Here is a 124613-nt window from a genome sequence, read left to right as displayed (position 1 = left end):
TACCCTTTTTTTTGGGAAAAAAGGGTATTTTCCCTCAGTGTGGTGTGGTGTGTGGTGTGCTCTGTCTACAGGTGGCACCTGTTCTGCGATGGGATTGCGTTTTCTCCTTAGTCAGCAGTCACAGCTGGGAAATTATGAGATGTATTCACTGCAAAAGAGAAAGCATCATGTTGACGCTAAGTTGATCAACAGCCTATATCTGGTTAGCACATGCAAGCCCTCAGCATGAACACAACAGAGAGTTCACAATAAGTGGACTCAGTGAAGCCATGATGATTATGCCTGAGGAATGCATGTTAGACATTAATAAAGAGTATTAATCGCAGTGGCGTCATGATGTTTTAGTGGGCAGGAAACTGTAGCACCTGATCAGCTTTGTATAAAAGTGAGCAGACTGGGAGGAGTCCAAGAGGATTTCCTCTGATATTTTGATTGATATGGAGACATGTCAATGGATCATTTGTTGACAATTTGTGCAGTGTGTATGAAAAGTGTACAAAAAAATAGTTATTGTCCACAAATTTAGCAGTCTTTGCTGAGCTTTTTTTGTTTGATATTTCCAAAGGACTGAGACTGTTTTCAGTAGAGATGTGGACAGCTGGCATCGGTGAGTCCATCCAGCAGCACTGATTCAGTTTTGGCCTGCTGAGACAGTCTATACTGAGGCTTCAGCAGGGGTGTGTGGGCTGAACCACCATAAACATATTCATAGGGGTGTCAGGGGTGAGCTGCAGCACCCTAGGCAAAGGCCCAGTCTGACTCAGGGTAGCTGTCCTTACAGTGTTGAAAAGTCGCCACAACTGTGGTGCTATTTAAAGCAATCCCCTTGTTGTCCCTGATGCCACGAAGGACTCCGAACAGAGGAGGACGGAGCCCTTTAGCCCTTAGACTTCACAGAACAGACTCATGCCTCTCCAAAACACTAATAAGTCAGTAAGACATAGATATGCCGACCAATTTAATGCAACATAATTTCTTGGAATGCTCATATGTAACTTTAAAAAAAGCCTGATTTACTTTTACTAACAAAATCACCAAATAAAAAAAACGATTTGTGTATAACGCATCAAATACATACATAAAGTGGAAGTTCTACGCTAGCTTCCAGGAAATACATTGAGCTCAAAGTACATTAGATAGATAGATATGTACTTTATTCATCCCCAGGGGGAAATTTGTAGCTGGAAGTCTATGTATTATATTACAACCAGTCTTGTATTCATTTTGTCCTTACGTATTAACTTACCTTTAAGTATCTATCTGTTCTTTCATCAAAGGGATCCCCAATGTTTCTATTTCTTTCTCTTTCAATGATGCTCTGGCTCTCAGATTTCACTTCTAAGTAGGCTACAGTATTAGCCGGAGCTTTGGCCCTCTTGTTGGGGGTTTCCCAAAGCTTCAACACTCTAATTGGGCAAACTGAGTATTGCTGAAATTATGCAATGTTCGCTGTTCATTCTGAAATTTACCTTTAAACTGTAAAGTAGTGGTTTCACATTATCTTTTTCAAGAGAACAATGTAATACAGTGTGCCAAACTAGATTTTCAGTGTATTAAAAAATATTATTAGGTAGCACTGAAAAGTATCAGGCATCAAGATCAATAAAGAGGTGTGCCAACTCTCAAAAATCTCTATTACATTCCTAGAATACTTGAATAGGGACTTTACTTGGTGGATTTTCTGCCTGCGGCCTGTTTGGTCAGTGAGTCAGCAGCTGTGCATGGAGCCATTAGAGCACACAAAATGTGTCTGCTGCAGAGTTTCTATTTACATCCACGACAGAAATTTCTCATCTTAAGGAAGACTCACCAGTGTGGTGCAGGCTTATACTCTATGTTTTCTACAACGTGTGATAGGAATGTATGGTCTCTGATTAGACGTGACCATATTGAAAAATTGTTTTTGGGAGGTTCTTGGCATGACGATATGAGTTCCAACCGCCATTGCATAGCAGATTGACAGCAACATCTATGTTAGGCAGGAAAAACAAAGGACAAGTTGGTGAACCTCTTAACTGATAAGTCAGGAATCTTGGCTCTAACAGGCCAATAAGCAGATAATGATAATGTCTGTCTGGATTGTAGTCATCCAAAACAGACTTGACCAGAGGAGTGTCCAGTTTCTGTCGTACCACACAATTCAAGACAATTATAACTAAATAATACAAAAACAGGAAATGGCAAACGCACGATAAAGCATGGCAGGTAGGTGAGGAACAACAAAAGCATGGGATAGCCTATTTGAATGACACTTGATTCTGCCTAAAATGTAGGCTCCTGCCCCAAGTTAACCATTAAAACACAATAATAATGCCTACGTCTCCGTAAACACAATAATAATGCCTACGTCGCCGTAAACACAATAATAATGCCTACGTCTCCGTGAAAAACTGTCAGGGATTTTTTAAGGACAATTATTAACAGTATGTATGCAGCTGCGACTGCAAATGATCTCCATGAGACTGTGTGGGGGTGTGCGCGCGCGCGCACGCACGCACGCACGAGGCAACAGCTGAACCTGCGGCAGCCGCGCACGGAATGCAGTATCCGGTTAGAAAGTAACGGTACTTTTATGGAAACGTCTCACCTACACGCAACCAGCAGCCAGTCGAGTTGGGGCACCCGGTGGTCGCATCTCGGATTGTCCTAAATTTCACTTCTTCTGGTTTCTGTCGAAGCAAAGGATTTTTTTTCAAAAGTCAAAAACAAGAGGACGTCAGCAAGCTAAGGAGGTAAAATGCCATTTCTAAAAATATATTCTGTAGGAAGAAGAGGTTTGTATAACCATAAGTAGTCTGTTCATCATCCTACAGCAAGGTCAAAGCTATTAGTTTAACAAAAAGTTGCGTTAAACAGATCATAGCCTGCATCTTAATTTAGTCATATGGCCTATAACAGTTATAAGTTATATAGCAACATGTGAACATGTGAACATGTGAACAGACACACAAGAACAGAAACACAATCATTTGATAGGCTGTTGTACAGTAGTTGATAAATACCACATTAATATATCTGTATATATGTCAAACTCATTTTTTATGATACACTGTCATGATGTCTTGTGCCAGCTGAGTACAGAAATAGGACATCACCACCCAAACCTAAAGTGTGTCATGTATCTGGATTTGTTTTGTATAGTGTTGACTTGCCAGATGTGACACTGAGTCAGTCAAGTTTTAGATCAGAAGATTGATGAGTGAGATTTTGTTGTTTCTTTTTTTAATTTATATATATAACAGATTCATATGCTATGTTTGCACATCTTCAACATCAGCCCAAATAGAAAGTTGATATCCTTTGAGTCACAAAATACTTCGATAGATAGATTATGTAGTTGTATATTCGGAGTCCGAAATTTGTGTTTATCAATGCACAACAGAAACATTCTTACAGACTGCAGTTTGAAAATGGTAGGTAAGGATTTGAAACAGCTGTCTGCTTGTGCTTCTGTCAGTCTGACATTCGCCTCCTTGTTCCTGGGTTTGAGATTAGAGTTAAAATGACACTAATTAATTAGAAACCTTTCACAATGAACATTTAGCAAAATAATATGAAATCAGATGTACTGGCCTTGTTATTATTCAGATGAAAAAACAACTCATTATGTCCCAATGCATTTAATATATACAATACATAAATATATAATAATATATAAAAATCAATGTGATTTTGATGTGATTTTGATGTGATCCCATGGGAAATATAAGATACACTGACTCTGGCACACATTTTACATTTCCATTTTTCATTATTCCACTCAATGCTGAAATGTTCAAGCTCCTAATCAGCGGCATCGTGTCGCTCTATGATCTTCATGCTTGGATATAAAAGTTATTTGAGGACAACGTATTAGAGGATGAACAGCAACGGTTTTTAGTGTTGGATGACTAACAGTCCAAACAGCTCTCCTTCGTCCAGTTGTCTCACTCTTTGTCTGGCCATTTTGTCGAGGGCCTGAAGGGCGACATATGGGTGCCAACTTGAGCTCTGTCCAACCGCCTATCACTCTTCAGAAATAGCCATGATCACATGTCCTGGACCCACAAGTGGGCTTTAAATAGAGGGCTTCTATTGCACTATTTCTTACTGTGAAATGGAACAGCTTTCCTTGCCCTTAACTTTAATAATTGCCTGTCGCACATTTAAATCCCAGTACCAGACTAGGAAAATAATGACATTACAGAATCAATAATTAATCAAGAAAAGTAGAGGATCTGGCCTTTCAAATGGCTGTAAACTGGTTGCTTTATATCAACAGTTAAAATAGAATATAGAAAAATAAATAAATAGAAAAGAAGTGAATCATGTGAAAAATAGTGCCAATATGAAGGCACTGTTCACTAACAAATTCAGGTGACAGCCAATGAACGCTCTTGTTACATTCCGCAGTGAAATAATAAACACAATGTTAAGTTTATCAGCCAATGTATTTTGCAGATGCAATTATTTGAAATATTGTGCCAATCAATAAAACTTAGCAACGGGTAAAGATACTGTGTTGAAAAAAAATAAATACATCTGATAATTCAATGAAAATGTGATTGTTTTTATGTCATAACGTCAAATTCCTGTTGCATACTTCACTTGTGCATAATGCAACAAAGAAGTTAACATTTGAACTGTCCTGCTTCGCTTTGCAGGTAACATTGGATCAGAACCTGTTTGTCAACTTGTCATTGTGCTACAAAAATGACTGAGGTGGCGCAGGTTGCGGCTGTAGTCGCCCACGACATTGATGATGTCACAAACGACAGTGAACTCAACATGAGCGATGCGGAAAACAAGGAAGACGACACGACCCACGAGGAAGATGACGTGGCGGGCGATGAAGACAACGCAGCTGAGGAGAAAAACGAGGAGACGTCACAAATAGAAGACAAGGAGCCTTGCCACATAAACGATGAAGAAAGTAATGAGACTGACAAGACACGCATGAACGGTATGAATCATAAAGAAAACACGGCCGATGAGGAAAATGAAAGCTCAGAAGCTGTTAATGGTGTAGAACAGGACACAGAGACAAAGGAGGATGCAGACCCTGACACACATAAAGACCAGAGTATTTCTGATGTGACACTCAAGAAAGAGGTGAGTGAGAAAATTAAAGTTTACAAGTGATTAGATCCATTTTTGTGGATGATGTGATTCTTGTCCATATGGATATTGCCCTTCACAGAAACCATTTCCCAATAACGTTATCATCCCTCTCACCGTTAATCCACAGAGACTCCTCCGATCCAGAAAGCTGGTGGCCAGAAGCTACGTGCCAAACTTGAACAAAGAAAAGGGGGAAGTGACGGGCAAGTTTGAGGCCATGCAGAAGGCCAGAGAGGAGCGCAGCAGGCAGAGGAACCAAAACGAGCAGCACAAGAGGAAGGAGCAATACATCAAGGAGAGAGAGTGGAGTCGCAGGAAGCAGCAGGTCAAAGACAGATAACCTCACTAATCTCCGACCGAGACCTGCATTGCATGATGAGGCATGACGGGGGGACAAGGCTGCCGGTTTGAGTGAGAATTCACTGTCTTCTATACACCACACAGTGTTTTATAGAATTAACCAATTAATAATTATCACTTTGCAAAATATGCAACTTTGGTTTGTGCTTGACATCAAAAGATGGTCATTTTTTATAAAGGTTGTAATTGTAACCCTAATAATGTGCACAAGGAACACTAAAGGTCTGAACCACACTGATTCTCCAACGGATCCTCCATAATTCTAAACGCATGTTGTGCAGCCGAGCATCGTTCATCTCACTGAACTTTATTTTATTTTGTATTCCAACTTCCCAAATTTTACAGACACCAAACATTCCAAATGGAATAACAGAAAAAGTATGTAAAGTAGTGCTGAACGGTTGCTGTGTGTAGAGAAAAAAAGACTTTCTCTCATTCTGCTGCATCAATTTTCATCCTTTTATTTTTTTTTAACTGTCCATCAGGAGTTCGGCAGTGTTGTAATGCTTTGCTGAATTAGTGGAGTAATTTACTCGCAACAATTTGACAACAGAGGAATCTTTTAGGCAATATTTCAAGGAAGAACGACAAATATTATTTGGTTCCAGCTTCTCAAATGTGAGGAATTGCTGCTTTTCTCTGTTTTATAATTGTTTTATAATTTTGTCGGTCAGACAAAACAAGACATTTGAAGACATCACTTTGGGCTCTGTGAAATTATAATGGACATTTTTCACTGTATTCTGGCATTTTATGCACTAATCGATTAATCAACTAATCTTAAAACAATAGACAGATTAATTAATAATAAAAATAATAATTAGCTGCAGCTCTAATATAAAATGATTCTATGTAACATTAAGCCATGAAAAAATGGTGCCTTGGATTTTCATCGGAAGAAACAGATAAGAGAATAAACGTGTATGATATTGACTTACAATATGTAGGAAATATTTTAGTGACTGAGAAGCTATGTGAAAATAAAAGGGGAATTCTAGGTTAAGACAGCTTTTAGATCGACTGTGGTGAAATAAACACAGTGATATGGTGTTATGTGAGTGGATTATCAGTGATACTCAGAGAGAACAGCCTCCCTGTGTACAGCCGTGCCATAGCTGGCCAGGCTCGAGCACCTACGCTCATCTCCTGTCTGTGCAACAATCCCACGGCCCAATCAGAGGCTCTCCTGCAGGTCACATGACTTGGCTATTAGCAGGGATTAGGCCCTCGTTCTTGCTGGGACCAGCATGGATCCTGAGTGGCAAAAGAGATGATCTCGGCTAAACCGTAGCCTCACTACCACTCTTTATCTGATCCGCCACAGATAAAAGAGCTGCTCGCTTCCAGTGATGAGGAAGAAGAGGTGAAGCCAGCAAAGGTAGAAAAATCCTATGTTCCTAAAATCACAGGTAAGAAGTGCAAAGGGTAGGAAGAATGGGTATTCAGCGAGGGATCTGGGAGGAAGACGAGGCTGAAGGCTTGTGCTGTGCTCTGTGAAATCCTCAGGTAGTGTGAAGGGGAAGTTTGCAGAAATGGAAAAACAAAGACAACAAGGGGAAAGGAAGAAAATGGAAGGAGAGAGGAAGAAGAGGGAAACCCAGGACAACATGGAAAAAGCCAAAATAAAGAAAGAGTTGGCTCAGAAAGCAGCTGAGGTAAGTAAACCTGGCCTGAATTCCTTGTGCAGGGTCTCGGTGGGAAGTGGGACAGCATGTCTCGATGGTTCAAGCGCTGCCTTACTGATGGAAATGGGGTAGTTGTATCTGTAATGATTCAGGTAATCCTCAGCTGCCACTCGGATGAGTTATTTTTAAGTGGCACAAACAGTTGGCAGAGGCTGGATATAGGTCTGAAACCAACAGTAGCATTGTTGACATGACCAGCATGTGAACTCATGGTAAATGGGTTATTATAGCTTACTGTCTCAGACTTTAGAACACGATGTAGCGCAGATCAAATGAATATTTTTCATTGCAGAATAGACAGAAGGCCTTCATACCTTCAGACAGTGTATTTCTTGGGAGTGGTTACATAAAGTATTCTTGTGCCAGATAGCCAATTACAGGCAATTACCTGCAACGTCTTTGCCCTAATTCTGCTCTACTAAACGTTAACAAGGCTGTATATGTTCAACAGCTAGACAGAAAAACTTACAGTTGTAACAGTAGGGTTTTTTATTTTGAATATTTCTTTACTACTCTGCCTTCATTTTATGGGGACCTATAACAATCTAATAGTTGCCTTGGACATTAATAATTATAGGAGAAATGGAGTTGTGAGCAGGTATTTAGTTTAGTTGGTTCTCTCTAAATTAAAGGTAATTATTGTTTTTCTGAGGATTTCCTTTAAAAATAACTGCTTGATTAAAAAAAACAATTGCAGAAAATATATTTGAGAAAATAACTATGGAAAATCCAAACACGGGGGTGGTTGGGCTGAAGACTGATGAGTTCAGTATTTCAAAAATCCTGCCTATACCACCCTGGCAATGATGCAGCAGACAAAAGCACGGAGTGATGATCGCTGTGTGCAACATCATTCCTTACAAATGTAATTCCTTCTAAAAGTGCTTTTATGTTTATTTACTTCATACCTACAGCGAATCACTCGCCCCATTTTTTTTTAGCTTGCCCTGTGACTATTTTCTTTGTGACCATTTTTATGAAGAAAGTGAATTATGCTTTAGATCTTTTATCAGAAACGGAGCAATGTCTCAAGATTAAAATGATCCTGTTTGAATATAAGGGAGGACTGACTTGAAGATCTAGAAAGAGCTGCTCACTTGTAGCGCTGCCAGGTGTAGACAGCATATGACTGGCAACTGTTTCACACACCTCCCAGTGACTAAATTAGCTCTAGACCTCCTCACTGCGACTAAATTAGACTCTGCTATCTTAGACTGACACCCATACCCTAGCCTGCTGCAAATGGCGACATTAGGCCAATAGAGTTGACCCTTTTCCACCCACATGCTCTTAGTCTGTTTGTGTGCACTGAGATTGACCTGAATTTGTTTTTCCCTCTACCACTGAATAGTTAGTGTGTCACGTCGTCTAAAAGAGCTCAAGCCTGAGTGGTTGAAAAAGTATTAGGATCCAGTACTTAAGTAAAAGTATCCATATACCGATGTAGAAGAAACTCCATTACAAGTGTACTAGAAGTCATGCATTTAAAAGTATTATCAGCAAATTAAAGTATCCAAGGTAAAAGAAAACATTCTGCGGATTAATTTTGAAATGGAGTAGAAGTACAAAGTAGCATAGAGTTGAACGGAAATACTCAAGTAAAGTACAAGAACCTCAAACCTAAATGTGTGCCTTTGTAATACCTCGTATAATCCTACATTATCAAACATCTTTTAGGATGGAGATGACACAATCCTGATACGGGTGGTTCCAGGAAAGTCATCTCAACCTCCAGGCAGAATCAAGGTGAACTTTGAGGACATGGAGAAGAATCGAGAGGATGAAGTGAAGAAGAAGGTGGAGGAAGAGAAGAAGAGACGGTACGATGAACACAGAGTCTCCTTCAGGGATGCCAAGCGGCGCTCGGTTGTTGAACAGGTAGCGATGTGAAGAAATAAACGTTACTGTTTTGGGCGACTTACAACCACCTTAATGATTGTGGATCAGATTTAAACAATGCATTCTCACTCTCGCTTGGATGTAGGATGAAGAGGAGAAGCCTTCAGAGAGGGTGCAGGTGACTCCTGGAAAGCTGAAGATGACATTTGAGGAGTTGGAGAAGGAGAGACAGGAGCACAGGAAGAAGCAGGCTGAGGAGGAAGCAAAGCGCCGGCTGCTAGACGAGAAGAAAGCTTTCGAGGAGGCCAGGCTGGGAATGGTGAAGCCAACTTCAAAACAAAACATTCATTTCAATGAAATGTTGTATAATTATAATACTTTGTTTGTGTGTTATCAGGGAGAAGATGAGGAGGGCACTCAGCCAGCTCAGGAAGACAAGGAGGAGTTCCGACCTGGAAAACTGAGGCTGAGCTTTGAAGAGGTGGAAAGGCAGAGGGTAGAAGAAGAGCGCAAGAAAGCAGAGGAGGAGTACAAGAGACGAATGGAGGGGGAGAGAAGAGCTTTCGCTGAAGCCAGGAAGAGCATGGTCAGCATGCTTCCCATGAATAAATACAAAATTCAATACAAAAAATGTATAGATTTGAGTGTAAACATCTCAGTTACTTATATACATATTTACATATCTGGTGATAACAGCATTATACGTTAAATATATGTTAGATCTGAAATGGCCTCGAAGGAATAGTTACACATTTAGGGAAATGCACTGATTCACTTTCTGGTGGAGAGTTCGATCACAAGGTTTATATCACTGTTATATCTATATGCTAAATATAAGGCAGCAGCCAGTTAGCTTAGCTTAGCTTAAACACTGGAAAAAGGTTGGAAACAGCTAGCCTTGACAGCTAGCCTTGATCTTTCTAGAGGTAAATGAGTGTATATTTCCCAAAATGCCGAACTATTCCTTGAAGGTAGTTTTCACCTGAACTAGCGGTCCCTAGCGACCATTTTATGTACAGTACACAGAGCTTACCTTGCTGTGTTCTGGCTCAGCTTGTGGATGAGGATGACGAGGTGCTGATGGCCTTACTGAACCTGGAGGGCAGTGAGCCTGGGAAGATATGCGCCAGTTTTGAGGACCTGAAACGCCAGAGAAGAGAGGAGGATCAGAAGAAGGCCGAGGAGGATGCCAAGAAGAGACTGGAAGACGAGAAGAGGCACTTTGCTGAGGCCCGCAAGAGCATGGTAAGTCTGCATGACTCAGGGACCAAAATAAGTGTGTAGCTTACTGATCATTCACAGAACATGGATCAGGAAAAGTCTGCATATGGAGATGAAACAGTAAGATATTTTTAAATTTCATATGTATATCTTTCACAGAGAAATAAGAAGAAACAACAGTTATACAGTATCCGGCTATGAATATATTCCCTAACATCACAAGGGCAAAAAGGTCAAGAGATGATGATGGGGATGGGATGCATGGTGTTTTTAAATGTTATGAGCAACAATAGGAATGGCTCCTGCTTTGTGTTCGCTGCATTATTTAATATTGGGTAAGTAGACATGAAATGTGACGAATTCAGTTACTTCACCTCCATAGAGAAATGTCGTCCTTTGTGTGTGCTTGTTTGTATAGGTGCTAGATGAGGAAGGAGAGATGGAGAAGACTGAATCTCAGGAAGCACTGCACCCCAGAAAACTGGAGATGAACTTTGAAGAGCTACTGAAAGAGAAGGAGGAAGCTGAGAGGAGAAGCAAGGCAGAGGAACGCAAAAAGAAAATGGAGCAGGAGAAGCAGGAATTTGAACAACTCAGACAAGAGATGGGCGTGGTCAGTTTGGAACAGATGAAAATTCTGTACTGTAGACTATGTTTATCACATTCTGCATAACTGTACTTACATACACCTTTTGAATTGAGATATCGTAATGCAACAACAAATGTGACTTCCTGTTTTTTGTGCCACATTGTTACATTTCCATCATTTACGGTGTTCTCAACAATGCAAAAAAATAAATTGACTTCTGTCTCACAGGATGAAGTGAATGAAAGCTCAGATGTTGTTAGCAAAGAGTATGAAGAACTGACCAAACTCAAGAGGACCGGCTCCATCCAAGCCAAGAACCTCAAGTCCAAATTTGAGAAGATCAAGCAGCTGACTGAAGAGGATATTCAGAAAAAGATTGACATGGAGAGAGCACGGAGGAAGGCTGTTGATGATGAAATTAAAGAGAGAGAAACTGAGCGGTTCCAGGAGGCAAGACATGAATAATTCAAGATGTTTAAATTACCAAAAAATTTTGACCCGCTTGCTACTTTTTTTTAATATAAATATATATAATTGCTGTGTTTTTCAGGAGGATGATGAAGGAGAAACAACTCCAGCAAAGGTCGACGAGTCACCGTTCAAACAGAAGGTGGATATGAAAGCCAGATTTCAACAAATGGCTAAAGCCAGAGAGGACGAGGAGAGGAGGAGGATAGAGGAGCAGAAGCTGCAGAGGATGCAGTTTGAGCAGCAAGAGATTGATGCTGCCCTCCAAAAAGTAAATATTCCATGTTCATGACCACATATGCAAGATCATTCCTTATGACAGCATATTCAGCATTTGGTTTTAAGGTGGCTTTGACCCCGGCAAACAGTTTGAGATTTCTTTGTCATCTGTTTGCAGAAGAAGGACGATGATGTGGAGGACGAGGGTAGCATCATCAACGGCTCTGCAGCCTATGAAGATGAGGAGGGACACGCCAGATCGGGGGCTCCGTGGTTTAAAAAGCCCCTTAAAAATCAATCCGTGGTGGACTCGGAGCCAGTTCGGTTCACCGTTAAGATCACAGGGGAGCCCAAGCCGGAGGTGACCTGGTGGTTTGAGGGAGAGATGCTCCAGGACTGTGAGGACTATCAGTATATAGAGAGAGGGGAGACGTCCTGCCTCTACCTGCCGGAGACCTTCCCAGAGGACGAGGGAGAGTACATGTGCAAGGCTGTGAACAGCAGAGGCACAGCAGCGAGTACCTGCATCCTCGCAATAGAAAGTAAGATCACCTTGGTGTGATTGCATGCCTGCATGATGCCTCTTGTGTGGATTTCAACCTCTCTCCATGAAGTGGATCGCATGCTCCCCTTCCTCGTGAACTCAGGCAGATTTGGATAACGGCTTTTCTGTTTCTTTTTTGCAGCCTATGACTACTGATGCCCTTCCATGTTCTGGAAACTTTCCCTGTTGTCTCTCACTCCTTTTGTAAAACTTCATCCCTCGTGGTATGGTCAAACAGCAGAGGGAGGAAAATAGCAGTATGCTTGGCATTCCTAAGGGAGGGATACACAACACACACAGAAATTGCAACATGTTGTTTACGTTTGTAAAGCTGCACTCCCCGTAGAGTAGGATGATACTTGTGCCAAAAACAGACACGATTCTTGTTCCCATGCCAAGGGTTATCTTTGCTGCGAGGCCCTTATGATATTTGTGATACCAGCAATTTTTAAGTATCATAGTACTGTATTGTAAATATCACACTTTATAGTCCATACATGGAAAACATTATGGTTGAGGCATTGAAATGTAAACAGTAAGATGTTCTTGTGTACTAATCTTAAATAACAAGGTACAGGAATATCAGTAAAACATCTTGCTTCAGTATTTTACTACTGCTCCACAACAGTTTTCTGTACTCTTTGCCATATTAGTAAATGGTGTTGTGATACTTGCCTGGTATTATATCAAGGAGTAACGTCACTTAATTGGAAATTCACAGTGAAAGGTGTGTTGACAATGATATTGCAGGAACAAAACAATTTGCATGTACATCCCGTCTTTCAAGGAAACTCTTTTGGCCAAGATTAAATGTTTTTAAACTGCAGCATCTAAAAAAACATTAATATGTTGATTTTTCATGTTCGAACCCTCCTTTTTTCTTTTTGAGTTAAATGTAATACTATTGATACAACTGTCATAGTTCAGTTGACAATAGGTAACTGTTTTATGCTTTGATAATGGAAAAATATACATAGGCTAGCCTGAAAGTTTGTCATATATTATAAATAAAAATGTTTTAATAAAATGAACGAAAATCGACAGAATTTTTGTGGTGTCTCTTATTGTTGCATTGGGAAGACTTGAAAACTGCTGCCTACTGCGTGATCTGTTGTACATTTTATTTGCTGTTTTTGGTGAACTGTTCCTTTAAAGGACTAAAGTGAGTATAACCCACGGACCCATCATCATTGTACACACACAAACCTGAAGTGAGTGGTCTTGTGTCAAAAATCTATATATTTTTTATTGTTTATATTGTGTTCACATGACGCATTTTCTTGATAAAGTTATATTTAATCAAATGCTACAAAGTAAAAAGTGGTATGTGTTGCAAAGGAGTATTGGTTGTTCCACTTAGAGGCAATAGAGTTCATACTGTATTGAACAGAGGGTGCTGGGTGGGGGACCAATAAGTGGTTACATAGGTTCAGTCAGTAAGTGTTAAAGTGTTTAATTCAAACAAAAATAGTAATTTTCCCAGCTTCACAATTCATTAGCAAAATGCAAAGAGTATGAAACATTCGGACACTTTTCTATTTTGTTAATCATCATGAGAGCCCATGAGGTTGGGAAGCACTGAATATAGCCCTAAACTAAGCACTATTGCAAATATTGCAAAAATGTTTAAGTATGGAGGGACTGAAAAAGTTGTGGATGTTACTCAATAAAGTGTGGGAGGTAGGAAGAATCACAGAGACCTGTAAGGAAGCAATAATAATACTGAAAAGGAACCAGGGAAGGATGCCAGTGAGGCAACAAACTATGTACCTATTGCCTTGACATCACACATCTGTAAACTGATGTAACAGATGGGCAATCAGAGGATAATGTATTTCTTGGAGAAAGGAGGTATGGTGGTTACATAATAATGTGGATTCAAGCGAGGAGAGGACACTATGGATCAAGTGTTGTGTCTGCAGGATGAGAGGACAAAAGCTCAAGTACGAATAAGGAAACAAGGCAGTGAGGTTATTTTAATTTGGCTTCCTGCTCACACAGGCATTCTGGGTAATGATGAAAGAGTAGGCAAACCAGCTAAACAAGCTGATAATAAGACACAAATTAGTCGTTCACAATCAGAAGGAAAGGGCATTATGTTGAAGGAAATCAATAAATAGTAGCTGCAACACGGGTCAGGAGATGAGAGGACACTTAAATTCCATAAAAAAGAGAGGAACAAGAAGAAGGAAAAAGACTATCATGCTTGAAAGAACAGGACACAGTAATATGAACAGCACAGTTCACATTATATGGAAGCATCCAACCGGTTTTTGATCACAAAAACCGGTTGGTACCAGAAACGTCAGAGCCGGAGTAAAGAACACACCGGAGTGTGGTGGAAGCGGGGAGTTTGCGTTAACTAATTCCAAAAGATGGCGGTAGTGCAACATTAAGGAGACAACCTACCTTTAAAAAAAATCAAAGAAGAAGACCCACTTGCCCCGTCGCCATGGTTGCCGAACAACAACAACTCTGAAAGACACGCAGTTTCACTGAACTATGAGTTTCACCAGATCTCTAAAAACATATACGGACAGTCTCTGAAAGGTCCAGGCTGCGACGCAGCTCATCCCACAGCCTTGTTCTGGTTCACTAGACGGTGAATAGCTAAAAGCTATACTGCCAGAGCGGCGTCTTGTTGGTTATCTGTGTTTAGAGGAAAGGCCATCACCGCCGTGTGCACGTTCCCACCACTATGACCGTCTCAGCTGAAGAGGTGTCTTCTTCCGTTGTACGGGAATATCTGAGTCGGAAGGTAAGTTAGCTAACGTTAACTCAAGGTGGTGAACGGGCTCAGTGCTGAGCTGCAAACCGTTACCAGAGCGAGCGAGCTAACGTTAGCCCTCCCCATGTCTAGCAATGCTAACGTTAGCTTAGCTCAACGTTAACTCGGGTGTTACACTGAAATCTGTGGTTCTGCAGATTCTGTGCCACCAACACCAGAGATTCAGTGTTACAGAATACGATGTAAAACGCTCTCGATACGCAGGGGCTCAAGAGGACGATCGCTTGTATGGATGAAGAACATCCACGCACAGAATCCAGTGTCAACAACAGATCACAATTGAGGCAGATCCTCAACATGGAGGGTCTCTATAGAAAGAATAAAGTAAGTCCTGCAGCTGGAGGTTGGCTGCTGTGTTAAAGTGACATTTAAAAATAAGTCTGTTGCTGACCTCTCTGTCATTGCAGGCTCAGATCTCCCCCCTGAAAACATTACTGGAGATTATTGTGAAGCATCACATTGAGGGCCTTAAGAAGGACCAGATCACCATCAGTAAAAGTGATCCCCTGCAGTCTGCTCCGACTATGAGCCGGATTGCTAATTCTCCTGCAGTAACACCAACAGTGATGAATGACACACAGACAGAGGCTAGCACAGCTTTTGTAATCAGCAAACACATCAAATTAAGGTATTTCTCAAGTGTAGTTTTTTGATACATTATTTTCTGCTGTTTTGACTTTTTGAAAGTTGGTTTGAACATATATGGGATTTATCTCTCTCACAGGTCTGATATAGGAGACATCTGCCCGTCTCAACCTATATATACATCATTATTGCCTGAGACAGATGGACTGTCCAGTCAAAATCAAACAGGTTTCTGGTCTTGTGACTCAGAAGACCATAAACAGCAGCCACGGATGGCTTCCCTCCAGGACAATGAGAGCTTCATCAGAAGAGAACCAGAAAAAAAGACTTCCACCACTGAGAGCACCCAAAGGAGCAGAATTAATCGAATTAGACGTGGCATGACTGCTGGACCAATAGCTAGCTCACATCAGGTACTAGACTACTGATGGAGCTCCTAAAAACGTATTGATTCATTATATTACTCGTATTCGTCATACTCTGTTGGGTTACTGATGTTTTTCTTTTCAGGAATCAAACAAAAAAAGGCAGAATCGAAGCCTAGAAGTGCCCCAGAAGCTGCTCAGAGGAGAGGAAGAAAACAAGCAGTCCAGGGATGGACTTTTAGTGACTGGCGTACATCAAAAAAGCTCAGAGAGCGGCCTGACTGGAATCAACTCAGCTGACCGCTTGGGAGGGCAACGGGAGTTGTGGAGTGCACCAGAACGAGTGCAGACGGAAAACAGCTTTGAAAAAGTGCAACAAGACATACTGAAGACCACAAAGTAAACAGCTTTAAGCTAATACTGCTTTGTCTGTGGCATCCTCGTAGTTTTATACTGTTGAAATGATGTCCTACAGAGTTTCATTCATAAGTTTATGTACATTGTGTTTGTTTCTTAGCGTAAAGTCTTTGACCAGGCCGAGTGTGGCTGATTTGGATGTGGCTGAGATGGTTTTAGGTGAGTATATAGAAAAAAAAGGCTGCATCAATTGGCTTTTTTTATTGTTTCCTTGTATTTGTCAAAAGCTGATGGTGTATTAATCAATTTCCAGATGATCTTGATGATGATGAGGATCTGCGAGAACTCTCCAAAGTGTCCTTTCAGAGAACCGTCGCAGAGCACAGCTACGCAGGCCGCCCGATGGACCAACACACTGCCATGGTTGGCGATTTACACCGGGGCTCCTTTTTGTTGCTTAATGCTAACAGTTACTGTGGTTGCCAGTGATTTCCTGTTTGTCTTCTGTTCTTGTTTTTCTCTTCAGGAATTGAAAGCGATTCTTACGGGTTGTGGCCTAAATTGTTTCAGTGTTGAGTGGAGGAACCAAGGCTTCACATTCTCAGAAACGCACGACCTGAGATACGGAATTGTGCAGAAAAAGGTTGTCATTACTGCGCCATCCTTCTAAGATTCTGCAGTGCGTTCACTTCATATCATTAATTGTCATTCGTGATATCATGTACTGTGTATTTGTTTTATAGGGTGGTCCTTGTGGAGTTCTGGCATCCATCCAAGCCCTTGTTCTAAAGAAACTGCTGTTTGAAAAAGTTGAAAGCAGTAACACGGGCCTTCAGTACGTTATCCTTCAATTCAGAGCGTTGAGCCATATTGTTAACCACTGAGTATTGTAATCACTTGGATGCTTTTTACAGACATTAATTCACATCAAGGCATGCTTTGTAGCCACTGTTAAGTATTGACCTCCGCATTTGGTATTAACTGTATTATTACGCCACACGACCGGCTTCCCACTCAACTGCCACTTTGTTCTCAGGAGGTTAAGACCTTCCAACACAACCAGAAGAAGGTGTCTAGCTTTAGCGGCGGCTGAAATACTGTGGAGGGCTGGCGAGGAAAAACAAGCCACGATTGCAATGTAAGATCATACTTTTATCCACTAAATCCTTTTATATCCAGACCAGTACACAGAACCTCATTACCAGTATTTAAGTAGGTCGAATGCATGTGAATACCTGGCTTAGCTGCTGAGAGTCGGGGTGTGTTCTGTTTCAGATGAAGCATTGATTTAAACAATTTGGGTGCTTTTTGTTTTACCTCTATTTTTTTTTTTTAAAACAGAAATTCAGGGAGAAATCATTTCACCCCAACTGGACGCTACAAATCTGAAGGAGTGCTTGAAAAGGTAGAGATGCCGCTGCAGTGCACACACACTCTCTGACATGGGGGTAGTAAAGTTACACTCAAATTGACCAAATGGAGTTCAGTTGGATTTACCAGCATATAGATACTATACATCAGACAAACATTCTTCAACAGTATTTTAATGAGCCGTTTTTCATGCGGTTGAAGTTGTGGAATATTAGTATGTCTAAAATGTTATTCTGGATCTGCAAAATGCATTTGCACATTTGTTGTTTTTATTTTAAATGAAATGAATAATGGTGTAATAAACAACGTGTATCTATATCAATACTATCAATTTACTAAATTAACTTTTTACTAGAAAAGAAAATCTGCTGTGGAAGTTTTCTAATCACATTTTGTTTTAGATAACATGTTTCACAGTGGACAACATCAAAGACCTGCAGTTGCTTCTGGAGCGGCATATTGATCAGGCAAGAGACTTATTATTGACTTCTTCAGTTTAATTTTGCCCGTCAAATGTACGATAGATTGCCAACCTTTTGGCTTTAATCTGTTGTTCCACAGTTTGAGACCGGGGTGTTAGGATGCATACTACTCACCATATCTGCAGTTCTCTCTCGATCCATTCAAAAGTATGTTGTGACTTTTTTTCTTTTTTACCTCAATGGCTGAGCAAGATGTTCTGTATAAACATCACTATTAGTTAGATAGTGAAACTTCACCCTCATTGGTCTTTCTTCTGTCTTTAGAGTAAGAGACGATATGGACGTGCCCACCAACACACTCATCGGAGCCCACGGCTACTGCACTCAGGTTTGCCATGAAACTACAACTTGCAGGCTAAATAGTTTCAAAGCACTTGGTATTGTGTTTGTTTATGATTCAGAATTACACATTTGAATGAATAACGGAAGTGCAGGAACTGGTATCGATGACATTGGTTGAGGGACATAAGTGTCTCTTGGTGCATGCAGGACTTGGAGTAGGTTGCACAATAAAGGGATCTCAGTGTTAGACACAAAACAAGAGTAAGAGTAGCAATACTACGTAATGTTACTGCTGTAAACACGAAATATTTTCTGGTTACTAAGATTGCATTTTTGTATTTGTGTACACCAGGAGCTGGTCAACCTGTTGCTCTGCGGCAGAGCAGTTTCTAATGTCTTTGACAATGACTTGGAGTTGGACTCAGGCAACGGCAACATGACTCTACTGAAGGGAGTCAAAGGCCACTGTGACATTGGCCTGCTGTCCTTGTTTGAACACTATAACATCTGTAAGGTGAGGGACATTGGTGGCGGCCTCTCTGCTCACCCAGTGATGTAGAAAACTCATACTTCTGGTCCGTCCTCAGTTGGATGATTAATGGCGCATCTTTAAGATGTACGTTTAATACAACAACATATCTGCATTCAGAGAAGACTGGGGTACAGCTTGCATAACGAGTAACAGGACATTCACTTAGCTTTATACAGTACACCCCTTGTCATAAAAAATCACGTGTAACCACACCACCCTGGGGGACGCAAAGCGGTATTGTGTGTACCCTTTGGTCCAGAGACCCAGCGTCACCTCAAATATGGCACGCAAAGTGTTAAGGACTCTGAGGATGTTCAAAATATCAAACAGATGACAATGAACAAATAATACATTTCTTCATGACCTCAGGGGTCATTCTTTACTGTAATTATGGGCACATCTGTGCTGCCCATAATTACAGGAAAGAATGTTCATTAGACTATGATGGGATATATACACATACACTGCCTGAATATGTTTATTAATTAAAACTACTTCCCACTCACAAGAGAAGGATAACTGAAGAAAGTGGGGAGTAACAGGCTCTCTGGTTATCAAGCTGTAGCATACCAACGAATCAAATTGACTTTGTGACGTGAAATGTAATTAGTAGGTCAATAAGCACATCATGGAAATTTGGATATGTTTTGATGAGGAACATGGCGTGTTGGTCTTGATATAAGACTCTTCCTCACAGCAAACAATGATTAATTGCATATTTTAACCATGAAGCATAAAACTTGCACTAACTCAAAGAAAACAGGTACTTGGTGGTGTTTACCGGAAGCTGAAGCTGAGAGGAAGTAGAGCTATGAACCTTATAGAAACTTTAAAGGCACAGTAAGAAGGTTTTGTCGGTTGCGGTTTGTAAACACAACATTCAAAGTTGGCCCCTCCTCACCGGCTCAACGAGGGTGACGGTGCTCGCCAGCGGGCGAAAGCCAACCTCAGACTCACTCTCGTGTTGGATTGAGATTTGTCTGCTTGACGTTTTCTCCTCGCTAGATTTGTGGGTTTTTTTGGCGCCGTGTCCGCCATTATCTTAGCTTCCTCTGGTCGCTATGTTTTTACAGACGTTGACCCCAGAAACATCCCGAACACACAGCAATATGAAAAGAGAAGAGAAAATACAGGCAGTGGGCAGCCACGCTGCAGATACAGACACCAGCACACACTTCTAGTTAGTCATAAGTGACGATTGAGAGGAATTATAGGGATCTGTCTATACGTTGTTTTGTTTTTTAGTAAAATCCTACTCATTATGTCTTAAATTATAGACCTTGCAAAAAAGAAATGCTAAATATTTTTCACATTTTCAAGTTTTCTATCTACACAACATGAACATACACAGTAAATACCAAAACATGCACAAATATATATTATTCCGAACAAAATCTTGTTACTCTTACACCCTGGAAAACTGTGTCTCTATACTATCATGCACAAATACCATGACAGTTTTGATTTTACTCCTCTCCCAATCCTGTAGTAGCAGCTCAAGATTGTGTGCAAGGCATTTAACACTTTCTGATAAGTTCAAAATAATAAGATTGATGATTGCTGGATTTCATTTTGCTGCTTCACCCAGGGGACCTGGTATTTAATAGATTACTGTGTTCTACTTTCCTCTATCTTAGGTAGGAGCTTACCTGAAGACTCCCCGTTACCCCATCTGGGTGGTCTGCAGTGAAAGCCACTTCAGCGTGCTGTTTGGCCTGCAGAGGGAGCTGTTGACCAATCAGGGCCAAAGCCTGGAGTTTGAGCTCTACTATTACGATGGACTGGCCAATCAACAGGAGGAGATCCGCCTCACTGTCTGTATGTAACATCACTAGTTCTGCAGTGCACATCTCCTTTCTTTTTGGGTTGTTTATGTTTCTTGTCATCCTCACATGCCAGTGAGTGACCACTCACTGGCATGTGCATTAGGGTATAATGTCTGTGATCGTGATTTGATCTTGTTTTCCTGCAATCTAAATGATCTGGGTCCTTCTCTTGTTGACGCTTGAGTAAGGTTTAGTTATTTTGCTGGTGCCCTAATTAAATATCTTAACTGAAAAGGCTAATTAAGTGTGTGCATTTTTAGCTGTTGGCGAATCGGCCCTGAGCTGTCAAGATGTCGACACGGATCTCGTTCCTCCACTGGAGCACTGCATCCGAACAAGGTAACGATCTTTTGGCATTTCAAACACACAGACCAACACCCACGTGCCCAGTACTGTCTGAAGATCCTATACACTACCAAAAACTGTGTTGTAGTTCGAATTCCTTGCATGCTCTAAATACAGCTTGAAGATGTAGAAAATCATGCAGAATGTATCCGAGTCAGCTCTCAATGCCTTAAACTGTTTGTTTTGTTTCAGGTGGAAAGATGCATTCGTCAATTGGAATGACACAGAGCCTATTCTCTGACCGATCACATGGTTTGATGTTAATTTAACAATGGAACATTAACCGACAAAACATTTGCGTCACCAATACTCAATATTACATACATATTCTTCATATATAACATTGTGTATTTACCAATGTATTTTAGCATTATCATGTTTTTTCTCTTGTTAGTGAGACACAGTGTTGTTGGCCTGGATGTTCTACGTCACACAATGTATGTGCAGCTGGAAGGGTTTGGGCCCAAACTGTCAGCCATAAAGCGTCATGCTGTTGCCTACAAAACAATGTTTGAGATAATGCAATGTACTTTAAAAGTAATAAGCAAAAGGTAACTTTTTCTTAGAATGTACAAGTTTGGAGGGAAACCGAACTTTTGTTACTGATGAAATGCAAATTGCTGCAAGATGCAGTATGGACCACAGTGGCCTTTTACTCTTTACTTTTTTACATCAAGATATAACAAATTGCTGTCCATGTTTTACACTAATTTATTGAGTTCCCTTGTGATATTTTAATCAAGAACACAAGACTGGTGTGTGTGTGTGTGTGTGTGTGTGTGTGTGTGTGTTAGTCAAAGAGAGGGATTGTTATGATAGACCTCATGTGGAACAGAAAATAGTCAAATTAAGATGTATTTATGTAGCGCCAACTCATAAGTTATCTCATTACACTTTTCATGTACTGTCACAAGTCTAGACTGTATTTTTTTAATTCAGAGTTAAAGAAAATCATTCATACCTCTAACGTCTCCACACAGTGGTGTTTGTTTGTGTCCTTTTTTAATTTTTTATATATAAAGCTGCTTTTAACTGCCAACCAAATAAAGGAAATATTGCAAAACTACAGCTGCGTAACGTAATGGGTAACTTCAGTATTTTCCCCATGTTTTTGTGTCCAAGTGATTTATAGGGACCACAATTTTTGAAATTGGCCGAGTATTGAGGGAGAACGCTGCAGCTGTCAGCCGCAAACCGAGCTGGGAGGCAAAGTGAGCTGTGTCAATGCAACATTAGTGTATTTTCTAAAAGTCCATGGCCGGCCCTGCTAGAAACATCACTGTGCTTGGTTGTACGCATGCAGGACTACAATTCACTTCCACAAAAAAACACCCCTTTGTGCATTTGAGGAACTCTTTGATAGATGAACATTCATGTAAATGTTACACATTTTTCCAAATAAAGAAACAAACTCTGAACTAATTATGAATTAACTCTTAACTGTGTCACATGTCGGGGGTGAAAATACAAATTCAGCTGAAAGATGCCTTGCGGTTAACGGTGCGTTTAGTCTTTTCGCTATGGCAGGCGTCAGAGCACACACAGTGTGGGGCATGCAGAGTGGGTGGCAGGGAGACCTGTGCCAACACCTCCAGCACATGGGATCAAAGACGCTTCAGCTGGCACACAGACAGAGCTGCATTCATTTTCACTTCCCATCAAACTGTCTTGTGCAAATTGGACCTGAGTCCACATAATATCTTGGAAGTGCAATGTTCAGGGGGGTCAACACGTACACAAAACATCTTTGCAACAACAACACAATGAAACATCATGAGCTGCTTTCTTTATTAAATCTGTCAAGTCAATAATATCCATGACATTTCCATTTTGGTGCGATGAAAATGCTAGAAGAGCTCTGGCGCTTACAATTCATTCATCTTTCAACTGTCAAATTCCTAATGGAAGCTGTATTATCTGAATCTATATCATTGGTGACTCATGTAGGGATTCATGTATTTGAAAAAAGACAAAGGAAGACCATGAATTAATCATGAGACATGGAGCGAATCAATGAGCCCGTAACAACAATTTTACAGCCATCAGGACTACTGCAATCACTATAAATAAGGTGGCTTGTTGAATGAGGCTTTGGGGTCTAAGAAATTGGATTAAAGTGTTTACTTTTGCCACAAAATTCTTGTGCGGATGGGGGGAGTTTGATATACGTCATAAGGGAGCCATGTTTAGGTCTTAGGTTATATGCTAGTCATAATCTTCCCTGAATAGTAGAATAGAATATTTTAGTACGTGCCAAAGGGCTAATCAAATTACAAATGTTTGTATGATTGCAAAGTCAATTAAAGCAAGGAATCTGTAAAATCCATTTACTTGGAGAGCTGGTGTCATCTCAGAGCTGGGTTTTGCTTACAACGGTCCAAAGTCTGCTGCAAGACTGTTGTTGCTGTCAGTCCAAATCACAGCGAAGGGATAAAAAAGGCTAATCTGTAACTCTGTCTCTTACCTTATCCGTTCCAAAGCACAGTTCACTTGGAGGCGACTAGCTCATAGTTAAAACATTGAGGTCTGTCTTCTCTCTGCTGCTGAGCTTTGGTGCATCCGGGTGCAGTCTGACAGGAAACAAATGGCCCAGCTTTGGTCTCTATTTACTATTTATCGCACCAGCATTTCTCAGCGGTATCAGAAGAGGGATTTGGTGCTTGTGTGTAATTGTGTTAGAGTCCTCCCACATGCTGTCCCCAGTGCATCTTCTGTCTCCTCTCCTAATCTATGCTGTTTGTCTCCAGATAAGTGATATCCTCCTCAGATTAGGATCCGGTGTCCCTGCCCTGTCCACCTGGAGGGAAAGGGATCCCCAGTGCATCCCTGTGAGGTGCAAGATGTATTTTTAGCTTCCTAATCCTTTTATAGCTCAAGCAGAAAACACCACCCGCTTCCATTAATTGTCAGAGGTAATCATGATACAATATGCCAGACAGGAAGTACTTGTTTTTGCAGGTTTGACAATATTCAGGAATTTGATGGAGATGATCTGTTCTGGTCCTAAAGAGGCTGTGATTTGTGGAAGAAAGGCATGTTGTGTGTTTTATGGCCCTTCAGAGCCAGGCCATCTCATATCAAGCATACATCCTGCATGGATTGAGATTTGCAGATCTAAATTACAGTTCACAGCCTTTTGAAATGACGGCTTCTTCGGAAGCCTTTTAAATGATCTCCCAAAAAGCCACATGTTGTTGATTAACGAATGGTGAAATTTAATAAACTGTTCCTGCTTAGTCTGTAGAGACATGCTGGCATGAGAACTGAGCTGTTCTAATCTTTGGTTCAGCGGATGTTTCCTTCAGAGTCTTTCAGCGTCCCCGTGTGTGCGTGGCTCGATATTTATTTCACTACCCTAAAAACAATCACTGTGACTATTCCCCTGAGACACGTCTCAACGCAAGATGATACAACATGACAAGAATAATGTTGGATCCTGTTTATTGTGTCAGGACTTTATAGCACTTTGTTGCTGTAAGAGTAAACTCCCTGCAGAAATGCACAGTGATCGAGAAGAATTGCATTACATAGCAGCTCTGATGCCTTTATCAGAAAGCCACAGTGAGGAAATGATAGCTTTGTTTGTTTAAATCTCTTAAAATGACCTTACATATCGTCTGTTGGCACTTTTATTGTCTGTTCAGTTGGACATTATGTTCGTCGCATTTCAGATTTCAGCCAATTTACTCGAACATGTCACAAGTGGTCTGAGGTCAGTCATACCAGCACACTTCATTCACTGGATTATGTTGATTTGAAAAAGGTTTGCTTGACATAATTACGCCTCCCAAACGGGATTTGTCAACAAGAAACTCTTGCCAAAGCAATTTTGAAAAGCCAAAGAGAGCATCTCAGAATGACATTGAAATATGGTAAATAATGTAATCTCAGAAGAATACTACAAATGTTTAAATTGCCTTACACGTGTAAGGCGTTTGTTCAGCTTTTAATGAGCTTATCCAAAGTACTGTATATTAGCTTCTATTGACCTTGAATTGCTCAACATCCTGTTGAGTCCCATAGTCCAAGATATACGACAGCTTTGGTTAACTTCCCTAACCATTGCAACAGACTCCCAATAGAGGGAATACAGCAACGGAAAAATAATTTTAGAGGAGCAGGGACAGAGAAGGCTGCGTCAGTAAGGTGCTGAAAAATATAAGAGAAATTGACAAACCAGAATGTGAGGAGAACAAAGTTCGTAATGAAATCCAGTTTTAGTCAGTGCTTTTTAAATTACACTGAGCGGAGGACAAGACAGTAGAGTCTGGGATAAATGTTGGGTCGTCATTAAAAGACTGCGCACTCTTAATTTGAATCCTCTTTATATTTTCCCTCTTTCCCCTCATCTCCAATAATAGCAAAATATGCTGTGCTTCAATATTATTTATTGTTCAATACTGCAGTGCATAATAATCTCTGTTGTCATTCCACATGTTCTCATTGTCAGCAATCACTCAAGTGCCAAATAAAATGTAATGAAGACAACGAAGGAGCATGACAGATCTTTCAGACCAGTTTGAGAATATAATATCAGCATAATAGTGGAAAAGGAATTCATATACAAGGAGAAAAGAACTTCCTCTCCATCAGATATGACTTTTATAACCAAAATATGATTTTGAAAGTATTATATACATACCCTTTCAATAAATAGGTGTATTTAATATTAAATTGATATTTCATACAGGTACATTGAAATAAAAAGCACATCCGTTTAATAGCCAACAATGTCCATCAGCATTTTCAATAATGACAACAAGAACAACAAAAATAGAAACGCTATAAACAACAATGTTTATATGACTGCTGTGGATTTGAAGGCACTTCCTTGGCAACACATTGATCCCTCTTCCATTTTTTTGGGACCTGAAATGAAATAAGAAAAAAGTTAAACATCTTGATTTTCAGCACACTTTGAAGCTGTATTTTAGAGAAAATAAACCTGTCTAGTATTGGCAAAGACACATCTTGACATCTCGGCCTTTCTGAGAAAGTTGTGTTGTCAGCTTTTAAAGAATTATTACTGGTCTGCCATTACTCAACGTTTTGTCTAAGCTCATTCAGAAATGATCAGGATGACTAAATAATGAATCCCGCTTTCAAAAGCCCCTCGATTGTGATATATGTTTGTCAGATTTCTCAGAACAGGCAGGATCTTATCTGATTCACTTGAGAAACTGAATACCTGAGAATGTGTCAGCCTCTTTATTTTTTATAATCACCAGAAGCCCTATACCACGAAGAACTCAAATTAACCTAAATGGACACTTGTGCAGATGAACTCTCTTGCAGCAATCACTCACCAGGTAGACCTAATTGCGTTCACCGAGAGCACATGCTTTTACTCATGTTGCATTTAGGACTAGATTGAACCCATCAGACCTGCTGTCATGGAAGATCGCCGTTAACAAAAGGGATGACTATGTCCAAAATCACTGCACTGACGATTGTCTTAGTCCTAGCTTTGTCCTGAGAATGTCTATTTTTAGGTTTAGTGTGTTTAATGTTAGCCAAAGAAGCATGTAGCAGTGTTTTTGATTGATAAGAAAGCCACCCTCATCTGTTCATAGTTCTACTTTTCTTACTTTACCCTCAGAGTGTGCATTATACTTTTTATAAAATCTTTGGTTTCCACTGATAAGATATGTGTAATGTTTATAAAAATCAGAGAGAGTGTTGTTTAATGCGGCAACGACGAAAAATACTCTTCATGTCAGTTGACCAAAAGATGGCATGACATCGTCAGTGGCACTAAAATACTATAATGTAGTAACTGTAGTGGAAAACTAATGTCCAGTTGAGATAATCAAACTAGCAATTTCTCACAAATGTATACTTCTCTATATAATCCTAATATCTATATCAAATATATAAAGACACTATCAACCATCAAATGTATTGTTTTACCCATGACTATCCACTTTATATCCAAACAGAATACCCATTCATTAATCACAACTGTTTTACAAAGAGCTGGTATTATACGGTTGATAGAAATAGGGCTGAAATAGTTGATTAGTCACTTAGTCAGTCGACAGAAATATAGTCTAACAATTTTAATAATACATTTTGGAGGAAAAACTCTAAACATTCACTGGTTCCAGCTTCTCCAATGAGAAGATTTTCTGGAATTCTCTGTCATTATAAACTGAATATCTTTGGGTTTGAGCTGTTGGTCAGATTAAATTAGACATTTTAAGATTTATTGGGCTCTGGGAAATTGTGATTGAAATGGTTCACCATTTTTATTTTTCAGACAAAAAATAAACAGATTAATCCATAATAAAAAAACGAGTTGCAGCCCTAAATAGTTTGCAGGTTCAGTAAGAAAACATTTGACCACCACAATGTTGTCATATAGGATTTTGGAAACGTGATTTCAGAGAAATAAATGCATGAAATCCATTTCTTTCTGTGATTTGTGTGCAACTTCAGCCAACCATCACTAATGCTGAAGAAATAAAGATAAAATACATAACAAGACGTGTTTCAACACGAACAACTGCAAGACATTCTATATTCTTAAAGCATACAAATGTTGCAGACAGATGCAGTTCAGACATGTTTCTGATGACATGAGCATCAGTCTTTATGTTTCGGATTCTGTGAGCTCCAGTTTTCTTCAGAATTCCTCCACATCTCGCTGAGAGAATTTATATAAATATATACACAAAATAGTCTATTTAATTAACCATTTTACTTTGCCACGGGATGTTGGCAAGAACTCAGAGTGAATTGAACCCCACCCAAGAAGAGGAAAACACTTATACTCACATGCAATATCTACGATTGCATGCAGAGTGGACTCATTGCTAATCGTGTTAGCAATCTTGCACATCTTTTGTAATCTGAAAAAAAGAAAGTGAAAAAAAAAAAAAAACATGAATATGTTATCATACCATCTTGTATTTAAAAGGCCCAAATATATAATTTGCGTTCCAATTTTCTTATAAACAGTTATATAGGTCAGGTATTTTTTTTCTCTCTGATGTTTAAAAATAATACAACTATCCCACAGTAAGTGAGAAATGTTCGTACCAATGAAAAAGACGTATGAGGCAGAATGAGAGATGAGCCATACATTCAACAATACTCTGCGTCATCCCAATCCAACAGAGCTCAGCAACTGTTATCAGATTTTGATTCAAATATTGCTAAATCCTGATATAGTATGGAAGTATGTCAGATCAACCATTTTCAACTAAGCCCAGCAAACATACAACCAATAAGAAGAGCACAAAAAAGTAGAAGCAAAAACTTCCACCTCAATTGAAATAATCCAGCGAGGTGTCTGAAAAGAGAAGCCAATGTGGAAGTGCCTTAAACTTGTATTCTTTCTAATAGCCAGCAGGGGGAAACTCTTCTGGTTGCAAAAAGAAGTCTGATTGCATAGACGTCTGAGAAAATGACTCCTCACTCGATTTATGACCTCAGAAAACACTGTAAACATGAGTTTATGGTCTCAATCGCTAGTTTCAAGTTGTCTTTAATACAGCATGATGTTGATTTAGCAAATTATGGGCCCATTTAGAGTAAAATAGACTATAAAGCAGGGTATGCTTTAGGGCGTGGCTACCTAATGATTGACAGGTCACTGCCATGTTGTTGTCTGGTCTGGGATTTGTCCGTGTTATATTCTTAGAACTTTCATGAAGTGAAAACTCACTTTGAAAGGGTTAAAGTTAATTGTAACATTTTCAGTCAACTATAAAATGTCTTTTTCAATGTTCGGTTGTACTAATTTCCACCCTCTCATGTCACTTCTGGTTGCAAAAAGCCAAGATGGCGACGGCCAAAATGCCAAACTCGAGGCTTCAAAACGGCAGTCAACAAACCAATGGGTGATGTCACAGTGATAACTTCAACTTCTAATATACAATCTATGAATCCAACTCTGGCAACAGTTCTCACTCACAGTAAGAAGCTGGTTGAAAATAAAATAAATGTTCTGGGCCTTTAAAGCACAATACTTGTGATGATGAAGGATGGCACTACAGACATTGAGCACATTATAAAAAGAGCACCATGAGAGGAAAAGGCATACATACATGCTGGTCTTGAGCAATCCCTTGTGTTGTGATAAAGTCTATGAAAGTGTGTTCTGCACTCCGACGAGAACTTGACTGGTCCTGCTTAATAGAAAAGGTCTCATCAGGCAAAATGATCAATATTTCAATTATTCATCAACTTTCTTTTCGGTAAAACTATGAAAACAATACGAGAGGATAACAGCTTAAAAATGGTTAAACAGCATTATTAGAAACAACAAAGGGGCGGGGTGTGTGTGTGAGTAAAATGTCCCACTATTGATACGACAATAGTCTAGAACGTCATAGATGGTATTGCAAACACCAACTCAGTATCTTGTCCCTCCAAACTGTTAAATTCCCAAGCAAAATTGAAATTGCTAAAGTTACTTGTTAATATAGAGCTGGGAATAGACATCACTCTACAAATTAAAAAAATACTGAAATTTTGATTTTATGTGCAGACAACATTTTGAGAATTTGCTGCCGGTGATCACAATGGAAATAAGTAAATTACAACGGTGGTTTGACAAATTATAAAATTTCAACAAAACCATGCTTATACTGTTTGTAAATTGTAGGATAATTATTACCATACACGTTATGATAGACGATGTTAACATAGAAAGGGTATTTGAAAATAAATTCCTGGGCGTGATATTAGACCACAAAATCTGCTGGTAACCTCATAAGATATGCAAAGTACCAGCAAAGTAGGAGCATTGCAGCTTTGGGAAGAACAAGGCACGTTCTGGATCATAAAGCATTACACACTCTGTATTGTTCACTTGTATTACCGTATCTGTAAAAGCCATGAGGATAGTAAACAATGCAGGATATTGCAAACACATCAACACGCTGTATTTAAAGTCACATGCTTTGAAGTTATGGATCTGGTAGAATTTAGGACAAATTATGTACAAAGCAAGAAATATTGTAGTTTATTATAATTGTTTATAATAGCATTACAAACTCATTTATTGACTTTAACTTACTTACAATAGCATTGTTAAACATTAAGCTTTTGTATTGTTTTATAAAGATTAATACATATCTTATTATGCATTTATAAGCAGTTAACTATGCATTCATAAACACTTAAATAGCCGTAACACAAAATAATGTCAATCAGCATCCTATAAGGACATATAAAGGCCTTTCTACCCATCAACTAATGCTTATTACAAGTACCTTCGTATACAGCGAAAGTGAAAGAGAACAGTGCAACACCACAGACATGGTTTAGGAGTCGGGGTTCAGCTGGACTTGGTGAACAGAGGACTTGAGTCTTCAATTATAAATCACTTCTGAGAGTTTCTGCACCAACATTTAAACCTCCAGATTTTCACACCAATAATGAAGTCTCTCACAGGTCCTGAGACAAATAATCAGCTTAACCTTGCACTGCCTTCAACTTAATTCTGTCGGCTTTAGACCATGTGCCGTCTCTCTGCACTGCTGCCCTATAGCTAAGCCAGGCAACTCTCTTCTGACCCACAGGAGTGCCAGTGTTCATGAAGCCTCCAAGACTTAAGCATACTGCATGTTGGCTTTCAGGAATGATTTTCTCAAAGGGGTGAAACTAAGAAATTCTTCCGCCAAAGGTCGCATATAACGTATTGCTCCAAAACATGTTTGGAAAGGAAACTTTGCACTCTTGATGTTTTCTTTGACGGTGACTTTCTTACCTGTGAAATGCTGAATGAATTTGCCTTTCATGTTTACATCTCTAGGAACGATTTCTGGAGAAGAAAAATCACTGTTAGCTTGTCAATCAAAAGTAATTTTACAACAACAGAGATTGACAAAAGTTACACAGTAGTCACGATAAATATGATTGTCATTGTCGAAGTCGTCATCCTCCTGGATAGATTATTGAAATGCAGGGAATTTATTAATGTCACCCTTTTAAGGTCAACATGTGGCTGCACTATTATTATTCATGATTAATGTGCTTGATGATTTGGGGCATTAACATTTTTCTACATTTTATAAAAACATAATGTCTAACTACAGCAATCCAAACGAACATGATGCATCAGAAGAATTGTTTATATGATTTACATTATAATCTCTATGGAGATCTGGATTGTTAGTGGGGCCATTTCATACAGTCTAGATGGGGTAATGGCATCAAGTCCTTTCTAGTCAATGTCCATGCAGGCAACACATGGCAACTCTAACAGGCTAAAGAGATTATTGTATGGGAGTTTAATTCTCATCAGACTAAGTCCATGCAAGTAGTTACCGGGCTAATGTTACATTAGCCCCCAGACACCGGAACACAGAATGCTGTTACTGCAGGAGGATGAAAGATAACAATTAAGCCAATTTGAAAACCAGCAGAGGAAGTCATTTTCAAATCACCCTACCCAGACTAATCAAACACAACTATGTATTTTAATATTCTACAAAGAGTTATGGAAATGTAAGAGCAGACTGTGACCATCAAGCCAAAACCCAAATGTGAAGAGTGAAAATGACAGCCTGGATTACATAAAGCCAGCTAACATGGTTTATACTGCACCAGTGTACTGCATTTCCAAGGCAATAATAAATGCATGTCAACAAGCTGCCAGTCTAAAACTGATTTCTCGTTCCATACATATGAAATTCGAAACTAACAGAGAAAACAGTTGTAAAATAAACACCATGTCTTTCTGCAACATGTGGTCACTCCATGGCTTCTGAGTAACATGCAAAGACTACACACACCCACATCAGTGGGTTTACAGATGTTTCTCCTTCCTCCTCATTGTCTTCAAAACATCTATCCTTGCGTGACCATGGATCTTTTGGTAGTGTCACACGCACCATTTGCCAATATGCTGCTTTTAATAACCTCAAAGATAAATTCCATCCACTCAGTGGTCTGAGAAAGGTACTTTTCCAATTGCATAAGCTGGGGCCGACACTTTGAGCTTTACGACGCCTGTGCAACATCACTACAACATTATATTACTGACAGCGATCAAAAAAGGATCTAATATTGCAGATAAACAATACCATATGTTCACTCTGCTCTTAATAAGACTCCCATTGCACATACTGTACCACTGAGGCACAATCCTACACCAAAATCTCAGGCAGCTTCGTCTGTGATCTCAGATAATTGAAGAGGTATGTATCAAAGATTTAGTTAAACGGCTTAATTCCAGTCTGAACATAATGCTTCATTTAACCAATAACGGCAAAGATGCACCAAACTCATTCTCCCTTGTCCGACACCTCCGACATGGGTCAACAACCATTCATGTGAGGAGAAATGAACAAGGATCTATTTGAAGGTGCATTTGTTAAGGTAATATTTGGAGCTGAAAATCTGTAACCTGGACCGGACTGTTCTTAAACCTCCTCGTATGGACTTATTCCGTAACTACATTCAAAAAGGAGTGAGTGACTTTGATACAATGCAGTAAACTAATGTGACTCAACGACAGCCAGTCCTGTCTCTGCTCTGCCGGATGCGTCTCGTGGAGATGCTTTCGATTGGAGATGCTTTCTGAGACGTCACAGCGCGTTTTGTGTGCGTGCAGGGCGGTCATCATTCATGTTTAAGATTCCAGGATGAATCACACTGAATGAATCATTCACAAGTTTGACACATCGATGCTCCTCCTACATGAGTTCCTGGTACCCATCATGTCTCCGTTCATCGATCAATCGCAGTTTGAATGATGGAGCGATATGTCCAAGACATCTCTTAGAAATAACAACACCATGTATGATAAATATAACATAGCTTCTTATAGAGTCTATGGATATAGCCCCTTTTCCCTACACATATGAAGTATACCTTCATTATTTATTTTAACTACTTTAAATTGAGTTGGACATTCGAGGACAGAGAGATCTGAACGCTGTACCCTTTCTTTTAAGCATATTCTTGCCAAATACCATTTCCATATGTTTTGAATTAATATGCATACCCCAAGTTCCATAAGGCTCATAAATAAGGTGTACAGCACAGACCAGACTAATCCCACAGTCTCCCACAGTAAAATGGGGATTATGCTTTCATCAGGACCTAAAAATAAATCATATCAGCTTACCTATGAGTCTACTGTTATCCAGCCTAGGAACATAGAAAGGCTTTTCACGGGAGGACAACTTCGTGTCTTGGGCGGAGGTGAAGAGTCCACTGCTACAGCGCCTGGAGATGCGTTTGTCCCGTTGCTGGCTGTCTCTGATAACCTGTAAGATTAGATCCAACAGGGTCCTTCTTTCTTTCTGCTTGACGTCCTTGCTGTCCATACACTGGCCCGAGGTGATGAGCAGAAAGAAGATTGTCAACAGAATGTGCCATTTCCTCTCCACCCGCATGACTTCACTGTCTGAGAACATAAGCAAATAAGTTTGTTTTTTATACACATGCTATTGAGTCTGTTTAATTCTAACAAGTAAAAAGATTGCTGTTCACTTTGCTTCATGCTGAACCCCAATTGTTTGACATTCCCAGAATTACTCTAAAAAGAAATCCGTCAGAGGTAACATACATAACCTCTAAAAGTGGAATAAATCACCAGAATGCACTTCACGCAGCAGTCGCATTTCGTCAATACATGGGTAAAACAAATATAAGTCAATCTAACTTTGGACTTACTTTAGGAGTTAAATGTGCGTATGTCTTGGAACGTGGACACAGTTGTCTTCAGCAATTTCTTCCAGGCGTTGTGGTCCGGATAGGGGAGCGAGAGAGTACAGCCGGCAGATTGTGCTCACCACCGTCTTTCTTGAAATAATGCGTCCCTATTTATACGAGGAGCCACCTTCTTGAAGGTAATACAATCGATTTCGTGTGGGTGGTTAAGCAATGTTGACATCTTTGGTGCAATTTCTTCCGGCGGCATCTGCTCACTTTGCCACGCGCCCCTCCTTTACGCACCAACACATCACTAGTTGTAGTTTTACCGGACAATTCGGCTCCAAAAAAAACAACAACTATCCTTTACAAGCAAAGTAACGGTTAAACGTCTAAAAAAAGGGCGTCACTGAAATTTCCATCGAAAAAAATAAAAGCGCGCAGGAAAGTAGTTTCCCAAATGGACCAACTTGTTGGACGTTGGATGCAGAGAAGAGAAGAATCTGTGGGCCTGTAAGCTTCGAGCTGACCTGTCAGCGTGTCGATGTTTTTGCTCAACGATGTCCGAGTCTTGTGACCGCTTAAGCGCTGCAGAGAATGCGTCTCCAGGAGCAGCCATCCGGCCGTTTCCCCATCCTCACTGAACAGAAAACTATAATTGTGATAGAGCTTTTAAAAAGCAAGAGATTTCAGGGTACATTTAAAAATGCATTTGAAGAGAGTTCAAAAAAAGTTAGTGGACTTCTGATTCAGCTGTCTGAATTAAAAGCCCAAATTAAAGACAATCAAACGACTTCAATGTACCAAAAAACAATACATTTTATCATGAAAGCTTGAAGTCTGCAAATTGATTCATATTTATATCTGTGATTTATAGTCGGAATGTATTAGGCTAAAACTCCCTTTATTTCTCCTGAGATGTAGTTTGTCACTGGCAGCTGGACTTTGCATCCTTTTATATTATACAGAGTAGCTTTGGACGAAAAACTTTTCACTGAGAGTATTTTACGTGTCTGTAAATCCCAAAGGAAGGACGTCACCTAGTAGTGTCTCACTCACTAATATTACCAAATGTGCAAATTTCCTCGCACATTAGTATTTTATATTGATAAGGTAAGTGGGGAAATATCTAAAGGTTAAATTATCATTACCATTTCTTCAGTAAAGCATACATGTAAAAGTTTCCCCATGTACCTCCAATCCATTCTTGTAATTCCTCATCCGATACATTTTGAAAAAATAAAAAAATCAAAGGCGTCATTCCTCAAATATGAGGATTTCAGAAATGACAGAGGCAGAGCTCGCATGAGGATCTAGAGAAAACCAGAGTTTGACTCAAAAATTTAGATTTAGATATTGAGCAATTGAAAACGACATCGTCGTAAATCAGCTGGCAGATGACCCGACGTGTTGAGCAGATTCCAACGGCTATTCCGATTTACTTTCCAGTGCATCGGTTTCACGACTAGAGTTGAAAAAGTGTGAATTGTTCGCTATACATGACTGCCATCTCGTGGCAGCATATGGAATCCCCATTACAACGATGGTGCATATTACAAAAGGATACAATATCAAATATATGTATACTGTATACATGAAACAAAATGGAATGAATGCAAATCTAGGTTAGAAGATGATTAAATAGAGATCTCTCTCTCTCTCTCTCTCTCTCTCTCTCTCTCTCTGGTCGCATTTATATGACAAAGATTGAAAGGTCTCTCAAGGTTCCTTATCCAGTTTACTCTCTTTTCATATCTTATAAAAAACACAAATATAAACTTTGGCTACATTTGAAAAGTTAATCACATTATTTAAAGAAAGCAACCTTGTTAAAATATGATGTGGCCTACAGGCTATTGACTTTGAGTGGAGCTAGATAATAATAATATAATATAATCTGCACTTCTACTCTGTCTTGTTTTCCATCTGCTGCATGTCCTTTATTTATGTCTCGCGTTTTACATTATTACTCACCTCTCCTCTCGTTTGCGATCACTTCAATTCCTGTCTGTGTGTTTTCCCGCTTAGTTTTGATAACCTTTATTAGTTTCACCTGTTCTCCGTCAGCCCTGACCTGCAGTCACCTGACCTCCCGGTCACCCATGTTCACTCCCCCAATCAGTCCGTCTCCACAAATACCTGCCTTGTTCCTTCGTTTTTTTGCCGGGGTTTCTTCATCTGTTTGCCCGTAACCTTGCCTGCTGTTTCCTGCCTTGTCGTTCAGCAGGAAAGGACCCAAACGCAGATAAAGGATGAGGCTGCAGAAGGAACAATGCAATGATTTATTGGAGGTGGCTTAAAGGATTTGAGTCCAAACGACAGGCAGGAAACTGAAGGCAAGGTCATCAGCAAAACCAGGTTTTTGTAGAGACAGACTAAATGAGGAGTGAGAACAGGTGAGCAGGAGGTCAGGTGACTGCAGGGCTAAAGAGGGGCAGACGATCCTTACTGGCTGGAAAACACAAAAAGGCAGGTGGTGAAGTCATCGTCTGAAACGAGAGGAAAGGAACAAAATAAAACACAAAACATGAGTGAAAGACATGAAACAGAGGGAAAACATGTGCATTGGAAATAGGTCTTTGTTTCTCAATGACGTTATGGATATAAATATATGGTCTTTTCACCCATTTATTAGATGAATCTGGCAACATTTTAGCTTTCTAGAAATTCTGTAGTCCATGAAATTGAATCTCTAGTGCAATTGTAAACAGTATGATTTAAAAGCAATTTAAAAATGCACTCTTGTTGCCCCCCTCGTATTTTTTATTTTATTTACATTTATTTCATTATGATTATTTTGTTTGTTTGTTTTGTTTTGTTTTGGGGGAAAGATTGTAAGTCTATCGGCTGATCCACACTCCGGAGCAGAAGGTGGCGGTAATGCGCCAATAAGCTGAATGCAAACCGCCGTAAAATCAGAAGAAGAAGAGGAAGAAGACGGTTACTATGGAGACGGGCCAAGCACTACGTCAACTTGTGGAAGCTGAACTCATCTTTGATGCACTGTAGTTGGTTTATATTTACACTGTAAATTGTGCGGTTGTTTCATAAGAAACAGAGACATGTCGCAAAGGTAAGCTTCTTTATTGTACCGCTAGACTCGGCGGCCACGTAGTTTAACTTTAACTTGTTGAATTAAACTCGAGATAACGTCCGCTAGCTGGTTTATTGCAAACTAGCAATATTTAGCTAGTTAACCAAAGTTGCACTGTTATGCATGTGCATAAAACGTAAAAATACAATACATACAAGGTAGCGTTTTGAAAATAATGCATACAAGTGATGACACTGCAATTTGGAAACGTCAAAGTAGCTTAACTTAAGACAAGCATCCAACAACACGACAGGAAGCAATGCAGGTAGTAACAAGCAAGGTATTTTAAAGTATGTAGCAGCAGAGGAGCAGCAGGAAATATGGCAACAATAATGACACGTGTGACACTCACTCCAGTTGTTGCATTTGAGACTCCTGCTGACTCAATGTTTGTTTCTCTTTTATTGACTAAGCAGTCTGGCCATTCTTTACTGCCCTTGTTGTCCTTTACATTCCTAGCTGTGTTGCCCTCAGCGTTTGTAACGTATGACCTTTTATGACACTAATACCACAAAAGACACACAAAGGTACAGTCCAACCAAACATATCTTCCATCTTGGCTTCTTTTTCCTCCTTGTGTTTGTGTTTTTCTATGAATAAGGTTTGGTCTGCATTGATTGTGACGCATTTCTTTTTGACCATCACTCACCTACCATTGATAACCCTTTTCCCAGCCTCAGCTCATCCCATTGTTTACACTATTCCAGGACATACAACCAGCTGTGGGCAGATGCTCAGTTAGAGTTGAGCCGTCTGCTCACTGAGGAACTACCTGCTGAGCCCCGCCGCCCAGAAAAGGACCGGGTAGTGTTCTTCCAGCGTCTGGCCATGCTTTATGTGCGCTACATCCAAATCTTCAGACAGCTTGAGGAGGTCTATGACCAAGTGGTGCACCCTCAAAAGAGAAAAGTTATTCGGGCAACTCTCGAAGGTGTGATTGGGAGGGTGTTGGAGCTGAAGAATGAAATGGTGGAAAAGGAGTTTTCGGAATACCACTACATGGATGATGTCCTTCACGATTTTAAGCTTACACCTGTGAGTTTCTTTCTTTTTTCCGAGCAAATTGAATGAAATTGGATTGCTAAAATCACCTGATTAAAATTATATTGACTTGTTCACAGCTGGCATTGACTTTATCTGGGATGTCCCCTCGATAATGATATTACTCAACAGCTATTTATTTTTTGTTGTCACTCCAGGCAGACCTTGAGATCCCTATCCCTCGCTATTTCAAAGAACTACAAGAACGAAAGACGATGCTGACAGAAATCCTTAAAATGGTGGAGGTTACTGAAAGCCCAGAAGTGAGTTGAAAAGAAGCAACACACGTCTATTGATATTCTTTTGTTCATTTTATTTTGTTACATACAAAAAACGTCAACAAAAAGGCATATAGGGATACACAGACACTAAACTTTTTATTCAATAACTGTTATATTTAATTAATAAATGACAAGCATAAAAATGTTCCAATTATTTTGTCCCTACAGCCTCTAACGAAGGACATGAGTCAAGAGGAGGCCATTAAGGTAATTCAAGTGGCGGAGAGGGCCCGTCAAGGACGCCTGAGGGCCAAGTTGAATCAAGAAAGCAGAAACATGAACAGGATGTACAGCACCAAGGACCCTGGAGCAGCTGCCATTGAGTTGGCCGCAGTCTGCATTCAGAAGGTCCTCTGTTACCAACGCAATCCTGTACTCGCTTCTTTCTCTGCCTCTGTCTTTGGCTTGTGTCATCTTTCGTGCTGAAAGATTTGTTTAAATGTGAATTGCAGGTGTGGAGGGGCTACATACAGAGGAAGAGGGTCAAAATTGCTCGGGAAAAAGAAATGATCTTTCTGGGAATGGTGAGTGAAATGGGCCATCAATTTTACTAATTGCCTTAAAGTGTAAAAATAGATCCACATGTTTTTTACTAAACCAACAGTACTTCTAATGAATTCAATCTAAAAGCTGAATGATATAATTTATTAATATGGTACTTTGCTCTAGTCGTTTTTTCCCCCTTAAACATTCAATCTTTTCCTTGATTAAAATGTTCCTTTTGTTTTTAATATTTTAATGTTATAGGTCATGGATCCAAAATACCAGGTGCCATGCCCTGCAGTAATCACTGCCCAGGCTAGTGAAGCTTGCACACGGATTAAACGGGAGGACCGCAACGCAGATTATCAGAAGTCTGCAGTGGCCGTCACAAACCAACTACAAGATGTAGAGGGTCTTGACATGAGCAAGTCCATGAAAGACCAAATCCGACAGTGGTTCATTGAATGCCGGTGAGGTTTCACAGAGGGACTTGTTATGATTTTTGTTATTTGAGAGCATTTCCACACTTAATAAATCAAATAGCTGCGTTCTTACTGTCTTCCTCTTCTGTTTGAATTTTTGAAATAGTGATGCAACGGGATCGTTTCCAGACTACCCAGATGACGAGGACGGAGGCTCAGCCCTCCTTTTCACCGAAAAGACCCCTATGCAGGTCAAATACACCGTCAAAAGAAGGATTTATTGCATATTTTTACTGTAGTTTGCAGACGGAGAATTACGTTTTGTGCGCATATATTTTTTTCAGTTATTGGAAGAAATTGCTGCAAAGAAAGAGGAGGAAGCCAGCAACAAATCAAAAGGACAGGACAAGAAGAAGGAAAAGGAGAAGAAGGAAAAGGGGAAAAAGGACAAGAAGAAGGAAAATGAGGAAGTAAGTTGTATTAAATATTTTTTTATTGGCTGATATAATATTCAGCAAATTCTGGTGGTAAGAAGAAATTCTCTTATTCAAACCAATCCTCGTCAGCTTCACTAAAAAATGTTGCAAATTCAGTGACACAATGTAACTTTATTCTGAACCTCAGGAAGAAGAAGCAGGATTGAAGATGCTACCTTCAGCCTTTCTGTCACACTTGGAAGTGGAAAACAAAACCTTTGTTGGTATGTTTACATTGAAAAAGGTCAAAATAATATATTAGTCTTAATATTAAAGTGTAGCCTCTCAACTGAATAAAAGTAAACACGTCTCAAATCTAGTTAAAAAATAGTTTAAGAGTATGTTGTTTAGATGGTAAACTACGAAATGGGAATGAGTATGCAACATACCTTGAAGGTTTTCTTGTATTTTGGCTTTCACCACCTCTCGGTGTAAAGTATCTGGGGCGGGTCCTCCTGTCAGTATGTCCAAGTGTCCTTAAACAAGACACTGAACCCAAAGTTGCTCCCGTTGCAGCTCCGCCACCATCTCTGTATGAACGTGTGCATGTATGGGTGAATAAGAAGCGGTGTAAATGCAGTATATAGTTACTCATTCACAGAAAGCCTGGACTGAATGTTTGTCATCTTTAGATTTTTGGAAAACCCGCAATGAGTCCAGAAACTTCCACCAAAGGCACGAGGTGGAGCTGATAAAGGAAGAAAAGAGGAAAGTCATTGAGGCAAAGATTCGAGTACAGGTAATGCTGACTACAGGAAATAAAACATTTTAAATTCTCAACATGTGTTTAATTTAACAACCAAACTAACAGGAAACCAATGCTGTTGTTTTAACCATTCAGTGTCCATTTCACTGGTGTTTAATACTGATAACAGCGCCACATGCTTCTTGGTCTGTTCTGCTTTCATCAGGTAGATGAGCAGATGAGACAAGAGCTGGCTGAACTGAAGCTAGCTGTGGATAAAGACAAGGGCGGTAAAACCAAAGCAAATGCCAAGGTAACGAGTGAGAGAAAGATGTCTGGGAGGTTTGGTCACATGGTTTAGTTGAGATGTGTCCTGATGATATGTATTGTTCTCCACAGAAAAAGAAAGGATCTAAGAGTGGGAAGAAGAAAAAAAAGGAGAAAGATTTGACAGCTGATAGGTGAGGTCACACAGAGGATGCTTTTCATTATAGAGTTGATTTGTATGACGTTAACAAATCAGTAAATACAATTGCTGGAGAAATCGATTACATGATTTATTCACCTCTGCTAGGACTCTTGAGTCTCTGTGTCAGGAGCTGGTGGAACAGGGCTTGTTGAAACTAGCAAATAATGTTAGGCTGCAGGATTACCTGGGTAAGATTTGATATATTGTTTGTATAAACTGTACTGTACATAACTGTATAGGAACGATGTGCTGCCCTCTTCTGGTTTGTGGTTGCAAAAACACTATGATCACAATGAACAATTTCTAATTGGCACAATCATTTCTGCAGTAAGGAAATAGATTTTAAAGTCCTTTCTTGCAGTTTTCCCAATGCTTCACCATGCTGATTAATAACTATTGGACTAATAGTTGTTCCCTCTTGTTGCAAGGCGACTATAACTACCTTGGGACCACACTGAGGCAAAACGACATTGAGCCCATGCCGTCATTGTGGGACGTGCGGCAGGTCTTAACTCTGTATGCAATTTTACCATTAGGTGTGAAAGTTATTTTTATTGATATTTTGAATAAATATAGCTGAAAGTATTGTTTCTGGATTGAATAAAAGATGTTGTGTTGTTGCAGGCTCTCAGCCGGTACATGAGAAGGCAACTCTGATAAAGGCCATCCTACTGGCAGGGCCTGCAGGTGTAGGCAAGAAGATGTTGGTCCATGCAATCTGCCAGGAGACAGGTGCCAACCTGTTTGATCTGTCTCCTCTGAACACGGCAGGAAAGTACCCAGGCAAGAGTGGCCTCGCCATGATGCTCCACATGGTGTTTAAGGTAAAACAGTGGTACAGTAACAGACTCGGGTGCCATTGCCATTTAAGTTCGTAATGGTGGCGGTTAAGTTCTTTTAATGACTGCCGGTAAACTATTTGAGTTTTTTTAAGTCCTAATTCTCACCTACACAATTGAAGCATAAATGTAACCCAGCCTATACGTGCAACACTTTATGACTTTTCATGATCACCTTCGCATAGGTTGCAAGATTACTTCAACCTTCAGTAATATGGATTGGAGACGCTGAAAAAATGTTCTACAAGAAAGTTCCCAAGGAAGTAAAAGAGGTATTTCTGGGCAGAAGAAAAGCTGAACAGCATTATCACGTTGTTTAAATGTAGCAGTTTTTGATTTGCATGGTAATTGAAACCACTTTTTTTTGTGTTTGCACAGTTAGATCCCAAACGCTTGAAGAAAGACTTACCCAAGTCTCTCAAGTTGATCAAAGGGGAGGATCGTGTTCTGATAGTAGGAACAACTAAAGACCCACTAAGTGCTGACATCAAGGCACTGTGTAAAATGTACAGCAAAATCCTCCTCATCCCAAGACCGGCCTACGGCTCAAGATACAGTAAGAATAGACACCGCGGAGAACAATTTTAGTTCGTTTTGGTCGTTGGTATAAAAAAATGACCTTTGACTCTGTTTGACTTCAGTCTTGTGGAAGCAACTGATCAGAAAGCAGGGAGGTGATGTAACCAGCGCGCTGGACCTCAGCTCTCTCACGAAGATCTCTGATGGCTACACACCAGGTCACATGGTCCGGGTGATCCGGAGCATTGTCACCAAGCGTCGCATCCTACAGCAGGCAAACAGACCGCTGACTGCTGCTGAGTTCATTGCTCCATTAGCGAAGATTTACCCCGTGTTCCAGACAGAAGAAGACGCCCTTAAAGTACAGTAGATATATCGTATTTTGTTTCATTGCATTTTTATGATTGTAACTGCTTTGTTGCATATTCATTTTGTTTTTGTATATCACCAGAACTGGTACGCAAAGACCCCCCTGGGAAAGAAGAGGACTAAAGCTGCAGCAGAAAAGGAAGAAGAACAGGCACCAGTTAAAAGCAAAGATGCAAAGAAGAAAGCAAAAAAATAAGTTTGTCATCATATTTTTTTTATCACAAGTTGAATGCAGTTATACATTTATTGAAGCTTGTATGTGAATTGCCATCTGATGGCTGTCCGATTTACTCCCTACAAGATAAATCAAATTAAAAGCAGTCCATTTGTGTTTGTTGTGTGTTTTCAATTCTGCCGTTGGAGAAATGGTGAGCAATGAAATGCTTACACTAGTGTCTGGTGTTAGAAATACAATGTTGAAATCTTCTTGGACCTGTTACTTGGTTGAAGAAGACAAAATACCACAGCTTACATACTTCACATAGGACTTTGCGCAGCCTATAAGGAACGGCGCTAACTCCTGTCTTGTGACCATCCTATGAAGAAGTATTCTGAGTAAGGGGCAATAACAATTTTGTCCAAAGATAGAACATAATTGGTCACTCCATTTCTGCTGTTAGCGATAATCAAATCTCATCATTGTGTTCCATTTCCACGTTTGCTTTACGTTTACTTTAAATCTTGCATTATCTACTTCCACGTGTAATTTTGTCTGGAGTTCATCCTTAAATTGAGTTACCTCAATAACGTCACCCATCACAGACGCTTATATGCAGCCAACCAAACTACGAGCTATTTAAATATGAACAGAAATAAATTCAGCCTGGCTCGGGTGGACAGACTCCTATGACTATGATACTCAAGGCCACACTGTAGTGAGACATACCAAGACTGTCAAGGGCATAATGTCGTTCTGCTCTATGGCTACCTGGCCATATGGCACAGGGTTATAAGGTTACATATAACACTACATTTGGAATGTGGCTTACAGAAATAACACTAACATCATGGTGTTACACCCAGCATCTGGGTCATCTAGTCTGGGCTCATGATCAGATGTCATCTGTCGACACATTTGTGATCAAATGTATGTATTGAACCTTTCTATATTCCTTTACTATGACCGCTGTCAGGTGTAGAGAGTCTGAACCAGAGGATATGTGATCAGCAGGAGGGAGGGAGGGGGGTTTCAAGCAGGGGTCCAGAGGCTTAGGTGGAGTGTTCAGCTGTTTTGTCGAGTTCTAAATTCATTCAACACATCCTCACATTGCCTTGGTCCCCTTAACGTCACTCTATTTTTAGCCTATGTGCAGCATCCTATGATGCTGCAGATGAGAAGGCCCACATTTCACGATATCAAGTTGATCCGTTGGCTGTTTTCACTGTGACATGATTTGGGGCCTTTTCTTAGATCTGTTTGATCTTGATATGACGTCCTGTTTAGAAATTAGCATTGAAAGCCATGAAATGCCCCGATTTGTAATCCAATATATGTTTTGTTGGGGATTCATAAGCCAAAAGTTGACTGGCCTGCTGGAGATCTGAAAAACGTGAACAGTTTCCCTCTCAGTGATGACAAGTTGTTTTTTGTGCATCAAGAGATTATCTTGTCGAGTTTCACTGGACTTAGAAGTGCTCAGTGGCACATGGAGCTGTCTGTCAAAGTGAGGCAGCACAGTGCTGGGTAGTGCTCGCTTTGTTCTGTCTGGCTGTCTGAATGAGGGAATCCCACAAAATGAAACCTTGTTGTTTTAATTAATGCAAACGAACCCCTCAGCCCAACGTATGTTGGAGATGGAGGAGTTAGAGGAATAAATATCAGCATTGCATGGCTGCTGTGTCACTTTGAATGTTTTAAGTGTATTTTTAGTATCCAGAGCTCCGCCATCATGGTTTGCAAACCACCTTGTCACCTACTCTGATGTCAGTAAATTACATCACACTGGACTGCCGATACATGTGTCTTCATTTATATTGTTTAATCTTTTGTGACCTTTTAACTGCAGCAGTGGTGGAAACCCCCTGTGGGGATCCATGGACTGACCTGAGGTTTAAGACACTGAAAGATGTGGGTCAGTATTGTGAAGAGCATGTGATTAATCTGCTTCTGCCTTATAATGTACAGAACGCTCTACTTCTGCCTTGGACCAGTCGTTTAGGTGGAAGATCTAAGTTCACGCAACCTGGTGGTGAATTTGATTGTATGTAAAACAACAGACAGTACACATTATGTAGACACTCACTTACATCCCGGTGCTACATGAAGGTAACTTAACTTCTGTACTGAGATGATTTCAAGGCATTTGTACTAAGCTTGTCTGTCACTCACTCATACACACTAGAAAACCATCAAACACACCAAGCCTATTGTATACATTTTGATTGTTTTTGATAGTTCCATTGATGCTGGACGCGAGTTGCCTCAGACCATTGAAGCCAAAGCTATCTTTGCCCTCGTACTGACAGAAGGCTATTTTGGAAGTTAGTATGTGGGGAGAGATGTGTCAGCTGTTCAGCATTATGCTCCATCAAAGCAAGAAAAAAAGAGAAAGCGCTATAGGCTGTCTGCTTTGGGGACAGGGACGCAGCTCGCAAACCTGGGCATGCTCTCCTTTGGCTAATCGTTTGTTGTTAATCTTAAAGGCTTTGTGTGAAACAAGACAAGACTCGGACCGAGCCGTTGCCATGGTGGAAGTTTTTATTCTTGTTTTTCAGGTGAAGGCTTTTTGTTTTTTTGTCATCGGTGCAACAAGAGGCCACGCAAGGATTTACTCTCTCTAGAAAACCCTGTTTAAGTTGAAGGTGGGTGCATTGCTGCAGGTGATATATATATATATATATATATACACGTAAATATATATATTTTTTCTTGTCATTATTTCTTTGTTTGCATACTTTAATATGAGAGGTCAAAATCTTTAACTCTCGGGTGTTTTAAGTTTGCTCATCTAATTTCAAAGATGTTTTTGTATTTCTATGGTATATATTCATCTTACATGCCATCTTGGAGAAGAGCTCACTGGATATCATAACTGATCAGGCCTCTAGAGGTTGGTCTAGATAATGGCTGGTAGATTCAGTGTCATTGTGTGACGCATTATGAAATGTCATTTTAACTGTTCGTTAATGAGAAAGAATGGCCCTCCTCTTGGAATACTTAGAAAACCTCATAATGATAGTGGGAGGAGGCAGCGTCTGAAAAGTGTGTCATGATCTCACATATCATATTAATCAGTTACTGATGGGCAGTTCTCATTTGGCCTCTCCTTTGTTTTTTAAAGCTTCCCATTCTTCTCAGTTCAGTGCCTGATCACAGCTGAGTCTATATTTGTGGTGCTGAGCTCAGCCAAGCGAGTTGACAGAGATTACTCTGCTCTTCTTAACCGAGGACATGGCATGCCATCGCACCAGAGATCAACCATATCACAGTGATGTCATGTGTATCCATTTTGATAGGCCAATATTTTGGAAGTGATGGTTTATGTAATTATTAGCCTGAATGTAATTTGTTTGGCATGTAAAATGAAGTGTTGTCCATTCCCTGAAAGAAGCTGCATGGCAGTAAATGTGAATGAGGCGTGAATGAGATGGTGCTTTTACAGCCAGATTAAGTATCCTTTATAACAATTAAACCGATTATTAGTTTTCTTCTGAGCCAGACCGTTACCTGATATATATTTTTCATCATCACCATTATAGTTGTAGCCCTTCTGTGATAACTGTGGTAAAAAGCAAACAAGATTCTCCAATCATACTGAGAGAAGAGCAGGAGGCATGGGAGACAATATACCTGGAGGAATAGTAGCTGCTGCAAGTAAGTTTTCTTCTCACACATCAATTTCGGTGTAGTAGCAAAAGAGCTTTTGAATCTCTAATGCTGCGTGTGTGTTTATGTGCCAGAGAACCGTCTGCTGGTGGTGAAGGGCTTGGAGGATGTGGAGGTGTCCGAGTGTGAGGTTTGCTCCTTTGACGTTACCCTCAACTTGGCCTATATCGAGGGTCTGTGGACCAGAGATGGGATGCCGCTTAAGTCCAAGCCCAACTGTCGCATCAGCAGGCATGGGAAGAAACACTCCCTCCTACTGAACAGGGTGGCTTTAGGAGACGCAGGCCTGTTCTCTTTTCAGGCCAACGGCATTCAAACCTCAGGCAGACTCAGTGTCACAGGTAAGGTGGTTATGTAGACTGTGCCACTTGTAAAAATACTTGTCTTAAAGTCATTACAGGGCTACTAAAAAGCGATACAAGCAGCTTTTATAAAGTTCCGTTTGGTTGCACACAAAATGTAGTCACGGTTTGGTTATCTTCTGCCAGCTAGGGACATCCACATAGTGAAGGAGCTGGAGGATGTCGACACGATGGAGCGTCAACCCGTGAACTTCCTGTGTGAGGTCAACCAGGTGGATTTGGATGGTCGGTGGTACAGAGATGACAGCCGAATTCGACCTGGAGACAATATCAAGATCAGACAACAGGGTGAGAGACCAACAATGGGTTTTACAGAAACTATTAAGCCTAAAGAGTATTAAAAACTCCCAGGCCTGTCACTCAATTTTGCTAAGAAGCTGTGTCTGAATGGTCAGTAATTGTTCCTCGTGGTGTAAATATATAAAATAGAAACTATATCCCCTGGTTAATCACAAACATTTTGCTTTGATCTGATTGCAGGTAAAACTCACACCCTGTTCTTCAAGTCAGTCAGGCCAGAGCATGCTGGAGAGATCAGATTCACTGCAGAGCGTGTCTCATCCTACGCAACTCTCACAGTGAAAGGTGAGCCACCAGATACGATTCAACATGGGTTCATGGAGAAAATGATTGAAGGTTTACAGCCTGTGCCTCCCTTCTTCAGAGCTCCCAGTCCAAATAGTGCGTCCTCTAAGGGTCAAGATAGCTATGTATCGCCACCGGGGTCTGCTGGAGTGCCACGTGTCACGGCCTAATGCTCAGGTCAGGTGGTACAAGAACAGGAAGGAGCTCCAGTCCAGTAAGAAGTACCAACTGATCAGCCAAGATGTCTACAGGCAGCTGACCATCGATGACATCTGCTCTTCAGATGAGGACACCTACACCTGTGATGCAGGAGATGACAACACCTCTTGTCAGCTTCTGGTGGAGGGTGAGATGGCTTCTATCACAGTAATAAAATGAAACAAAACAAGGTTTATGACCGACAGTATGTTTTGCATTCATGTACCCACAACACTTTCATTATGAGTAATGCCTATGTGCACGTTTCTAATGTGCCAACTAGAGTTTTTTTTGTACTCTTACAAGAGTTGGATCAGCACTGGTTAATGTGTATTATGGCTGTACATGCAGAGCAGGCTATCAGAATAGTGCGAGGGATGAGCTCAGTGGAGGTGATGGAGCCAGAGCCAGCCCTGTTCCAGGTGGAGACCAGCTTGAAATCAGGGAGGCCTCCCCGGTGGACCCTGAACGGTGAGGTGCTGGAGCCTTGCGCAGCAGTGAACATCAACAGGGAGGGCACCCTCCACAGCCTCTGTCTCACCTCCACAGAAAGCTCCATGTCTGGGCCCATGGTCTTTGCAGCTGGAAAGAGTCGTTCCACTGCTCAGCTTACTGTCAAAGGTGAGTTGGCTTGGATTTTTGGTAATTTTAGGATTATTGTAATGTTATTATTGTACAGGAACAATGTAAAAGTAAGTAAGAACCACACTTTATGTTAACGTTATTTAACAAAAGCTTCCTCACCTGGTGTGGCTCGGAGCAATCTGTATTCCCCCTAGAATGGTTTGAGTTATTGGACATTGGGGGGACAGAGCTCAAAAATAGCCCAGTGAAATCTTTCTTTTTTTAGTTTAGTATTAGCACTTCTAAAACTTTTCAAAGTCATTTTGATGTTTAAAAGTTCAAAGCGCTCTCTCTCTCTCTCAAAGCTCTGAACTGTGTGTGCTCTCTGTGTTAGCCTTGCAAAGGACTGGTTTCTGGAGTTTTATCCTGCTTTATTCCTGATGTATCCTAAGGAGACCTATATCCTCTGCATGGTCCTGAAATGGTCTAATTTGGTAAAGTGAATGAATTCTTGATTTTCTCTTCTCTCCCCTCTAGAGCGACCTCTTGAGGTTGCCCGCCACTTGGACGATGTACAGGCGAAGGAGAACAGCTCTGTGACTCTGAGCTGTGCGTTTGCCCCCTCTCCCAGGGTGGTGCGGTGGTTTAAAGGCCGTACGTCTCTGAAGACCTCAAACAAGTACAACATGAAAAGAGAAGGGAAACGAGCACAGCTGACCATTCATGGCTTGACAGGGACGGATGCAGGGCAGTACCGCTGCATGGCTGGGGGTTCACAGAGCACAGCTCATGTTAAGGTAGAAGGTAGGCTAAACATGGTTTGGGGGAAATTGAGGTGGAGTAATAACAATTTCTGTGTTGGATATTCATACATTTTCAAATGATAATTTTTTTCCCCCTTTTATTGTAGTGCGAACGCTGAAATTGGTTAAACATCTTGAGCCAAAGGAAGTTGAGGAAGATGGCATTGCCACATTTTCATGTGAGCTCAACTATGTGGTCGCCAACGTGGAGTGGCTCCTCAACAATGTTCGCCTCTATTGCAACGCCATCTACAGGATCCAGCACATGGGCACGATGCACAGTCTCACATTCAAAAAGCTGCGGCCACAGCAGAGCAGGGTCACCTTCAAAACAGGACTTCTCTCTGAGACTACCACTTTAAATGTCAAAGGTCAGCTTGGGGAATAACTGAAGTGTATGATTAGGATTTTTTTTTTCTTGCATTTCGATTTATTGATTTCTGAGAAACATGCACACTTACGTATGATGATCTTGGTTCCAGAGCGCCCGGTAGTGTTCCTGAGGTCTCTGGAGGATGCAGTAGGAGAAGAGCAGGGGGACGTCTGCCTGCAGTGTGAAATTTCCAAAGAGACGGTGACCCCTGTTTGGAGGAAGGATGGTATGGTCCTGACCGCTGATGATAAACACGAGTTACTCCAGTTTGGGAAGTCCATGGTACTGATCGTCCATTCCCTGAGCAAGGATGACGCTGGACAGTACACCTGTGACCTGGGCACCAGCCAAACAAAGGCCAAAGTTACTGTACATGGTGAGTAGTGCTAACATGTTGTTGGTTATTTGGGAAAAGCTCTACACCTTGAAAATCAAGTGTTGTGGTCAAATAGATATATCTGTCGTTTGACAACAGTGCCACTAAATGATTGATAGAATGATAGCGGGAACTATGTTGTATTCTTGAATTGTTCACAGAAACTAAAGCACTCACAAATTAGAATGAAGAGACAATTGGTCATTCTGTCACAAAGCTGTTCAATGACTTAGTACATTTTTCTCTCTGTAACGATATATTTACTGTAATAAGGCTGTTTTGTTATTATATTTGCCGACAGACTTACACATCACTATTGTGCAACGTATGAAGACAACATCTGTTCTGGAAGGCGAAAGCTGCACTTTTGATTGTCACCTCTCTCATGACGTTGATGATGAACCTTCCTGGATCATCAATGGCCAGGTGGTGGTCACCAATAGCCATATTCAGGTTATCAACAATGGCCGTAACTATAAGATGAACATCAGAGATGCTATACTGACCGACGCTGGAGACGTGGTCTTCACAATTAAAGACCTAAGCTGTAGGACCATGCTCTTTGTTAAAGGTATAAACCTGGTTGTCTCAGATAAAATGATCCACAATATTTTGTTTATGTAGGGGGAACTTATCTCTGTGTTTTATTTTGAAATATGTCTCCTTTAGAGAAGCCAGTGCACATCTTCAGGGAGCTATTGAATGTCAAGGCGGTCCCGGGCGAGGACGCAGAGCTGAGCTGTGAGATCACCAAACCAGAAACCACCATCCGTTGGCTGAAAAATGGCCACTTACTCAGACAGAGCTCCAAGTATGAGATGAGTGTGGATAAGAACCTGGCGCGATTGGTCATCAAGAATACCACCATCAGAGACTCTGGAGAGTACTGCTGTGAGGCTGGTGGCATTGCCTCACGTGCCAAGCTAGATATCAGAGGTAGGTGAGGGCTTTTAAAAATAAATGTTGATGATGATTATTAATCGTCGTGCAATACTAGCCTCAAGTGATTTGTCCCATTTTGCAATGTGGATCGGCGACTAGTGTAGTAAATCTGAAGCTCGACTCACTTTTCATTCTTCATTATTCCTTTCAGAACTTCAGCACACATTTGCAATCGAGTTAAGGGACACGCGAGCAGAGGAAAAGGGTAAAGTTACCCTGGAGTGTGAGACCAGGCGGCCAGCCAAGCGGGTGACCTGGCTGAAGGGCATGGTGGAGCTGAGGTCTGGTAGGAAGTATGTCATCAGGCAGAAGGGTGTGGTGCTGTCCCTGACCATCACCTGTCTGGACAAATCAGACACAGATGTTTACACGTGTGATGTCAGTACCATGCGGAGCCGGGCCCAGCTGACTGTGCACGGTGAGAACATAGTAAAGGGAACACTGGGCATTGCATCACTGTGGTTCAGGGTCACGGTAGTTGGGCTAAAGGTACTGTATGTGGGCCACATCAGGACGAATACTGCATGTCAGCTAAAAGGTATATCTTTACTGTGGTTTTAAATGCTAAGCTAAAATGACCCTTAAAAATAAATTGTATTATTATTAAAGGAGCTGTATTTAAAATTCTGAACATTAATATGGCAGCAAAGAACTATTTGCTGTGAACAGATATAGTTGAGTAATATCTACCCGAGCAGAGAATGAAGATGCTCTCCCTCTGTGTGTGTTGTTATCTAAACGTCCCTGTGGTTTGTTGACATAGCCGGGCTGGCCTTGCATACCTTTAGTGCGTTTTTGTGCATGTCACCATGCCACGTTGAGTCGTTGAGAGGCAATCGAAATGCTCCCAATCTCGTATCTTGCACCTTTAAGTGTAATGCTCAGTGAACTACTAATGCCTACCATATATAATGTTTATCGGAATTTCAACTTTTCGATCTGTTACGTGTTTCTCTCAGGTGAGAAGGTGTTGATCCTGGATGAATTAGAGGATGTTGAGTGTCTAGAAAGCGACACGGTCACATTCAGGTGTCGAATTTGTCCCAATGACTACATCGGGGTCAAGTGGTATCTAGACGAGACTCTGCTGTACACCAATGAGCTCAATGAGATCCAGATGGTGCCAGGAGGCTACCACACCCTCACATTTAGACAGCTTGCTCGCAAAGACACTGGCACTATCTCGTTTGCAGCAGGGGACAAAAGATCCTATGCATCCCTGTTGGTTAGAGGTGAGTTTTTAATCTGCCAGTGTTTTATTGTACATTTTCACTGAACATTCCTTATTTTGCGTTAATTTCTTCATGTTACCAGAGAGGCGTCCCACCATCATTAAAGCACTGGAGGACTGTGAGGCTTTTGAAGGAGGTGGTTTGGTTTTGTCTTGTTTGGCCTCCAAGCCATGTCACATCCTGTGGTACAAAGATGGCTGCCTGATGTGGAACTCCTCAAGGTATTTTGCCAGTCGTTCCGGCTGTGAGGCCCGGCTGACAATTCGGGAGGTCTGTAACAACGATGCCGGAGTGTACGAGTGCAGTGCTGGATCTGTTACAACTCGGGCCGTTGTAACTGTCAAAGGTATGAAAATAATTTTATTAACCTGTCATTACAGGACTGGTATTGCTTACTATTGCCCAATATTAAATACCAGAGGGATGTGACTGATTTTAATGGGTTGTACAGGTAGTATTTGTAATATTATACAATTTAGTATCATTCTATTTTTCATGTTTGTTGTTGTTTTTAGCCATCCCAGCAGAGTTCACCCAGTTTTTAAAGTCTGTGGAGGCCAAAGAGGGGGAGATCGTGACCCTGACCTGTGAATACTCCCTGCCTGGGGTCCAGTTCCACTGGAGGAGAGGTTTTGAAAGTATCAGGTCTGGAGACAAGTACCTGATGAAACAGAGGAAGACAATCAATTCTCTGACCATAAAAGCCCTGAAGCCTGACGACTCAGGAGAATATACATGTCAGTGTAGAGATCACCGCACTACAGCAAGCCTCAAAGTACATGGTATGTCATTAACTTTTCCTCACCTTCATGTGCAAACCTAATTTTACCAATAACCTACACAGTGCACAGTTTCATCAAAGCACACTTTCACAGAAGTGTATTTGAAAGTCAATTCATCATTTACTGTGTCTGATTCTCACAGATTTGCTGTTGTGCTCTGCAGTAATATTGATGCATGCACATTAAATCAGTCTATGGTTTATACTGTGGCTATTTGTCATGAACGGCAGCCAATGGAGCCAGTTCACAAGATTATTTCAACTAAAACCACCAGTGAAAAATGTTTTTTACCATCCAGAATAAAATACAATATTGTCACTATAATTGTGGATGCTTGATTCTCTTCTCGGGACTCTAGACTCGAGAGTCTGTATCATGAAACTACTTTGATTGATAAATATTTCTATTTCTATCCTGTATTATTTTCCAGCTATTCCCATCACATTCATACAGCAGTTAAAGAACATGCAAGCAGAGGAGGGAAGCAATCTCCTACTGCGCTGTGAGCTGTCTAAACCTGGAATTCCAGTGGAGTGGAGTAAGGGACATGAGCTGTTGAAGAATGGAGTTAAATACCAGATAAGGAAAAGGGAGACCACCCTGGAGCTTCTGATCTGGAAGCCTGTTTCTGAAGACAGTGGGGTCTACAGCTGCCAGTGTGCTGATCAAGTGACATCCGCCACCGTCAAAATCACTGGTAAGACATAATCAACTAAGGGGCTAATAGGTTTTAGTGATGTAATGATTTTAAATCAATTTTGACAATTAATGTTGATAATTATCAATAATTCATTCATGTCAATCTATACTCACCTGTGACTCCTCAGCTCTCCCAGTAGCCTTCAAGCAGAAGCTGAGGAACGTGCTGATTGAGGAGGGCAACACTGCGACTCTACGCTGTGAGCTGTCAAAGTCTGGTCACACCGTGGAGTGGAGGAAGAGCGGGAATGAACTCATCAAGAGTGGAGAGAAATATCACATGAGGCAGAGAGAAGTGCTGATTGAACTGAGGATCTCTGATGTTACACCTGAGGACAGTGACATCTACACATGCATCTGTGAAAGCATAGAGACCACTGCAACGCTGACTGTTAATGGTGGGTTTTTGCGATTGAAAGAGTTTCATTATGTTCTACTTTTTATATGGAGACAGAATAATAAAAGACAGAATTAGATCAGTTATGTTCCTTGTATGATAAGTAGGCTACTCACAAAACGTACATGGGAACTTCGATTGTCACATTATATTGTTTCACAATAAACAAAAGGATTTAAAAAAATAGGTTTTGAACATCTGAACACCATTTGACAGTCTGCAAACATTGAAGAGAAAAAAGAGAATTAAAGTGCAAAAATAATCTGGTTTTGATATAGAAACATGCAGCGAGTAGCCACAAATCTGAGCATTTAAGAAATGAAAATATGATAGTTGCTACAATTTAGCAAGATGCTAAACTTTGTTTGCATTCTTCTCATCCAGGCAAAGCACACAATTATGTTCAAGCAAAATAGCATAATAATACACAAACATAGATTGCTGTTTATTCAATTCTTGTGATTATATATTTCTTCATGACCTCACTTAATCTTTGCCTGTCAGCTCTTCCCATCACCTTCAAGCAAAAACTGAAGAACTTCCAAGTGGAGGAAGGACACAGCATCACGCTGGAATGTGAGATCTCTAAAGCGGGTGTCCCAGTGGAGTGGAGGCTTGGGGGAGATCTGCTGGAGAACGGAGAGAAGTACCACATTAAGCAGAGGGGCTCGGCCCTCGAGTTGATCATCAGAGATGCTGAACCAGAGGACAGCGGGGTTTACACCTGTGTGTGTAGAGAGCAGAAGACAAAGGCCACTGTTAAAGTCATTGGTATGTTCATTGTGTGAGATGAGTGAAGGGAAGCATACCTTCTTGTTTCTTTGTTTATTGTTAATTGATCCTTTTTAGAAGTATATTGACCTACTTGTAAACCACTTCAGACCAGAAGGATTGCCGGCAATCACGGCCGACATTAGGCCAAGACATACTGTCCTTAAAAGGCTGTAGCGGGCTCTGATTTAAAGCTAGAATGAAGATATTGAATATGAAACTAGATGACTTAAGGCATCCAACCAACCAATTCCTAGCTAACTCGCCGGGAAGGAGGCTAAATAACTTTTCAAAGTAAGGCTAAATTTTAGCTTTACTAAGAGACATAACAGACATTTATGCTAATCCCATGCAATTTGGGACAAAAAAACAAGAAGTTTTTTGCATGTAGTATACATGTATTATTTTTGTCTATTCTAAAAATTGGTGTATTTGACTATTCCTAAACTAAACAGTCCTGAAATTGGAAAAAAAGTGGAAAAGCTAAGACTTGTATGATTGTATTCATATGTGATGATGTTAGTCCTCATAGTAATCATCTCATCGTAGGAAGGTCATTTGTTTGACCGGTTATGACTTCTAACATAATCATAGCCTCATGGAACTTTACAACAACAAACTAGAGACCTTCAGCATTCAGAGGATGTATGGCTTTCCTAGGTATATTGACAATAAGGGGGTTTCCGAGCAATTTCTAGAATAAAGACATAAAAGTGCAGGGGAATGGCCATCATGTTCTCAGCCCTTCAAGACTCAATCAAACACAGTGTTTATTACAGATTTATGACCTTAAAAGCTTGACACAGTACTGAGCTGCATGTCAAATTAATCTTCAGGTTCCCAGCTTTGAGATGATGTAAACTTCTCTGTGGCTCATACTGTTGACCTGCTATCCCCCCTAAAGGTCCCATGTCTCCCCCTAAAAAAGACAATTATGGGTTAATGATCTTGCTTGTCGTCTAGTTTACATGTATAGTACAGTATCTGTGTTTGGCTCCACAGCTGTTCCCGCCACATTTAAAGGAAGTCTGAAGAGCCAGGAGGCTGAAGAAGGGAACAGTGTGAATTTACGCTGTGAGCTGTCAAAGAAGGGAGTCCCGGTGCAGTGGCAGAGAGACACTCAGGTCATATCTGAGCAGATATATCGGGGGAAGTATCAGATGAAGTTTGAAGGAAAGACAGCTCAGATGACAATTCTCAACGTCCAACCAGAAGATGCAGGGAAGTACAGCTGCATCACAGGCGATCAGAAAACCACCGCTGAAGTCAAAGTGAAATGTAAGTTTGAAGCAAAAGAACTTGCAAAGACCAATGAGAACACATCTGTTGCCCATATTAACAAATAATAACTCTATGGTTATAAACAAGTCATTTTGATAATATCTAAAAAGCCGTTATTATGGGTGTCTAGTCCATGACTCAGCTGTCTCAGTAGATCTCTTATTTACTGAGGTGACTTAGTGATACATAACTATGTACAGTTCGTTTAGCACAAAATCCCAAAACCCATACCTATGATACCAAAGTGTTTTTTTAATGGTGTCAAGGAGAGATGGAACACGAAAGTGTAAGAATGTGCTGCTTGTATTGCAACAAACAAAACATCTAGGAGTGAGGGAAGAGCATGAGCCATGAGGGCAAGAGCATTTGATCAAGAGGAAATGGCAGGTATACCAAAGCAATGCAATCAATGAATACAGGGTCTTCTACTTTACCCACAACAGCACTCCCTGTGACATTCAAACGAGAGCTCCAGCGCCTGGTGGTGAAGGAAGGGGACAGTGGAGTTTTCTGCTGTGAGCTCTCCAAACCCGGAGCTCCAGTGGAGTGGAGGAAAGGCAGGGCGATCCTAAAGCCTGGAGACAAATATGAGATGAAGCAGGAGGGACCTTTCACTAAACTGGTCGTCAACAACGTAGAGGAGAGCGATGCTGGCAAATATATCTGCAAGACTAAAGACAGCCAATCGACTGCTGAGCTCACTGTCCAAGGTAAGAGAAATTAAAGTCAAAACTCCCCCATGTTGAATTCATTATTTTGTGAAGCACATTTTTTTTGTTTTTTTAAATTCTCCCAATGTATTCAACAGAATCACCTGAGCGCAGACGCCAACGAGGTCAGCTCTAACGTAGTACAATAAAAAACAAAATAGACCCAGTGTGTATTAGCACTGTGTGAGCTCCATTATGTAGATTAACTAAAACTCAATGGAGAGATTATTTCATATCTTGTCCTGCTTACGGCTTAATGTCACAGTACTTGGCGTGTATTGTACATTACTCATAAGCTGGGTGAAAAGATACAGTAGATGGGATGTGGATTCACGTCATGTGGGATGTGTAGGCAATAGTTTTTATTACATGTTTAATATGTAATATCACACCATATAATTCATTCCACTGTCCAGTTTGAAATGAATAGTTTAGTAAAAGCTGATTATGAGCATGACAGATTGTCTTGTGAACATACATGCTGTGTTGTTTGCATCACTGCTACAATGCAACTTCCATGTAATATTGATTATGTTCCTTGTCATACTTAAGAAAATTAAATGTGTTATTGAATTCAGTAGAATTGTGCATGATCATATGACTATTACCATGTTTACTTTTTAGCTGTTTGGTCTGAATGAGATTAGCTCTCCATCAATCTTTATTTGGCTCTAAATGTTCATTCTTTTCAGGCTGCAAAAACAATTTTCCCTTTGAGAATTAATTCTAATGTGATCATTAATTCTCAGTGTGGGAAATACATTTTTTTCCGCTTTTATTTCTTTTAGCTGATTTCCAATTTGATGTACTTTCTTTTAATAAGATTTGACTCTTATTGACAGATTTACCACCAAGCTTTAAGATGCCACTAGTCAACCAGGAGGAGACGGAGGGCAACAGTATGTTTCTGCGCTGTGAGCTCAACAAACCTGCCCCTTCAGTGGAGTGGAGGAGAGGAGGAGAGCTGCTGAAAAATGGAGACAAATACCAGATGAGGAAGAAGGATCTGCAGGTGGAGATGAAGATTGCGGACCTTAGTCTGGATGACACTGGAGATTACACCTGTATATGTGGAGAAAAAAGTACAAAAGCCAGGATCATTGTGAACGGTGAGTACTGCATACACTACTGTACAATAAGTTGCATTGTTTTGCTTTAGTGCTTTTGAGTGCACTCAAACAGCTCATATATACATAAAGTATGTCAAAAGATAAAACATACAATTGAATCTATCAGTAAAGAGTAAAACAACACAGAACTAAATGCAAAACGGACTAAATTGACATGAGCAATGCAGAGTTATTGTTGGTTTCAGTGGATTTCACAATTTGATGTGGATTTCATAATATTTGGTTGGTTGAAAGTTGTAATATATCAGTACAGTAGGGTGATATGATAATGGATACATATGTTTGCAATTATAGCACAGCTTCAAAAAAACTTTGGAAATGAATATAAAACACAAAGTTCTCTGAAAGTCCAGAAGATTGACTGGTATTTATTATTTTGGTGACATCTTTGCCGTTGTGCTTGCCAGAACTTGGAAAAACTGTGTCTTGTATTATAAAATCTGTCTTTGATACCCTTTGCATTTCTGTTGATGATGATGTTTCTGGCGTTTTCTTTTTCAGTCCACTTGTTTTTGTTTTGGCAACGTTACACTTCCTTTTGTGTTTATTTCAAAGAAACCAACAACTAAACTGAGACCAGGTGACATTCCTGGCCATGGTTGCGCAAACTTGAATTGTCAACTGAGACAAGAGAGCAGCAAAACAGACATTCCTCCATATGGAAATGTTTCCAATCATTTTGATATTCATCCCCTGTGGTCTGTTCTAGAGCGGCCCATCAAATTCCTTCAAGAACTGAGGAATATTCAGGTGCAGGAAGGCAATGGAGTGACACTGTGCTGTGAGCTCTCCAAACCTGGCAGTCCAGTGCAATGGAAGAAGGGAGACAATGCGTTGACCAACGGAGAGAAATACCAGATGAAGCAGAGTGGCTCCACCTTGGAGCTCATCATCAAAAAAAGCCAGCCCGAGGACAGTGGCACATACAGCTGTGTTTGTGATGACATAAAAACTACGGCCACCATCATCATCACTGGTGAGAACCATACACATTATGTCCCAGAAAACATGATTATGCTTTGGCAATTTGCACATCCTATTTTCGCGGTCATTCCTCAGCGATCCCGGTAACTTTCAAGCAAAAGTTGAAGAACCAGGAAGCCGTTGAGGAGGGCAGCGTGACACTGCGCTGTGAGCTTTCTAAACCAGGAGTCCCAGTGGAGTGGAGGAAAGATGCTCAGCTTCTGAAGGAGGGAGACAAATATCAGATGAAACAGGAGGGCAGGATGGCTGAGTTGCTGATTAGAAATTTGACTCTCACAGATTTGGGGGAGTACAGCTGTTTTGTTGGCACTGTTGTGACTTCAGCCGACATCAAAGTAAGAGGTATGTTTTCCATGGAAAGACACTGTTCAGATGGTTATTTTGTTTCTTAACCGCAGTGAAACTGACCCATGGACACATGGCAGATGTATTATTAAGAAACAATAATTTTCTAGTAAAATGAAAGTAAGAGTGCACTGTTGCAATTTTGCTTAATTTGTTGATGTTGTTTTTCCTCAGCAATTCCTGTAACATTTAAACAAGAGGTGGAGAATTTGGAGGTGAAGGAAGGGGACAGTGGAGTTTTCTGCTGTGAGCTCTCCAAACCTGGAGCTCCAGTGGATTGGAGGAAAGGCAGAGTCATCCTCAAACCTGGATACAAATATGAGATGAAACAGGCGGGACGTCTCACTAAACTGATCATCAACAACATGGAGGAGAGTGATGCAGGGAAATACACCTGCAAGACTAAAGACACACAATCAACTGCTGAGCTCACCGTCAAAGGTAAAGTAGAAACCCCACGCCGAAACCATGATATGTAAGCCTTTCTCAGATTGAAGTAAATTGAGAGAACTGACTAAAATAGAATCAAGTAAAATTATATAAATCAATAAAGGATGTTAAACGATTTAAAATTAGGAGTAAGAAATTCCCAATCAAGCAACTGCTACTAATTAACTGAACATTTTCAAAGAAAATAACCAGTCCTTGGTTCTTCTGCTTACAGCTCCTCCCATCACATTCAAGACAAAGTTAAGGAACCAGCAGGTGGAGGAGGAGAACAGCGTGACGTTGAACTGTGAGCTGTCGAAGCCCGGCCTCGCTGTGGAGTGGAGGAAAGGACAAGAGCTGCTGAAGAATAATTTTAAGTACCAGATTAAAAATCGAAACAGCAGCATGGAGCTGACCATCAAAAACGCACAGCTGGAAGACAGCGGCCTTTACAGCTGTGTCTGCGGTGACGTCAAGACCACAGCCAACATCACCATTACACGTAAGCGAAGATTGTAAATGCAAGCGAGTGTGTTGAGTGTTTTTGCATTTAAAAAAAAAGATATTTCTGATTATGCAGGTTTTAAAGTTGTGCATTTGAATGAATGAGGGAGTAAAAGAGTGAAAATATCTCTCAAGGAAAAAACTAACTCTTCATTTTGCTTATTTCATAAATTATTTTTATTTTATTTTTCATTGTAGAACAATGGCTAATGGTAAAGTGTTTTGACCTCATGAAAGTCAAAAGCTTTAACATAAAAACAAACAAAAAACAATACAACATGAACTTTTTCCACAGCTATCCCGCTCACCTTTAAAATGGGTCTGAAGAACCAGGAGGCCCCCGAAGGAGGCAACGTGTCCCTCCGCTGTGAGCTGTCCAGGGCTGGGGTGCCTGTGCAGTGGTGGAAGGCGGAGGACCAGCTCCATCATGGGGGAAGATATCAGATGACACTGAAGGATAAGACAGCTGAGATGCACATCAAAAACATCCAGCCCGAGGATGTCGGGGAGTACAGCTGTGTCTTGGGAGAGCAGAAGACTACGGCTGAAGTCAACGTGAGAGGTATTTGACATGCTGCCATTTATACATGCACTTAAAACTTTCATTGCGTTTCATAGTTATCTTTAATCTTTAATGATCCATCTTTGGCCAATGCAAATCTGTGTTCATGTGATAGCACTGCTATTTCACTATTTCTGTTGCTTTGACAACCCGTTAACAGTGTGAGAACGAAGCTGAAGATAATTACGTCAGTATTTTCTATTTTTGGTGTAAATTCAGCATTTGTAACACAATGTTTCCTTACTTTCTGTTACCAGCGGCAGCATCAGTGTTCTTTGAAAAGGAACTGGAGAGCCAAGCGGTGATGGAGGGGAAATCTGTGCTGTTGTCTTGTGAAGTTTCCAGTGCTACTGTCCCCGTCACTTGGAAGAAGGACAACACTGTGGTGGAAGAAGGGGGACAATGCATTTTAAAGAAGAAAGGCCCCACACACACACTAGAGATCAAGAAACTTCACCTTGAGGATGCTGGAGAGTACTGCTGTATCACCAGAGGCAAGAGGAGCACTGCCAAGCTGATTGTGAGGGGTAGGTGGATGCTACAGCAGACTTTCATCCCTTACAAACTGATATATTTGACTAACTCATTTACAGTAAAATAAATGTGCCATGAATAAAAGCAACAGGTCGCTCTCATCTAAGTTGTTGTAAATATTTCCCATTCCATCTCTAAAAAGCCAGCTGCATATAGCTTCCTCTTCCTCCACAGAGCGCGTGCGGATCGTCACAGAGCTGCAAGGTATAACTGTGACCGCGGGTGAAGATGCAGTGTTTGTGTGTGAGCTGAGCCATGCAGACGTGAGTGAGGGTGTCTGGTGGCTGGGCTCCAGCCCTCTGCAGAAGAACGAGATGAACCAGATGACGTGGCAGGGTCGCCAGCACCGACTGGTCCTCACCATGACAACACCTGAAGAGACGGGCATTGTGGCATTTGTGGTTGGGGAGGAGAGGACCTCCGCACGTCTGCTGGTTGTTCCCAAGGCCAAAGGTGAGCATGAGGCAAAGAGTGCAGTGTAATATTTTGCAGAATTCAGTGCTGTGTTATTTCAGCTAAATGCTTTCCCCTGAGTCATTCTAAAGTTTGATTTCAAATTCTAGTTTCATTTGAGGAGAAGCCTAAAGACGTTGTGATCATGGAAGGAGAGACAGCCACTTTGTCCTGCACAACCTCGGATTTTACCTCGTCGGTTACGTGGAGGCGCAACCACATCCCCCTCCAAAACGGTGATAAATATGGGATACGCAAAGAGGGAAAAGTCAACATATTACTTATCCGTGATGTGGATCCCCTGGATACTGGCACATACTCCTGTGATACAGGAGATGTGCAGAGTAGTGCCAAACTTACTGTCACAGGTAAAAATGGAAGTTACGTTGCTTTTAGATAGTGGATTGTTGATACACAATCTAATGAAAAAGAGGTAGAGTCTATAACACTTACCTTCCTCCTTGGAATGATAAATGTTACGTCTGTTGTCTTTGAAAAGTAATTATATTTGTCAAACTATACCATACTATTACACTAAATTACTATATTATTATCTTTCTCTCCTATTTCCCAGAGCTCCCACCATTCTTCCAAGAAGAACTGCAAAGTGTGGAAGTCGAGGAGGGAGGTTCAGCCTCTCTGTACTGTGAGCTGTCTAAACTTGGAGTGCCGATTCAATGGATGAAGAACAGGCTGCCACTAAGAGCCAGCAGAAAGTACGAGATCAGGCAGGACGGCTGCCTCCTCCAGCTAAACATCAAGGAGCTCAAACTTGAGGATAGCGGCAATTACACCTGTCAAGCAGGAAGTGCAGAGACCACTGCTACTGTGTCAGTGAAAGGTGTGTGCATTTGGCAGTAAACAATTGCTGTTTCCTCTGTTTGCATTTAACCACACGACAAAATTCAATGTACTGCAAATTTTTACGACATCATAAATACACTTAGTCAAAGAAAAGTAATGTATTTGTCAGTTACTCACTACTTTTTGGAACTCATCGCATTTTCCAACATAGCAATTGCCACACAAATGTTTCCAAATGGAATTTAATCAGAGTATTTTGTTGACAGTAGTGAATGCAGTCCAGCCCACATATTTGTGACAGTGAACCTCTGGTTTTAAAACTCAAATGCTGCATGTACTATTATACTAAGCTAACACGCTAACCTAGATGTATTGTTTTATTCTTCCTAACCCTTTTTCTCAGAGCTCCCTCCATTCTTCAAGAAAGAATTAAGAAGTGTGGAGGCTGAAGAGGGAGGTACAGCCTCTCTGTGCTGCGAGCTGTCTAAAGCTGGAGTGTCAGTACAATGGAAGAAGAACAGGCTGCCACTGAGAGCCAGGGGGAAGTACGAGATGAAGCAGGATGGCTGCCTCCTGCAGCTCCACATCAATGATCTCAAACCTGAGGACAGAGGCAGCTACACATGTCAAGCAGAAAGTGCTGAGACCACTGCCACTGTGTCAGTAAAAGGTTGGCGCATTAAAGGATTTGAATGGCAATTTAATATTAGCATGATCTAAATCAGAAAACTAAACCTGGTTATTTTTCAACAATTTGTTTGATAATCAGAACTTTCTGAAAATCAATAATTTATCGTAATATGGAGCAAAGTCCACTGATCATAATCTATGACAGAAGTTAGCTACAAAAACATTAACGTAATTTCAACTGCTTATTTGGGTCTTCCTTGCTCATGTCTTAGATGTTTCTTCCGTTACATTAAAACATTTTACATCATCATTCTCTTGCCCTCCTATTTCTCCCAGAGCTCCCAGCATTTTTCAAAGAGGAATTGCGGAACGTGAATGCTAAAGAAGGAGTTACAGCCTCCCTGTGTTGTGAGCTGTCTAAGCCTGGCGTACCAGTACAATGGAAGAAAAACAAGCTGCCACTGAGAGCCGACAGGAAGTATGAGATGAAGCAGGATGGCTGCCTCCTTCAGCTCCACATCAAAGAACTCAAACCTGAAGACAGTGGAAGCTACTCATGTCAAGCACAAAGTGCAGAAACCACTGCTACTGTGTCTGTAAAAGGTTTGTTCATTTGGAAATCGGCATGGTACATTTCACAGTAAAGCTCTACATCATGGAAAACTATTTTCAAATGATTAGTTGTTCACTTCTGAACTTGCTGAAACTCAATATTTCCCAGTAGTGTAAATCTATTGTGTACATCTTTTTTAGCCTTAACTTGATTATGTCTTAAATTAAATTTCTGTTCTACAAAAACAGCCCACTGTGTTACTCCATTAACATTTTATATTTCACAGAACTCCCACCATTTTTCAAAGAAGAATTGCAGAACATGAAGGTAGAGGAGGGAGGTACAGTCTCCCTGTGCTGTGAGCTGTCCAAACCTGGCGTATCTGCACAATGGAAGAAGAACATGCTGCCATTGAGACCCAGCAGGAAGTATGAGATGACGCAAGATGGCTGCCTCCTTCAGCTCCACATCAAGGATCTCAAACCCGAGGACGGCGGCAGCTACACATGTCAAGCAGGAAGTGCTGAGACCACTGCTACTGTGTCAGTAAAAGGTGTGTGCATTTGGAGAATTCTGACTTTATCAGAACATTTCAGTCTCAGAACAAATGCTTTCCTGAACTCTCTCTGGTTGATCTGGCAGTCATTATGTTAGCCTACACTTTATGGTAAAACCACTCACTTAGAAAATAGGTTTTCCCAAAAACAAAAAAAAAGGTACAAATTTTGTGCTGGTGAGTTTTGGAACACTTTTCCCATTGCATGTTTGATTCTGTTTTTCCTTGCTGATTTCCTCAGAGCTCCCACCATTCTTCAAGGAAGACTTAGAAAGTGTGGAGGCTGAAGAGGGAGGTACAGCCTCTCTGTGCTGTGAGCTGTCTAAGCCTGGAGTGTCAGTGCAATGGAGGAAGAACAAGCTGCCACTGAGAGCCAGCAGGAAGTATGAGATGAAACAAGATGGCTGCCTCCTCCAGCTGCACATCAAGGATCTCAAACCCGAAGACAGTGGCAGCTACTCATGTCAAGCAGGAAGTGCAGAGACCACTGTGACTGTGACAGTGAAAGGTGTGTGCATTTGGCAGTGAACAGTTTAGTATTTGCTCTGCATGCATTTGAGCACACAGCAAAATCCAGTGTACTTTCTTAAGATTCTCTTAAGTTTATGGAATATGTTATGTTGCTATTATTGTTATTTAGCTATCTACATTGTATTTTGGTATCTGCATTACCAAACACATTTACTCCTGTTTGTTAGGCTCAAGCATTCTCCGATTCCACTTAAGTTGTATAATTATGTTTTTTCCCCCAATCCATATACCCATATTTGCAGAGCTTATACCATTCTTCAACAAAGAATTACAAAGTGTGGAGGCTGAGGAGGGAGGCACAACCTCTCTGTGCTGTGAGCTGTCCAAAGCTGGAGTGTTGGTACAATGGAAGAAGAACAGGCTGCCACTGAGAGCCAGCAGGAAGTATGAGATGAAGCAAGATGGCTGCCTCCTCCAGCTGCACATCAAGGATCTCAAACCCGAGGACAGTGGCAGCTACACATGTCAAGCAGAAAGTGCAGAGACCACTGCGACTGTGACGATGAAAGGTGTGTGCATTTGGCAGCGAACAGTTTAGTATCTGCTCTGCATGCATTTGAGCACACAGCAAAATCCAGTGTACTTTCTTAAGATTCTCTTAAATTTATGGAATATGTTATGTTGCTATTATTGTTATTTAGCTATCTACATTGTAAGTTGGTCAAAATGCTTTGATGATATCTGCATTACCAAACACATTTCCTCCTATTTGTTAGGCTCAAGCATTCTCCGATTCCACTTAAGATGTATAATTATGTTTTTCCCCCAATCCATATACCCATATTTGCAGAGCTTATACCATTCTTCAACAAAGAATTACAAAGTGTGGAGGCTGAGGAGGGAGGCACAACCTCTCTGTGCTGTGAGCTGTCCAAAGCTGGAGTGTCAGTACAATGGAAGAAGAACAAGCTGCCACTGAGAGTGAACAGAAAGTATGAGATGAAACAAGATGGCTGCCTCCTCCAGCTGCACATCAAGGATCTCAAACGCGAGGACAGTGGCAGCTACACATGTCAAGCAGAAAGTGCAGAGACCACTGCGACTGTGACAGTGAAAGGTGTGTGCATTTGGCAGTGAACAGTTTAGTATTTGCTCTGCATGCATTTGAGCACACAGCAAAATCCAGTGTACTTTCTTAAGATTCTCTTAAGTTTATGGAATATGTTATGTTGCTATTATTGTTATTTAGCTATCTACATTGTATTTTGGTATCTGCATTACCAAACACATTTACTCCTGTTTGTTAGGCTCAAGCATTCTCCGATTCCACTTAAGATGTATAATTATGTTTTTTCCCCCAATCCATATACCCATATTTGCAGAGCTTATACCATTCTTCAACAAAGAATTACAAAGTGTGGAGGCTGAGGAAGGAGGCACAACCTCTCTGTGCTGTGAGCTGTCGAAAGCTGGAGTGTTGGTACAATGGAAGAAGAACAGGCTGCCACTGAGAGCGAACAGAAAGTATGAGATGAAGCAAGATGGCTGCCTCCTCCAGCTGCACATCAAGGATCTCAAACCCGAGGACAGCGGCAGCTACACATGTCAAGCAGGAAGTGCTGAAACCACTGCTACTGTGTCAGTAAAAGGTGTGTGCATTTGGAGAATTCTGACTTTATCAGAACATTTCAGTCTCAGAACAAATGCTTTCCTGAACTCTCTCTGGTTGATCTGGCAGTCATTATGTTAGCCTACACTTTATGGTAAAACCACTCACTTAGAAAATAGGTTTTCCCAAAAACAAAAAAAAGGTACAAATTTTGTGCTGGTGAGTTTTGGAACACTTTTCCCATTGCATGTTTGATTCTGTTTTTCCTTGCTGATTTCCTCAGAGCTCCCACCATTCTTCAAGGAAGACTTAGAAAGTGTGGAGGCTGAAGAGGGAGGTACAGCCTCTCTGTGCTGTGAGCTGTCTAAGCCTGGAGTGTCAGTGCAATGGAGGAAGAACAAGCTGCCACTGAGAGCCAGCAGGAAGTATGAGATGAAACAAGATGGCTGCCTCCTCCAGCTGCACATCAAGGATCTCAAACCCGAGGACAGCGGCAGCTACACATGTCAAGCAGGAAGTGCTGAAACCACTGCTACTGTGTCAGTAAAAGGTGTGTGCATTTGGAGAATTCTGACTTTATCAGAACATTTCAGTCTCAGAACAAATGCTTTCCTGAACTCTCTCTGGTTGATCTGGCAGTCATTATGTTAGCCTACACTTTATGGTAAAACCACTCACTTAGAAAATAGGTTTTCCCAAAAACAAAAAAAAGGTACAAATTTTGTGCTGGTGAGTTTTGGAACACTTTTCCCATTGCATGTTTGATTCTGTTTTTCCTTGCTGATTTCCTCAGAGCTCCCACCGTTCTTCAAGGAAGACTTAGAAAGTGTGGAGGCTGAAGAGGGAGGTACAGCCTCTCTGTGCTGTGAGCTGTCTAAGCCTGGAGTGTCAGTGCAATGGAGGAAGAACAAGCTGCCACTGAGAGCCAGCAGGAAGTATGAGATGAAACAAGATGGCTGCCTCCTCCAGCTGCACATCAAGGATCTCAAACCCGAAGACAGTGGCAGCTACTCATGTCAAGCAGGAAGTGCAGAGACCACTGTGACTGTGACAGTGAAAGGTGTGTGCATTTGGCAGTGAACAGTTTAGTATTTGCTCTGCATGCATTTGAGCACACAGCAAAATCCAGTGTACTTTCTTAAGATTCTCTTAAGTTTATGGAATATGTTATGTTGCTATTATTGTTATTTAGCTATCTACATTGTATTTTGGTATCTGCATTACCAAACACATTTACTCCTGTTTGTTAGGCTCAAGCATTCTCCGATTCCACTTAAGATGTATAATTATGTTTTTTCCCCCAATCCATATACCCATATTTGCAGAGCTTATACCATTCTTCAACAAAGAATTACAAAGTGTGGAGGCTGAGGAGGGAGGCACAACCTCTCTGTGCTGTGAGCTGTCCAAAGCTGGAGTGTCAGTACAATGGAAGAAGAACAGGCTGCCACTGAGAGCGAACAGAAAGTATGAGATGAAACAAGATGGCTGCCTCCTCCAGCTGCACATCAAGGATCTCAAACCCGAGGACAGCGGCAGCTACACATGTCAAGCAGGAAGTGCTGAAACCACTGCTACTGTGTCAGTAAAAGGTGTGTGCATTTGGAGAATTCTGACTTTATCAGAACATTTCAGTCTCAGAACAAATGCTTTCCTGAACTCTCTCTGGTTGATCTGGCAGTCATTATGTTAGCCTACACTTTATGGTAAAACCACTCACTTAGAAAATAGGTTTTCCCAAAAACAAAAAAAAGGTACAAATTTTGTGCTGGTGAGTTTTGGAACACTTTTCCCATTGCATGTTTGATTCTGTTTTTCCTTGCTGATTTCCTCAGAGCTCCCACCGTTCTTCAAGGAAGACTTAGAAAGTGTGGAGGCTGAAGAGGGAGGTACAGCCTCTCTGTGCTGTGAGCTGTCTAAGCCTGGAGTGTCAGTGCAATGGAGGAAGAACAAGCTGCCACTGAGAGCCAGCAGGAAGTATGAGATGAAACAAGATGGCTGCCTCCTCCAGCTGCACATCAAGGATCTCAAACCCGAAGACAGTGGCAGCTACTCATGTCAAGCAGGAAGTGCAGAGACCACTGTGACTGTGACAGTGAAAGGTGTGTGCATTTGGCAGTGAACAGTTTAGTATTTGCTCTGCATGCATTTGAGCACACAGCAAAATCCAGTGTACTTTCTTAAGATTCTCTTAAGTTTATGGAATATGTTATGTTGCTATTATTGTTATTTAGCTATCTACATTGTATTTTGGTATCTGCATTACCAAACACATTTACTCCTGTTTGTTAGGCTCAAGCATTCTCCGATTCCACTTAAGATGTATAATTATGTTTTTTCCCCCAATCCATATACCCATATTTGCAGAGCTTATACCATTCTTCAACAAAGAATTACAAAGTGTGGAGGCTGAGGAGGGAGGCACAACCTCTCTGTGCTGTGAGCTGTCCAAAGCTGGAGTGTCAGTACAATGGAAGAAGAACAGGCTGCCACTGAGAGCGAACAGAAAGTATGAGATGAAACAAGATGGCTGCCTCCTCCAGCTGCACATCAAGGATCTCAAACGCGAGGACAGTGGCAGCTACACATGTCAAGCAGGAAGTGCTGAAACCACTGCTACTGTGTCAGTAAAAGGTGTGTGCATTTGGAGAATTCTGACTTTATCAGAACATTTCAGTCTCAGAACAAATGCTTTCCTGAACTCTCTCTGGTTGATCTGGCAGTCATTATGTTAGCCTACACTTTATGGTAAAACCACTCACTTAGAAAATAGGTTTTCCCAAAAACAAAAAAAAGGTACAAATTTTGTGCTGGTGAGTTTTGGAACACTTTTCCCATTGCATGTTTGATTCTGTTTTTCCTTGCTGATTTCCTCAGAGCTCCCACCATTCTTCAAGGAAGACTTAGAAAGTGTGGAGGCTGAAGAGGGAGGTACAGCCTCTCTGTGCTGTGAGCTGTCTAAGCCTGGAGTGTCAGTGCAATGGAGGAAGAACAAGCTGCCACTGAGAGCCAGCAGGAAGTATGAGATGAAACAAGATGGCTGCCTCCTCCAGCTGCACATCAAGGATCTCAAACCCGAGGACAGCGGCAGCTACACATGTCAAGCAGGAAGTGCTGAAACCACTGCTACTGTGTCAGTAAAAGGTGTGTGCATTTGGAGAATTCTGACTTTATCAGAACATTTCAGTCTCAGAACAAATGCTTTCCTGAACTCTCTCTGGTTGATCTGGCAGTCATTATGTTAGCCTACACTTTATGGTAAAACCACTCACTTAGAAAATAGGTTTTCCCAAAAACAAAAAAAAGGTACAAATTTTGTGCTGGTGAGTTTTGGAACACTTTTCCCATTGCATGTTTGATTCTGTTTTTCCTTGCTGATTTCCTCAGAGCTCCCACCGTTCTTCAAGGAAGACTTAGAAAGTGTGGAGGCTGAAGAGGGAGGTACAGCCTCTCTGTGCTGTGAGCTGTCTAAGCCTGGAGTGTCAGTGCAATGGAGGAAGAACAAGCTGCCACTGAGAGCCAGCAGGAAGTATGAGATGGAACAAGATGGCTGCCTCCTCCAGCTGCACATCAAGGATCTCAAACCCGAAGACAGTGGCAGCTACTCATGTCAAGCAGGAAGTGCAGAGACCACTGTGACTGTGACAGTGAAAGGTGTGTGCATTTGGCAGTGAACAGTTTAGTATTTGCTCTGCATGCATTTGAGCACACAGCAAAATCCAGTGTACTTTCTTAAGATTCTCTTAAGTTTATGGAATATGTTATGTTGCTATTATTGTTATTTAGCTATCTACATTGTATTTTGGTATCTGCATTACCAAACACATTTACTCCTGTTTGTTAGGCTCAAGCATTCTCCGATTCCACTTAAGATGTATAATTATATTTTTTCCCCCAATCCATATACCCATATTTGCAGAGCTTATACCATTCTTCAACAAAGAATTACAAAGTGTGGAGGCTGAGGAGGGAGGCACAACCTCTCTGTGCTGTGAGCTGTCCAAAGCTGGAGTGTCAGTACAATGGAAGAAGAACAGGCTGCCACTGAGAGCGAACAGAAAGTATGAGATGAAACAAGATGGCTGCCTCCTCCAGCTGCACATCAAGGATCTCAAACCTGAGGACAGTGGCAGCTACACATGCCAAGCAGGAACGGCAGAGACCACTGCTACAGTGTCAGTGAAAGGTGTGTATATTTAGCAATTTACTCATATTGCAAACCCAACAACATTATAGGTTGACAGAAAGGTCATGATATTGTATACATTAAAACAAAGTTTGTCCTCTTCTGGTATTAAACATTTTCCCATTACACTGAAGATGTATGATGTTTACAATCTGCACCCATTTCCCAGAGCTCCCACCATTCTTCAAGGAAGACTTAGAAAGTGTGGAGGCTGAAGAGGGAGGTACAGCCTCTCTGTACTGTGAGCTGTCTAAGCCTGGAGAGTCAGTGCAATGGAGGAAAAACAGGGTCCCACTAACAGCATGCAGGAAGTATGAGATGAAGCAGGATGGCTGCCTCCATCAGCTGCACATCAAGGAGCTCAAACCTGAAGACAGTGACAGCTACACGTGTCAAGCAGGAAGTGCAGAGACCACTGCTACTGTGAAAGGTGCGTGCATCTTTATATCTAATTGGCAACGTTACAGGAACAAGATAAGTTTACTCATGTTCTTTTTCTGTCCAACCTCCACCACGCATAAAGTAGTTGTCAACAAAATATGTTTAACTCTCTTGTCCAGCACTGCAACCGACTCCACCGGTAGAGCCTCCAACGATACTGCCTCAGGCAAAGGGCACTGTTCCCAAACAAACTCCTAGTCCATTGGACCAGAAGCCTGCACTCCAAGAGCCCAAACCTGTTCCTCCAGAGCCAAAAAAGAGAATGAATAGGAAAGCATCTATTACAAGTTTAGAAAAAGATGTGGAGCCATTGTTTGACCAAAAGCAGAGCATCCAACCTGCAAGGTCTACAGAGAAATATTTTGATGTTGCAAAGAATGAAACACAACTGGAGAGGCATAAGGAGAAAGACAGTGAGGTGTACAAGGATGTTGACAAGCCAATACGACTACTGGGGAAGGAGGATGGTGTAGACAGGGAGGTGGAAAAGACAGCAAGACCTTTGGAAACAGAAAAAGACATTTTCATGGAGAAGAAACAACCAGGATGGAATGCAGAGAAATTAGTCAAGGTTGACCATAATGAAAGTCAGTCAGACAGGGTTCCAGGAGACACTGTGTTTGAACAGAAGAAAAAGGAAAATGAAGTTGAACAGAGTTCAAAACACGCAGGAAAGCCTTCAGAGAAAACAAGTGAAGTTGAGAGGAGGGAAAGCCATCCAGGAAAAGTCCTGTGGAAGAACAGTGAGGATGAGAAACAGCCTGTAAAACCATCAGAAAAGTTTATTGGGAATACAACAATACGAGAAGAGAAGTCTACCATTGAGGAGGGAAAAGTAGAAGAAGAGGAACCTTTTAAACCACCAGTAAGGTCTGAAGGAAAGGTAACAGGGGTAAAGGAACAACCAAAGGAAACTGAGGAGATCATTGTCCAATCAGTAAAGCCTACTGTAAATGATTCTGACGGAGAGCATGTGAAAATGCATGTGTCCACAGAGGCAGAGAGAGAGAAAAAGCCACTGAAAGCAGTGCCATCTGTAAATCATCTGGACAAACAGTCAGTAGAACAACCTGTGAAGACTTTAGAGAAAGAGGCTGAATTTGCCCCTCCAAAACCACCTGTGAGGATAAAAAGCAAAGCAAAGGGGGCAATGGAAAAACAATCATCAAGGGACACAGAGACAGATCAAGATGATCAACAGATGACAAGAGTTTTGGTGAAAACAATGGATGATCCGCCAATTAAACAGTCAATAGGGTCTTTGAAAAAAGAGGTCAAAGAAAAACCACGATTCCAGAGGAAACAATCTGTAACATCAGACACTGAGATAATTGAGAAAATTAAGAAACCTGTGAAAGCTGCGGAGAAGGACGCAAACACAAAACAGGCGATCAAACAACCAGTAAAACCCATGAGACAAGAACCTGGACTGGATCAGGAAATGAAACTAGCAGTCGAGCCAATGAGAAGGGAGGAAGAACAACAAACAGCAAAGATGACAGAAGACATTCCTCTCCTCTACATTTCTGAAGATGAAACTTTCTCAGAGGCTTTGACTGAGATCACCGCAAACCACAGCAATGTCCAGCCCCCTGCCTCTTCTGTTGAGGGGTTGACCCAACCTGCTACTCTTCCTCCAATTAATGTACCCCAGAAAGTACAACTGCCAAATGAAGCTACACCGGAGATAGACATCAGCGTTGAGGCTGAACCACAAATGCAAGAGGCTGCAGTCAAGATCCAGGCTGCATTCAAAGGCTACAAAACCCGCAAAGACATGCGACCTGTCTTTAAAGAGGTGTTTAAAAACCAGAGTGCAGATCTTCATGGTACAGTCACTCTAGTGTGTATTGCAGAGGGAAAACCCAGCTCAGCACGCTGGCTGAGAAACGGCCAACAAATCATTAATGACCAGCGATGCCGCGTTCAGACTACAGAGAACGGTGTGTGCACACTGGTGATCAGAGACCTGACCGCCATTGACAGTGGAATCTATACATGTGAGGTGGTGAATAAGTTTGGTATGACCTCCTACAATGGAAACATAACAGTAGTACAGCCTCAAAAGCCCGCCCCGATAGTCCAGAAGCCTGTACACACGCCACTTGCGGCCATAACTCCTCTGCAACTCGCCCCATTGACGCCTGAATCCCAGGCCAAAACACAGACTCAGGATCTGCCTCAGACTGATACCCAGATACCCACTTCAGCTACAGATTCAGCAAACTATGTAGAAAATGTGAGTGTTTCTCTGTGGGAGGCCTACACCCTGACAGAGCAGGACACTCAGATGACAAGCTTACAAGAGAGGAGAGGATCCTCAGTCATTGCTGCCAGCTCCAGTGAGTTACACGTTTATTCCCCTAACTGTAATTACAACAAATATCGATTTACTCTACAATATATCTAGAGTAAAGTACTAAATGGTTTCTGCTTCCAACAGTGTCGAGTCCCTCGGATTATGACACAGCTCCGGATATGATGGAGCCTGATGAAACTGGCCCAGCTGTATCAAGGTCAGACAGCAGATAGAAGATCTGTTTTGTTATCTGACATTTATTGCTAATCTGTTAACTTTTAACTCATGAAGATACACAAAATATCTATGAATTTTGTTACAGGGAAGAAATAGAAGCAGCAGACCAAGTGCCTCCAAACGATGACAAAGAACAGATGGCTCCTCCACAACCTGCTAAAAAACTACTAAAGGTCAAAGGTAAGCAATGTTATGATCTTTAATTGCTGTGTTTCATTGTTCCTCTTCCCAGCAAGTTTCCCATCAGGTATATTATAGCTAATTTTTCTCTGTCATTCATAGGAGGGGCTCATGAAGGTAGAATGAGGACGCCATCCCCTAAGCACCACCGCACTCACACACCCTTAACTAGTACCGTCTCTGGATCAGAGTCAGAAGGCGACGAGGATAGACGAGAGGTACTTTTATCAAATTTTGTTCGATTTTGGACTTATGCACTATATTAGTAATAGTAGTAGCGATAGAAGTAGTAGTAGTAATAATCATATTTCTTATTTGATTGTATGAGCCGTAAATGATGTAATATATTTTCTTTTTTCACCTCAGACATTTGAAATGTACGTGGCTCGTGCTGATTGTAGTCCAAACAGTGGAAATAAGGACAGTTTTGTTCTGAAGGAGGGCCAGTTTGTAGAGGTCCTGGACTCTGTTCATCCTGACAGGTGGCTGGTGAGAACCAAACCCACCAAAACCAACCCTGCTAGACAGGGATGGGTGTGTCCAGCCTACTTGGAGAAGAAGAGGAAGGTATGGTGTATAAATCCAAGTTTCTACACTAATACTGTAAACATGTTGTATTCTGAAACATGAATCATATAGTTTGTGAGGTGTGCTGTCAGCAGAGACAATTTCTTCAAGTAATAAGAAGAGAAAAGGCTTTTTGTTAACAACAGTCTTTTGAATAGGAGACCTTCCCGCAACTGAGAGCACCTCAAGAGGATCTTGATGGAATTGGGTCTACAGGAGAAGAGTACAGGAGAGCTCTGAGGTCCGTCATTTTACTGCCAGGTTATATAAACCGAGAGGAACGTAACAGGACACTGTTGTTATTGGATACATGTATTGCTTAATTGCGTTTACGTTTATTATTATTTTTACTTTTTGGTTATTCTTGCACTTATTCCTTCCAGCATGTTAATAACTTGGCTTTTGTGATGATGGAGAACTTGTTTGTTCTAATAACAAACAGTAAAAACACATCACATCTAATCTGCCTCAAATTCCCTTCATCTTTAGCCAACTGATCCAAGGCCTGATTGATGGAGAGGAGGAGTTTGTAAAGGAGATGAAGATGTTCATGTCTCACCAGCTAAATTATTTGGATTCCAGCCGCCACGTCCCCATTAACATCCTCAACCAGAAAGAGATCATTTTCAGGAATGTCAAGGACATTGTATTTCTACATGAGAGGTAACACATTGTACTTCATAATAGAGAGATATTATTGGAGGTTTCATATGGAGATGTGTGTGGACAGCTGTCTACATGATGTTTTCCAATGTCCTTTGAACTGTGTTCCTTTTCTACTATCAAAACTGATGTTGACATTATTGTATCAGGTCCATCCTTCCCGGGCTGAGAGAATGTGCCACAGACGACGACGTGGCCATGCATCTGATCAAGTACGCTGAGGGCTTTGAGAAATACCTTCACTACATGGTGGGACAAGCACAAGCAGAGGACTGCGTCACTGACAAGGCTGTCCAGCAGTACTTCAAAGTAGTCACAAAATCAGTTTGCATTTAAACATCAACATTTAGCATGAAACATTGTGGAAACTCAGGTGCTGAAGAGCAACATTATTACACTGATCTACTGTTCTTTGTCGCTCATTACACCTCAGGAGTTACCGGAATCTGGTAATCCTGACGCACCTGTCATGAATGTCCTCACCTTCCTCCAGCGACCAGTGGAAAGGATTCAAACCTACCAGGCTTTACTGAAGGTCAGCATACAGTTATATTTTTTACAAATACATGTTTGCAACCTTGATCAATAATGTCAGCGTGATAGTGGCAATGCTTGGCATATATTCATGGGCTGAATAGTACATTTTGGCTTGTTTCCATATCTTGCAACTCTCAATCAAACAGGAATATTGTAGAGACATTTTGTTATTTCTATACAAGATTCATATTTAATCTACGCATGTAATCTTGTTCTGCTGTTGCACAAATTGCAGTCAGCATAACGCCTGTGATGTAAATAAAAATGTTATTGGCAGGAGCTGATCAAGAACAAAGCCAAAAGTGGCCAGAGCAGCTGTCTTTTGGAGGATACCTTCTCCATGGTGTCCTGTCTACCCTGGAGGTCTGACAACCTGCACCAGGTGTCCCTCATTGAGAACTACCCAGCTCCTCTAATCGCCCTGGGCGAGCCTGTGCGACAGGTAACTAGATGACTGACATGGGTCCATTATGAACATAAAAACCTAACCCACGGTTTGTTTAAGCAAAAAAATAATAGTGCCACAGAAAAATAAGCAAACAGTTTTTGCCACAACTTGCTGTGAGCCTTCTATGTGCACTCTGATAAAAAGAATGTCCTCACTTGCCTCCCCTTTAGGGAGTCTTCACAGTGTGGGAGGAATCTCCAGACATTAAGACGGCCTCTAGAGGGCATCAAAGGCAAGTCTTTCTCTTCAAGGAATGCATTGTACTGTGTAAACTGAAAAGAGACACCAGTATGAACAGTGACACCTACACCTTCAAGAACAAAATGAAGGTAAGATCTGTTCCCATCTGTTTTTTTTTTTTTTTTACATATTCTACTTTCTGACAGTAGGTAAAGCAATACAGAAAAAATTGTTGTTCAATACACAGATGTGATGACAATTCCTCTTCCCAATCTCACTTTTCAATCTACCCAGCTGAACGATGTGGAAATAAAGGAGGCTGTGGGTGGAGATGAAAAGTCTTGGGGGTTGTGGCATGAGCACAGGGGTTCAGTGCGGAGGTACACACTGCAGGGCCGCTCCACCCTGGTGAAACTCTCCTGGCTCAAAGACCTGAAGGAGCTACAGCAACGTTCCAGCCTGCCCACTAACAGTAAGTTTGTGAATCATACGACTATCAACTAATTTTGTATCTGTTAATATGCTATTTTCTTAAAATTACAATAGCAGCTGACGCATTACATTGATCTCTGATATTCGGATATAAAGGTTTAGTCTCTGTCTCGTCCTGTGTTTGGGAATTTATATGGCGTAATATTTTCAATGCTTGGTGAGTGATTTCTGTATTTGCTTTTTTGTCCATCAACAGACCCACCAGTGTTTGAGTCACTGTTGTCTGACTGCACAACAAAGATAGGACAAACGATCAAACTGACCTGTAAGGTCACAGGATCGCCAAAACCATTGGTCAGCTGGCTCAAAGGTCAGAAATAGCTTGTTAAGATATGTAGATACTGTATATATTGTACTAAGATGTTTTTACAACGATGGTTGCACACTATAAATTGGATGTCCGTCTCTTAGACGGCCTTCCTTTAGAGGACGACCCCCGTCACATCATCACAGCAGACCGGTCAGGTATCTGCAGTCTAATCCTGGATAGCATGACTGCAGAGGACTCTGGACAGTATGCTTGCTATGCTACCAGCTCCATGGGCAGTGCTGGTACTCTGGCTAAAGTTGTGGTGCGCGGTGAGTCTGCGGCTGCAACTAAACCACATACTGCCACTACTACTATTATTACTTGTGCTACTACTACTACTGCCACAGTTACAACTACTACTATTGCCAATACTAGTTTTACTACTTCTGCAACTACTATTTTGCACTCTGAGGCTCATGTTACCACAGTGGTTGCTTGACAAAAAAACTAAAACAAAAATACCCTACAAGTTTGTAGTCTTGGAAATTTGTGACTTTAATCTCAGGTTTTTCTTAAAAATTAACGATTTTATAATCCCAGAGAATATCCCAGTTTTTTTCTCTTAAATTTGTTTTAAATGTATTGCCGTTTCAATACTACTAAATTACTATACTGCTAATTACATTTACTATAACTGCCACTATTGGTCTATTCCTCATCATATTTCTTCTTCTCTCCAGCTCCACCCAGATTTGTGAGTCGGCTGGAGAGTGCTTGTCTGCTGGAAGGAGAGGATATACAGTTTACCTGCTCCACACTTACTACTCCTTTACCACGAATCAGGTATGGCAACGCAGAGCAAAAGTAGCCACAGTAGTTACTACATACTATTTTGGTCATTGTGTGTTTCAAACACATCCACCTTTGGGTTGTGAAGGTGGTTGAAAGATGGAAGAGAGTTGACTGACCAGCAAAACTACTTCATCCTGAATGATGCTCGGAGTGGAATCTTGTGTTTGACGGTCATCAGTGCAACAGAGGCAGATATTGGACAGTATGAGTGTGAGGTATGAAACTCCTATCCATAAAATCAGATCAGAGATCTCCCTGTAAGATACATAACGTCAAATGTTTTGTGTCGTTTAGCTTTCGAATGAGTTTGGCTGCATCAAGTGCAAAGCAGGGCTGTGCCCCGCTTATGTACCAACGATCGACATCGAGGACGACCAACCACAGGACTTGCCTCCTAAAGGTAGGACAGCCAGAGCCACTGAAGGTAAATATTCTCCACACAGGATGGAAACCCAAGACGGGGTTTTCACGTGTATGCTCCTCACTCTCACTAGTTTAGCTGTGTTTGAGAAGGGATGAAGCACATGCCATTGTCCAGTTTCACTCCAGTTCACCTCACATCTGATCCTGTCACCCTTTTTACTCCACATCATATGACATCTCTTCACTTTCCAACAAACTGCAACAATGTGCATCGATTTCCACTTTCAACCACTACCACTATCCATTCTACCCAGTTGATGCCAATTTCCTTTTTTCCATTTCACACACTCACACCATATGAAACTCCAACTACCATATCAGTGGTCACTTGATCCCCAGGGATTATGGCATAGACTTAATGTTTATCATGTGAAATGCATGAGCTAAAAGCACCCCTCTAAATGCTTTTTTCTTGCCATTTCTAGTATTGCTATTCAAAAGATTATCGACGTTACTTAACTTAAAAGGCAGCATGTGATGACTAATGCACACTTCATACTGTAAGTGCAAGTTGTCTGTCTCTGTTGAATGCAAAAAGCAGTGGCTACCCTTCTGCCAATCTACTACATTAAATGTAGCTACATAAAACCCATATGTAACCATCTCTGACCGGATACCTGTACATTACAATGTTAATCTCTCCTCTTTGGTCTAATGTGTTTCATGGCTCACTCCATCTGTTCCTCTGTGGTGTCTGCCAAGCACTTTCACTTCTGTGTGTCTTTCACTTTGCGAGTTGTTACAGTCAGTCATGTGATAGAAACTCCCTCAAACGTAATACCTAATACCTTCTATTGCCATTACCCAGCGGGATCTAGTGGCTACCATTCAACATAGACACCATACTGTACTTCTCAGCATCCTCACCCATGAAAAGACATTAATACATTTATTGTATGGAATGTTTTTGTGTTTTTCATCATGTTTCCACTTTCCACAGGGGGGCATGGGTTGAAACAGACTAGACTGACATTAGGATACATAAGTGAGACGAACCTCGAGGTGCCAGAAACTAACCGCAGTAATTGGAATACAGAGAGAGCAAGTAGCACTATTACTGTCCAATATAATATGTAGTGATTTTCCAACTGTAATATATATCAAGGTACCACTGTTACTATCACATAAGGGCAAAAATAAAATGTGTAGACTACAGCAGAATATTATTAGATGTTGATGAAAAGAACTGTAAGTTTGGCGATATTCTTTATACAGAATATAAAGTTATCTCACTTACATATATACTGTATATATGCATTATTCTTTCTGTATTTTTTGACACCAGTTCACCATGTTTGCCCTTCCATTGTCCATAACCTACATGATTTTCCATCTTCCCTCTACTATTCCTAAAGCAGGAACTTCCTCACATGGACCCTTCCATGTAAGTCATCATTGTCATGATAACAACAAATAACCACTCAACATTCCCCTTTCTCCTCTTGCCAATGCATGCCCAGCTAACTCCTACGAACACAAGATGGTCATGTGCTGGGCAGGTGTTCCCTTTACCTCCATGCAGGAGTGGGCATACGCTCATGTCCTGTTGATGTGTTGGGTTAGTGGGTTTAAACCCTCACATACTGAGGTAAGAAATGCATTATTACTATTCCCGGTATGTAAGGTAATGTATTTTCTTCACATTTCCAATGATTTAGTAAAGTACAGCCAGTGTGACATAATTATTACAAAAAAATATATTTAAAAAATACATAATCATGTTGTGTCTGCACCTTAAATGGTTAAATGGTTTTCATAGATGCAGACTCAGAGGGTTGGTCAACTGCCTTTGTGAAGAAATGGCTACAGACGGATTTCAGCCCCACCTCTATTGCTAAGATGCTTTTCCCTCCTGGACACCCTGAACAGTACGTTTAGTGCCACTCACATTACTTCATTAACAGTCCTTTGAACTGGCATCAGCCTCGACCTGGTAAACTTTGTCTGTGGTTGGTTGATTTAATAGTGTCACTATTGTAAGATTAGAATTAGGTGGTTAAAGAGTAAAAAAGTAAAATCGTAGAATCCAATAAGTAGTTTTGTGAATAGATAGTGAGGTTTTTTTTCCTTGAATGATCAGTCGTACTTTATTCTTACCTTTTCTTTGTCTCCAGAGCTGAATGTAGCACTGAAGAGGCTGTTCCTGCCTCAACATCCATGGATCAGGTGGTACAGCAGCCTCTGTGTTACCTAGAGGAAGAAGAGGAGATCTTCATCTCTGAGCAAATGCAGGAAATTACAGATGGTATCGTTGTCTCTTTAACATAAGTATGACTTCTATCAAACTCTGTGTGAATACTAACTGATCTTTTCTCCTGTTCAGCTCCTCCCTCCATCCAGGTAGCCACTGAGGACCTGTGTGTAGAGCCTGGCCAACCGGCCACCTTTACTGCCATCATTACAGGAAGACCTACTCCTAATATACAGTGGTACAAGGTAGGAGCACTGTAGATCAGTGGATGTACCTGAAGGGTTGGTTGCAGGGAAATTTTGGAGTGGCTGGGTTCTTACATGAAAAAAAATATCGTATTCCTACTATGCAAACTTTTTATTTTTATGTGCCTATATGTATGGGTACCATACAGATAATAATTATATATTGCACCCTTTTTCTTTCATTTCAAGTCTATATTTTCTTCTTGTTAAATACTAAATAGTTTACAGTCACACTGACAATGAAAAATAGCATATTTTTGGGGTTAGACTTCCACCCTTGTAGGTCACAGATGTCATAGGGGGAGGACATTATGTTGTTTGTTTTGTCACAAGACAAAGTTTGACCAGATTTGGTAGACCTTCCCTATTAAAACTTAACTCTTTCCTCTCTGATTGGAGGATGGAGAGGAGCTTGCAGCCAATGAGAATGTAGAGGTATCACAGCATGGAGCCCGCTGCTCAGTGACCATAGTGTGCCCCGAGGGTGAGGACAGTGGCATATACACCTGCTTCGCCTACAATGACTCTGGCCATGCCTCATGCCAGGCTGAGCTGACAGTGGAGGAAGGTGAGACAACAGAAATGCATCATTATTTTACTTCTAAAGACATATGTTGATTCATCAGATCTAACTGCAATGGCCTAAAGCATATCACAAAATGATATTGCTGTAAGGAAGTTAAGGAATCTATTGTGATCGATGTTGGTCCAAGTGGTGAACCTGTTTTATTCAAAGGTTTTGTTTTCTCTGCAGGTCCACTGGAGTGTCAGGAGAGAGAGGTGGAGCTGGGGAAGAGAAGGAAGTTATTCTCCGTCTATGATGTCCACGAGGAAATTGGAAGGTGAGCCTTTAGTTTAAACTGATGCAAGTCCAATCTGCTCACGAGCCCTGTGAAGATTTGATACGATCAACATCATCTCCTCGCGTTTTAGGGGAACCTTCGGGGTAGTGAAGCGTGTGGTCCACAGACGAACAGGTGAGGTGTTTGCTGCCAAGTTCCTGCCTCTGCGGAGCAGCACTCGGACCAGGTCCTTCCAGGAGAGGGACTTGCTATCCCGTCTGGCTCACCCCAGAGTGGCCTGTCTGCTGGACTTCTTTTGTACCAGACGCACTCTGGTGCTGATCACAGAAATGTATCCTTTCTGTTCAATGCCACAATATAATCACTTGTTTCCCCCTCACAGTGGGTTCAGTTTGTCGAGTTTGATTTGTATTCAATTAAGAGTTCTTTAACACCATTTCTAGCTGCTGTTCTCATGGACTACTTGAACATTTATTACTGAAAGGATCAGTTACAGAGAAAGAGGTGAATCTTCCTGACGAAATTATTTTTATCTTGCAAATGTTATGAATGGCTCTTGGCTAATATGTTACACTTTATTTCAGATCCAGTCATACATCCAGCAAATCCTTGAAGGAGTTGGTCACATTCACAACATGAACATGTTGCACCTGGACATTAAAGTGAGATTTCGCGGTCTAACATTGCATTATTGACTGTCATTATTTGTATGTGGTTCTTAACTTTTACATTTTTATTTATACTCCCTTCAGCCGGAAAATATCCTCATGGTGTATCCGCCCAGAGATGAGATCAAGATCTGTGACTTTGGCTTCTGCCAAGAAATAGACACATCCAGACACCAATACAGCACGTTTGGTACACCAGAGTTTGTTGCGCCGGAGATTGTTCACCAAGAACCAGTCACTGTGGCCACTGATATTTGGTAAATAAAATAACTATTAATCTGGCTAATTGAGACTTGCATCAGATAGTATTTGTGTGAAACAAGGAGATTTAAATAAAACCGTGTACAATTTAAAACAGTAAAATAAGACAACATTACATTAATACCTCTTTCTCTCTCTGCTAGGTCTGTAGGTGTTGTAGCCTATATATGGTATGCATCACTGCACTTTTGATAATATTCTAAAAATCATCACAAAATATAATATTCAATTATCAAAAACCTGTGCATATGACCCGAGTTTCTTTTGACTATTTACATCACGCTTTTTCTTTTTCTTGATAGTTTGGTGTGCCGATGCCCTTTCGTGGGTGAGACGGACCGTGCAACACTGCTAAGGGTGGGGGAGGGGACCCAAAACTGGGATGCCCCCGACGTTACGAACAGGAGCCCTGAAGCCCAGAACTTTCTCCACATGCTCCTACAGCCAGATCCAGAGTAGGGAACCAGTTTTTGTATTGCTTGCACTGCCACATCCAGTCTCTCGAAGTCATCAAACATATTTTCTAAACTTAATGAAAAAAAGTCCCATTTCATGTGACAAATGAGCATACAGTGATAAGCATCAGCGATGCCATTTATGATTTAACAAATCAAATCCATTCCTGTAAAAGCTACATTTAGCTCATTTTGAACCCTCACTGATCAAAAGTAAGATCTTGTGAGGCTCAACCACAAATCTGCAAAACAAAAAATAAATTGGAAAGTGACCGAATGCTGCATTAAGTAGACTCATCATTCTTTGTGACTATAGTATCGCCCCTTTCACATTACTAACAGGCGTTTGATCCAATGCCAATATAAGAATATCACTCTTAGAATAAGATAACATTTGCAACCACCTCTATTGGTAAGTTCTCACACAGCTGCAGGTTGCCAGCACACCCTGACAACACTGATAGGTGTGGTTTCATGGTGCAACATAACACAATTCTGACTCTTTCCGATTTTCCTCTACCCAGGAAGCGACCATCTGCGTTTGAGTGCTTGAGCCACGAATGGCTCCAGGTGAGAGGAAATAAAGCACAATCTGTGTTTTAATCAAGCTTCACTGGATACAAAAAACATACTACTCTAACTTAGGAACACAACTAAAACACACAAATCTTGTGTCCACAGGACGAATATGCAGGTGAAGACACGGATGAAATCAACACAAAGACTTTGAAAAGCTTCATCTCAAAAAGGAAATGGCAGGTGAGTTACCAGTCTTCTTCGAAACCACAACTTCTGGGCATAGCAGGAAGTACCAACTGGTTTCTTGTAATGTTGATAATCTTGAGGGTGAACATGATTATATATTGTCCTGAAAAGGAAAGCTGTTGTCTAAGTCTGTCTTCACCAATATCTCTTCCATCTATTTCGCCAGCGTTCTTTGACTTGCATTGGGTCAGTTCTCACACTGAGGCTCATCCCTGAGCTGCTGGACGCTCCTCTCAGAGAGACTGCGGTGACAGTGCCCCGCGAGCCCCAGGAACACAGCAGCACCTCTCCGAGCAGTGGCTCCTCTTCTGAGTATGATGAAGCTGACTCTTTGGACTTTTTCCAGTACTGCAGCCCGACTGAGGAGGAGGAAGACACTGAGGAGGAGTATGATCCTTCAACGGAGAGAGCGCAAATCCCTGAGCATTTTGCCAAACTCCACCTTGAAGCAGAAGAGGAAATTACATTAGAGGAGGAAGAGGATGGGGAGCTGGTAGGAAGGAGGAGCGTACTAGAGCGAAGTATGAGTAGGCAGTCAGTTGCGTCGTCAGATGTATCCGGTCAACAGACACCTCAGGGGGAGCGTAGGATCAGCAGAGACAGTAGTCAATCTCTCTACCTATCTGATGGGGATGAGGGTTCAGGGAGTGACGGAGGTCGTATCCCTCGTGGCAGCGTCATCCGAAGCACTTTCTACAGCACCTCTCATCAGCTTTCACCCATGTCCGCCAGACACATGACATTACGGGACAAGTTCCAGGCCAAAAAGCAGGAGAGAGGCCGCAAGCCACTCCGGAGAAGCTTTTCAGGACGTCTCAACGAGCCTCTTATTGAATATGTGGAGGATGAGACGGAGACCAATCGTGGCCAGAGACGGGGATCTGTCCAGCCTAAAATGCAGAAGTCCTGTTCCTTTGACAGTGGTGTTGGCCTCGCCCACACCAACGTACCCCCTCAAAGGAGGAGCAGGTCTCTTGATGAGTGTTCTCGGCGATCTCCCAGCTCACCCAAGCGCACAATGTCAGGTGAGGAAGAAGGCTCTCAAAGTCTGAAGGAAGATTTGACAGATGATGAAGTGGCAGGAAGAAACTTGTTAGCCATCCCGAGCCCACGGCGACCCACAAGAAGAAGAGGCTCCGTCGCTCCAACACAAGGGGCCGCCATGCGTATTGGATCATCTGTTCCCTCAAACCTCCTTGCTGGAGACAGAGTTAGCCTCAGGCCAGATCAGGAGCAGGCAGCGAGCGACACCTTCGCTGGTTCACAGGGGTCTCTGGCTGAGTCGTCTATTTTGGAGCATGGTGGCTCTGAGTCTTCAAGTAGACTCGGCTCTTATGAGGAGCTGAGTCACGGTCATCTCAGAGGGAGATCCAGATCAGGAGAGAGTGAAGGGTATGATGATCAAGGGGAGCCTCTGATTTCAGCATCCCCGTGCTCATTCCAAGAAGTTAAACCTAGGAGTTTGTTACCTCAGGCACCGCCGCGTAACCGCTCCAACCCCAATTTCTCGAGCAGAGGTCAGCCGGGGACATCACTTACAGCGAGCCCTAGTCCCAGCCTCTCTTCTCTGCAGGCTCCAGAGAGGCCTCCCAGGGCCAGGGACAAGAAGGAGGGATGTGGCCTCCAAAGGCATGCATCCGCTCCAGCCCTCGAAGCCCGGCCACCTACAGGAAAGTCACCCAAGCTGGGACTGCTGAAGATCTTCCGCAGGCAGTCCTGGACTGGCCATTCATACTCCCAGCTGGACAGCACAGAGCTAGGACCCACGCTAGGAGATATCATGCAGCCAGATACTCCCACCATGTCTCTGAGGAAGAAAATGAGAGCTTCAGCCTCCAGCTTGACCAAGCTGTTTTCCAGGTCTTCCAGTAAGGAGGATGTGAGTAAAGGAGGTGAGCTATTGCAAATTATGCACATTTTTCAATAAACAGAAAATGATGTTAAGCAGCATCCATATTAAGAAAAAAAAGCAAAAAATACATCATATAGACATTAGGATATGGGCATTATTTCTATCTTTTTTGGTAGTCTCAGTTATGTTATAATATACATCTAAACTGTCTTTTTATCAAAATGTAACGTTTTGTTTTTCCTTTTGGTGTTTTGTCTTTTACAACAGGGCCAATAGTAAAGGGATCAGCTCCCGTCCCACCTGAAAGACAGCATAGAACTGGTCTTGAGAGTCCAAAAAAGAGGACCTCCAAACTATTGCCTTCATTTAAAATACCTGCTTTCAAAAAGACAAAAGGTAATGAATACGCTACATTCTGTGTATTATGTATTTCCACTCCGAAATGGCCTGAAAACCTGGTATTGTCATTTTGCTATAAGTCTGGCTGTGTATGTTTGATCTACTCCATAATTTCCAGATCTGCTGGTCCGTCCCAACAAGGCTGAAGTGCTCCAGTTAGATGGAGGTGGAGTCCTGCTAGTTTGGAAACCAGTCCAGTCCAGTGACCCTGTCACCTACTGTGTGCAGTACTGTACAGACGGTGGGTTCTCAGAGATGATGCAGCAGCACAGGAATTCAATGTTGTTGTTTTTGAACACTAGTCTTCTAAGACTAGACTAGTGTGTGCTTGCAACACAGTGTTGGATGTTATTTTTAGCCTGACAGTTATAGATAAAACATCTTTGTTTTTTTTTGTTTATTGTTTTCACTTACCAGCGATATCATTTTGTTACAGCAGCAACTGACGACATAACTAAAGAATCGTGAACATAATGGGCTACGATTAAAAAACAGCTAAAGTAACGTCAGCTAAAGTTACGTCGTTAACTTACCATACATTGCTGGTGTAGTTTGTACACTTTGGACAGAGATACTACCTTGGACTGGGCGGCAGCAACGCCAGGTAACGTTATCCCAGGTAGCGACAGGACTACGTGAGTTCGGTAAAGTTGGAGAGATTTTACAGACTCCAACTTCCTGGATCAATAACTCATAAGCGAAACGTCTTAAAACACAAACGACTAACCGGTAATAAGGCAGACAAACTCTTCAATTTTTCTCTCTCATTTATTATTATTGATTGGCGCGGTGATATTCGGCGGAGCAGCCAATCACAATCAAAGACCGGAACTGTTTTATAAACATGGACCTAATAAAACAATGACAGCCGATGTATAATTAGATAGTTAGATGATATTTCTATCTCATTGATGCCATTACTTTCCACTAACTCTTAAGTAAATTTTGTATACTTCTTTTCTTCTTTCAAATTGACCTCAACAATCATTGTATATCCTACAGTGCAATATTACAAATGTCACTGTTGCATTAATCTAGTGAGAGCACATTACTATTTGCAGTAGGTGTGGATTTCAGAGTAAATCTCTCGTGTCATGCACCTTCTCAGGTGCGGGGTGGACGGTCCTGTCGGAGGAGGTGACGGAAAGCTGCTATGTGGTGAAGGACTTACCCAGAGGAGCCTCTTATGTGTTCAGGATGGGTTGCATCACCAAGACAGGAGCAGGACCCTTCAGCGATGCTTCAGCACCCGTTGTTATGGCTACTCATCCTGAAGGCAAGAAAAATGCTCTGATTCATGTTTGCAGTCACTGGTTTGGTATTTTCAATATTTATAGCAATCATATACACATCAACTGTGAAATGTGCAAACAGCTACGACACGAAAGGTTGCAATGTTTTCACCTGTATTTATTCTGCTGTACAGAAATTCACATTCCTCTAATCCGGACTGAGTCACTGGGGTCAAAGGTGACTGGGTCAGAACGACACAAGAACTACAATTTCCTCTCTGAGATCAACAGGTAGGGATTTTAAGTAACTTATCTTTGATTAAAAAAAAATTAAAAAAATGTACTTACTGTATTTAGTTTGTTTGCTCATGATCTGATTTTCTTCATTTGGGTATTATTTTGAAATGTAGGTGTGACTTTTAAGTTTCCCGAGTCTGTCACAGATTATGTTGGGGAAGAGAAGGAAACTTTGTGCTGATATTCATTATTTTTCATCTTGTTCCCCTTTATATGTCAAAGAAAATCAATTTCCCAACCGACTTCAATTCAATTAAATTTATTTTTGTATAGTCCAAAATCACAAATTACAGATTTGCCTCAGAGGGCTTTACAATCTGTACACATACGACATCCTCTGTCCCGGGACCCTCACATCGGAACAGGAAATGTGAGACTGTAGTTCTTAGCATTAGCATTAGTGTTTTAAGTAAGAAAAACACTTCAGTAGCATATAGTCCATCATCAATTCTTAACACCAGACCAGGATAGTAAAAGGATGGTCTGATCTTGTTCCTCCCACTTTCTCTTATAGGCACTACTATGCCATACTGATGTTATATTCCTCTTTTGTTTTGTTCTCTCCTACAGGGGTCGTTTCAGCGTGGTCAGCCTGTGCAGGGATGCTGAGACCAGCCAAGTGTTTGTTGCCAAGATCACCCCTTACCAGGCAGAGCAGAGACAGTTGGTGCTGAGGGAGTACCAGCTGCTGAAGAGGCTTCATCACACTCACCTGGTGCAGCTGCACACTGCCTATTTCACCTCCTTGTACGTGGTGTTAGTGGAGGAGCTCTGTCCCGGCAAGGAGCTGCTCTACAGTCTGGCATCGAGGTAAAGCAAAGGCTTGAGAAACATACGCCTGCAACCAAATCGTCTGAGTATGGCTTTATAAGCTGAGTAACATTATCAAGTAGTCCATACAGCGGAAAGCCTACATATTACTTCTTTAAAACCTTTTAAAACTCTTTATTTTGTCCTAAAAGGTCTGTAGGAGAGATGTTTCAGGCAGAACTGATCACCATTTGATTCCAAAATAAGACGCTCTAGTTAGTCTAAGAAAACTGGGAAAAGAATAAGCAACAGATTTCCTGAGAAATTTGTTGCTTCCGGCAAAAAGTTTATTTTTGTTCAACCAATTTTCTGTCTGTGTTTTACGCCCTCTCAGAGATCTGTACGCAGAGACTCACGTCGCCGAGCTGCTGGTTCAGGTCCTGAGTGCCGTTGACTACCTGCACAGCCGTCGAGTCGTCCACCTGGACCTGAAGTCTGACAACATGCTGGTGGATGACTGTAACCACCTGAAGATAGTCGACTTGGGCTCGGCTCAGTCATTCACGCCCGGTCAGCCTCTCCACATCGAGCACATCCATGGCCTATCGGAGAGCAAAGGTACTGAAGTATTTCTAGTTTAATATCATAAGGCAAACTAAATTGTGTAAGATTGTGATGCGTGCATTGTTGTGGATTCTCCTACTAAACCTTTGACTGTCATGGCCTCCAACAGACTGCCGCAGCAAAGGTACACTTTCTTTAAGGGAGGATGGATTGATGGATGGAAATAATTCAGCCTAACTTCATCCACCTCAGCTGATCCTATCTACCATAGCCTAACAAATCCAAGTCCATTTTCTTATCTTTTTTTAATCCATCTCTTTCTTGTTTGAGTCATTTTCCTAATTCAGAAAATTCATATTGTGAGTGAATGTGGCATTGCCAGTAACAGCACAACTCTTTATGGACAATATCCTGTGTCTGTCTGTTTTGTCAGTTTATATTGTCCTTCCTAAAGCTCCGGAAATCCTGGAAGGTCAGGGTGTTGGGCCTGAAACTGACGTCTGGGCTATTGGAGTTCTGTCCTTCATCATGTAAGTTTAGACATATACCTGTAGGTGAATTGTTGCATTCAATATTTTGTTGAAAGAAAATATTCCGTATATATTTCTTATGTTATGTAATAAATGTGGCTCTCACAAAGTCTGACATTTGTCTAAAAAGCAGGTATGATAATGGACAAAATGACAATTCTAAAGAATGAATCATCCACATTCTCTTTCTTTAGAAAATATTATTTTTCATTGTGTAAGATTTAATTATGAAGGCTGATTAGTTCAGTCCAACGGTTGTCCTACTACTGCTACTGACTGAATCTTCTGTAGTTCTAAGATGCTGAATTTACTAATATACTATATTGTTTGTATTTTTGTAAAATGTACGTGTGTTTTTCCCTTTCTTCACTAGGTTGAGCGCCGACAGCCCGTTCCATACAGAGCACAGCTGGGAGGAAGACCGAAACATCAAGAAAGGGAAGATCCAGTTTGGACTCTGTTACCCCGGTTTGTCAGAGGGAGCCTTAAACTTCATGAAGAGCAGCCTGAACAACAAATCCTGGTGAGCGTCTATCTGAAAATGCAGTTTACATCAGAGTGTTTATTTGTGTGAAAAGTCGTATGAGTGAATTAGGAATGTGTAAATCCTAATATGATAAAAAATAACTTTGTAGGGGGAGACCCACTGCACCCGAGTGTCTCCAGAACCAATGGCTGCGTGCCCATCGTGCCCCACACAAAGGCCGACACGCCAAAGTGTGTTTCTCCACGGACAAGCTTAAAGATTACCTCAAGCAGAAGGAGGAGAAACGAGACCAGGTCCGCACCAAGCTTCAAGGCCCCTTCTTCCAGTGAGGCACCGCTGTGGAGGCTTCTAGAAACTATGCAGCCTCATAACCAGCACATTTCATGTTGCCAGGCCAGATCTCTAAAATCATTAATGTATCCTCTGATTTTGAAAATGTGATGCGTCTTAATGAGTTTTCAAAGTGTTTCAAAGTGTATTTATCCATTGTATATGTTAGTGTGCTTTGGTTTATATGGAAACAAATCAGGGAGAAGGTTTAGTCTAAGAGTGCATGGGATTTTTGTGACACGAGAAACTGTTGTTTTGCTCTGAAGCATCAGACAGATGCACGTGTTTGGCCTTAAAGTAAAAACAGTTTTCTGTGCTATTCTTCATACAGAAGCAGATGTTTTTTTCTGAGTGATGTATTGTATTTAATTAAAAATGTTCACGTTTTGCCTTAAAATTAAATGTACAAATGGCAAGTTGATTAGATTTGTAGGTTTTACCTAAGTTTCATAATACTTAAATATTGGGTCAGTCACCCACCAGAATGAGTTGATGGATGAAATATGAATTAAATGGCACAAAAGTGGTGAGTCATTGAAGTCATTGTCCTCACGTTCTTTATTCAGTCTCATGTGCACACAAACACACACAAGTACATGCAAATGATTGAAATGTAATATATGCAAGATTTTATATTAGATGCATAGACCTCCTTAACAATGTTTAAATTATATGCAGCAATTATATACTGTTATATTAGTCAAAATAATCATACACTTAACTAGTAGGGAATTTATTTCTACTGTATCAGAATTCAACAACAACTATTTTGCGATGAGGTACTGAGGTGGACTCCACATTTGGCCAGTGTCACACTTTGGCTTATGAAAACCAAATGTAGCACTGAATTTGGCAGTTGTATCTTTTATTTTTATTTTCAACTGGCACTGACCTATGGGTCAGGATGTTCACACCTAGATATCAACCACTGGTTTTACTAAATCTAACATAACCCTCATCCCATCAGTCAACGATACAAACATCTGGAGTTTCTTTTCCATCTGAGCATCAGTGAGCATGAAACTGTACTGAGCAAACATCCAACCATATAACATAGAGGGTAAAAAAACGAAAAATCGTTTCTCAAGATGAAAGTTTATTTTAGATGCGGCCATTTGCAGTCAGCGAGGACGGAGTTATTCAGGCCAGAGTTACACATTTTGGTTCTTCTGTCCACCACATCAGAGACTGGCTACTGTTTCCTTCTTATGATTTTGCCTCCTGAATTTTCTGGATTTCCTGTTTAAAGGGAGATGACGACAGTTTTTGTGCGTTCAACCAATGTTCTTGTCCAGAGTGTCATCAATAATCAATGATCTATGCAACAGATGGCAGAGAATAGCTGCAAAGTATTTGTGAAATAAGTAAGAGAAAGGATAATTTACAGTTTTACTTACATCATTGAGGATATCTTTCAGCTCCTCGTAAGCCTTCTCTAAGTCATCATTGATGATAATAACATCAAACACTCCAGGCTCGTTACCTAGAGAAAAGAATAGGATCAGCTGCAATGGTTGTCTTTATTTCAGCATCATATCCACAAAGAACAGCTGAGGAACTTACTGAGCTCCATATCGATGCGTGCGGCCTCCAGGCGTTTCTGTAAACTCTCCTCTGTCTCCGTCTGTCTGTCTCTCAGACGGGTTTCCTGAGAAAGACAATAAAACAATCACATCATCTTTGAACCAAGAGCTGCTCAACGAAGTAACGCAACAGCTGTCATGTCTGCAGTTCACACATTTCACAAAGTTGTCTTTGTTTTACATTTGAATTTGACTCAGACCAACTTGTACCTCACTATTTAGGAGTGTTTTGAATGGAAATCTTGGTATGAATTTATTATGATGATCAAAGTATACAGCAAAAAAAATTACAGAAATGTCAGAAATGAGCATATATATGATTCATTGATAGCCCACTTTGCACAATCAAGAACAGAGTTTAATGGATACAAAATGACATTGAAATATTGCATTATATTACATTAATGCAGTTATATAAAGTTGGACATTTACCAGGATCTCCATGGAGGGAGGCTGGATGGAGATGTAGATGGGGTTCAGGTCAGTCTCTTTAATCCTCTTCACCCCCTGGAGTTCCACATCTAAGATGCAGATTTTGTTCATGGCCAGCACATCTTCTATGGCAGCTTTACTAGAGAATCAATGCGTTGTTAAATTATAAAAAACGTATAAAACAAGAGGTTCTTTAAACTACCAGGACTGTACATCTGAACATGGATGGGGCGTGGCGATGTTCAACCAGGTATGGAGAGTGTAATAGTGACTAAAGAAAGAGGATCGCTGCATTGATCCAAGCTGCTCACACTCGCACATTGAGCGTGTATTAACTTCAGAATAAGAGGGAGAGATTAAACGTGACACCCTGTCACTGTGCTGAGCCGCAGCGTTGCTCTTTTTGAACTGGGGGGGGGTTGAAGATCCGCCATCTGCCACCAGGCTATTACATATCCTCTTGATCCCTGTGGCAAAGCCTGATTGTAGTCTTTCATGTAATACAACAGTCTTAGTTTCTATTGAATTAAGTTTAAACAATATCACTGACACTGATACTTTTCACTGATATTAACTCAGCGTTCCTTCCATCCTGTGGGTGGAAAAGCTACTGAAGCAGCATTTAGAACAAAAACAAAAAAACAACCACTGAAAACATTCAGATGATGATCTTTTTTACCCTTTAAATGGTTATTGAAAGTGGTATAACTTTGGTCTTCAAAATGCATTCTTTTTTCAGAAAAGTACATAAATAAATAAAATGTTTACCAAAAGCGATCGTGCATCTAAATCATTAGATATTTTCTGAGGTTTCTCTTGATGACATGGTGAAAAATATGGTGGCATTCGTGCAGGGATTCAAAAATGTACCTCGTTCCATACATGTTTCCTGAAAACTCAGTGTTTTCAATGAAGTCTCCATTGTCGATTCCCTCCTGCATGGCCTCTCTCATTGTGAAGTGGTAGTCTGTAAGATGCATCATTAATATTCAATATAACTCTGCCATGAAAACTTGAAAAATGGAAAGAAATGATTAAAGAGAGGTGATGCAAATCAAATAAATGCTGACTACAGTTTTTAGTGAAAGATGCGTCCAGTTTCATCACAGTGATCTCAGGCAAAATGAAAGAACATCCAGGCACAAAGCTAAACGTGTTCACATTTTTTTGTTAGCTGACAGTGTGTCTTCAAGTGTATGATGTTCTCCTCTTAGCCAGCTTTGAGACTCTGTGTACATAGGAAAAGCCTGGAAAGATGAGAAATATGTATTTTGTCAAATACTTTGTAAAAACTGTTACCATATCCATAGGCTTAAATTTTCACAAAATCAAAACCTCTGGGGATCTAAAACTGCATAGTTTTAGAAACAAACACGTTACTACTTCTAACACTGATGTACACTGCGATAGCACACAATCATTAGCATGAGAACATGAAGGAGTAACAATCTGAAGGGAAACGCTGGATATAACAGGAATTGGCTGTGCTGTAAACAAATAGATAATAAGCCTGAAAACATGGCAGACAGTGCTTTTAAACAGCACTCAAGAAAACTGCATAAAATATTCCGATGCAAGATCAAAACCTCAGTTTGACCCGAAGGAAGCAAAATCCACTGTTGTGTTCTAGATCAATAAAAATGATAATCAACGTCTGATATCGTCAGTAGAAATAACAACATAAACAGCATCTTACAGAAGAACAGTTATCTTTTCCAGAGTATTTTAACACAATAATTAAATAGACATGACAGCAGTGGTTGGAAGGCTCAGACGGATCCTCCATTTACCGAAATAACTCTACGTTATGAATCTTTCTCCCATGATGCTAATGGTTGCTTGCAAATCATCAATACTCCACCAGCCACAGTGGGAAATGGGAATCACTACCGAGGCATCGGGGGGGGCTATTTTCAAAAGCTTTTTACTCCAAAGTGTAAACTGTTTGCTCCAAATTCCTTTGATCATCATTTTTTGTCTTTTCTATTTTTGTTTGTCACATGACTAGTTCCTCTACAAGTCCAATGGCAGCGTGCCAGGATGATGAAAGTAACCCCTCTGCCTTAAAAACTGTGATCAGGAATCACACTGAGGTCACCTTTATCTGTGATTTCTGATTCGTTTGGACACGAAAAAGAGGTAGACTCTGCTAAGTCTTTAACGGAGAAGACGGCTGCTACGGGCAGTAAAGTAGCCCCCAGAAGCATTGGGAGCGTGTTCAGCCCTATGGAGAAAGCAAAAAAAGGCACAGAAAGAGGTTGATCTCTTTATATCAAACGAGCCCAGTTCACTTGGGAGTAAGAAGTGTTGTGAGCGTTATTTTAGAATGGGCAGGTAGGGGACGCTGGGAAACATGGTACAGAAACAAAAAGCAAAGAGGTGTAAAATACTCTTTTATCAAAGATTTAAAATTCAAGTCCAGGACTCATGTATGGTGAGTGACAGAGCATGATGGTCCTATTGCCCTGTGAGGGTGAGCAGAACATCAAACACCCACTTGTAACACATGTGCAGATGCTAAAAGGTCTGTTTCGACTGTACCTTTGCCATCTTCCTCTCCCGGTCGAGGATTTCTTGTTGTGTCTGTGAGGAGAGGATTTCATCATTAAAACCCACCCAGAAATAAGGTAATGAATCATCAGTTATGTTGCTTTTGATAGATATTAAAGTGGAATTCCTGCAAAGTCTCAGCATTAAAATATTTACTGATTCAACATCTATTGGCATGTTCAGAATTTAAGCTTCATTCAAGCGGAGAGACCGTCACTCCTGTCCTACTTCATCCTCAGACAGGATGCTGCGACGGACGCCAATTACCAGTTGGCACACAAACGTACGTGACACGCTGAATCCGAAGACGCCCTCGTGATCCTTCATCAGCCTCTTCATCAGAGTACTCTTCCCTGCTCCAGAGGGGCCGCTCAGCACCACAGGCCTCGGTCCGGACATTGTTCTGCGACGGACGGACAGATGGGGGAAAGACAGGAACAGAGGAAGCTGAGATTTATCCCAAGAGCAGATTAAAATCTGTTGAGCCAGCGTAAATCTATAGCGTAAAAAGGTTTGGCAACCATTTCTACAAGAATGGGATACAAGACATTTTAGTGTGAATCATTTTATACAGAAAATGGTTTGGAATGAATGTCTTTTGACCAAAACACCATTTCTATTATAAGTAATTAAGGTCACCAACTATCCTGTCAAGGTTGATGGTACAGTCAGGTTAATCCTTTGATCCAAGCTCTTAACCACACTGTCAGGAAGAAACACCCCAGAAATATTTCAACACGTCCATGTCCTAATTGCTGACTTGTTAGACAGCCGGACGCCCTGATTGTTAAGAGTGCCTGTTAATGAAGTCGCGGCAGGTCAGCCACCAGGATTAATTGGATCTGGGCCAGGCGGCACAAAGGGTCCAGGACAGGTGACCCATTTACCTGCTGTGCTAAAGAGAGGGTGATATTTGAGGGACACCGCTGCTGAATCAATTCATTTATAATCCCCATTAACACAACTACTTAATACTACAGTCAAAGTATGTAACAGTCAAAAAATACCCAACCTCACCCTTCAACATCTTGTTACTACAAACAATTCACTGGCTTCACCTACAGTTTTTGATAAGAACTGTGACAGAGATCAATGAAATCACAAAACAATTCTTTTTTATTGCCCTTTTTCTAAAGCTTGTTGAACTTTTAAGTTGTTAAAGGAGCCTCTGTAAAATGCTGCCCTTAATGCAAGATTTCCTCAGTGGCATTAATTGCACACAAATTCAGAGCATTTCAAATATCTAAGCAGCAAAACAAATACTGTATATTTATTATGAATGTGCAGTATGACAGCACAATACAATTCTAACGCAGCTTTCCTTTGGCTTTAGTTGAGGTTTGCACCTGAACTCAAACTCACATTAATCACATTAGTAATTGAATATGTTTATTATGTAGTTCCTTACCTTTCCTCACAGTCTGTCTCGTAGAAACGTTCAATAGCAGATGAGTCTTCAGCCGTGTGTCTTAATGGACTACAATGAAGGTGTGTGTGTGTGCGTGTGTGTTAGTATGATTTACGGAAGCAGCTCAATGTCAGTCTGAATTACCACCACCTCCCTTCAGCTCAATGGCCAATCAAATGTGTGCATGCTGGCTTGTTTTTATCCACGCCGTCCACACAGGAGCAGGTCACAAGACCGTGTGGGCAAGGTCGAAGGTTTTAATTAACAAATGATCGCGTACACTGCAGCAAAAGCTGAAGTTTGCACTTATTTGTGAATTTGTTTCTGCTGTCAATCCAGAGACTTGTTGCTTAAGCACCAGAGTTTGGCTTTGAAAGGAAAAGACAGGTTAAAGTTAAGGAGGCAAATATGCTTAAATTATTTCAAACCTTTCCTTGTATGATCGCAAAAATCAAACAAAACTACACAAAGTTGGTCTGGAAGAAGCATTTTGTACCTTTATTTATCCAGGATTGTTTCAGCAAGGCCCTGTTCACACTCATAAAGTTTAACATATTCATACCTGGAAGCTGCCCAGTGCAACCACAGTCTATTCAGCGGCTCCACCAGAGCAAGTCGCTGGTTAAATGGTGGGAATGAGAGAAGGATTATGCTCTGCTATTTCACTTTTCCCACTACAATGGATGTACATTGTAACATATTTCAATAATGAAACCATGGAATTTAAAACAGCTGACTGCTGATGACTCTAAATTACATCATCCTGTTATTAACTATAAAGAATTCAGGATTTTTGTGGTGTTTTCCTTCTCTGTGATTGGACCTTGTAGTCTTCTGTCTCACGCAGTAAAAGCTCAGAATAGCAGGGTTTAGTGTCCCTCGACTCCAAATGAGCTGTGATGTGCTCTGCCTGTCTAATCCTGCACCGACCCACTTCTTAAAGGGTGACTACGCCACATGGAGTCATCATAACAAAGCTGTCACCAGGCCTAAACAACGCACGGTGCCTCCTGTCCATTCGCGCCTATGATCCACACACTCAACAGGTGAATATATAAAATACCTTGTGAAACGACAACGTTTTAGACACACGTTTTATTGTAGTAACATTGATAAAATTAGATTTAATGACCCTATACAAAGAAACACATCAATGAGAAAGACAAAATGAGCCTGAATGTAACGAGATTATTGTGAATGTTTCCAACCTACAGGAGCTAAACAAATAATAAATGATCTAATCAAAGACAAACTCTGTGCAGTAAATACAGTTGGGTTGCTAGTCAACATCATATACACACACACATCGATCCAAACATACACAAAACTATGTACATGTGCTTTGCATGTGATTCAATTTTTTTTTTCTTCATAAAACAGAAAAAAGGGTTACAAAATCGATAAATATTGTCCCAAAGTGTTGTTTTTGTTCTATTCGTTTTTCAGTGCCTGAGCTCTCAGTTGGTTTTAGAAGCTTCTTCTGCTCTGTTTGATGTTGCAGCAGGAACACGGATATTGTACAGGGCTGTAAAGGAAGGTCAAAGGTCACACTTGCTGATCTTCAAATTGTCAGGGGTTAGTGGTTGTTAGGAGTACACTGACAGGTAGGACAAGGAAGGTGTGAGGAGGAGGAGGAGGGGAAGGAGGAGGAGGAGGATGATGACGGAGGAAGTCTGTGACAGGCCAGCTGCCCACAAATCCACCCCTGATTGGTTAAAACAGAAGAAGCCCCTCTCCTCTTTGTGTGAGTAGCTGCATCACAGGTAGACCCGCCTCAGGTCTCCAGGTGAGGTGATAGTGTTGCACTGAGGACACAGCTTCTTTGCTCCCTAAATAAAAATGTAAGACAAAAAAAATCGTCACATACTCTGATTATTTTACTTCATGTTTATGTGAATCAACACAAATATGATGCTTTACCAGCGTTCGAAGCCAACACTCCTCACAGTGAACATGCCAGCACTGGATGGAGGTGAGAGGGGTTGTGTACGTGTCCTGCAAAAACAAAAGACAGGTGATGATTCCTTTCATGTAGTACATAAAGCTGCCACTAGATGTCCATGTGAAACTACAATAAGAGCGTTAAAAGACGCTTCAGTCAAATCAGCATTTATTGAAGCCCTTTCAACAACAGGAAAGGTCCAGCATGGGTGTTTAGTGATTAATTACACTATGCTTTTTCAGTTTGAATACATGGTTAATATACATATTGTTTCAGCAACTATCTCCATAAGTTCAAATCAAAACGACTAAGGTAAGTCCATCACTTTAAAATCGCACCGACTTGCCTCCCTCTACACACGCTTGCATTTGAATAACCACAATATACATTGTGTTGTATATAAAAGGGCTGTAACAACAAATTATTTTCATTACAGATGAAACCCTTTTTATCGGCTAATCATTTGCTCTGTCAAATGTGAATTAAGCTGTGAATAATATTCTTCATAAATCCTCAGAGACCAGCGATACAGTCAGATTTTTATACAGTTTACTTTTTCAGTCAACAGCCCAAAATAAAACAGAGCAATGGGATGAGCAAACATGTGGCATTTTTGCTCAATAAATTACTCAAATTATTACTTACTTACTATTTGATCAATTGACTAATCGTTATAGCATTAGGGCAAAATTGTTTTGAAAAGATCATAACGTTGTCAGAGCTAGAACTCAAGATTAAGATTAATCTATATTAGCATAATGCAGAATTGACAATATAACATACATTATAATTTCATGTCAAACCGATTTAGATTTTTATTTGAGACTTTAAAAAAAAAAGACTTATAAAGTGTCTTACATGTTTACAAAAAAACAAAAAAAGAATAATACAAATATGTGTCATATCATATCATCATCACCACAATTACAGTAAATTCCATTAAAAGAGCAGGACTGATTTTATTGACTTATTGCCCCCAAAACACAGGTCCCTACAGGAATATCAGCAGTTTCTGCATCACTGCGCTGTGATCTCTATCTTGTGTGTCTGCTCTGTTGATTTGATTCGGCTTCGTACTCACCATGCAGATGAGGCATTTAAATCTGTCTCCTTTAGACAACTGTTTCTCCAAATCCCGTATCCGAGCTTTAAGTGCATCCAGAGTTGTCAGTGTGGAATCCTCTGAGAGTCTGCATGCGCGCACACACACACACACACACACACACACACACACACACACGGATGGACAGTAACAGGAGGGGAGATGGGAGGGTGCGTGAGTTAGGCAGGCACTGGAGAGTCATTTATAAATCGAAGACAGATTAAATTATTCGCTGGCCAACATGGACACTGAGCATGAAATTTAGCAGCAATCACATTGCCTGCATTCGCTGTCTCATTTATCATAGGCAGAGGGTGTGTGTGTGTGTGTGTGTGTGAGAGAGGTGAGAGAGAGGGGGGGTGAAGTGTCAGGGTCCTCACAGAGATAGACGTACACATAGAAACACGTGCAATTACAGGACAGACTATATGTGCAAGCATACTGTACAAGCGAGGCAGACAGGCTGCGATGAATTAAGTGTGATGAAATGTGTGTACACGCCTGCTGTGACCTTGATTGATGATATCATCACATTGATATAGTATTGTTGTGTATGAGGCTGGTGGGAGCTGGGGCGGGTAGTCTGAACTGATACCACACAGAGAGCCCGGCTCCCAAAATACACTTTACAGTAAGACGCGGTATGTCTTCCTCAGCTCTGATTGGCTGATTCACACCTGATTTTACACGCAACCTGCCACTTAGTTTTCGGTTCCGAAGTCCAAACCGCGTGAGTTTACACCCAAATAAAATCTTCTACAGCAAACTTATTACACAAAGAGACAACAGCTTGAACAGTGTGTGCTGACGTTGTAGCAGACATCCAAACTGAATGACAAAGAGGACTATTTTACTCAAACAAAGGAAGGTACTGTGTGGAAGAACTTTATTCATTGGGAGAAGAACATCAGTCTTTATTGCCTTGTTATGATATTACAGATGAATGCTTCTTTAAGTCAAACAACCTTAAAACAATAAGTCACTCAACCCTTTTAACCATTTGTTCTGCATGTTCGTCTCTTGTTCTGTTGTTGTTTCCCCGATGCTGTTGTCTGCTACTGCCCGTGCTAGCTTGCGTGTCTTTTATGTAATGCGTGTTGTAATGCGTGTTGTGATTGTATGCCAGTAACAGGTTTGTTGGAAATTGTTGACAGTGTGTTGCTGTCTTTTGAACTTTTTATATTTCTTTTAGCCTCTTTCCCTCATGAGGCTTTGCCTTTTTCCAGACCACCTTTGTAAATAAGAATTTGTTCTTAATGACTTGTAAAGGTTGAATAAAAACGAAATTGGGATTATTGGCAGTGATGCTATCTCTGGCGCCGAGAGATGCGACACAAACATGTCTGCTGAGTATTGTAGGCTCTGAGTGACAAACTTACGTTTCTATCACAGAGTTTTTGCAGGTTTTGGGGAGACCAGCTATGCTGCTGTCCGCTTTCTCTCCACTGCTGGTAGATGGACTCCCTGAGTAAACGAACAAATAAAATGAATAAATAACAGAGAGGCATCGACCTCACATCCCGCTCTTATACAATATTTTCTTTTTTCATTATTCAAACAATTCATTTCAAGTTTTATTAACTCACCATCATTTGACCATTTGGAAAATTCTAGGCTTACTCTGGAGTCAGGCAACGCACTGCTGCTGCTGGAAGAACACAACAAAAAACAACATTTAAAATCCAAAAAACAGCTTAATCAGCTGTGATAAATTATAAGGAATAGATGGTATGATGATTTTCATATCTAATTGAACATCCACTGTGAATGAGATCCCATCAGGACGGATACATACTTCACTCTTGTCTCCTTGGAGCTTTCTCCAGAGCACGGGATGACGTCTGTCTCTGTGTATCTGAGAACAAAGGTCAGGAAACATAGAACAACACAAGGACAACAGCAAGTGAGACACATAATCTAGCTTCAGAACGCTGAAAAAAAATAAATAGTTTGACTTGATTTTGTAAGAAATAATCCATGAGTTAGTCACATTTTCTCCAAGTAAATATCTTCTGTTCACACCCAAAATGTGAATAAGTAGAAAGGTAAACTCAAACATGCAGTAGACCTCAGTGTTGCTGCTGAGTTAAAGGATACTGTGCTCTGCCGTACTCCAGAGTATCATCTCCATCCACGTCCAGGTCTGCGTCGCTGTCTCTGCATTCTTTAGAAGTCGTGCTCACCAGCACCGCACCTGAGGACACATTTCAACAATCAAACAGATGTTTTAACAACTGTGGTATGACGTCGCTTGTAAAAGGATATAGTAGAGACAATGGGCGGTTTGGACTTCTGAGGTCAAAGAGAATTTCAGAATCACAGATGTGACGTTGTTATGGTCCCCGCCTGCTCGTTTCTGTCAGTCAGCGTGTAACAAGTCTGCAGGTCAGAGATTCCTTCTTGTGTAAAGGAAACCGTTACTTTCAATCTAACCTTCAAGGCATCCCGCTCCGCTGTAATCTGGACTGAGAAGTTCAGTGGTTTTTCAACTGTCACTCACATTATTCACCCTCCACTGAACAAGATCACACACATGGGTACTTCGATGGCATGCACACACACACAGACACAGACACACACACAGATTTATGCTTACCTTTAAACCCCCCCACTATAGACGACATCTGCATCCTTCTCCTCTCATTCCACTCGTCCTGCAATGGCACCAGGTCCGCTGAACCCTCCTAGAACACACACACACACACACACACACATATACATAGAGTACACAATATCACTGTCTCGGTGAATATGTGCATATGCCTCCCGCAGCCTCGAGCTACGTATCTGCTTCTGTGTTTTCATAGCTGTGAACCATCGCCGGCAGTGTTTTCACATGGATACACAGTGAGCTGACAGTGACACTGATGCTACGTGAACAATAGCAGTCAACAGTGGTGGTCGATTGCAAAAAAAGATGAATCAAAGATTTTCATCTGTCTTCTTGGGGAAAAAAATAAAACACACACCTGTCCACCTTCGTGTTTCCTCCTCTTCAGCTTTCCGATCCTGACTGGGAACAGAGAATATAAAAGAAAAGGTTGAGATGGTGATAAAGATACTTTAAAGTGAGGCCACAGTGACTTTAGCTGGTCCCTTTATGATTTTTAACTTTCAAACTTCATACAAACTTCCTTTAATTCCTGACTGCATGAATGAGGGGCCTGATCTCATGACATGTTGCGTAATTTTGTGTCTCAAAATCCAAATGTTTCTCATTTGATAGAAATGTGTATTCACAGGCAGTAGTTTGTGATGGAAGTCGCACAGAGAAAAGTGAGGGACGTTATTGAGGGGAGGGTTTCGTCGTTTTCTTTCTGGCTGAAGGTTGTCTGACTTTCTTTGGGAGATCAGAGGATGCTCTTTGTTTCTCATCCTAAATTTGTTTATATATTTTTTTCAGTCTTCCTTCGCAATGTAGTTTACAGTTACATACAGTTTTACATCAAAAAGACAACTTGTGTCATGGAAGTTCTGTCTCTGGTTCAGGGTTTTATTAATGTGTACATTGGTAGTGTACATTAGAAGTTCCATTAAGATACTACGGTTTAATTGGGGTATAAAACAAGTTACTGATGGTCCGTTTGTGCCTTTCCCTCATTCCTAGTGTTTCTGTTGTTTACTTCTCAACAATAATGAATCAGGCAAGGGCCAATATTTATAATGCAATGAATTAGTTTTCATTTTCAGCAACCTTTTTTTAATTTCACAAAATGTAACGTTTCTTCATGTGATGAATGCTAAAATGGAAGAAAAACATAATCTTGTGTTATTTTATGCCACTCTATGATCTTCTTTTCACACTTTGGGTTTTTAGTACATTTCACATTGAGACAGTGTAGAGTAGTGATTACCAACCAGAGGTAAAAGACTGGAGTAAATGTGTGAGACAATATATATACATTTTAGTTTAGAATTAATTTAACATAATATGTAACTAAAGGAATGGATAAATTGTTGAAACTGTGGGGATTGATAAAAAAATTAAATAAAGACCAAGACTAAACACCGACAGTTTCAGGATCATTATGTGTTGTATGCAAAAAAATATTGGAACAATATCCACTTTTCTTTAATATGTGGTGTTAAATAACATCCAGTTGAAATGGACATTTGGAACATGATGGGGATGAGATCATCTGACAGCAACAACATAAAAAAATACCAACTTCTTTTGTTGTTTGACATTATTATTTTTTAAGTACAGTTTATATGTGAATGGCCTTGTAACACAATCACAGAAGAACACATTCACACACAAACCTTCAGGTACAATTACACGAAAGAGCCAGAAAGCACAGATGCAGGCTTTACACATACAACAACTGCAGGATTTTTCAGCAGTGGATGCAAAACGTTCCTCCCCCCCCCCCCCATCCTGTCACCCCCCCCCCCCCCCCCCCACACTCTCCTCTCTGATATTAAAGTTAACATGGCAGAACACCAACTGCACCTCTTCTCCCACTGTGACCTGACTGACTGCAGATTGCAGAAGGGGACATTAAGTTTTAGGGCCCTCTAATTCCCGCTGGATGACAGTGGACCCCCGAGGAGGGACACACAGAGAGCTGGTGGCCGTGACCCGAGTGCCGCCATCCCAGCAAACATAATGAGGGTTAAAGAGATGGTCATAGATGAGGAAGAGCTCATCAAACAGAGAGAGGAGAGAGAGGGAAAGAGAGCGAGAGAGGTTGATTAATCAACAGAGGAGCCCCCTCCTCCACCTCCTCCTCCCTTCTTCGTTTTCCTCCCTGACATGTATTTAGAAGCTCATTATGCTGTCCTGTTCTAAGGCCCAATAAAGGCTAACAGACCTCGACAGCACTGGCAGTTTGAAGAGTCAGCTAAGAGCTGGAGAATCTCAGTGTTAATAATAACTGTAGTAAGATGTCTGTAGTGTCAGCCGCAGCTTTAAGAACGCTCTGCGAGTCTACATGTCTGTATCGGTGCAGAGACTCTATTATATCACTTAGTTAGATGGCTGCAGAACGTGTTGTAAAGAAAAAACTGAAACAGTTGTTTTACTACAATTTATCTATAAATGTATTGTTGTTAAATTCATCTTTTTTGGTAACACTTGGAATATTTTATTATTAATAGTTTATTAGTTGTACGTAATGGCTTTCTTAATTAATAATTTATATTAATAAGAACCACGTTGTAAAAGATTATGGTAAAACAATCCTTCATTAATGACATATTAACTTCATTCGACTGAGGCAATTAGTAAAACATTTATCAACCATTGATAAAAGCATTGGTCATATCTTATAAGCCCTTTATTAGAAAGTCATATTCTTTCTTTATATTTAGGGACTGGAAGCAAAACTCAACAGCTGCTCATTCTAGTTAAACGTGATGATGTAGGAAGTGCTTCTCGGTGTGTCTTACCAGCTTGTGTGCAGTCTAGGTGGGCTCCTGCGCTGTGGGGGCGTAATGGGGCAGATTTGACGTAGCACCTGCACCAGCAGAGGTCATCGACTGTTAACATATCAAGAGGTCAAAGTTGAAAGGTTAATAGCTCCTCTGCTCGTGTGGGCGCTAGGCCGGCGTGAGATGGTGTGGGAAAAAGGGTGATATCTAAATCACTGGTGAGGGGTGACGGGACGTGGGGGTGGGGGAGACGGGGGGGGGGGGGTTGGACGAAACACATAACTGGTCGCATCAGTGTGAACAAAAGAAAGTATAAGTCCTTACTTTTGTTTCTTTTCTTTATTCAAAGCCATTTAAAACAGCAGAGCTGACACAGTGCACCGTACCGAGCTTCCTCTAAACGACAGCAGCTATGAAACACAACATTTAGTCCACTCTGCATGCATCAACGCACCATTTAGTCTTGTGTGTCTGTTGGCCCGGACACGGAGAAACGTCTGCAACAGTCACAAAGGACAACATCAGAATGTTTCATATATTTTTCTCAAGTAGGATTTGAACAATATCTTTCATTTACATTTCTACTGGAATAAATGAACAGCAGCACAGTAGATAGCAGTAGGATAATAACACAAGTGATATCATTATTTCTTACTATAGTCACCTTTATTAGAGAGCAAAGACGGCAAATTCAGCAGCATTAGAAAATCATCTTTGTATGCTTAATATCTACTTATTTTTCTATGTTTGTACTATATTTACTTAATACTGCATTTTATTTTGTGGAATCACGAGTTTATAAAGCCCTAATGTTTTCAAGCTATATAAATGAAATTGACTCGTGATGAACCTTTTATTTATAAGTGTTGTGGTGAGTGTATGCACAGCATTTGATCAATCCCAGTCCATAAACCTGGGCCACAACAGAAAGAAAAACAATATTTTTATGCTGCTGCTAACTACTAGTTGTTCAGTGCTTTTAAAGTGCCCGAATTGAAAGTATCAGTCCACATGTTTGAAAGTGACGTGTATAAAATACAGGAAAAACTATTTAAAAAATTGCACTGATTCACTGAGTCATATTTAAAAAAAGTAGTATAAAAAACTGACAAGCATAAATTAACATAAATGATCTAAATATTAACTCTTGTTCTGGCTTATTAGGCTTCTGTACACCTTTAGGAAAAGCAGTGTGCATTCACACATTTTTACTTTTAAATCTGAGAGCCAGTGGAAACACAAAATATACAATCATGTTGCTCTGTGAATCTGAAACTCCTAATAATCTGATACTGGTTAGTTATCATTCAACCTCACCTGGTATCGGTCGGAGTGGACATCCTCAGATGTTCGAGGGGGCGAGGTGGGGGAACCTCCTTCGCGCTTGATATGAAGCGAGAGCGACAAAGACTGTGCAGAAAAAGGAGAAAGAACAGACAGTCAGAGAAACTATCACAGCTACTGTTCTCTTTCAACTCAAGAGGACACCGACTTGTTTACCTTCGGCGTCCTTATGAGGTGGTTGTGCTGCACTGGAGTGACACTGCAGAGAAAAGAGGAAAATCATACAAAAGCCCACTAGACACACACATGTACACACACAAGTCAACTACACTATGTTCCCATTCAATTTACAAACACAATATTGTCTTTTAAATGTCATCTTGTGAATACCGTCTGCTTTTATCTTGTCTGAATTTGTGTCTGAGTCTGTGTATAACCTCATTTTACTCTTTCTCACTTTATGTCTATCACACAGATACTGTACACATGCACACACACACACATACAGTGTCCCCGTGGGCCAAGTTCAATTTGAAACCATTACTGTCCACGGAGCGGTCGTTAAGCAGATTTGGAGTGTAATGTCTTTATTGGAGGAATCATTCTTCTGGTCTAAGCAGCAGGTAATGTGTCTGTGTGTGTCTGTGTGTGTGTGCACTCCTGGTCCTTGTGTGTATGTTTTACACTGCAAGTGTGTGTGTGCTTAGGGCTCAAAGCAGCCATTAGAAGGACATTATCCACCCGCTGTGTGATTGGTCGCCTCGAGGCCGGAGGCTGTAATATGAAATATGTAGGGAACAATGAGGCAGCTTGTAAACACTGCACGCAGGTGACAGAGGAGACAGAAGATACCACCTGGGGAAACTAAAGGGAATGGTGGGGAGGGGGGGGGGAGATCCCTCTGGCTACAAAATCTGTCAACGTTTATTATCACCTGAAAGCTGAACAGAAATAGAAAGTCTGGGACGCAAAACAGGAAGAAAATGACAAATGGATAACTGGAGGAAGTGAGAAGAAAGAAAATGGTTTGAGGTACGATGTGAAGATGTGATTGTCAACGGTGCCCTGAAGAGGTTTTTGGATAGAACCACATAATGTTGAATAAAGACAGTGGAAGAAGATTCACTGAATTATAATGTGAATGGAGTGAGATCAGATCATGATACCTGATATGTATCTGGGCAAGTTCGGTCAACTCCTGCTCCATGTGTTCCTGCAGCTCTCCTGGTCGCAGAATCGCCTGGCAGACTGGACAAACTGGTGCCTGAGCGTCATAGAGACCCTTCACTTTGCCTGGATAATAAGGAGAGTGAGAGAGTTAAAAGAGATGTTACAAGAAAAAAAAAAGCGTATCAGGATTTTCCTACGATGGCGGTTGAATAGTCGTTTTTGCTTAGAAAGATTCCTAACTGAGTGACCTGAGATGATCAAAGTGGCAACAATGATAAGAGCTGTTTGAGTTATCTAAATGCTCAGGAAAGGTGCGTTAATGCTTCCTTTCTTATCACCTTTAGCATAGGATACACTAGACCCTCCTTTACGAAAGAGAAGCAGATAATGCCGTCACACAATTCCTTGAGGCAGCCACATTTAAAGCGACACACCATTTGGCCGTCAATAACGTTGTTTAATTGTGCGCTAGGATAAATTGAAAACATCCTTCTTAGGAAGGTGTGACTCTGGTCGGACAGGGATCCTAACTTTCATACATTGATGAAGGACAAACATTAGATAATACAAAAAACATCAGAATTGTGAATTATATTACATTTTTTTTAAATTCAATTCTTGAGCATTTTGCCCTCATTTGATGGTAGCCAGTTTTCAACAAAGGCCTCAAGCTGGACTTGAACCGGTGATCTTACTCTCTAGACCACCATGACACCTATTGTAGGATTTTTGCAGCTGATAACAGCCTTCGCTGTGTGTGTGTGTGTTCAGTCGCCTATCTGTACTATTGACATACAGTGGCAGTGAGAGTAAAATAAGGTTACACACACACATATAAACACATAGACGGACTGCTATGGCCCCCTGCTGTCAGTGTGTTGACATCATAGGCTGTCAATAGGAACATTACCCAGGAGGGCCACTCGGCCCATTGGGCCCCACTGATGGATTACTGCCATAAGCAGCCAGCTGGGAGCCTGAGGAGCTCTACTATATCAAGATTTTACCTAGTAGATGAGGTGATTTACTCCTGAAAGCCATCAATCACATGTAGAGAGCTAGTAGGCAAGATGCACCTAATTTCCATCACTCCACAGTCAATGGAAAACCAATGACAGAGCTGGCAATCACAATTTAACACGTTTTAATACAGGACATTACAAACAGATTAGTCTTTTTGACTGTTTCTCAGTTCCCCCTCAATGTGACTGACTGAACTTTCTTAATTAAGGAAAGTTATTATCCGAACACCGGACTAACACTTTTCCCCGGCTCCACTCCAAATGACCAGCGACATGACAAGCTCAGATGTCTGTCGGCAAGTGCCGTCCCCTGACATCAGTTGAGCTGTGAGCCCCCACAATTAGGAACCAAATAGGACAAAATGGCCTCTAAATAAAACATGGGATGGAAAATAGAAAGTGGAGTCAGGTGTCCTTGGAGGAGTGACAGCTCTCCTGGTTTCACCCCTCTCTCTCTCTCCCTCTCTCCCTCTCTCTCTCTCCCTCTCTCTCGCCTTTTTTGCATCCCCTCGCGGAAGTCTAAATGACTTTTCCCGACACGCATCGAACGTTCCTGGGCTTTCTGCGCTCTGCCGCCCGGAACATGCAGGCATCAGTAAACAATGAAATCTCTGGGCTGAAATTGAATTTATAACCACATTACCTGGACAGATAACGTCTCTGAATGGCGCCGCGATAAGAGCAATGGGATTTGATTTTCAGGTGTTTTATTGGTCCACTTTTTGGATAAGCCCCCCTCCTCCGACTACAGCCTCTCCCCCACCCTTCACCTCTGTCCCACACAAACATCAGATCTAATTATGAGCGGGCATGTTTGGATATAAGGATGAGTGTGTGCGTGTGTGTGTGTGTGTGTACATGCTTTTGCTGAAGCCTGACTCTGGGCTTGTGCTGTGCTCTCATAAGTGACAGTTGTTGGTTCATGACCACCTTTTTACACGTCTCCATCCCCCCGCTGCCCTCCGCCCCCGCCCACATAAACCCTGTCAGTATCAGTCAGCCTCAGCCCCTCTTCAGCCTGGGGGGTCTCAGACACACAACAGGGGGCTGTAAAACCTGCCTGTGGGGCTTGTTAACTGTTCCCTCACTACGGCAACTGGCTCGGATGGATTGGCCCTCTCTGGCCGGGCTGTGCTGAGTTCGACTGGCTCATCTCCAAATGGATTCACTGTGTCTCTGATTGTTTCCTTTTTTCTGTCTTTGTGTCTCGCCAGTTCAGGACCTTCTTTTCCTGGATGACTTGCCTTTGTCCAGCTGTCATTTTATCTCTTCGCTTCACTTACTGTTCCCACTTGGGAGGATGCTTCTTTGGCTATATTGAAGGCATCATTTCATTGTTATCCTTATTTTGTCGTCACTTTAAGATTGACTACACTATTTTCCCAATAAAATAAAAGCACCACTTTGGACTACAATGGTGCTTTATGTACAAGTGTAAAACCTTTCTGGAAGGAATCACACAGATGAGCATACACAAACATGCCTGAATACAATCTCTTATCTCCCCATGGATTTGAAGAGAACACACCCTTGGGGCGAATAAGCCATCAGAGCGCTGCAATATGTCCGTGCCGTGTCTCCACTATCAGGAGCATCACAAGATAGTAAAGTTCATGTTCTGCAAATAAACAAGATCTCGTCCTTGTCCCCCATTGTATGATTGATGCTCAAATCCAGTTTCTGTTGTTCTGCATCAAGATGTGGACTGTGACTGTCCTGCGTTCAGTGCTCGCCACTGCAACAGAGAGATCAGAATCCCGCTGACAAATCCTTAAATCTTCGAGTCCCCCCGAGGGCCTGGGTAATGGCCGATTCCAGCGCCCATATGACGGCTGCCAGTTCTGCTGATGCAGACGGAGCGGAGATGCCTAACGTGACCTTTAGTGAATGCCACATCACATCAGGCCTGGATGTCACCGGCTGACATTATGCTGGGGCATGAAAAGGCTGTTCTGCAGGGGAGACATGGTGACGAACGTCCCCCCGGTGACAAACCTGTGGACGTGGTATAATTCTGATTGACGTGAGGAGGATTGGACGGCTTTGAATGGCAGGGGACGTACAAGCGAGCATCCGGGAGAGCTTGTGGAGGATGTGGCGCTTGTTTTGCGTTGGCTGGGTCTGTTTTTCTGTATGTTCACTGGCAATAAAGTGCTGAGACATCTCACTCCAACTTGCATCATTATCCCAATCATCAAACAATTCTCTAAGCACATCAGAAATCCCTCTATAAAGTCATAACAAGCACAGACTCTATATAACCAGTAGGCATGTAGAGATTGGCGGGGGGAGTAAAGTTAACGCTTGGCGGCTAACACTGCAGTGGTGGGTTGTTTAGGCAGGTCCTTGGCACACTTTCAGAGGAGATGGAGGGCTATAAAAGCCATTGGCTCCTGCCACACCTGTACCCCACCCTATCCCGCGGCCTGCTTCCTATTTAAAAGCATCACATGCAGGATATTAGTCAGGGTTTTTTGCCATCTGTGAGGTAGAACTAACCTCTGAAGCGGAGGGGGGAGAGGGGAAAGTATGCAGGCCGCCGTTTGTTTTTTATTGGGGAAATAATGGCCTATTGAGAGGTTGGGTATTTAATGAGCAACATAATAGGCCCTGTAGTAACACATCTGCTATGAGCAGAGTCATTTCCTCAGCTTTCAAAGGCTGCTGCTCCAGCCTTTGAAACAGCAAGTTTAGTTGCCTTTGACTTCGTACTTCTAGATATCTGCTTTTTATTAATTGCAGAATTGCTAGACCGGTAATACACGAAATACAAATGTGCTGCTTGGATCCATGTTCAATCCTAACCACATTCAACGGCCGATGAAGACACACTCCCTCTCCTGGCTTGACCTCAAATCTAACCGTCCAATCTAATTCCAGCATCCTTCAAAAATATCCCTCCTACTCTGCAATCAATTGTGTTTAATGTATTAAAGACACTCACCACAACCACCGCAACCTTTGGCCCTTCCACAAATCAATGCCTCGTTAGACCACTAATGATCATTCATTGACTAATAAGATCTGTATCAACCTCTTGTAGAACATTGATTGGCCTTTGGCCTCTGTAGTGCTCTGTGCATTATGTGGACAACGGGAGACGGCAGTTGTAACTCCTGGGGAGTCAGATGATGAAAAAGCTCCTGGTGGGAATGAACAGAAATCCTAAACCCCAAATAGACTGATTCTGAAGCACCTCAGGCCAAATTCCTTTTCTTCTGCCCTACAGATCAATGGACATAACCTCTCTGACCACAAGTCAATCAGCGCACAAACCCCCAATTTCTCTCGTTCTTTCTCTCTCTCATCTTCTCCATTAGTCATCACAATTGTTCCATCAGGTGCGGGCGTGGCCCAGCATGTATGTGTCCAATCTTCTCACTGATGGAGAGTGGACTGGGTAGCTGTGCGACTGTTTCCCTGTGACCACATTTCCCTTCTCAGGACCTGAGGGCAAAGATCGAACCCTGCCTCCGCTTCGCTCCAACCAATCAATCTGGCCCTCATTGAGATGCATGGCTCAATGATCTTTGATTGCGACTTACAGATTGGAGAGGGGGAGTGGAAGTCAGGGGGGAAAGTTTGGACTGTCCTTGGGTATTTGCGGTAATATGAGGCTACTTACAAGCCACATCATGGGGGAATATCTGCAGGTCAATTTGAAGACTGAGATATCAGAAAAACATCAAGTCTGCTGATTCATGTTGGCTGCAGAGCTTATAAATGCCAATTGTGTCCTTTTTTTCTTTTACAACATTAATGAAGTCAAGAGGTCTTTACAGGTCCACTTGGTTCCGTTACTGATACCCAAACAAGTCCATGTTATAATCAGCCTAACTAGATCAGATAAGGTCCCAATTTATTGTTGCAGGTTTAGGGTCTGTGTTTCTACCTTAGTGGGTCCAAGCAAACTCCCTATCAGCAGAGGAGAGATGGTGTGTGAACCTTGGAGAAATGGGAAAAATGGCCGACATGAGAAAGTACTGGTATAAGGAAGTTTACATCTTTTTTTGCAAATAATTGACAAAGATGACAAACAAGGTGTTGTTCTGTCTTTATTTGGGTCTGTTCAGGTCCTGTTTGGGCATCGTGAAACAGGCCTGATTATTCTCAGGCCCTCTGGTTTCTCTGAGATCCAGTCTTTTCTTTTTTTTTAAATGTGGGGTATGTTTGTTTTGAATCAGGTCCAAACTCATGGAACCATGAGGACATCTACCTAGCTTACCCCTACCTAGAACCCACCAGGAACCTTTGCTGCATGTCTTTCCCCCGTCTCTCTCTCCTTATTCATACTCTCATCTATCTACCGTTAGCAGTTATGATCCTCCAAAAGCTGAGATGTAATCGAGCTCATACTCTGGGCAGCAAATGCCAAATCCAGACTTTGACATCCATTTGCTGACTGCTGTCTGTCAAAGTCAGTGCTGTCGCGTTGGATCAAGAAGCCACTGACAGCGGACATCGATAGAGATGTTCACCGGTGGCCTGTCACTCAGTCTGATGCCATCAACCTGCACTCGCTAGACAGACTGAAATATACAGAGATCCAGCACTGTCATACTACATCACACTGTCATGACTTGAACCTCTCTCAACATACTTCAGGCGATCAATTGCCATAATCGGTTTAACTTGAGTTCATTTTTGCCAGGAGGGAAAAGTTCTTTCCTCAGTCACATTATACATTTTCATCCCATTTGGGTGATTATACAGTCTTTTATGGTTTTAAAACTATCGACCACAATCGGATTTGGTAAACACTTTGAAACCAGAAAGTAGTGAAACCACAATGGTGCTTCTATTAGCTCCTGAACAGTTGCCATTTTCAGAAAACGGCGACATCCACGCCCCGCTTGTTAACAATTTGAGCAGCAATGAACCCACTGCCAAAGTTTGTGGGATTTCAATGAGTGCCTTCCTCTGGAAGTAAGTAACTCCTGAAGTCATGTGTAAGCCGGCTGTGAGCTATTTATATTTCATGTACCGGCGTGATTGCTGCAATATATTTCCTTTTCTTTTTTTGTATGTCTGCGTGGGTTGAAGCAAACATGTCGATTTAAAACTATACATTACTCCTGTCACGATCGTCTCGACCACTCTTTTTGTGTGTGAGTGAGAGTGAGAGTGAGAGAGAGAGAGAGAGAGGCTAATAAACGGATCACAATCCCTCATTAGAGGCTCATTAGATTGGCTCCAGAAATACAGATCACTATTAGCCGGACCACTGATTAATACACATTAATACTCTCTCTGTGTCTCTCTTCCTCTCTCTCCCTTATTATTCCACCGTCTCCTCATCACTTCTCTCTCATTTTCTTTTCCCCTCTCGCTCTTTCTCCCAATTAGTGGTTAATAAGGAGAAAATGAGAGGATCGCTCCGTTGCTTGCATCAAGTACTCAACTTTTCTAAACAGTCTTGGACAAACAGTGTGTCACTGTGTGTTGAACTCACTGAAGAGTTTAATTGTAGCAGGACTCATCAGTGGTCCTACAACTGTACAGACTATAAAAATTAATTCTGACAATATAATTGTTCCGTTGGGACCATTTTCTTACAGCAGTGTCCAAAACAGAGAGCTCTTCCCTTGCATGCTGTAACTTACAATGCTTTAGTTTTCGCCTGCTTCTCCATCTGTGAGGTTTTTTATATTTCCCAAAATATACTCCCCAGAGATCTCTCCTGAGCTTTTTTGCATTAGGCGACTGTGGTGCCAACTCTGACACATTCAGCGCTATAGGCACACGAACCAGGTTCTCTGTCGCATGCTCTTAAACACCCTAAACAAACATCACGGCGCCATTTTGGCAATTTAAAAACAGCGAGACTCAATAAAAGAAAAAGTGAGCTCCTTGAACACATCCACTAACAGTCGATGTTTGGTTTTTTTAGAAAGGGAAAACAGTGGATTTACTGCGTTCTTGCTGCTGCTATCAGGTGCATGAGACACATTCTGAAAACGTAGATGAGGTTCCCAGATGGTGGTGAGAGGTTTAAAGTAAAGTTATTTGCATACATCTCAACACAACAATCTCAACATAAGACGTATCATTATGACTCCAAATGAGTTTGCTGTGAAGAAAGAAAGGAGTAGAAAAAGGGAAAGTATTAAAAGAAAAGGAGAGGAAAAAGAGAGGAATGACGAATTTTATTACAACACCAGAACCACCTTAAGTAAAGCATTAAACCAGGTTTGCTTTATAGGAAAATGAGGATTTTAGGACAATTTGGTCCCCTTTCATTCTTTTTCTTTTCTTCAAAATCATTACATTTATGTACTTTTCTTGTGATTTGTTTGGTCAGCTTGTACATTCTTCACTATGTTAACTATGTGTACTTGTGGGTTCTCCGTGCTCTGAGTGCTGTTGTACTGGCTTCACTTCATGGAAAACTGCCCCAACTGCGGGAGCACAAACACAGTTACAGTAAAAACACATTTGACAAATAAAAGAAAGGAATGAGAGAGAGAAGAGGAAGGAAATACAGAGAGCAGAGAAGAGTAACACCCAAAATAAGAGCAAGCAACATAGTGAGAGCCTTACTACTCCTACTAAAAGTTTGTATTATAGCAGTGCTTCTCTGTGTTTTGCCAGAAATCCGTAAGAATAATAAAAGAAACACTGCCACTCAAAAATTGCCAGAATATGCAAGGTATCTAATTTTCTGTTTTTGTGTAGTTAACATTTTCCTTTTCAGCTGATAATTTGGGGCGGCTGACACACACTGTCCTGCTCTACCAAAGAAAACACTCCCACCTGCTATACCCTCACACACCTGTCCCACATACATTTTGTGCAGTGCAGGTGGGCGTGGAAGCCTTTACCATAAGGGACACACTAACACACTTCAAAGAAAATCTAAATTGTTGTGTTCCCTCTGCAGGAAACATGCCGGGTTTAAAGCCCCGCATTGGGCCTTAATTGCAGGGGTAGCAGGCCTCCAGTCAGAACTTCCCAGACACCACACCTCCCTTCAGACTCATGAGCGGGCATCATCACAGATAACCCATCTGCCTCCCCCTCTCCTCCAGATAACATCTGATACTGTCAGAAACAGTGTTGACTGCTGCTGGTCCGAGAGGACCACAAGCACCTGGCGCTCTGTGATACACCTGTGTTTGGGTTAGTCACACTTCCCAAATGATGTTATTGTGTCTGCCTGGATGAGCAAACACTTATGGCAGATGACGATGGTTTTGTCTTCAAATAGTGGAAAGATACAGATGATTGAGCAGCTTATCTTCAGTAACCCACACACACAAAAGAAAGAGGAATCGGGGCATTTAAAGCCCTTAGCTTTGAAGATTACTTCATATTAAAAGGTGAAGAAATCTTGGATATATTTTTTTAAATATCTAGGAAAGCTCTTGTGTAAATGTAAATTACTATTTTTAGCAGATGTTTTTATTCTCCTAGAAAAGTCTCAGATTTACATTATATGGACAGATATACAATGTATATGATTCACATAAAAATATGAACATTTTATGAAACTTTCTTGTAGCTGCTTTTCTGTAATTTTCGGTCGATTTTAAGGATGTTACAGTAATATAACTACAATAACTCATTTGTATTCTCCTTTTCATGTGATCCAGAGTGTGACGGCCCCGAAAGATGACAGCAACGTGCAACATAAAATCACAGACTTCCAATCCAATTCAACCTGAGCCTAACCCAAAATGGCCGTAGAGTAGAACTAATAATCAACTAATAACATAACTAATAATTATGAACTTCACAAAGTAAAATATTTGTTGCAGGTCTGTTGTGTTGAATTAAATAACATTGTAAACTTGTTTAAGTTATTATGTCCCCCTCTATGTGATGAAATACTTTTAATTATACTTAAAAAATGTTTCAAGTAAATTGCCTAAATGTTGAAATCTATTGTGTGGTGTAAGCTTTACACTGCAAACAAAGGTGGGCAGTAAATAATGCCTTTATGGTTGTTTTCTTTTGAGTACAAAGGGCATCTCTGCATGTTGTGTGTGGTATCCCAGCACCAGACTGACTCCACTCGACCCTGAAAGCTTGTTGAGAGAAAGATGTATTGAGCTTTAATACAAAACTCTCAAGTGGAGGGACGACCCGCCACGTCAGACTAGAAATCACTGTTGTGATAGTTTTATTATGTGTGTGTGTGTGTGTGTGTGTGTGTGTGTGTAGATTTGTCAAAGAGCAAGTGTGAAGTGAAGCTAAGAGTGTGAACATGCACACATTGTATTGGTTTGTGTGTGTGAGAGAGAGAAATGTGTGTATGTGCTCATGTTTGTATCATTTACACACTTGGACTGTGCAGCCCCGGTGAGCGCAGCGCAGTGTGAGCCCCCGTCGATACGCCCCTCCGATCTCCCCTGTCAGCAAACACAGGAGAACAAAGAGGCCTGTGGCAGCGCCAGCGGGTATAGATCTTCTCTCCTGTGTTCTCGCTCAGCGGGGTCACACAGGAGCCGCTCACAGTTCAATCTCCTCTACTTGACTGATCAGGAGCTTTGAGACGCTGCTAATGAGACTGGACCCTCTCCAGTCTGCGGGACCCTGAACCAGCCCACCCAGAGCAAAACCACATAGAGTCCAGGAGTCCACTCAGATACAAGCAGCTATTTCAAACTGTGATTCAAGTTGAAACTAATTAAAAGCAAGTATAGGTTATACACAGTATTGGTTAAAGCCCCTTTTAATAAAAGTAAGTGAAATACCCTATAGTATTTATTTTCAATATTAAAACATATGTCGTTTTATGAAAAATACTATGGATCACCACGATAGACTTAAAATACTGAAGTGATACGACACAAACACATGTTTTAAACAGGTTTGACTGAAAACATTATTTTTAAGAGAGTAATATACATACTTTCCAAGCGTATTTTAAGCTAATATATAATATTTTGGTGACTATAGAAAGGAAATGTCTCTGACAACAGTATATTTATACTTTACAAGACATTAAAGTTTCCTCTTAAACCCACAATATGCAAATGTTTTGTCATAAAACATATACATAATTATTTTTTCATGCATATTTAGATTCTGATTGAAGAATCAGCATTAGAATCAGTTCAGGTCAAAGGAAAATGATGGAAAAGATGTCACAACAGGCAATTAGACACCTGTTTCCAATCCAAAAAATTCTAAAACAATTCTATTGAAGTTTTAAAAAAAACTTTAAAAACTTGTTTGATGATCCCACTGGTGGCATTTCAGGTCGCTTACTGAACTGGATTATCATGGATATGTTACAGTGTTGAAGCTGCTGTGTGACTTTCCTTTTGGGAAACTCTGTTACAGTAGCATAGCAACTTGATGCGCTATAATGGTGTCATTTGCATTGAAACAATCCACAGCATGTATCCCATCATCATTCAGTGATTGATTTGTAATTGCACTAATAGGGTCACGACCGAGACAATAGGATGTGTGAGGCAGAGTCCCTGCTCTTACTCAGCCTCACAGACTCGCAGCGGGACTGCTGAGCGCTGCCTGTGTGGTCTGTGGGGACAATTAGCACAATCTCCATACTAATGGCAGACTGTAATGGACACTGCTGAGTCTGCCAGCCACTGTGTGTGTGTGTGTGTGTGTGTTTGCATATTATGCATGTGTGTGTGAGGGAATGTTTGCATATGCGCATATCCTTCAGTGTGACTGCCTTCCTGTGTGTAGTTGAGCATCTGCCTGCCCTCTGTTGTGTGTGTGCGCCTGTGTTAAACGCACATGGAGTTCCTGTGTTTATGTATTTATATATGTGTGTGTGTGTGTGTGTCTGCCTTACAAGTGAGTGTGTAAGTAGCTGGTAGCCTGTATTTTACTGAGGTGACCCCCCCCTACCACCAGCACCCCCTTTGCTGGCGGCTCTAACCCTGATCCACGGCCACTCATTAGCACCATAATAAAGAGTTGAGACGACACGTAAAAGGTTATATACTGCTGGACTACTGTTTTCCTATCAATTATCAGGCCTGTGATTTATGGCCCAGACCCAATGCTATTCTCTGTGGAGAATTGGGGGAGTGTTTACACCCCTGCACAGCGGGGTGAAGGGTCAATCCTGGCAAACTTTGACCTTTAAGGCAGGGGTGCACCGGCACTGATGGGAGTTTGCGAACAGCACTGGAAGTGACTAAATCGATAAGTGGATCTTTAAGGATGCATGTGTAAGTAATCTGTACTGTTTCCTGTGCTTTAACTTGTTTGAACTGTCATATGCGCATACTATAAATAACTTTCTCTCTAAGAGTCTAAATGTGCTGCTATAAAGGAGACTATTGATTGTCAATTTTATAGGGAGAGGAGAAAATGAGTCCATACTCCAATATTTTCATTCTTTCACCCAGAATCTCAGCAGTTCCCTAAAGATGTCTTCCTTTTATTCAAATTCAATAACTTTGCAAAAAAAATAAAAATTCACATTTGATAATATACAATGGCTGCCAATCCTGCTTAAGAAGCCACTGAATAATGTCAGGACGTCATGTATTTGGGAAGTAAAGCTATCACGCCTGGCATGCCTTTGACGTGCTTTTGTCAAGCTCCTCCACAGCTGGGAGACTTGCAGCAAGCACAAGTGACATGCTGTAATGAGGTCTGTGTGTGACACAAGGCACATGTGGATATATATATATATATATATATATATATATATATATACACACACATCTACATATATGTAAGTGCATGATAGTTGTGGTCTTCCTGTCTGGGTGCACTGCTCCTCAGCAGCATGTGTTTAACCCCAGTGTTTGGCCTCCCTGCCCTCTCTATCTGTCCGACTGATTTGTTAGGCTCCGGGGACAGAGCGGAGGCTGTGCGTGTGTCATTTCTGCGATTCACTCTACAGACATAACCCCTCTGCCATTACGCCAAGCCTTTACCACACACACACACACACACACACACACACACACACACACACACACACACACACACACACACACACACACACACACACACACACACACACACACACACACACACACACACACACACACACACACACACACACACACACACACACACACACACACACACACACACACACACACACTCTTTGATGTGAGATCAGAGGCAGCTGTGATGCAAGTCGATCAGGTGCGTAGAGAGAAGTGGAAATAGGGAAAACGGAGCGAAGGGAAGAAGGAAAGATGGCCTCTGTTAAAACAAGGTTGTTGTTTTAACGACCCCTGGGCCCTGCACTCATTATGACCCTCTCTCTTTCTCTCTATCTGTCTGTCTCTGTCTCTCTCAGCACACTCGAGCCTCCCTCCCTCTCTTTACACACAGGCAGCGCTGTTCGATCACAGTAGGCGACGCAGCGACTACAAGATGTGCTGTGACTCATATTTCGGCAGAACATTATGTTGACCGTCAAACAGGTGCTGATGGTCACCACAAAAAGACCCCTACTCGCAGACACCCACATACAGATTTCGCCACGCTACTGTAAAAGCCTTCTGCCAGACTTGTAGAAATCCCTACTGTCTCCGACAAGCCGTGTGGTCCGCAGCCTGACACTCTGAAACATTTGAAGATCCTTCGGCAAGCATGGAGGCCGTAACACACACACACACACACACACACACACTCCATCCACAAATACACAATGACGTATTAAGACAACGCGTAAATCTAACAACATGGGGAAAGAAACGTACATGTTCCCTCTCTCCAGCACTTATAAGATGAAGGGAAGGAGGTAAAAAGCCAAGAAGAGTTTCCCCTCCCGCCAGGATGAAAGCCTCTTTTACTTGGGAGAACATTAGGAGAACAAACTACCATCACAACGGGAGGGGGAACAGTCAACCGCGGCGTGCTCTCACATCAAACACAACCACCATTAATATTGTAATGCTTCCTCCCTGAGAGTTTGATATCAAGAACAATACTACCAGTGTGGCCAGTACAAGAGCTTGTTGCACATGTCACGTATTTGGGAAATTGTAGCTTTAAAAACAGAATGAACAGCTCAGTGGCTGCAGTATGCGATGATGTCAGGCAACAATAACTGAACTGTAACCAAGAGTTTAGCATCTTGACTTTCACTGTTCTTTTATTTGCAAATGGTTTCTGGAAGGATTAATCAAAGCTTGTTGGTCTTAAACTGATTAAAGATGAAAAACACTCAAATCAACTGTACTTTTTTTTACAAAACAATATTGTAAGTTGTCATGATTTCATGAAATACTTTAGTATGAGTCCACTGTGGATGCTTGTTTGTCTCTTCTTTTTCCATCTTAATTTCTATCGGCCAACACCTTCTTACTACTACATTACTTCAGTTCATGACAGATCACACCGACACAATATCCCTAACAAAGGAAAACAAAAAAAACTAGGCATAAGCATATGGTGAGTGCGACTGTTGATGCATGGAGTGCACACGCAAGTCCGCCTGCTAAGGAGTATACACCCTGGGAATAATAGCGGGCAGCGGATACTATATGTGTATGCATGAGCATCGAGTGGTTGCTATTGATCTCCTGTGGCCTGCCAGTGGGATGTAAACACTGTGTCTTTCAGCAGGAAGCTCCACTCAATACGAGCAGCCGTCAACGACTGCTACACAGAAAACACAGCGCACAGACGGCCTCCCTGTTATCACATCAGCACACACAGCTAGAGTATACGGCCTGGTGTGTGTGTGTGAAGGAGAGACATGTCAATATACCGTACAAACATATATGTATAAAAAGTATACAAACATGCACCGCTGGTGGGTGAAAACCGTGTAACAGCATAACTGTGATCATTTTACTGATTTAATGACAGAATGAAAACAAGCTCCTGACAGCAGTAATATACTAAGATCTAACTCACATCAATCTAAACGTGTGCCCGCATGCAAACACTGCGCACACAAAGCATGTAAGCTGTGTCTGGAACGAGCTCAAAGCCTTCAAACTTCACCACTGAGATAATCCATGTGCCGAATCTAAGATGAATCTATGTAATATTGATTCTGTTCGGGCGGCGCACTAGTCTGCTAACAACCCATGAATAACCGACTGCAGAGGACACTTACACTCTGAGCGCATCTGGTGGAGAATCCTCAATGTGTGTTACACTTACATGTTTCCCCCCTATTAACTTCCTGCATGATTTCTTTACGCTCGGGTGAAGATTTGGCAAGTCTCTCGGTGCCTTTTCGTCCACGTGTTAAATGCTAAATATCGGTAGTCACATTTATTACTAGTCTATTTAAGCTCTCATGTTTCGCTTTACCAAAGTGGACGCACGCAGACTCACACAGGTGATACACACGTAAATAATAACACTCACATTAATTGTGCATGTACAGTATGCTTTACTGTTGATGAGAATGATGCTAAAAACAACAGGTCAGGAGACTGAATTTGAATTTTTTTTAAATATCACAGATTGACCAATATGTAAAACGCCACTGTAATTTCTGTGACTGTGTGAATCTGTTTGTCATCCAGTTGTATGCTAGCTAATACAAATGATAAAATGTTACAACTGACACTGTAAAGTTTTGCATTGGCGTGGTCAGCAGGTTGGCTTTTTCACCAAATTTGCAATAATAATAATTCATTTTGACAAGTTTCACTAATCAAGAAAAACTGTATATTTGCGACGACTCGTGCGTGAAGATGCAAGAGACTCGCAGGCTTTACCGCAATTTGCGGGCGACAAATATTTTTGAAACAATTCCCTGTCACGAAAGTGGCTCCTGGTCAGTTCAGTTATTGGTTACAGTCAAGAAAATAAAAGTGAGAAGGCTGTACTAAATATGTGACTTCACTGATACAATAGGCAATACTGCCAGTTGGACAACAGTTGACTACTTTCTGTTTGGTGGCCTTCGTGGATCTCTTTGTCTACTCTGCAGGTGAAGGTTTTCACTTTTCTGACAGCCACGACCAGGAATTTAGCATTTAACAAGTATCACAACTCTCAAACATCTGTCTCCAGTTATCAGAGTTCTAACTCAGCTTTGCCACCACAGTAAGATACAGACACACACACACACACACACACACACACACACCACTCCGTCAGCGTCTGGCCACGGTGTGTTTGCCACTGAAATCCTCCGGTTTCCCCAACTCCTGTTTATGGTAAAGGGCCATTTTATTTCCAGCTCAGGCCTGCAGCGGAAAGCATCTCCCTGAGGAAAATAAGCATGATTCGCTCCAGTGAAGACATCTGCCCTTTGAAAGCGAGCGTGGCTGTTTGAACAGCTGTCAGAGCACACTGTGCGTCTCAGACATTCCCTGATAAAACAGAGGCAAGTCTGGGAGGGAAAATCGACAGGAGACAGACACTAAATGGACGGAAGGAGACGTCCACTGGCAGTGATGGGAGGAGGTGCCCTACCTGCATGTTGTGTTGAAAGGGAAACGTGAGAGCAACCACAGCACTTGGTCACCTGTGTTCAGCACTGGAGACTATGTGGCATGTCAGAGGACAGCCGACATAAGCATCAGCATTTCACTCCAGGGTCAAATATACTGACACAAAGTGTAACTGACCAACTCCAGCTTTGAGGACAGTGCCTTGCTTAAGGGCAGCGTCAGGCATATTCCTAATACCTGACATTGAGACTGAAGCACATGGAGGAAGCCCATACAGACACGGGGAGAACAACCCAACGCAGAAGGTCATTTCTATTATAAAGAAAACTTAAAAAGTATTAAAGTATACGTTTTTATGGTTTAGTTTGTACTTCAGTGAGTATTTGCATTGCCATCGCTGCAGCAGTGTGCGAGCAGTAGACACACTCTCACTACCAGAGAAGATTTCAAGCTTAACAGTTAAGACTTTTGGTCCTGAAGTGACTGTCTGTTACCCAGTCAAGAGGAACAAGTGTATGTCAGACTTAGAAAAGTGCTGGGAGCTCAATTGCATTACAGCTCTTAGTTTGCCTGAGCTCCAATCTAATTGGATAAAGCTGGAAAAGCAGCTTCCAATGTGCACGGATCCATTTTTTTTTTTTTCAAACTCATTTGTTTGGAGGAGAGATGCTCCCCATGTTCTGTTCCTCCCCGTCTTTTGTCCTTGTCAACATTCCCCAAATGAGATTCCCAAAATCAGGAGGTGAGGGGAGCACGCATGCACGAGTGCACAGAGCAAACATTGTCAGACAGACACACCTCTCACGCCAGCATGCTGGCTGGCATCTCTTTCCTTTCCCGTCCTTATTAAAATTCCATATTGAGATTCCTTCCTGCCACTCCGCCTCCCTGGCCCTGTCACTCAGCCACCAACCAGCGACAAAATCAGCAAGTTTCAACAAAGACACACACATATGCACACACGGCACACAATCCAAACTTTTCTTAAGACAACTCGTCCCTGCTCCCGCCCTTTATGTGTGGGATGAAAGTTTCCTTTAGGTGATATGTATGAAAGCACGTATCAGCGTCGCCCCCTCCTGCCTTCGCCCCTCTCCATCTCTGCCCCCCCACCCCCCCACCCTTCTCATTGTCATTATTTTCAATGGTGTTCCCCTCTGATCTGCCGGGTGCTCTCTCTCCTCTCTCTGTCTTTCTCTGGTCCCTTTCATCTGTCAGGCGCTTCTCTTGGCGACCGCCACTGAGGGGGTTTGATTTCCCATCATGCCTAGCATTGCCTCCCTGACTCCGGCTCCCTCTCTCCCCACCCCCTCTCCCTCTGAGGCGAGTGTTGTGCCCCCGCGTCGTTGGGCAATTATCCCCGGGAGTAATGAGGAGCGGCTCTCCCTCCACGGCGCACTGACTGACACCTCTCCCACTCATTTGTCAACAAATCAGACGGCTGGTGTGGGCGGCCATATTGAGCTGAGGGTTGTCGTTGGGAAGCTGAGGCTGAGGCGCATCGCCGCGTCTCTCTCTCTCTCTCTCTCCCTCTATCTTTTTCTCTATCCTCCTCCATCCCTTCCCCTCTATCTCTGCCACCTCGTTATCTCTGACAGGGTGTCATTCGTTCCAACTCTCACTCCTCCTGTGTCAACCCTCCACACGCTCCGATGTATTTGTGTTTCTCAGCCGCCAAGAAAAGTCTGACTTCCAATAGGCCTAATGGTCATATGTGGCTAATGATCACTAAGCTGAATAAGTGACACTATTCAATTTATTTGTGTCAAAGTCAGTCACAGCCAGTCGCTGTAAACACTTTGTCCAACTACGATAAAGACTAGAGTGCAAAAGGGAAAATATTTTCAGATACGTCTTTACTGACTGAGGCTCCTTTCAATTTGTCACCATTAGTCGATGCAGCTGTAGATCTGACCTGTCATGTCATGTCAGGGTGAGCAAGGTGTTTGATGTGCCAATTAAACTCGGTATATTTCCCTGCATTCTTTAAAGGTGTGAGATCAGTGACTGTGTGTGAGCTTTAGATGTGTACATAGATGTGTCTGTGATTCGAGTGTACTCACTGTGCTCTTTGCGCTCCTCCGGGCTCGATGATGCCTCTCCATCAGACAGCAGGCCGGACATGGAGAACAGCTTCCTGCCCAAGTCCTCCCCAGCTTTGAGCGAGCCGCCCGGGGAGCCAAAGTCAAACTCCTTCCCCTCCACCTCCGGGAAGCAGCTTTTCAGCCTCTTGGCAGGGGTGAAAGCTGAATGGTAAAGCCCTGACTCCCTCTCCTCTTGCGGGCAGGAGAAAGGTCGGAAGGCGCCCACCCCGCTGTGGTTGAGCATGCTCAGGGTGGAGCAGTCCAGGTTTGGTGGGGTGAACTGTGGGTGCAGGTGGAGCAGGGAGGTTGGGAAGTCTCGGGAGGGAAAGGTGCCTGACATGGGACCCTGGCGCTGATACATGGAGGTGAATGTGTAAGAGGCCGAGGGGAAAGGGAGGTGGAGGTCCTTCTCCACGGAGGCTGGGACACCGAAGGGCCTGGAAGCCTGGCAGGGGACAGATGCGTCTCGGCCGGCCTCTGCAGTAGAGGCGAGCACCATCAGGGCGGGGGAGGCCAGTGGAGCTGGCAGGTATGAGGAGCTGTCCATCTTGAAGGGGCGGTGGAGGTCCATTCACCTCCCTGTTGGTGGTCCTGAGGAGAGGGAGAGGAGACGACACAGAGTCAGAGGAGAGTGCTGAGGTGTAAAAAGCTGAGCTATAACACGAACAAGAACACGAAAATAAATTATAAATCGTTAAAGTTTTAGATTCTTTTTTTTACAAAAAGACATACAAAAAAATATTGTTTTGTACCATTGCTTGATTGTAATAATAAATGTGACCTCTCTTAGGAAGAAATCATTTTTACAAGTTCACAGGGAATTTTTTTATAATCCTCAATGCCAAAAAAACACACCCAGTTGCAACTCTAGAGGCATTTTTACAACTACAGTTTTGGACTAATTTCAACAGAAAAGTGTTGGAGGAGGCGTTCTGTGCCTGTAAATAATTACGACGGAATAAATTGACAATAAAACACACGTAACCAAAGCCTAAAAGTTAAATTTGATAGTAAGGTAATTACATTTGGGAAATCGTTCCAAAACGTCATTTTG

General features: G+C 41.6%; 7 protein-coding genes across 7 annotated transcripts; 4 read left to right on the top strand and 3 right to left on the bottom strand.

Annotated features, from left to right (window-relative positions):
* Positions 1–4692: 4692 nt before the first annotated feature.
* On the top strand, positions 4693–12043 carry nexn (nexilin (F actin binding protein)). Its single transcript, XM_076088617.1, has 12 exons — positions 4693–5091; positions 5228–5425; positions 6785–6869; positions 6967–7115; positions 8823–9023; positions 9130–9303; positions 9382–9570; positions 10038–10229; positions 10624–10818; positions 11023–11244; positions 11345–11533; positions 11660–12043. Exons 1-12 carry the CDS (start codon positions 4693–4695, stop codon positions 12041–12043), a joined length of 2577 nt encoding a protein of 858 aa, XP_075944732.1.
* A 2437-nt stretch (positions 12044–14480) lies between these two features.
* mindy4 (MINDY lysine 48 deubiquitinase 4) lies at positions 14481–22380 on the top strand. The gene is made up of 18 exons (XM_076088616.1): positions 14481–14783; positions 15018–15137; positions 15221–15441; positions 15538–15811; positions 15909–16162; positions 16281–16339; positions 16434–16543; positions 16647–16763; positions 16864–16955; positions 17157–17258; positions 17462–17525; positions 17893–17958; positions 18053–18120; positions 18238–18301; positions 18608–18769; positions 20425–20605; positions 20874–20952; positions 21151–22380. Exons 1-18 carry the CDS (start codon positions 14724–14726, stop codon positions 21197–21199), a joined length of 2142 nt encoding a protein of 713 aa, XP_075944731.1. The 5' UTR covers positions 14481–14723; the 3' UTR covers positions 21200–22380.
* Positions 22381–27484: 5104 nt separating this feature from the next.
* On the bottom strand, positions 27485–33311 carry alkal1 (ALK and LTK ligand 1). The gene is made up of 4 exons (XM_076087277.1): positions 33041–33311; positions 30677–30730; positions 29010–29093; positions 27485–27809 (listed from the first exon to the last, which is right to left on the bottom strand). The coding sequence occupies exons 1-4, from the start codon at positions 33309–33311 to the stop codon at positions 27745–27747; spliced, it is 474 nt and encodes a 157-aa protein (XP_075943392.1). The 3' UTR covers positions 27485–27744.
* A 3321-nt stretch (positions 33312–36632) lies between these two features.
* Positions 36633–42444, top strand: LOC142946979 (dynein regulatory complex protein 11). Its single transcript, XM_076088615.1, has 19 exons — positions 36633–36643; positions 37372–37699; positions 37864–37968; positions 38155–38334; positions 38439–38510; positions 38734–38939; positions 39058–39142; positions 39236–39361; positions 39516–39591; positions 40000–40106; positions 40279–40365; positions 40452–40513; positions 40627–40709; positions 40950–41057; positions 41146–41345; positions 41546–41632; positions 41739–41916; positions 42002–42240; positions 42331–42444. Exons 1-19 carry the CDS (start codon positions 36633–36635, stop codon positions 42442–42444), a joined length of 2454 nt encoding a protein of 817 aa, XP_075944730.1.
* Positions 42445–46022: 3578 nt separating this feature from the next.
* On the top strand, positions 46023–89296 carry obscna (obscurin, cytoskeletal calmodulin and titin-interacting RhoGEF a). The gene is made up of 81 exons (XM_076088614.1): positions 46023–46062; positions 46149–46415; positions 46563–46724; positions 46917–47021; positions 47101–47367; positions 47571–47840; positions 48321–48587; positions 48694–48957; positions 49069–49335; positions 49637–49906; positions 50005–50271; positions 50429–50695; positions 51237–51509; positions 51592–51855; positions 52025–52291; positions 52722–52988; positions 53119–53388; positions 53892–54158; positions 55161–55436; positions 55883–56149; positions 56248–56274; positions 56992–57258; positions 57989–58255; positions 58339–58605; positions 58783–59049; positions 59273–59539; positions 59837–60103; positions 60361–60630; positions 60794–61090; positions 61201–61458; positions 61665–61931; positions 62298–62564; positions 62861–63127; positions 63875–64141; positions 65997–66263; positions 66507–66773; positions 67039–67307; positions 67551–67815; positions 68591–68857; positions 70460–70958; positions 71055–72682; positions 72784–72856; positions 72962–73056; positions 73159–73274; positions 73423–73623; positions 73782–73864; positions 74113–74286; positions 74436–74595; positions 74720–74821; positions 75101–75265; positions 75442–75600; positions 75746–75923; positions 76140–76253; positions 76355–76522; positions 76934–77036; positions 77131–77260; positions 77340–77445; positions 79228–79336; positions 79583–79713; positions 79792–79904; positions 80304–80472; positions 80659–80746; positions 80838–81038; positions 81151–81211; positions 81292–81369; positions 81460–81632; positions 81780–81806; positions 81939–82091; positions 82616–82661; positions 82773–82850; positions 83023–84748; positions 84976–85104; positions 85226–85348; positions 86216–86383; positions 86534–86630; positions 87207–87446; positions 87781–88004; positions 88120–88134; positions 88384–88480; positions 88854–89003; positions 89116–89296. Exons 1-81 carry the CDS (start codon positions 46023–46025, stop codon positions 89294–89296), a joined length of 18552 nt encoding a protein of 6183 aa, XP_075944729.1.
* Positions 89297–90503: 1207 nt separating this feature from the next.
* On the bottom strand, positions 90504–94261 carry guk1b (guanylate kinase 1b). Its single transcript, XM_076088613.1, has 8 exons — positions 94150–94261; positions 93854–93895; positions 93411–93536; positions 92183–92279; positions 91313–91451; positions 90861–90945; positions 90695–90780; positions 90504–90536 (listed from the first exon to the last, which is right to left on the bottom strand). The coding sequence occupies exons 1-8, from the start codon at positions 94259–94261 to the stop codon at positions 90504–90506; spliced, it is 720 nt and encodes a 239-aa protein (XP_075944728.1).
* Positions 94262–97027: 2766 nt separating this feature from the next.
* Positions 97028–124130, bottom strand: rnf220b (ring finger protein 220b). The gene is made up of 15 exons (XM_076088611.1): positions 123539–124130; positions 106138–106264; positions 105188–105230; positions 105005–105097; positions 104142–104184; positions 103706–103795; positions 101284–101327; positions 100911–100998; positions 100412–100508; positions 100110–100169; positions 99901–99962; positions 99694–99778; positions 98294–98402; positions 97191–97265; positions 97028–97099 (listed from the first exon to the last, which is right to left on the bottom strand). The coding sequence occupies exons 1-15, from the start codon at positions 124128–124130 to the stop codon at positions 97028–97030; spliced, it is 1680 nt and encodes a 559-aa protein (XP_075944726.1).
* Positions 124131–124613: the final 483 nt, after the last annotated feature.

This window comes from Anarhichas minor, unplaced genomic scaffold (assembly GCF_050575085.1).
Source record: "Anarhichas minor isolate MPS153535 unplaced genomic scaffold, ASM5057508v1 ptg000010l, whole genome shotgun sequence".
Lineage (NCBI taxonomy): Eukaryota > Metazoa > Chordata > Actinopteri > Perciformes > Anarhichadidae > Anarhichas > Anarhichas minor.
The sequence above is the reverse complement of the archived record's forward strand: the minus strand, read 5'-3'. Positions and strand labels throughout refer to the sequence as shown.

Bases quoted from the DNA above. Each gene is read 5' to 3' on its own strand.
- LOC142946979 (XM_076088615.1), top strand. The intron at 37,969-38,154 runs GTGAGTTGAAAA...TTGTCCCTACAG, and splicing joins AGGTTACTGAAAGCCCAGAA to CCTCTAACGAAGGACATGAG. The intron at 41,917-42,001 runs GTAAGAATAGAC...GTTTGACTTCAG, and splicing joins GGCCTACGGCTCAAGATACA to TCTTGTGGAAGCAACTGATC.
- rnf220b (XM_076088611.1), bottom strand. From the start codon at position 124,130: ATGGACCTCCACCGCCCCTTCAAGATGGACAGCTCCTCATACCTGCCA. The intron at 103,796-104,141 runs GTGCGTTGATGC...ATATGTTAACAG, and splicing joins CAGACACACAAGACTAAATG to TCGATGACCTCTGCTGGTGC. The intron at 98,403-99,693 runs GTAAGTTTGTCA...GCGCGCATGCAG, and splicing joins AAAAACTCTGTGATAGAAAC to ACTCTCAGAGGATTCCACAC.
- mindy4 (XM_076088616.1), top strand. From the start codon at position 14,724: ATGACCGTCTCAGCTGAAGAGGTGTCTTCTTCCGTTGTACGGGAATAT. The intron at 16,163-16,280 runs GTAAACAGCTTT...TTTGTTTCTTAG, and splicing joins GACATACTGAAGACCACAAA to CGTAAAGTCTTTGACCAGGC. The intron at 17,959-18,052 runs GCAAGAGACTTA...GTTGTTCCACAG, and splicing joins TGGAGCGGCATATTGATCAG to TTTGAGACCGGGGTGTTAGG.
- guk1b (XM_076088613.1), bottom strand. From the start codon at position 94,261: ATGTCCGGACCGAGGCCTGTGGTGCTGAGCGGCCCCTCTGGAGCAGGG. The intron at 93,537-93,853 runs GTACAGTCGAAA...CTTTCTCCATAG, and splicing joins GGGAGAGGAAGATGGCAAAG to GGCTGAACACGCTCCCAATG. The intron at 90,946-91,312 runs GTAAATGTCCAA...TGTCTTTCTCAG, and splicing joins CTCCCTCCATGGAGATCCTG to GAAACCCGTCTGAGAGACAG.
- obscna (XM_076088614.1), top strand. From the start codon at position 46,023: ATGGGAGACAATATACCTGGAGGAATAGTAGCTGCTGCAA. The intron at 62,565-62,860 runs GTTGGCGCATTA...TATTTCTCCCAG, and splicing joins TGCCACTGTGTCAGTAAAAG to AGCTCCCAGCATTTTTCAAA. The intron at 81,212-81,291 runs GTGAATCTTCCT...ACTTTATTTCAG, and splicing joins GATCAGTTACAGAGAAAGAG to ATCCAGTCATACATCCAGCA.
- alkal1 (XM_076087277.1), bottom strand. From the start codon at position 33,311: ATGCGGGTGGAGAGGAAATGGCACATTCTGTTGACAATCTTCTTTCTG. The intron at 30,731-33,040 runs GTAAGCTGATAT...TTTCTTCTCCAG, and splicing joins GGATAACAGTAGACTCATAG to AAATCGTTCCTAGAGATGTA. The intron at 29,094-30,676 runs GTAAGAAAGTCA...TTTTCTATTAAG, and splicing joins ATTCATTCAGCATTTCACAG to CAGGACCAGTCAAGTTCTCG.
- nexn (XM_076088617.1), top strand. From the start codon at position 4,693: ATGACTGAGGTGGCGCAGGTTGCGGCTGTAGTCGCCCACGACATTGAT. The intron at 6,870-6,966 runs GTAAGAAGTGCA...TGAAATCCTCAG, and splicing joins CTATGTTCCTAAAATCACAG to GTAGTGTGAAGGGGAAGTTT. The intron at 9,571-10,037 runs GTCAGCATGCTT...GTTCTGGCTCAG, and splicing joins CTGAAGCCAGGAAGAGCATG to CTTGTGGATGAGGATGACGA.